Source organism: Ylistrum balloti, unplaced genomic scaffold (genome assembly GCF_031769215.1).
Source record: "Ylistrum balloti isolate Yb309-2 unplaced genomic scaffold, AGI_CSIRO_Ybal_v1 Utg370484, whole genome shotgun sequence".
Lineage (NCBI taxonomy): Eukaryota > Metazoa > Mollusca > Bivalvia > Pectinida > Pectinidae > Ylistrum > Ylistrum balloti.
In genome coordinates this window covers 356,258-500,436 of record NW_026782316.1, presented here as the reverse complement: position 1 = coordinate 500,436, position 144,179 = coordinate 356,258, and the positions used below count along the sequence as shown (strand labels likewise).

The 144,179-nt window shown below is 36.0% G+C and overlaps 7 protein-coding genes and 1 pseudogene across 8 annotated transcripts in view; 5 read left to right on the top strand and 3 right to left on the bottom strand.

The window, feature by feature from the left end:
* The window catches only part of LOC132555410 (WD repeat and SOCS box-containing protein 1-like), a 22,019-nt gene extending 10,997 nt beyond the window's left edge, over nt 1-11,022 (top strand). The window contains exons 5-9 of one of the 2 annotated variants that reach the window (XR_009554434.1): nt 541-713; nt 1,145-1,258; nt 2,859-2,969; nt 6,910-7,072; nt 7,610-7,684. Coding sequence is in view for 1 of the 2 variants with exons in the window: in XM_060219760.1 (XP_060075743.1) it covers nt 541-713; nt 1,145-1,258; nt 2,859-2,969; nt 7,610-7,772 (561 nt within the window). In the remaining variant the exon portion in view is untranslated. Of the gene's footprint in view, nt 1-540; nt 714-1,144; nt 1,259-2,858; nt 2,970-6,909; nt 7,073-7,609 lie in introns of both variants that reach the window. The other variant, XM_060219760.1, reaches the window with a different exon arrangement.
* Nucleotides 11,023-24,357: 13,335 nt separating this feature from the next.
* Nucleotides 24,358-53,269, top strand: LOC132555403 (dentin sialophosphoprotein-like). Its single transcript, XM_060219753.1, has 8 exons — nt 24,358-24,467; nt 41,731-41,839; nt 41,982-42,028; nt 43,360-43,517; nt 44,075-44,353; nt 46,814-47,003; nt 47,098-47,465; nt 52,486-53,269. Exons 1-8 carry the CDS (start codon nt 24,358-24,360, stop codon nt 53,265-53,267), a joined length of 2,043 nt encoding a protein of 680 aa, XP_060075736.1. The 3' UTR covers nt 53,268-53,269.
* Nucleotides 53,270-58,672: 5,403 nt separating this feature from the next.
* On the bottom strand, nt 58,673-62,489 carry LOC132555405 (vacuolar protein sorting-associated protein 29). The gene is made up of 4 exons (XM_060219755.1): nt 62,455-62,489; nt 61,264-61,455; nt 60,868-61,103; nt 58,673-60,326 (listed from the first exon to the last, which is right to left on the bottom strand). Exons 1-4 carry the CDS (start codon nt 62,455-62,457, stop codon nt 60,209-60,211), a joined length of 549 nt encoding a protein of 182 aa, XP_060075738.1. The 5' UTR covers nt 62,458-62,489; the 3' UTR covers nt 58,673-60,208.
* A 157-nt stretch (nt 62,490-62,646) lies between these two features.
* LOC132555407 (cell cycle checkpoint control protein RAD9A-like) lies at nt 62,647-80,422 on the top strand. The gene is made up of 13 exons (XM_060219757.1): nt 62,647-62,754; nt 63,798-63,868; nt 64,555-64,704; nt 64,898-65,012; nt 65,389-65,488; nt 67,037-67,143; nt 67,351-67,457; nt 69,956-70,020; nt 70,815-70,958; nt 71,821-71,937; nt 75,011-75,281; nt 78,386-78,484; nt 80,075-80,422. Exons 1-13 carry the CDS (start codon nt 62,721-62,723, stop codon nt 80,174-80,176), a joined length of 1,482 nt encoding a protein of 493 aa, XP_060075740.1. The 5' UTR covers nt 62,647-62,720; the 3' UTR covers nt 80,177-80,422.
* A 1,333-nt stretch (nt 80,423-81,755) lies between these two features.
* On the bottom strand, nt 81,756-99,775 carry LOC132555408 (protein phosphatase PTC7 homolog). The gene is made up of 6 exons (XM_060219758.1): nt 99,460-99,775; nt 96,525-96,704; nt 90,694-90,892; nt 88,184-88,307; nt 87,537-87,663; nt 81,756-87,231 (listed from the first exon to the last, which is right to left on the bottom strand). Exons 1-6 carry the CDS (start codon nt 99,677-99,679, stop codon nt 87,173-87,175), a joined length of 909 nt encoding a protein of 302 aa, XP_060075741.1. The 5' UTR covers nt 99,680-99,775; the 3' UTR covers nt 81,756-87,172.
* A 10,912-nt stretch (nt 99,776-110,687) lies between these two features.
* On the top strand, nt 110,688-119,493 carry LOC132555409 (nucleoredoxin-like; annotated as a pseudogene).
* Nucleotides 119,494-127,531: 8,038 nt separating this feature from the next.
* On the bottom strand, nt 127,532-136,276 carry LOC132555411 (ras-related protein Rab-34-like). Its single transcript, XM_060219761.1, has 9 exons — nt 136,203-136,276; nt 134,390-134,481; nt 133,694-133,759; nt 132,939-133,040; nt 132,235-132,299; nt 131,107-131,234; nt 130,569-130,659; nt 128,758-128,877; nt 127,532-128,157 (listed from the first exon to the last, which is right to left on the bottom strand). The coding sequence occupies exons 1-9, from the start codon at nt 136,269-136,271 to the stop codon at nt 128,090-128,092; spliced, it is 801 nt and encodes a 266-aa protein (XP_060075744.1). The 5' UTR covers nt 136,272-136,276; the 3' UTR covers nt 127,532-128,089.
* An 896-nt stretch (nt 136,277-137,172) lies between these two features.
* Nucleotides 137,173-140,771, top strand: LOC132555400 (large ribosomal subunit protein uL23-like). The gene is made up of 5 exons (XM_060219749.1): nt 137,173-137,226; nt 137,990-138,203; nt 138,903-139,079; nt 140,264-140,333; nt 140,695-140,771. Exons 1-5 carry the CDS (start codon nt 137,196-137,198, stop codon nt 140,707-140,709), a joined length of 507 nt encoding a protein of 168 aa, XP_060075732.1. The 5' UTR covers nt 137,173-137,195; the 3' UTR covers nt 140,710-140,771.
* The last annotated feature ends 3,408 nt before the right edge of the window (nt 140,772-144,179 follow it).

Genomic DNA, 144,179 nt, shown 5'->3' with positions numbered 1-144,179 from the left:
AGGGTGGTCGGGTGGCGCAATGGAAACGCACTCACTTTTCACCTAGCCATTCAGGGTTCGATTTCCGTAATAGATGTGAAAAGGTTTGGGTCACCTGCTCGACCACATGGGCTTTCTCCAGGTACTCCAGTTTCCTCCAACAATAAGACCCTTTGCACGGTTCTATCCGGGCCAACAAGAGTGATTAATATAAGTTGGAAAAACTTGTTTTTTGCCATTTTTGAAAAATACAAAAGTTCATTATTTATTATGAAATAGATTAAGAAATGCCTGAAACTTTGTACAAGCTAGCAATCACTTGGTGCCTTTGGAGAAGTTTTTGTTTGGATGTTTTTTTTAAACTTTGGAAAAAGGCAAAAATGAAATATATGAGGTTTCTAGAGGGAAATCTCAAAACTATTGAAATTAACAAGTTTGAATTTTTTTACCGGTATATACATTGAATGATTGTATGTCTTCCTGTTAAACAGCGAGTCATTGGGGATAATGTCACACTTTGTGTTTAAACAGCCATTCAAGCCTCACATTACATGATTTCAGGTGGCCTTGTTTGACATGACAGACAGAAATAGACACATTCAGCTACAGGGTCACTACCATGAAGTGTGTTCATGTGACTTCTCCCCTGATGGGGCCCTCTTAGCCACAGCTTCCTACGACACTCGTGTCATCATCTGGGACCCCTACACTGGGGATGCTATATCTGAACTGGGGTAAGTATTCTAACACAGTAGTCGCTGCACTTTTTAGTATGAAATCATTTATATTCCTGGCATATATTCCTACAGTACGTATATCATCACTTAATACTGTTTTCGTGGTGTAGACCTTTCAGTGATGAATTGAATGGTGAATTTGACTATAGATGATTACTAACAAGGAGTGCTTGTTTTTGTATTGATCTCATGTTTGTAGAGACTCTCTTCTGTTTGAAGGCAGCAGGGTGAATTGTGTCATTAATACAATAAGTTTAATATCAAGAAATTAATAGATAAAATCTTACGAAGTGTTCTTAACTTTTTTCATAAAAGTGCTGTTAAAAGTCTTTCTTGTGATTTATTCATTTCACTTACTATTGTTTTTTGATAACAAGTGTAATTCTACTGCTAAGTAACTGAACACAGTTTTTAAACAACTATTACAGACATATGTTCCCAGAACCCCGTCCAATATTTGCTGGTGGTGCTAATGAACACTATGTGAGGGACTTAAGTTTCTGTAAGAATGGCCTACAACTGGCTACCATCTGTGATGATGGGTAAGTTACTCCTGGCCTCTCACGGAGGTGATTAATACATCTGATCTTGTTACGATCTGTGATGATGGGTAAGTTACTCCTGGCCTCTCACGGAGGTGATTAGTACATCTGATCTTGTTACAATCTGTGATGATGGGTAAGTGACTACTGGCCTTGTTACAATCTGTGATGATGGGTAAGTTACTCCTGGCCTCTCACGGAGGTGATTAGTACATCTGATCTTGTTACAATCTGTGATGATGGGTAAGTTACTACTGGCCTCTCACGGAGGTGATTAGTACATCTGATCTTGTTACAATCTGTGATGATGGGTAAGTGACCTCTCACGGAGGTGTTAGTACATCTTGTTACAATCTGTGATGATGGGTAAGTTACTCCTGGCCTCTCACGGAGGTGATTAGTACATCTGATCTTGTTACAATCTGTGATGATGGGTAAGTTACTACTGGCCTCTCACGGAGGTGATTAGTACATCTGATCTTGTTACAATCTGTGATGATGGGTAAGTGACTACTGACCTCTCACGGAGGTGATTAGTACATCTGATCTTGTTACAATCTGTGATGATGGGTAAGTTACTACTGACCTCTCACGGAGGTGATTAGTACATCTGATCTTGTTACAGTCTGTGATGATGGGTAAGTTAACATCTGATCTTGTTACAATCTGTGATGATGGGTAAGTGACTACTGACCTCTCACGGAGGTGATTAGTACATCTGATCTTGTTACAATCTGTGATGATGGGTAAGTGACTACTGGCCTCTCACGGAGGTGATAAGTACATCTGATCTTGTTACAATCTGTGATGATGGGTAAGTGACTACTGACCTCTCACGGAGGTGATTAGTACATCTGATCTTGTTACAATCTGTGATGATGGGTAAGTGACTACTGACCTCTCACGGAGGTGATTAGTACATCTGATCTTGTTACAATCTGTGATGATGGGTAAGTGACTACTGACCTCTCACGGAGGTGATTAGTACATCTGATCTTGTTAAGTACATCTGATCTTGTTACAATCTGTGATGATGGGTAAGTGACTACTGACCTCTCACGGAGGTGATTAGTACATCTGATCTTGTTACAATCTGTGATGATGGGTAAGTTACTCCTGGCCTCTCACGGAGGTGATTAGTACATCTGATCTTGTTACAATCTGTAATGATGGGTAAGTGACTACTGACCTCTCACGGAGATGATTGATGAATTTGGATGCATGAGATTATAGAATAATCAGTAGATACAATAAACAGCTTCCTGAACAATGTAGTCAATCTAGACAGAAGCCTTGATTTGTTTGTACATGAATTTCTCTCTGATGACTATCTCTTACTCCCTGTACATTTATACAACCTAATCTTTTGGATCATTAATGCTATATTAAAGTATTTGTTCCACTGCCATCAACTGAACTAACAAGTGGTATACATGTTTAGAAACCAATTGTCAACAGAATTTGTTGATTGCCTTTTCTTAGTTTTGAGGAATCCTCTGTACCTAATAATTCTTATCTTGAAACATCTGCAAAAGTTTAAATTGACATCAGAAGGTTTTTATCCATACCAGTAGCTGAATAAAGGTTATTGTATCTCCAGGTACATGAGAGTGTGGGACCTACAAGATACTAGTAACCCTAAGGCCGTGGCTAACCATAGCAACACCCTGTGTTGTAGTTTTTCTCCAAATGGACACACCATCGCTGTAGGGTTGGTATCCCATTTCTTATCTGATTGATGTACTGGGGAATGTGGTGAGAGTAAGTGAGTGTTAATGGTGAGGTTTTTTGATCAAATGATTTCTGTCAAGTATGGTAATTATGTTTTACTGGTTCAAATACATAAATCAAATGTTTGTAAATATGAGTTATTTGTATGAGATATTTCTGTAGAGATTGAAGACAATGGTCAGCCTACTTTACTATCAATACTCCAGACTAGGACTCTGTCTCCACAGATTTGTTAATAGACTATGATATACTGATGTCTTCAATTGATATTGAAAACTCAAATTTGAAAGTGTCATCCAAGCATGGTGAAAGTTCAAAAAACCTTCATTAAGTGTGGTTTTCGAGCATGATCCAACTCCAAAACATCATTAATTTTGTGTTTCAAGCATGATAAGTTCAAAGCATTCATACGATTATGATGAATGTTGCAAGATATTAATGAAGGAGTCTTCCATAATGCAAACGTTCAAGTGACCAGTAAATTGATGACTAGATATTTGGCTGATATTTCTTTGTTGAAATTATTCACTTGAAGTCTCTTTTAAATCAGAATATCTATGATGAAGGAATCTTCAATCTAGATAATATGACATACATAGTATTACAAAATTCACCAATAATTTGGAAGACACTTTAATCCCATGTTTATGTCTTGGAAAAAGGATGGAGTCGCTAGATACGTAACAATCGTAAAGCATTTAAGAGATTTTGTTCCTGAAACAGAAGCAACCTCATGACTTACAGTATATTATGTGTCTAGCTACGCTCCTGCCTTTTATCATGGCAAGAATCTTTGTGTTTTCAATACTGTAAAATCCTTGCATACAGTACCAAACCTGTTATTGGTTATGAATATCTTAATCCATTTACCTCTCCCATCTTGTTTGTTAAAAAATAATGTTTCTTTTTAAAAATCATTAGAGCAATAATGGTAATGATATGAAGTAAGCCGAGATGGATAGTTATCAAATTTGTTTGAACGAATTTCCTTGACCTTCCTTTAAAACCACAGAGCTAAAGTATTCCTTAGGAAATCTTGGAATAAAATGTGGAGATAAATTTCCTGTAATTTAAAGTGCTATTTGATCTCTAGCAGATTTTGTTCTCCAGTCTGGTGCTATTGTATAATTTCTGTAGGTTAGGTATCAATGCGGACAAAATTGTCATTTTACACCGAGACGACCTCTTCCTGACTACGGTTGTTATATGTGTAGAAATAAATTGATAACTTTCATAAAATTTCTTGCTGCTCTCAAAGAATGAAGTTGCTTTCTTTTATTTGCAATTCTTATTTAAATATTAAGAGTTTGAAGCACTTTGATTAAATCACTCTTCGCTCTCTTTTCACACTTGAGTAACGCTATACTGCAGACTGATAAAGGTGTAAAATTACAGGTTTCTCAAAGTCTCAGTAGTTTTAACCAAGCTGATCTTCATTAAAAGACATACTACTATCAAAATTCAGTTCTTAATGAAAATGATTTCTTCTGTTTAATATTAGGAATATTTGTGTATATGTACTTGTAGGATAGGAACGAGACTATTTTGCCCTTTGCAAATTACAACTGATAAATCATTATTTGCCCTGCAACTTACACAAAAATAAACATATTTTTGAAAACTGTTAATGCTACCTAATGTATATATGGAACAGTAAAACCAAAGTGGAGACATTCTTTATCACTTAATAATTTACTGTATCTAAATGTTTAAGTATATCATAGGGTGGCGCAGTGGTAACGCACTCACCTTTCACCTAGCTGTCCGGGGTTTGACTCCTGGAACAGACCTGAAATGTAAGGGTCACTTGCCCAACCATGTGGGTTTTCCCTGGGTACTCCAGTTTCCTTCCACAATAAGACCCCTCGCACACTTATAGTCAGGCCAATAAGGGTGATTAGTATAAGATGAAATAACTTGTTTTGCATGGTTGTGAAATATATAAACTGTATAATTTTTTACGTATATTGTAAGGACCAGTGTAGAACACGTTTGATTCTATATTTGTCATCTCTGAAACATGTCACTGGTGTAAAAGTGGAGTGGGGGTGGAATTTGTTTGGTTTTTATAGCTTCTACTATATCTTCAACAGTATCTTCTTTTCAACCAAAACATAATTCACTAATTAAACTATTGGCTGAATAGAACAAACTCTAGAATGTATGAGTATTGTGAAGTGTTGTATATACTAAATAACAGATTCTTGTTCGTAGATAATGCCTTACTTCTACTGGTCTTGTATATACTAAATAACAGATTCTTGTTCGTAGATAATGCCTTACTTCTACTGGTCTTGTATATACTAAATAACAGATTCTTGTTCGTAGATAATGCCTTACTTCTACTGGTCTTGTATATACTAAATAACAGATTCTTGTTCGTAGATAATGCCTTACTTCTACTGGTCTTGTATATACTAAATAACAGATTCTTGTATAATGCCTTACTTCTACTGGTCTTGTATATACTAAATAACAGATTCTTGTTCGTAGATAATGCCTTACTTCTACTGGTCTTGGGTATAAAACATTGTTGTCTTACTTGGTTCAAATGGATTAAGTGAAGTATCGCTTACGTATCTACTGGGGTACTCTACAAGAAGGGAAACTTTTTATGAACTCTTGTCCTGACTTGGTCTCATGATTCTACACCAATTTACTTTGATTTTGGATGTTCCAAGTCACCCACGCTGATAAACGTAACTTCAGATATTGATTTGTAATTGATTACTGTGTGGAATTGTTTTATTATAAACATTGGATAACTTTAATTTAAAAAAATATATTTTAAAAGTACCTAAAGGATCTTACAGGAATTTTTATTCATACGAGACATTGAAATGAGTCTTAGAATTTACTTAACCTCTGGCATAGTAAAACAAAACATCTCTTAAGTTTCATAAATATTGTATAAAGTAGAACTGAAATTTGACAGAACAATCCAATTCCCTGAAGTTTAACCATGACATGAAATAGTGTTTTCCTGAATGGCATTTTTGATTCGAGAGTGTTTGATAAAGTTATTACCCTAGAGAGGGGATGTTTTTTGGGTTGGTGGGTTAGCATTGTTATAGCGTCAGAAGAGATATAATGATGAGAAAGTGTATTTTTTCAGTGGCATTTTGATGAAATAAAATCTACATATCATTTCTTTTCCATATTTGTATTCTCATGGAGATTCAATAACATAATGATTCTCATTTACATCAGCATGGGATGGGCATACGTTTTACACTCTGCAGTACCCCTGTTGCCTCTTTCTTTTAGTGTTGTCACAATACATTTGCCACCATAAATCTTCAACATATATTTTCCATGCTGTGATGAGGGAACCTTCAGCCAATCTCAGCGCCACTAGGTCATATTACACTTTTTAATAACAATAAATTATGTATAGGATGTTAAAACATGGATAACAGGATAGTTACCTAGAAATTTTTTTTTTGAAAAGATAGATTTTCAAAATCATATTATTCATGAAATTTATTAACATGGAAAACAGGATAGTTACATCATAAACTATTTTTGAAAAAGATGGGTTTTCAGACATATATAATTTATGAAATTTATATTCTATTTCATGGTTCCAGCTTTGACCAAAACTCGTTATTTGATGAAGATCTATGTAAAGGATTTGTATGCTGATCATGTCCATCTGTGATAAGATGATGACATTGCAACATTTTTTTTTTTTCTAAGTCAGATCATTCCTAATATTTTCATGTACTTTTATTTCTATGCAAACAGATCTGGAGGCCTTGAAATAATTTAATTAATGCTTGCAGTAATAATTTGGTTACAGCTTGTATGCAGCACCTGAAACATTTTGTCAGATATATTTGTTTTCCTCATTCACTTATATTACCAATGCTTGGCCTATAGGCCAAGCTTACTAGTTTGGTGCATATTTTGTTCTGCAGAAGTGATCTTAATGGAAAAGTCAAATAGACTGTACACGATGTACAGAGGACGTGTCTTTGCAGTTCACAATCGACTCTCAAGCTGCGCGGAAAGCCAAAACTTTCCAGCACAGCTTCATGAATATGCAAAGTGAACAGTCATGTGACTAGTTTATAGTGGGAGGTTTGTACCGTGGATATTTCATATATGTCAACATGTATCATATAAATTTGTTATAAATTAATGTTTCCGAGTGATTTATCATTGGTACATGTTATGTTGGAAGATTTATTGCTGTATATTTTTATAGGTAAAAGAAACATCTGTTGCCATGTTTAGTAATTCTTTGTAAATTACCATAGATATATCGCCATAGATAACTGTATAGATATAGATAGTTTGGCCATCAAGTAGAAATGTTGTAACATATGTAACTGCTTGTATATGTCCAAGAATTTTATTTGTTAAAATAAATTTTGTACAAGTATTGTATTGATATAGATAGTCCTTTGTTTCAGAAGTTTTACATTATATAACTCATAGGATTCATAGACTCGTGCAGTTTTCTTAATATTTTTTGTTTTATAAGCTTATTATACTACAGGAAGAATTTTACAACCTTAAATTTATTTAAGACTATAAAGATTCTGTAAACATAACTGTGTGTAACATGACATCTCCCTGAGGACAGGACTCTGTACCCTGTATTTTTTGTTACAGTGACAGGGACGGATGTGTAGGTTTCTACAGGACTCCTAACAAGGTAGCCAGTCTACAGCACCAGGCACGTCAGACCATTCGTAGAATCGTCCCGTCTAACATTGTCGACCACATCTTAATGCCTTTACGTCTCAAGGAGTATCTCAAATACCATACCATCTAGGATTCTGTGTACATATCTTACTCAGCTTTCAATTATTGTATCATTGAAACTGCACTGTCTTAATTAATTCCACCAATAACACACTTTAAGACCAGTTTTATTGCCATACATTTCCATCATGCCAGTGTGTTTTTCTACCCAGTTTTTTAAGCAGTCTGTACATAAATAGATTGAAAAAATGTAGTACTTCATAATATTTTTTTGGGGAAAATATTTCTGATTTTGCTTAATTTTGGAAAGTAACACTCATTTTTGGCCGAGAAGGAAACTATTGATAGCTGTAAAACAAGGCAGAAATATTGTGAGATACATTCATTATATTTATCAATGTCAAAAGAACTTGTTGTCCATTGTAAAAACTTTTTTCTAAGCATTTATCGCAAATCCTGTTTTTGCATAATTTAACTTAAAGGATCTGATACTTGTGTGCCTGTAACAATGTTGTGCATGTTTGAAAACTTAATAGCTTGATACAAAGTGCTACCTGTACAGACAAGCCGTTCAGTTACAACATTTTATAATTGTGTTTGCTTTTATAAGCTTTAACTTTCGATACAACATGTGTACCTCATGTATTTTGACATCAGAAAGAAAGGTGTGTGATAAACATTTGATGCTCCCCTTTTTAAATACAAAGTAAACTTGTGCTGTGGTGTAATAAATTATCAATCTTAATTCAAACAATTTATAAAAAATGGAAAATCTATTTAGGATCAAGTACCTTTTATCATCCAATTTATTTTAACTTTCCCAAGGTTGGAATTAGTTGTTTAGTATAGAAAAGTCCGTAGTAGACAATACATACTATACATCAGTTCCTCTAACCTTTATATCATAAACATCAGAAAACAGTATTCTTTCTATAAACTTTATATAAACTGCATTTTTAGGTAGAGGGTGAGCCTTGAAAAGTCTTTCTAATTTCATCAGATAACAGTATTCTCTCTAGTCTTTCTAATTTTTGATCAGATAATCTCTTGATTTACATTGTATTGACACAAGTCCATAACACCATTTCCAGAGTTCGAAATATGAAATCATTGTGATGACTTTAATTGGATCATATGTGTGACAAATTCTGTGGCTATGACATTTGACTTAATACTGTCACTTCTATATTATACAGAAACAATCAAACTTTAAAAACAGTATTCATAGGTGTACATTTTGCTCTGAAAGTCTGTTGCTTTTATGAACATTGTCTTGACTTTTTGGTCTGCATTTACCCTTTTCACTTTCATTGTTATTCATTTGTTTTCATTTTTGTTTGTTTGTTTTTTTTTTCTTTGTCATTTGTATGAGTTATTTTTTTAAATATTCTTATCTTACCTAGTTTCAATTCCAATATATTTATCCAAATTCTATAGAACTGACTTGCGCTACCAGTGTTTATGTCCATTTGCTATCACGACCTTCTTACCTATCAGTCAACTTCAGACCTTGTAACCCACAAGATACTGTGCAATGTTTGAGGAGCTCGCAGCCCTGGTGTGTAATTCCTTGGAAAGGTAACAATATAACAAAAACTAAACCCATACCTGGTAAAAAAAGTCCACTCTTTGAAATTGATTCTGATAATACTCGTGACTTCCTTGTTGTTAGTGATGTAACCAGATGTTTTAGGTTTGTGCTTTTGTTTTGAATCTTATTAAGTTGTACCTTATGTATATCTTGTAAATTACATTATGTTTTTTATGTTAATTGTATCTGGTCTCTATTTCTATCGAGTCAATTAAATTCCATGTAGCCGTAAATGTTGAGTAGCTATATACATTGGTATCAGATTGTTACACAAATATGTCATAAGCAATATTAATATTATTGTGATTCATCTTTATTATTATATCATACTTTCTTAGTGGTGAACCATAACTTTTCCATTAGTGCTTAACTCAATCTTAAACTATTGCTAAATACAATGAAATTTTTTCAGTTTTAATTTGTAACATCACTGAACATTATCTTTAAGATATTCCAAAATATAATGCCAAAAATTTCATTAGAAAGCAGGTGGTATACTAGCAAGGTTTTACCAATAGTAGTCGACACTAAAAACTACTTCCAGCATATACTAAACAGTTGATCACTGCAACTGGAAAGAAGGCAGAAGGTGATGGTAAAAAGAAATGATGGGTTATTTTTTAATGCATGACTTTCGCATTGAACCGATTCCATTGAACATATCAATTGCCAAACACCTTATTTACACTATGTTGTCGGTAACAGAATTATTTTACACCTTGCTTCGTTGTGATATTTCCGACATACCCATTCTTAGATCTTCTGTTGGTAACACTTTTTTTACACCTTGCTTCTGTGCGATATTTCTAAGGTACCCATCAGTAAATCTTGGTAGAGGGTCTGTACATTTTGGTTACCAGACAGAGTAATAAATAACCGTTATCTTGTACTTGTCAAACCTTCACTAAACCTCCATTGTGTTTCATTGATGACTGATGTACATAGTGTGTGATTACTCCAATCTTTCCCAGGTCGCATGTTGCCGTTCTATTTGTTATGAACCGTACTTCCAACAGAACACACCATTTCATTATAACACCAGTAGTGCTGTATCATGTCCCCCTTTTGATATTCAAAATTAAGCAACACTTGTTTTACAACCATGCTGTTGTGTTATCTATGTAAAAATGAATATTTGACTTCATTGAATAGTCCAGTGTGCTACCACATACATTTGGCTGGTGGTAAGTGTTATGTAAGGAAGTATGCAATGCTAAGGAAAATATTTTTTCAATGATTTCATTGATATTTTTGGTAAACAGAATTCAATTTCAAAAAACAAAAAAGTATTGTTGTCCAGTTGTCAAATTCTATGAAGATGTAAAAATTAATATATGCTTTTGGTTTTAAATTGTTGCACATTCTTGTAAATTTTATTTTCTGAATTACTTTGTCTCAATTTCTTTTGAAGACTACTTTCTTTTCCTTGGTATTCAGAACAGCAGTCAAATTATGATTCTGTTGATAATGATAATAACTGTTGTATTCAAGAAAAACAAAAGCTAAACATAACTGAAATTCTGATGTATGTAAGAAACACAAGGGACTCTTAATTCACTAGTTAAATCAATCAGGAAATGTTCTCCCAATAACACAATTAGCTTTTATCATCAGGTCCAGTTACACCCTGTATATATCCACTTTGTTATACAATGCTGGCATCACAATATACTGTATTATTATACACATGTACAACAGTTGTTTAAATAAAAGTTAAAACTGAATGAAAGTGGATCTATTTTGTATTTGATCCGCGATGAAGCTTGACACCTTAATTAGACAAGTCCAATATTTTACGGTCATCTGAGCCTTGTGTGTCATGCATCGTAAACTTAACATTTTCAAACTCCTGAACCGATTTCAATGAAATTTTACGAAAAATCTTCCATGGCTTAAGTGCACCAAAATTGTGCATAATATGGTCCCAACCCCCAGGGGCACGAGGGGTGGGGCCAAAAAGGGTCAAATGGAATGAAACTTCAAAAATCTTCTCAAGTCCTAGGTATGACGGTTTAATGAAATGGACCATGGTTGACCCCAAGGGCTGTTGGGCGACGGACAAAAATGGGTTGTCAAATTGACTGAAATTTCAAAAATATTCATAGATGGAAAGGTCTACAGATGCTGTACCAAACTTGTATTTCCACTTCGGAGGGGGTAAAATTTACAAGTTTATATAGGAAATTTCATCTTTGAACATTATTTATTTTCTGTTTGAAACAATTCAAACCTGGTTAGAATTATCAGTTTAAGATTTAATGAGATGCACATATTAACCTCTGCTGAACCCCAGGGGCTGATGGGGGGGGGGGGGGGGGGGGGGCAAAAAAATTTTTGTAATTTTTTTAATTTTCCAATACATTGTAGACAATTATACAGTTACAAGTAAATCATTACAGATATACAACACTGCTGCATTCATCATCCTCATCATCACAACAATCATCCAATCATCATCATCATCATACTTAATGATACAAGAACATCAGGACATCATACTTGATGGTCAGATCTTAGTACCCAGATGCACAGGCACTCGAGGCCAGGATATTATTTTTTAAACATTGATTTTTGTTTTAGCACTCATAACTGACGTTATTTAAACGAAATATCATCCGAGGTCCACGGTCATTAAAAATACACAAGGCAAGCAACTCAGATTTTAAAAAATCGACCCTCGCTTGGAAACTGGCTCAAAAAAAGTAGTTATGATAAGTTCCTTGTAAAACAATATGTATCCGTGTGTATATTTACCTTTTATTTGGTGCATAACATTAAAGGCAACGAGAAATTCACAATACACAAAACATCTCAATAACCGTTTTTATCGTCCATGTAATTATCTTTGACGGAAGTAACATGCCATTTCAAGGGCGGTCATTTTTGGGAAAGGAATAGCACTATACCAGTGAACAGGTAAGTAAACTTACAAATACATTTGCGGGGATGGAAAAATAATGGCAAAGAAAATCACTATGGAAAAAATCATTTAATTTCCAATTTCTAAGTTAATATATTCCCCCAAGATATTTTTCATAAATTGCGCCCTTTTTTCATTATCTGCATGATTTTTTTCTATTTTTTTTTGAAAAAAAAATTCTCATTACCGCCAGCTTGATTGAAAGTTGATGCATTCTGTATAATCACCATGATATTGTATCCGAGTAAATGTGGACTTTTCTGCCCAGCCATTATTTTTCCATCCCCGCAAATGTATTTGTAGAAATAAAAATATCTATTTTGAAGTTACGCGCGTAATGACATCGGAACCTTTCTTACCTGTTCACTGGTATAGTGCTATCCGGAACTCCTCTCCCAAAAAGTCGGAGTGACCGCCCTTGAAATGGCATGTTACTTCCGTCAAAGATAATTACATTGAGATGTTAATCTCATGTTTTATTTCTCATAACTACTTTTTTTGAGCCAGTTTCCAAGCGAGGGGTCGATTTTTTAAAATCTGGAGTTTCTTGCCTTGTGTATTTTTAATGTACATAAACTTGAATTCTGCTGATATTTCGTTTAAATAACGTCAGTCATGAGTGCTAAAACAAAAATCAATGTTTAAAAAATAATATCCTGGCCTCGAGTGCCTGTGCCCAGATGATGTAGAACCATATTTCACGGGTCAGTTATCACACCTGACACCGTTCCGTATGCATCGATATAAAAAGCAATCAGTTTGTAATTTCGAGAATCATAAATACGAAGCGGTAACTGCTATATAATCTTCGTCGTCATCTTACAAATGGCATGATATCACCATTTTCGATGACTGGGTGACATTACGGAGTTTTATTTCTCCCAGGACGGCAAGTTTAACCGTATGTAATGTACAGAACCGACTCGATATTTTCATATTCAGATTCCGGAAACAATTGTTACAGTTCTTGGTTTCTAGCAAAAGAACACAAGGACCACTGGGTGGGTTCTCACGGCAATTTTATTTCCAATGATGGATAATAAAAACAAAACCATGCAGTGCAAAACACAAAAAGACAATAAACTCTCTCCGACACATACTTGTGTATACTGCAGACCTGACCGTGTTTAAACCAGGGAAATAACTCTTATGACAGACTTACGTTAACTTACGAAATAGCGCAAATTACATAATTACAAATGTTGAATAACTGTTATAGTTACAGCTCTGAACTACTAAAAACTTTACCGGACCAGAACAATACGGACTAGTAGATTGTTTAATTAATAACAGGCTACATGGGCTACAGAACGTAACTGCATAGTGAAATATGTAATTAAACAGACCAAAAACAATAAATTGAAACTAATTACTAAATAACTAGAATTAGTTATATACAACAGACACTTACCCTACAACTGTGGTGCAGAGGTTTCCTATAAATTCCCTTTGTGACGTAGGTGTAGTATAAATGTAACATGAACCGCCGCTGCGTGTATCTCGGATGGAAGTGTATGGTTACAGGTAAAAAGCAAGTCTTGTCTAAGGTCACGACCTACACAAGTTATTGGTCAGTCCACAGTCAAGTGTCTAAACATGCATACTTAATTGGCATGTCGTAATACACAACGCTATGATACATCCATATATACGTACACTGTACATTGATGTAAAACCAACTACATTTAACCATGCCCCCTTATGTATATATATGTAATAAGCTATTAGTAAATAACAGCATATACATATCATACCCTGTAAAAAATACCGAAGAAGAAACCTTTGAAATCGTAAATAATGCATTTGTGCTCAAAAGTTGAAAGGGTCAGCAATGGGGTAACTAGGCTTATAACTTGCAGGAACAGTTTGACGAAAAAAATAGGTATTCTGCACCCGCTGTCACCGTTCAACCGTTTTTTTGTTCAAATAAAAATTATATTCCTACTGAAAAGTTATTAGAGGGGCTATCATAATGAGCGCTTGTAAAGTTATAGAGTCTAACGCAGTTCCAATGTAAATGTAACTGACAAATTCATTCTGAATACTACTGAACAAGAGCCATGTTGAACAAAAAGCGTAAATTTACATGCTCATCCATTAAACTGCTTAGACATTATTTTGCAAGCGAGCCAATTTCTCCACATGTGCTAGCCATATAACCAATATCATTTTTCATTCCTGTCAAAACGTATACCTGTCAGAAGGGTTCTGAATAATCAAAGACTATCAATTAATTCTATCGACCACAGTTGATAAAACATGAAATTCCGGACATAAATGTAGGCTGAATCTAGGATATTGTTTATTCATGAAGTGTATGCGACTGAAAAATTCTATTTTTAATCTGTCTTCTGACCCACAAATATGGCTAGTTTTGCTAACGTTATCCTATTGTCGACTGTATTTTACTTTCCTGAAAAAATCGTAGAGAAAGTATGTTAACATTACATTTCCGCGCCAGACTGCTTATCCTACAAGGCCAAGGTTTCGTGAAAGTCGGTCAGTCACTCTATTTGGCTTGTATACAAACCTTTTCTTGACTCTGATGTTGGACGGGCGGTTATAGTCCGTTTCAGTATATCACTCTGTCAACCAGTAAGACTCGGCTCCCTACAAATCGCGAAAATTCTTTTGAAGCTTACGCTGAGCCTTGGCTTCTATCAAAGTAGGTGCCGCTTGGCTGTTATATCCATGGACTATATGCGCTAAAGACGACTTGGAAATCTCTGCTCTTTCTTAAATACTGAAGTAAAATAGTATATTCGATAGAAACATTACATTATTGTTCCGTTGCCTAAATCTCATATGAAATGGATACTGTATTGATTCATGCAATCGGCCAGTATTCGGTTTAAGAGTGACAGTCATTCTCTCTAATAATAAATTTTCAGTAGGACAAAATTCATTAAATACGAATGCAAACGTCGGTTAATTTAGAGTTTTGAAGGGTAAAATACAATAAAACTGTCCACGATGATGTGGTATGGGATATTGAACACTTAACAGACAATTTTAGATTGATTGAACTTGTCAGCTCATACATGTAGATTACCAGCTCTGGAATTGTCATTAATCTCCACTGTGAAGGTGTACATGCATTCTGTAACCTAGGTCCACAAAGTATATCTGGTACTTATGCGAGTCACGTAGTCTTGTCAAATGTATGGCGTTGAAAATTACGTGTACTAGGTGTGTATGACAACCTAAATTGAATATAAATACACTTATCAAACAAGTGCACGCTCTAGGAAACCCTGTGTCATTAGAGAAGCACACCAGAGTTGTTTCATGCATCGATTTCAAAGGAAGCAAGTTATTTTGCGAAATTATTCTAATTCCTTTCAAACTAGAACCCCTTGATGTTTATTAACTTAAGTTCGACTTGAAGCCCCTCAGACACACAATGTTACTCCGTTAATACTCAGACATACAATGTTACTCCTTAAATACTCAGACACACAATGTTACTCCGTTAATACTCAGACATACAATGTTACTCCGTTAATACTCACACAATGTTACTCCGTTAATACTCAGACACACAATGTTACTCCGTTAATACTCAGACACACAATGTTACTCCGTTAATACTCAGACACACAATGTTACTCCGTTAATACTCAGACACTCAGACACACAATGTTACTCCGTTAATACTCAGACACACAATGTTACTCCGTTAATACTCAGACACACAATGTTACACACACCATGTTACTTCGTTAATATTCAGACATACAATGTTACTCCGTTAATACTCAGACACACCATGTTACTCCGTTAATACTCAAACATACAATATTACTCCGTTAATACTCAGACACACAATGTTACTCCGTTAATACTCAGACACACAATGTTACTTCGTTAATACTCAGACACACAACACACAATGTTACTCCGTTAATACTCAGACACACCATGTTACTTCGTTAATATTCAGACATACAATGTTACTCCGTTAATACTCAGACACACCATGTTACTCCGTTAATACTCAAACATACAATATTACTCCGTTAATACTCAGACACACAATGTTACTCCGTTAATACTCAGACATACAATGTTACTCCGTTAATACTCAGACACACAATGTTACTCCGTTAATACTCAGACACACAATGTTACTCCGTTAATACTCAGACACACAATGTTACTCCGTTAATACTCAGACACACAATGTTACTCCGTTAATACTCAGACACACCATGTTACTTCGTTAATATTCAGACATACAATGTTACTCCGTTAATACTCAGACACACAATGTTACTCATACAATATTACTCCGTCAATACTCAGACATACAATGATACTTCGTTAATACTCAGACACACAATGATACTTCGTTAATACTCAGACATACAGTGTTACTCCGTTAATACTCAGACACACCATGTTATTCCGTTAATACTCAGACACACAATGTTACTCCGTTAATACTCAGACACACAATGTTACTCCGTTAATACTCAGACACACCATGTTACTTCGTTAATATTCAGACATACAATGTTACTCCGTTAATACTCAGACACACCATGTTACTCCGTTAATACTCAGACACACAATGTTACTCCGTTAATACTCAGACACACAATGTTACTCCGTTAATACTCCACACCATGTTACTTCGTTAATATTCAGACATACAATGTTACAATACACACACCATGTTACTCCGTTAATACTCAAACATACAATATTACTCCGTTAATACACACACAATGTTACTCCGTTAATACTCAGACACACTCCGTTAATACTCAGACACACAATGTTACTCCGTTAATACTCAGACACACAATGTTACTCCGTTAATACTCAGACACACAATGTTACTCCGTTAATACTCAGACATACAATGTTACTCCGTTAATACTCAGACACACAATGTTACTCCGTTAATACTCAGACACACGATGTTACTTCGTTAATACTCAGACACACCATGTTACTTCGTTAATATTCAGACATACAATGTTACTCCGTTAATACTCAGACACACCATGTTACTCCGTTAATACTCAAACATACAATATTACTCCGTCAATACTCAGACATACAATGATACTTCGTTAATACTCAGACACACAATGTTTCTCCGTTAATACTCAGACATACAATGATACTTCGTTAATACTCAGACATACAGTGTTACTCCGTTAATACTCAGACACACCATGTTATTCCGTTAATACTCACACAATGTTACTCCGTTAATACTCAGACATACAACATTACTCCGTTAATACTCAGACATACAATGATACTCCGTTAATACTCAGACACACAGTGTTACTCCGTTAATACTCAGACATACAATGTTACTCCGTTAATACTCACACAATGTTACTCCGTTAATACTCACACAATGTTACTCCGTTAATACTCAGACATACAATGTTACTCCGTTAATACTCACACAATGTTACTCCGTTAATATTCAGACATACAATATTACTCCGTTAATACTCAGACATACAATGTTACTCCGTTAATACTCACACAATGTTACTCCGTTAATACTTAGACACACAATGTTACTCCGTTAATATTCAGACACACAGTGTTACTCTGTTAATATTCAGATATACAAAATATATAACGTTTGTTGATATAATACGTATTGCTGTCTATAATGAAATTGTTTCCCGTTGATACTGCACCAAGTCATTCATCAGAAATATCACTGTTATTAACCAAGTTAGAAATTATGTGGTTCAAAAGTTAAATATTTTGTCTAAAAAGTGACTAATGAATATAAACTGTACCCATACGCCATGTACCTGGATATGCTTGTGAAGTCTGTGATACTTGTGGAATTTGAAATGTAACCAAACTAGAAACTCTTCAGTATGAGGCAGTCTGTATAGTAACTTGACTGGCAATCTTTACTATAGAAGTATTATACATAACTAGACTGCCAACTCCTGGAACAAAGACGGAAGAACAGAGACCGTGTTTTACAATATCCAAACCGGAAATTTCCCGGAATACTTTGATCATTATCACCCACTATACTTTCAGATTCTTACAACTTACGACATTGAAATAATTTCTAAAATCATGTAGATAGACTACAATTTACATATTCCTCTTTGTTCCGAGTATATGTAATCAGTGGAAAAATTGACCTCGACTAACAAGCCAACAACAAATCTCTTTCTGTGAGTACAGTAGGTTGGAATTATCAAGGAGGAAGTCAGTGTAAAATAGATTGTACACGGGATAGATGTATTAGACTATGATAAGTAACCTAAATGGAATAAGGAAACAGATAAAGTGATGGACAACAATATTCAATACAACTTATCTTTGTTCTACATCTGGTCTTTTCCCTGTCTCTATCTCACCTCTCTATACCCAGCACACTTTTTCCTATTTTCGACTTTTACAATCTATATTTGTAATGTTCACTCCACATTCCTACTTAACATATTTTGTTGTTTGCACGTGATACCAGTGTAAAATATTCCTGTATGTATTTATTTAGGAGAGGATTAAATGAATCGATGTAACTCGTGTCCGATCCCTTTGTTTGTAAATAATAAAATATGTTTAAAACAAGTACGTATTGCTTGGTTGTATTATTATAATAAGAAAAGGCATTTACGTGTACAAAATAGTGCTTGTAAAATAGTCTTGAATCAAGGGACACAACTCTTAGTTAATACTTGGTACAAAACACAGGTACAACCTTAATAGTTTTATATGTAAATATATATAGGGTAATTCTAAGTCTGAAATGTTCCGATTTGCTATGTTAAGCGTTTTTGTTTGGTACCCAGTATAGATATTTATTATGTTTGTAAAGGCGATATTTACTGAAATCCATCAAACCTGGATCGATACGGCTGATTGTGTTGTGCGCGACAGCTAGGCCTAGTGTATTGATATTCGGGCCCATGTCAAGAAACATGGTTCGATAGGAGCAGTATTTAAAAGGTCCAAAAGTATTTTATCATTTACCCAGGGTACACAACTTACCTGTATTTATTGGAGCTATCTTCTGATACATTTGCTTATCTGCTACATAGAATTGCGGACTGTACAGGTAAAAACTACAGCTAAGTGTATGGTTTCACATTAAGGGATTTTAATTCGTAAAGGAAACTTTCCAAGTAGCGATTTATCTCAAGGAGATTCACACCGGTGAGTAACAGTATGATGGTGTCTTGATTGAAGATGTAATGGTCTGGAGGGGTTTTGTTTGTAGGTCAATAAGTTGACTTTAGTTGATAAATGCATGACTTAACTATTGTTAACATTGTAGGACATGTAACAAAACTATTGTAATATTTAACACATTTCGTTAATGTCAGATATTTTGTAGAATCATTGTCAGGTTTCTATAGAATTCTCTTTCCAGATGTGTATACGCATTTGGGCCTTCCTAGATGAAATAATTACCTTTGACCGTTATAACGGAGCCCAAATAGTCCGTGGTTCACCAATTACAAATATATATAAACTTAAATACAAACAATAGGTTCGATGTCAGTTTTATCAAACAACCGTATGATTCTATCATAATATATACTACAACGGAAATAACTGTATTTTTTTTTGTTGGGGGGATTTTACTACAGGAAAAAATATGTGTGGGGTAATCTGTTGTGGATTAGTGTGGGATAATAACCTTTGTAGACTTAAAGAATTGATTGGGTATGAGGGCGATCGATAACATTTTCAAAAGAGTTTTACCTTGACGTTAGCGGAATGTTTTAAAAGTCTTCATGGTAAGAATATAAGCGCATACTGTGCAATTGATTCAGTCATGCTTTCTATTGTCTGTGTTTGAACATGGAGCTATCTACGTGTATAATGTTTAAATGACAGACAAAAATAGTTATACAAGTTTAAATTGTCCCGGTTCGGTTTGTTCCGAGTGCGGTCTATTGTACGACTCGCAACCATGGAGAGTAGGGACGTTTGAAAATGGCGGCCCCCACTGTGGTGCCATATCAGAGGAACACTGATATATAATTCACACAATCCCAGGACTATCGAGGGAAAAGTTTGAGGTATGTTGTAACAACGCATTTTTATATGTAACATACATAAGGGTAGACTATAAACAACTAGGACGAACAGATTTGTTTTCTTGACTCCAGATTTATGATAGGTGTTCCTGTGATAGACTTCTATGGTCTGATGGATTCGGACGTCCTAAGTTAATTATAAACAAACCACACACTCACACGCTGATTCAGTGTCGACTCGTTAAATATGCATGAATTATGACACATATATGGACGATGTCCTTCCCGTGTTCAGGAAAAGTCAACGTTTATATAATCGATTATAGAAGTCGGATTAAACAGGCGCCGTGTAAAAACAGTGGAACACGTAGGGTGATATAGGTGTTTTATAGGATACACGTGAAAATTGTGTTTTGTGTAATATGATGTCAGGTGACACAGGTGTCTTGTGTGACCGGATGTCAGGTGATACAGGTGTTTTGTGTGACAGGATGTCAGGTGATACAGATGTTTTGTGTGACAGGAGGATGTCAGGTGATACAGGTGTTTTGTGTGACAGGATGTTGAGTGATACAGGTGTTTTGTGTGACACGATGTCAGGTGATACAAGTGTTTTGTGTGACAGGATGTAAAGTGATACAGGTGTTTTGTGTGACAGGATGTCAGGTGATACAGGTGTTTTGTGTGACAGGATGTAAAGTGATACAGGTGTTTTGTGTGACAGGATGTCAGGTGATACAGGTGTTTTGTGTGACAGGATGTAAAGTGATACAGGTGTTTTGTGTGACAGGATGTTAGGTGATACAGGTGTTTTGTGTGACAGGATGTAAAGTGTTTTTGTGTGACAGGATGTAAAGTGATACAGGTGTTTTGTGTGACAGGATGTCTGGTGATACAGGTGTTTTGTGTGAAAGGATGTTAGGTGATACTGGTGTTTTGTGTGACAGGATGTAAGGTGATACTGGTGTTTTGTGTGACAGGATGTAAGGTGATACAGGTGTTTTGTGTGACAGGATGTAAGGTGATACAGGTGTTTTGTGTGACAGGAGGATGTCAGGTGATACAGGTGTTTTGTGTGACAGGATGTTGAGTGATACAGGTGTTTTGTGTGACAGGATGTTGAGTGATACAGGTGTTTTGTGTGACACGATGTCAGGTGATACAAGTGTTTTGTGTGACAGGATGTAAAGTGATACAGGTGTTTTGTGTGACAGGATGTCAGGTGATACAGGTGTTTTGTGTGACAGGATGTAAAGTGATACAGGTGTTTTGTGTGACAGGATGTCAGGTGATACAGGTGTTTTGTGTGACAGGATGTAAAGTGATACAGGTGTTTTGTGTGACAGGATGTTAGGTGATACAGGTGTTTTGTGTGACAGGATGTAAAGTGTTTTTGTGTGACAGGATGTAAAGTGATACAGGTGTTTTGTGTGACAGGATGTCTGGTGATACAGGTGTTTTGTGTGAAAGGATGTTAGGTGATACTGGTGTTTTGTGTGACAGGATGTAAGGTGATACTGGTGTTTTGTGTGACAGGATGTAAGGTGATACAGGTGTTTTGTGTGACAGGATGTAAGGTGATACAGGTGTTTTGTGTGACAGGAGGATGTCAGGTGATACAGGTGTTTTGTGTGACAGGATGTTGAGTGATACAGGTGTTTTGTGTGACAGGATGTTGAGTGATACGATGTCAGGTGATACAAGTGTTTTGTGTGACAGGATGTAAAGTGATACAGGTGTTTTGTGTGACAGGATGTCAGGTGATACAGGTGTTTTGTGTGACAGGATGTAAAGTGATACAGGTGTTTTGTGTGACAGGATGTCAGGTGATACAGGTGTTTTGTGTGACAGGATGTAAAGTGATACAGGTGTTTTGTGTGACAGGATGTTAGGTGATACAGGTGTTTTGTGTGACAGGATGTTGAGTGATACAGGTGTTTTGTGTGACAGGATGTAAAGTGTTTTTGTGTGACAGGATGTAAAGTGATACAGGTGTTTTGTGTGACAGGATGTCTGGTGATACAGGTGTTTTGTGTGAAAGGATGTTAGGTGATACTGGTGTTTTGTGTGACAGGATGTAAGGTGATACTGGTGTTTTGTGTGACAGGATGTAAGGTGATACAGGTGTTTTGTGTGACAGGATGTTAGGTGATACAGGTGTTTTGTGTGACAGGATGTAAAGTGATACAGGTGTTTTGTGTGACAGGATGTCAGGTGATACAGGTGTTTTGTGTGACAGGATGTAAAGTGTTTTTGTGTGACAGGATGTAAAGTGATACAGGTGTTTTGTGTGACAGGATGTCTGGTGATACAGGTGTTTTGTGTGAAAGGATGTTAGGTGATACTGGTGTTTTGTGTGACAGGATGTAAGGTGATACTGGTGTTTTGTGTGACAGGATGTAAGGTGATACAGGTGTTTTGTGTGACAGGATGTAAGGTGATACTGGTGTTTTGTGTGACAGGGTGTCAGTTAGAACAGTTGAACAGACTAAATATAGGATGGTACCTATGTGTCTCATTGTTTGAAGTTAATGAAGATATTATGCTGTTGTGAACGGTTTTGTACCTATTCAGGCTATAGGTTCTGTAAATGTAAATAAATGACGGAATGTGTACACATATCACACTATTCTAATGACACCTTTCTAGCTCCTGTTCGTGTATTACTGTCTTAACACTAGATATATGGTAGGACAATGCTTCCTAGGTGACTTAAGTACTTGGGTTTTCTGGTACTGGTTGGTATTTTAATAATACCTTGCTGGTATCTATAGGCGACATTACTGAATCATACCTGTACTACCTAACAAATGATAAGTTTATATGAGATTTTTTTCAACACTTAAAACTAGGAGAGGTATAAATTATTATATCACTTTGTCATGTGAGGGAAATGTTTTTATTTTCTGGTTGTTATGAGGATGGAATAAGTGTTAGGTGTAGACTCCAAATCAATAAGATCAAGACATATACAGGTTTCATTTGATCACAGTAAACATAATCTTTTGTTTGGGTATACCGAAATGACGAGTGGAGACAGGTTTACTGTGATAGGGGTACATATCTATACCAGTACAGCTGTATGTGATGTTACAATGGACATCAACAATCATAGAACTACACCATTCCCCTTCCAATAAACTCCTTAATGACATCTATCTGTAGTTACTTACCAGGATAAAGTAAGTGTTGTTTCTTGTTTTGGAGGAGGATGGGGAGGGGAAGAACACAGGGACTTGACACAAATTCTACGGACCACTTATTTATAAAAGAGGAATATTCAACCTTATAATAAGATGAAAATCTATGTAGTATTTAACTGTTCCATTTGCAATACACCATTGTGAGATTTTCTCTTCATACAAAATTATACACAATTCATTACTTTCAGATTCTTGTATTAGATTTGTGTTTTGTTGGCTGTTCTGGAAACCATTTTTTACATAAACCATTAAGATGATGACTTTGTATTGATAAATTAGATCGTAATGATGAAGATAAATGTCCTGAGGGCACAAAAGGCAGATTAATTACACATCTGCACATGTCTGTTGATCAGTGTTATTGCTAATGTAAATCACATGTTTACTGAGCTGGATAAGATTGCTGTAGATCACAGAGACTCGAGAGACACAGTAGATGGTGACAACAGTTTATCTACTTCAGCAAAATCTCAGCATGTCCGCCAGAAGACCTCATCATGACCTCATCATGACCACATCATGACCTCACCATGACCTTGATGATCTTAACATTATAACGACCTCACTTTGAATCACTAGCCCCATCATGACCTCATCTGAATTCTAACATGACCTCAAGATCATTTCACCATGTCATTATCATATCAGTGGCAGCCTACAGACAATGTACTATTTCCACTATATGACCTTGTCATGACCTTCATATGACCTTCATATGACCACAGTGGCAGCCTACAGACAATGTACTATTTCCACTATATGACCTTGTCATGACCATCATATGACCTTCATATGACCACAGTGGCAGCCTACAGACAATGTACTAATTCCAGTTAACATGAACAAAAACTGTGTATGTGATGTCATCCTTCTGATTGTTTTGTATTGATGTTTGTGATCATGATGTGTACATTGTTTTCCATTTTAGGTGTCTTTGAGATCAAATCTCAACCATGACGTCCTTATACCCAGGTACGCTGTTTTATACCCCTGGCCTCAACCGTCGGTCGACACCCACCAAGGCTGGCACGACTTCCGAGGAACTGGCAAAGCGATACAAGAGGTAAAGTGCATGCAAATATTATGACCTTGACTAAATGACCTGTTATCATTCCTTCCTCCTCACATTAACCAGCATTAACCATCAGCTGTCAACAAATGACATGATTACTTATGTAAAAACAAATCCTTCCCAAATTTTGTTAAAATTTTGCAGGAATCTTTATAGCCAAAACTGTGTGAACTAAAGTTTTATATTATATTACATGGTCCTCACACAAGTAGGGACAGGGTCAGAAAGGGTTCATTTGACTGTAATTTCAACCTTCTATATCTTTATCATACTCGATCAGCTAGAATAAAATTAACTGCTTAGATGATGGGTGGGTGGGTGAATAGATTGATGGGTGAATATTATGACCTGACTAAATGACCTGTTATCATTTCCTGGACATTAACCAGATTAACCATGGAACAAATGACATGATTACTTATGTAAAAACAAATCCTTCCCAAATTTTGATTTTGGGTAGGCCAAAACTGTGTGTAAGTGGACACAAGTGGAGGGATGGGTAGATGGGTAGGTGGGTAAGTGGATGGAGGGATGGGTAGATGGGTAGATTGATGGGTGAATGGATGGGTAGGTGAATGGATGGGTAGATGGGTAGGTGGGTAAGTGGATGGAGGGATGGGTAGATGGGTAGGTGGGTAAGTGGATGGAGGGATGGGTAGATGGGTAGGTGGGTAAGTGGATGGAGGGATGGGTAGATGGGTAGGTGGGTAAGTGGATGGAGGGATGGGTAGATGGGTAGGTGGGTAAGTGGATGGAGGGATGGGTAGATGGGTAGGTGGGTAAGTGGATGGAGGGATGGGTAGATGGGTAGGTGGGTAAGTGGATGGAGGGATGGGTAGATGGGTAGGTGGGTAAGTGGATGGAGGGATGGGTAGATGGGTAGGTGGGTAAGTGGATGGAGGGATGGGTAGATGGGTAGGTGGGTAAGTGGATGGAGGGATGGGTAGATGGGTAGGTGGGTAAGTGGATGGAGGGATGGGTAGATGGGTAGGTGGGTAAGTGGATGGAGGGATGGGTAGATGGGTAGGTGGGTAAGTGGATGGAGGGATGGGTAGATGGGTAGGTGGGTAAGTGGATGGAGGGATGGGTAGATGGGTAGGTGGGTAAGTGGATGGAGGGATGGGTAGGTGGGTAAGTGGATGGAGGGATGGGTAGATGGGTAGGTGGGTAAGTGGATGGAGGGATGGGTAGATGGGTAGGTGGGTAAGTGGATGGAGGGATGGGTAGATGGGTAGGTGGGTAAGTGGATGGAGGGATGGGTAGATGGGTAGGTGGGTAAGTGGATGGAGGGATGGGTAGATGGGTAGGTGGGTATGTGGATGGAGGGATGGTTAGATGGGTAGGTGTGTAAGTGGATGGAGGGATGGGTAGATGGGTAGGTGGGTAAGTGGATGGAGGGATGGGTAGATGGGTAGGTGGGTAAGTGGATGGAGGTATGGGTAGATGGGTAAGTGGATGGAGGGATGCTTGTAAAGGGCCAGTTTCCAAAACAGCCCCTTCTCTGATTCAAATTTCCTGTTGGTGGTGCATTGCCCATGCCGTTGTGATCACAAATCTATAAAGTATAAAGATTTAGGTCACTTGGTTTGTTTTTTATGGCTCCTCAAAGTTGTACCTTTCAGAAGCTGTCTAAGTGTTGATAAAATGTGCATGTTATGTAAAATATTAATGAAAATCTAATCAAATGATAGTCACCGTAAAGAATACATTTATGGCATGATTGTGACAAAAAATCGTGTTTCCATCGCGCCATTTGGCTGTTTTATGGAAGAAACAATCTCAAAAATGCCATTTTCGATGATAACATTTTAGACACAAAAACTGTGTTTTTTGAGAGAATAAACCCTTTTATGGGCGTTGGATGCAAACCAATTTTATCCTATTAAATAGTAGGTAATATGCTATTGATAAGAGGAAAAAATCATCAAAATGTAAGTGGTGGAACATTTTCAAATGTTGGGTTGAATTTTTCGACTTTCTTTAGATAATTAACAAAAAAACGAGAGTATTTGCTTGGTATGTTGAGAATATGTACACAGATATGAAAAAAAGTGAAAGAAACACTTTGTCATAAAAAAATCCAAGATGGCTACTTCGCAAGTCCCTGTGGTTGAAGACATTGCCTGACAAATAGACAGAACAACAAACAAAACGGGTTCCTTATGATTTTGGTTGGTTTTCGCATTTACGGGATTGTTCATAGCTACCGGCGATTGTATAATACCTATATTTATAAGTTTGGTTAGTCACATGGTAACGGGGATCTTTCATATCGAGCCCCAAACATACTTTCGACATATGCACTCTGTTGCCACATGGAAAACTATTTCAAGTTTTATCGGAATTTCTTTACCTGTGGTTGTAATGGTCGAGGGTTTTCCAGCGTCCTGTAATACCCAAGGTAGTACAAGATACTGGAGATGTGCACACACATTCCCATCGTTCTCTCTCCAAATGGGCACTGGCAGTAGTAGTCCTTTATTGGGGCCTCAACATCGGGTGAAACGGTGAACCGTATCCAAACGTTATATTTTGTTTGGCTTTTGTGTCGAGAATGTATTTGACATCGGAGAAGGTCTGGGGAGTGCTGGTAAAGCCACACCTCATACTCGCCGTCATCACTTAAATGTTCGGCGATGTAACCAGGAGCCAGAGATATCTGATACGTTCCACACGTAATGGTACTCAAGTGATCAAGATCGAGACGGGGAAACAGTACTTTATTTTTTTTTTTTTTTACACATCATAAAACTGTCATGAAAATATCCGCTCTGATATTCAATATAAAAGTTTGTATATGATAAGCTATATAATAGGGTTTCAGACAAGGTTGTTACTAATTTCCCCTTTTCTTTCAATTTACAACCACATTCAGGCGGCGATATGAGAACGTTCCACCACATGGAATTAGCTGATTTTTGGTACACATATGAAACAAGTAAAGCTCTATCCGATTTACTGATGGAAATTTGCATCCAAAACTATATAACGTGAGAAAATTGCAAATTTATGGCATTTTTCTTCATAATTGTCTCTGCAAGTGCATTTTCATCCGAGAATATTTTTTTTTTATGTTTTATGAATAAACACGATGTTTTGGAAATATTTATCAAATGAAATTTATACTATGTTGCGAATTACAATTTCGAGATAACCTTCTTTTATTTACGAACTTATGTCTTTGATGCTGAAATTGACAACTTTATAAAAATACATTTTCACTGAAATTATGAAATCTGGGTGTCGGAAAGGTGTAAAATTATTTTTCGGAAAAGAAAAAACCAGTAGTTTAGCTAGATAAAAAATTATACGGGGGCAGGCTCCTATGGAGAATTAACATTACTGGAAACAGGCCCTTTGTAAATTCTTACACCCTTAGGGCTAGGATGTAATGTTCAGTATATAAACAATAAGTTTTGGACATGTACATAATCTGTTTATTTTAAGTAAGGAAAGCATGACATGTTAGTCTGACAGTGTGAATATTTTGATCTTGACTTACACATCTCAAGGACAAATTACACCCCAAAGGGACTATACAGTGTATATCATTGTTCATTGCCATGTTTACAGAATTATCAGTGTGTTTACTGGCGCTGTCTTCTTGCTGTAGTAGTACTGTTATAGTGTTTGTGTTGGTTAGACTTTGTGTTGTGTAACATTCAATGATAGGATGTTTGCTGATTGTTCATATAGATCTTCTTATTTATGTTGAATATTAATGTTATAAAGTATTAAAATCATTTCACTGCTGAAAATGTTTTAAAATTTGTGATACATTAACTTTTTATAGGTCAAAATTGACAGGCTGAAATTTTGGTTAGAACTGAGCAGTGTTTTAACCACATCTATCAATGATGGGAAATCTCAATGTATTTTAAAAACATTCCAAGGTTTGTTAAAAATTTTGGGTGACTGTGTTTCAGTTCGCTATTTTGTTTTCAATTTTTGTATTCATTTCTTGCATTGAAGATATATATACATATATATATATATAAACATTTATTGTATGTGTTAGAATTGACATAGACATAAAGAAATATATTGTAAGTACAATGTGTACACACAGATCTAAGTTTTAAAGGTGATAAGACAATGTGTAAAATACTATAACACCATTGTATGCTTCAGAAATCTTTGTCATTCAATATATCGCCCAATCAAGGGAGATGGTTTATCTGTATACAGGTTCTGTGTAGAAGTCATAGAGACTAGAGACACGTTTGTCAATGTGTCAGTCAGCTGATCAAGTCCTTTATATAGTGTTTAACACCCAATTTTCTCATACTTTGTTGTATAATGTTCTATCTATGTATGTTAGTGGTGAGTTAGGTTGGTGATCTCATCAATAACAACATGTGAAAGTTCATAGTCATTCCATGAGAACTTTGGAAGGCAAATAATTTACATATTCTTCACGTCTTTACATACAATACATAATTTTTTTGTAAAAAATACAAAATCTTTACACCTTTACATGTAAAAAATATTTTGCTTTTATCACTGGTGGCACTAATGTACAGGACTTTTTGTACCTTATGACACTAATGTACAGGACTTTTTGTACCTTGTGACACTAGTACTGGACTTTTTGTACCTTGTGGCACTAGTACTGGACTTTTTGTACCTTGTGGCACTAGTACTGGACTTTTTGTACCTTGTGGCACTAGTACTGGACTTTTTAGGCTAAACGACTCAGTACGCATAGCCTATTGCGACGGCCTTTCAGACAAAATTTACCGATCCTGGCCTTCTCATTGGCTGAAATATCGAAAAGAGTTAGAGCCCTCTAGCGGCTATTTTCTGCGTAAATAATGCCGCGATTTTTCAAATCGCTATTTTAAAACCATCCAAAATTAGTTTAATTTTTTAATAACAATACGATTACTATATATTTCAAAAAAGAAGCACAGTGTGGTTGAACTATTGATAAATTTTGAACAATATATTTTACGGAATTCTCGACATGACGTAAGCTTACAAAACACTGTACGTGCGAGTTGGCGCCATGTTAAGAAGCTAGTCTGGGGGCTTGGTTTGAATTATCAACTAACAGCACTTATAAACAAACAAAACTTACAAACAGAACATCAATTTTGCTTTATTCCTTGTCGTTGTGGCAAGATCGTCTTAATATATAACATCACATATTCTTCACGTCTTTACATACAATACATAATTTTTTTGTAAAAAATACAAAATCTTTACACCTTTACATGTAAAAACTATTTTGCTTTTATCGCTGGTGGCACTAATGTACAGGACTTTTTGTACCTTATGACACTAATGTACAGGACTTTTTGTACCTTGTGACACTAGTACTGGACTTTTTGTATCTTGTGGCACTTGTACTGGACTTTTTGTACCTTGTGACACTAGTACTGGACTTTTTGTACCTTGTGACGTTAGTGTATGTTTTTACCTGACCTTTTGTCTGACTTTTGGAAAGTGACGGTATCTAATGTAATACCCCAGTATGTTATGTATTAGGGTATAGGGATACTGGTTTACATGTATAATGCATGGAGCTGTCAAATGAATGACAATTTGATACAATAAATATGGACCATAAATTGTACACCGTGGCAACAGGGGATCAATAATGTGCCACCAGGATAGGTTTCTTTAAAATCATGTGAAAAAGGGTCTTATCTGACTGATTAACTAATGTTACCTTATTAGGTTACAGGTTTTAATTGTAATAAATCTTGAGAGTTTACAGTGCATGACCTACATGGAAAATGAGCATCAATTTGAACAGAGTTCCTGCTTTAGAATTCTGGTGACCTAGATAACAATGCTCTGGCAGCAGAACAGCCATTAAGAGTTAGGGTGATCCAGACATTCACCAAGAGTTAGGGTGATCAAGACATTCACCAAGAGTTAGGGTGATCCAGACATTCACCAAGAGTTAGGGTGATCCAGACATTCACCAAGAGTTAGGGTGATCCAGACATTCACCAAGAGTTAGGGTGATCCAGACATTCACCAAGAGTTAGGGTGATCCAGACATTCACCAAGAGTTAGGGTGATCCAGACATTCACCAAGAGTTAGGGTGATCCAGACATTCACCAAGAGTTAGGGTGATCCAGACATTCACCAAGAGTTAGGGTGATCAAGACATTCACCAAGAGTTAGGGTGATCCAGACATTCACCAAGAGTTAGGGTGATCCAGACATTCACCAAGAGTTAGGGTGATCCAGACATTCACCAAGAGTTAGGGTGATCAAGACATTCACCAAGAGTTAGGGTGATCCAGACATTCACCAAGAGTTAGGGTGATCCAGACATTCACCAAGAGTTAGGGTGATCCAGACATTCACCAAGAGTTAGGGTGATCCAGACATTCACCAAGAGTTAGGGTGATCCAGACATTCATCAAGAGTTAGGGTGATCCAGTCAGCAAAAAAAATTGGGGCAACCTGTACATTGATTTAGCCTTTTGATGAGTGGGATAGAACTATATAGATTATTATTCATTATGCACCTTATCTTTCCTACTTTTAGAGATTGTGATATGCATTGTTCCTGATTCTTTGTTTGATCAAGTGACCAAGCACTGAAGTGAAGCAGTGAAATATTTTAAGTAACTGTGGTTGGTGTGATTGAAAATTCCCTAACACCCTTAGTTGCAAAATATTTGTCATTGATTAAAAAAATATCGCATTAGCTAATTACATTTGACATACTTTCAGTGTCACATTTGAAATGTTAACTGTAGCCTAGATGTTACATGTCTTGTAAACCTTGAGCTGCGTACCTTGTTTTGTTACAGGTGTTTGTAAGTACAGCAATACATTATATCTAATTATATGTGATAATGTTTAGTCTGCACTGGAATTTACATGTAGTTTACAAAGCCACACTATCATTAGTTTTAAATTTTAAATTCCTAAAAATTGACTTAAAGGGATAATTAATCTTAACAAGAAATTCTGCAAGTTGATATTAAATCTCTTTGAAAGTGTGCACAAGACACATTTTAAGTTGGACAAACAGTTTTCGTGAATGGTGTTACCATAACACTTTTAAGTATACAGAAAACTATTGACTTACAGTACAGACAATTATCTTGTGTAGACTTATGCTCAGGTTCTCTTGTGAACAAGATGTAAAGGTCAGGTCTCCAGTTAGCATTTTCCGTCAAAATGGTTGAACAGGCAGGGCCATCTATCTGGATTATGTAGGGGTCTCCAGATGGAATCTTTACCCAACAAAATGGCTGAGCAGGGAGAGTTTTCTGTCTTGTGTATGGACGGTTCTTTAGTTGGAATCTTTTCCCAACAAAGCAGTTGATTAAGTCGAATCATGAATCATTTAATAGACTTGGGGATGTCGTGGATTTCTGTCACATATTGTAACAAATCTGAGTGTTGTAAAACAGTAGATGTGTCACAGTACAAGAAATACTCTGTTTGAAAAACAGCTTACCTGTGTATGGTGGACAGATTCTCATTTACAGGTGTTTATCAAAATTGAAAAACAGATGACCTTCTACATTGTTTCTCCTGTCACTTCTTTATTATAAAGAGATAATGATTATATCTGGTGGAAGATTTAGGATGGGTGTTTAGAATAGAGCCCCATGTTTATCACCTTTCTGACAGTCATAACATCTGTTACTTTATGTCAGACTGGCGTATATATTCATCACCTGTGATATTTTGTTTGATGGTATACCAAATACTGATGTGTAGATGTTCCTGTGTTGTGTAGGAGAACTGTAAACAGCCATTAAGTTTGTTATGTGTATAGTGTCTCAAATCCTAATCTTGATTTAAACATATCTCATACCTTTCTACTTTAAATGTCACTGCACTATTCCTCGGCAGAAATTCCCTGTCCTTTTGAAATTCTGTCCTTTAAATTCTCAAGTTTAATATCATAGGATGAAATCTTTCCTTCAATGTTAATTTTGAAATTTTTCCACAGATTATGGATTTAGAAAAGGAACTATGAATTCATACTTATTTACATATATATACATTTTTTTATAAGAGAATTATGACATGCTGATTTACTGATATCAAACAAACACATTTATATCAATAACATAGATATGATCAGTACAATAGTTAAGGGCAAACATTGAGAAGGTGAATTCTTTATAACATCATGACAGACAGAGCACAATGGTAGAGGTAGTGCCATAAGGGACAAAGTATCATACAAAATACTGTTACAGACACAGTAGCACGAAATCATATTGGGTTGCCATGACACGTAATGTAGTGCAGCGCCAATTGTGGTCATGATATGGAGGTCAGATAACAAAGGTTATCATATTATGGAGGTCAGATAACAAAGGTTATCATGTTATGGAGGTCAGATACGAAGGTTATCATGTTATGGAGGTCAGATAACAAAGGTTATCATGTTATGGAGGTCAGATAACAAAGGTTATCATGTTATGGAGGTCAGATAACAAAGGTTATCATGTAATGGAGGTCAGATAACAAAGGTTATCATGTTATGGAGGTCAGATAACAAAGGTTATCATGTTATGGAGGTCAGATAACAAAGGTTATCATGTAATGGAGGTTAGATACAAAGGTTATCATGTTATGGAGGTCAGATAACTAACGTTATCATGTAATGGAGGTCCGATAACAAAGGCTATCATGTTATGGAGGTCAGATACGAAGGTTATCATGTTATGGAGGTCAGATAACAAAGGTTATCATGTTATGGAGGTCAGATAACAAAGGTTATCATGTTATGGAGGTCAGATAACAAAGGTTATCATGTTATGGAGGTCAGATAACAAAGGCTATCATGTTATGGAGGTCAGATAACAAAGGTTATCATGTAATGGAGGTTAGATACAAAGGTTATCATGTTATGGAGGTCAGATAACTAACGTTATCATGTAATGGAGGTCAGATAACAAAGGTTATCATGTTATGGAGGTTAGATACAAAGGCTATCATGTTATGGAGGTCAGATAACAAAGGCTATCATGTTATGGAGGTCAGATAACAAAGGTTATCATGTAATGGAGGTTAGATACAAAGGTTATCATGTTATGGAGGTCAGATAACTAATGTTATCATGTAATGGAGGTCAGATAACAAAGGTTATCATGTTATGGAGGTCAGATAACTAACGTTATCATGTAATGGAGGTCAGATAACAAAGGTTATCATGTTATGGAGGTCAGATAACAAAGGTTATCATGTTATGGAGGTCAGATAACAAAAGTTATCATGTTATGGAGGTCAGATAACAAAGGCTATCATGTTATGGAGGTCAGATAACAAAGGTTATCATGTTATGGAGGTTAGATACAAAGGTTATCATGTTATTTAGGTCAGATAACAAAAGTTATCATGTTATGGAGGTCAGATAACAAAGGCTATCATGTTATGGAGGTCAGATAACAAAGGTTATCATGTTATGGAGGTTAGATACAAAGGTTATCATGTAATGGAGGTCAGATAACAAAGATTATCATGTTATGGAGGTCAGATAACTAACGTTATCATGTAATGGAGGTCAGATAACAAAGGTTATCATGTTATGGAGGTCAGATAACAAAGGTTATCATGTTATGGAGGTTAGATACAAAGGTTATCATGTAATGGAGGTCAGATAACAAAGATTATCATGTTATGGAGGTCAGATAACTAACGTTATCATGTAATGGAGGTCAGATAACAAAGGTTATCATGTTATGGAGGTCAGATAACAAAGGTTATCATGTTATGGAGGTCAGATAACAAAGGTTATCATGTTATGGAGGTCAGATAACAAAGGTTATCATGTAATGGAGGTCAGATAACAAAGGTTATCATGTTATGGAGGTCAGATAACAAAAGTTATCATGTTATGGAGGTCAGATAACAAAGGCTATCATGTTATGGAGGTCAGATAACAAAGGTTATCATGTTATGGAGGTTAGATACAAAGGTTATCATGTAATGGAGGTCAGATAACAAAGATTATCATGTAATAGAGGTCAGATAACAAATGTTATCATGTTATGGAGGTTAGTTGAAGGTCTGGTTAACCATGCTGTCAAGGTTTGTATTATTAGTTTCCTTGATGTTTCTAACTCGATATGTGATTAAACTTTATATATTTGTTTTGAGAGAATTATTTTCATGCAATATTTCATTACCACGGTAATTCAGAAGAAAATTAAATAATTACAGAAAACATTCATTAAGATAATTATTATCATTAATGACACGTCATTCATTTCCTATTACATGGCCTACAATACCGTGTTTTTCCAATCATTCAACAGACTCTCGTCATTACATATAATCAACGATAAATGTCTTTACTCTGTAATAGGTAATAAATCGATGTGCCAATAATGTCCCAAATCAACTGGACAAAGTAAATATTTGATTAATGATTTCCCACCAAAGATCATTGTATAGAATGATATTGATTTGATTTGGATATACTTTACATAAGACTATTGACACAGGGTTTAATTCCACAGGAGACTGAAACCTGAAAAGTTTGATGTTAACAACAATGTTGAATATTAACTGTATAATGGATCATTGTGTTTACTGATCCATGTGTAGCGTCATTAATCCTCTAAATCTTACTTCAGATTCCTTTTCTTTAAAAAAAAAGAAATTTCAGGGTCACCAGTAACTAAATGTATTAAAAGGTGGGTTGAAAACAGTTTTAGTCTGATACATGTGTTTTCAATACCACAATGTATTTATGCTGTTGTCATGACCATGCTAGACTGAACAAAAATCAAAATGTTGCACAGTTTCACCTGGAATAAAATTTATGATCATGTAGACCATGTTTACATTAGATTGTTATGTTTTTAGTTCAATGATTTCAATCAATGTTACAAAGGCAACTAGAAAAAAACTGTTTTAATCGTGACTCAGAAATTTTTATTTATTTAAAAGGCTTAATTTCTGCAGTTAGGCCTTCCAGCATACCTGTGACCCGTGAGATTGTTGTGGTAGACTTGGGTAGAAACAGGCTATTGATTGTGTGTGTACAGGTGGTCGATTGTTGTAGTAATTACCTTTATTTTATATGGAGTCGCATTAAACATAATTATCTGTTAGATTTAAACATTGATTCACATTAATTTCTGCATTTTTTTACATACTGTAAACACATTTGCTGATGTCAGGGAAGACATCACATGACAACAATGTCTTCTTTATACACTGAAGGAAACTTTAAAGTGAAATCATAAAATTTAAATCAATATGTGTTGTAAATTAGTACTGTATTATATTAAAATATTTCTGTATAAATTACTTCACCTACATATTCCTATACTTGTTACCATATTAAGTTATCTTTCATGCAGAGAAACATTGCATGTGGAAAAATCTTCAGTTAATAAAGTTTCTTGTCTATGATGTTATTGATTTCACATCAATCAATTCAGCCTTTGGCAAAATTTTTATTATAATAAATGTAAGTTTAACCAATTCAATATTACCTATATCCAGATATTGGATTTTGCTGATGTTTGGACTTTTGAAGCACATCAGGATAAGTCATTTTGTTATAAAGCTTTTTGTAGTGAGGTTGATGGAGGATACATTTTTCGTTATCCAGACAATGGCAGGAGGTCATGTAATAGTGATTTAAGTGATATTGTATGTGTGCGAAATGGAAATTATAGAATTATGACTGCCATGGTATTAGAATAAAAATAGTAATACAATCACAGGAACTTGATACAAATTTACACTCCCCATTCATCTTTCACTGACCCCACAATTTGTCACCAACCTTTCAATCTGTCACAATCTGTCACAATCTCACTAATATCACAAATTGCACAATCTGTCACAGGCCAACAGCCCCACAATCTGTCACCGACTCCACAATCTGTCACCAACCCAACAGCCCCACAATCTGTCACCAACCCCACAATCTTTCACCAGCCCAACAATCTCTCGCCAACCCCACAATCTGTCACCAACCCAACAGCCCCACAATCTCTCGCCAACCCCACAATCTGTCACCAACCCCATAATCTTTCACCAGCCCAACAATCTCTCGACAACCCCACAATCTGTCACCAACCCAACAGCCCCACAATCTGTCACCAACCACACAATCTGTCACCAACCCCACAATCTTTCACCAGCCCAACAATCTCTCGCCAACCCCACAATCTGTCACCAACCCCACAATCTTTCACCAGCCCAACAATCTCTCGCCAACCCCACAATCTGTCACCAACCCCACAATCTGTCACCAACCCAACAGCCCCACAATCTGTCACCAACCCCACAATCTGTCACCAACCCAACAGCCCCACAATCTGTCACCAACCACACAATCTGTCACCAACCCCACAATCTTTCACCAGCCCAACAATCTCTCGCCAACCCCACAATCTGTCACCAACCCAACAGCCCCACAATCTGTCACCAGCCCCACAATCTGTCACCAACCCCACAATCTGTCACCAGCCCCACAATCTGTCACCAACCCCACAATCTGTCACCAACCCAACAGCCCCACAATCTGTCACCAACCCCACAATCTTTCACCAGCCCAACAATCTCTCGCCAACCCCACATTCTCTATATTTTTTTGGTGGTACTACTTCCAGTGCTTACCACTGTAATGCTGAGTGTTATGAATTATGATGATTTACAATAGTGGGGACTGTGATAGCTTAGTCAATTGAGCTTAATCAATCGAGCACTGGGTGACATAACCAGAGGTTAAGAATTCAGATGAGGTTTGACACTCCATACCCGCAGTGTTTTTTGTTTGTACCATCAGTGCTTACATGGTTGTGTTATGAGGTTTGACACTCCATACCCGCAGTGTTTTTTGTTTGTACCATCAGTGCTTACATGGTTGTGTTATGAGGTTTGACACTCCATACCCCAGTGTATTTTGTTTGTACCATCAGTGCTTACATGGTTGTGTAATGAGGTTTGACACACCATACCCGCAGTGTATTTTGTTTGTACCATCAGTGCTTACATGGTTGTGTAATGAGGTTTGACACACCATACCCGCAGTGTATTTTGTTTGTACTATCGGTGCTTACGTGGTTGTGTAATGAGGTTTGACACACCATACCCGCAGTGTTTTTTGTTTCACTGTACCATCAGTGCTTACATGGTTGTGTAATGAGGTTTGACACTCCATACCCCAGTGTTTTTTGTTTCACTGTACCATCAGTGCTTACATGGTTGTGTAATGAGGTCTGACACTCCATACCCGCAGTGTTTTGTTTGTACCATCAGCGCTTACATGGTTGTGTAATGAGGTTTGACACACCATACCCGCAGTGTTTTTTGTTTCACTGTACAATCAGTGCTTACATGGTTGTGTAATGAGGTTTGACACACCATACCCACAGTGTTTTTTGTTTCACTGTACCATCAGTGCTTACATGGTTGTGTAATGAGGTTTGACACACCATACCCACAGTGTTTTGTTTGTACCATCAGTGCTTACATGGTTGTGTAATGAGGTCTGACACTCCATACCCGCAGTGTTTTGTTTGTACCATCAGTGCTTACATGGTTGTGTAATGAGGTCTGACACTCCATACCCGCAGTGTTTTGTTTGTACCATCAGTGCTTACATGGTTGTGTAATGAGGTCTGACACTCCATACCCGCTGTGTTTTTTGTTTGTACCATCGGTGCTTACATGGTTGTGTAATGAGGTTTGACACACCATACCCCAGTGTTTTGTTTGTACCATCAGTGCTTACATGGTTGTGTAATGAGGTTTGACACTCCATACCCCAGTGTTTTGTTTGTACCATCAGTGCTTACATGGTTGTGTAATGAGGTTTGACACTCCATACCCCAGTGTTTTGTTTGTACCATCAGTGCTTACATGGTTGTGTAATGAGGTCTGACACTCCATACCCGCTGTGTTTTTTGTTTGTACCATCGGTGCTTACATGGTTGTGTAATGAGGTTTGACACTCCATACCCGCAGTGTTTTGTTTGTACCATCGGTGCTTACATGGTTGTGTAATGAGGTTTGACACTCCATACCTGCAGTGTTTTTTGTTTGTACCATCGGTGCTTACATGGTTGTGTAATGAGGTTTGACACACTATGCCCGCAGTGTTTTTTGTTTGTACCATCGGTGCTTACATGGTTGTGTAATGAGGTTTGACACACCATACCCACAGTGTTTTGTTTGTACCATCGGTGCTTACATGGTTGTGTAATGAGGTTTGACACTCCATACCTGCAGTGTTTTTTGTTTGTACCATCGGTGCTTACATGGTTGTGTAATGAGGTTTGACACACTATGCCCGCAGTGTTTTTTGTTTGTACCATCGGTGCTTACATGGTTGTGTAATGAGGTTTGACACACCATACCCGCAGTGTTTTTTGTTTCACTGTACCATCAGTGCTTACATGGTTGTGTAATGAGGTCTGACACTCCATACCCGCAGTGTTTTGTTTGTACCATCAGTGCTTACATGGTTGTGTAATGAGGTTTGACACACCATACCCGCAGTGTTTTGTTTGTACCATCAGTGCTTACATGGTTGTGTAATGAGGTTTGACACACCATACCCGCAGTGTTTTTTGTTTCACTGTACCATCAGTGCTTACATGGTTGTGTAATGAGGTTTGACACACCATACCCACAGTGTTTTGTTTGTACCATCAGTGCTTACATGGTTGTGTAATGAGGTTTGACACACCATACCCGCAGTGTTTTGTTTGTACCATCAGTGCTTACATGGTTGTGTTATGAGGTTTGACACACCATACCCGCAGTGTTTTTTGTTTGTACCATCAGTGCTTACATGGTTGTGTTATGAGGTTTGACACACCATACCCGCAGTGTTTTTTGTTTGTACCATCAGCACTTACATGGTTGTGTCACAGGTGTGTGATGGGCCTCCTGTATGTTGTTCACTGAGTCAGCCACCAGTTACAAGGAAACCACTATTCAAAATAAGCCTGGTTCTTCATGGGATGATAATATAAACCCGGCAAACAAAAAAACAGCTTATGAATGTGAAAAATAAGGATCAGGATTAAAATTCTTAAGTTTGAAATACATGTATCTTTTGTTAGTGTGTAATGAACTTTCCTCAGAAGCAGAAAAAATTAACAAATCTAAACATGATACTTCAATCAAATAAAGGACCGCACCAGTAAGTTGTGAAATAATAAGTGTTAACATAGAAGCTGTCGCTGTCATCGTGATTAGAAAATATCTGAATATTTTGGACATTACTGCAATTTTCAAAACACGTCTGTGTATTGCTCTAATTGACAAACCATGTGATATTACACAAGAGCATCCTGGGCAGAACAATAAACTTATCATTATTGCATTGAAATGCACAACTATGGAAATGTAATGACAGCTGTCCAATCAAAATACCCATCAGTAATAAGAGAGGGCAATTTCTCTTCCAGGAATTGGTACATAACTCTTAGTTAGTTGAAAGCTGGAAGGGAAGAACTGCAATCAAGCTTGAAATATGAGGAAACAAAGGGCATTAACTTCGCTAAACACTGTTACATGTAAACTCTATTCTGGAAAAACAACTTCACATCATGATCATCACAAATCCCACCAGATTTACTAAAAAAGAAAAAAGAATAAAGATAGCTCTTCTGAAAATTGTTAAATCAAAATTCAAATTTGCAAAATACAAATAAATATAAAGCAAACCTTTTCTTCCAAGTTTCAAAGAAGTCCTCTGAGAAATGAGATATGAATAATGAAAGAAATCTTTATTTGATGTATATATATGGTTGGCAAAATTTGAAAAAATGAAGGAAAACAAATCTCCATGAAAATACACATCACTTAACTCCGTATTTGATCCGGTTTTTATTTGGTGGTTGTATAGGTCATTGTGTCATCAAGTTTGTAATTGAAAGTAACCAGAATGCTGAACATGTGTGAGTGGTTCCAGGTTAGTTCCTGTCTTCCAAGCCCATACATTATTTCTGTTTAACTATTTTATCATCTGGACTACATTTTACACTAACTTCATGCTTCATTTATTTTCCTGGTTAATCTGCTGATTTCATGTAGCAATTCAGCTTTTAGCCAAGCAATAAAAAAAATCAATCCAATTTCCTTGTGATATTGTGTTTGTTTTATTTGCTACACATATAAGCTGAAATTGTGCTTTGTCGGTAAAATGACTCAATCAATCCCATTTGGGATGTGGTTCTCTGGGCCTATCAATCAATAGACACAGGAGGAAACGGTGATAACACCATATCTAGTACAGGGTTTTGTTACCTTGAATGAAAACATCAATGTACAGTTAATCATACATTCCTTAGTATACAACACTTAATGTTCTAATGTTGGTGGATTGGTGGATGGGTGGGAGGAAGGGTGACGTGAGATGTGTTGGCAAGGGTTGAGGGAGGATAAGGGAAATGGTTAGCTGGAATGGGATGTCAGATGTGTTGGTAAGTTTTAAGGACAGGATACGGGTCAGATGTGTTGGTAAGGGTTGAGGGGAAATAAGGGCAGCAGTTGGCTAGTATGGGATGTAAGGTATTGGCTAAAATTGGAGGGAGGTGTTGTCTGGCATGCATTGTCAGATGCTTGTTAGGAGATGGAAAGGGGATTGGTTAGGGAGTTGGTTGGTAGGTTTGTCATATGTTGACTTTGAGAGGAGAGAGGAGTCGGGGAGGGAGTTATCAGATGTTTGTTAAAAGGGGAAAGGGGAAAGAGTTGGCTTATTGTCAGATATGTACTGTACCAGACGCTGATGTCTTCTGGTCATATAATGGCAATGCTCTCACCTTTCTTCTAACCGTCTGTGATTCATGTCTCCAACGGAAAGTGAAAAGTTATGGGGCACCTGCCAACAGTGTTGGTTACCCCTTCTATTCCAACTAGATTCTTCCCACAGTAACATCCCTAGATTTTTTACATGTGGGTCAACAAGAGTGATTTATAAAAGTAGAAAGAACAATTGTTGTAAAATAGATGAAATTTATATCATCATAGTCTGACTACATTTTCCTGAAAAACTGTTTTTGGCATCTCAGTGCCACCAAATTGTTTTACAATATCAATTCTGAAACAAAATAGAAATTTCCTTAATCCTTAATTAATTAACAGTAAATATTATACAGAAGCAATTACTGGTGTTCAAAATCTGGATTCAACACAGACTAGAGCTGCCTTTAAACAAGGTCAAACACTGCCTCCATGCTTGTGTCTATCTCCAACACATTGTCACATGCAAGACCTTTAACACAGATTGAATTAATTGATTGTGAAATATAAACATTAAAGATTTGAATATTTTGTATATTACAGATTACCATATAATGGACGACCTTGGCCAGCACCAAGTCCTGTGGCAGGAGTGTATGACATTAGTAACAGCAGCACACAGCTCATCATAATGAACAACAAAGTTCGCAAGGTAACTAATATATAAATTAATAATTTTATAGGCTTTTTTCAGCAATTTTGAATAATCTATCTAATCTTAGGAATGAGTTTCACTTCAATGAAAATACTTGTATGTTTTATTTGGTTGAAACATTTCCATGTATATTTTACAGAAAAGTAAGTTGCGAGGCCACAATGACCCTGACCAGGAATCTGACAGGTAAGTCCATACACCGAAGTCTGGGGTGTTAGATCACATCTTAGTTCTAGAATTCAGTTTTATTTTTTTTCAAGGGCTATGATTGTTGAACAATTCTTCATATCATTTAAATTGCTTTATACATTACATATATATATATATGTGTAGGTTGGCATTGGATGTCAGATGTGTTGGTAAGGGTTGAGGAGGGGATAGGAAGGGGGGACTGGTGTGGGATGTCAGATGTGTTGGTAAGGGTTGAGGAGGGATAGGAATGTGGGACTGGTGAGGGATGTCAGATATGTTGGTAAGGGTTGAGGAGGGGATAGGAAGGGGGGACTGGTGCTGGATGTCAGATGTGTTGGTAAGGGTTGAGGAGGGGATAGGAAGGGGGGACTGGTGTGGGATGTCAGATATGTTGGTAAGGGTTGAGGAAGGGGATAGGAAGGTGGGACTAGTGTGTGGGATGTCAGATATGTTGGTAAGGGTTGAGGAGGGGATAGGAAGGGGGGACTGGTGTGGTATGTCAGATGTGTTGGTAAGGGTTGAGGAAGGGGATAGGAAGGGGGGACTGGTGTGGGATGTCAGATATGTTGGTAAGGGTTGAGGAAGGGGATAGGAAGGTGGGACTAGTGTGGGATGTCAGATATATTGGTAAGGGTTGAGGAGGGGATAGGAATGTGGGACTGGTGAGGGATGTCAGATATGTTGGTAAGGGTTGAGGAAGGGGATAGGAATGTGGGACTGGTGTGGGATGTCAGATATGTTGGTAAGGGTTGAGGAAGGGGATAGGAAGGGGGGACTGGTGTGGGATGTCAGATGTGTTGGTAAGGGTTGAGGAAGGGGATAGGAAGGGGGGACTGGTGTGGGATGTCAGATGTGTTGGTAAGGGTTGAGGAAGGGGATAGGAAGGGGGGACTGGTGTGGGATGTCAGATATGTTGGTAAGGGTTGAGGAAGGGGATAGGAAGGGGGGACTGGTGTGGGATGTCAGATGTGTTGGTAAGGGTTGAGGAAGGGGATAGGAAGGGGGGACTGGTGTGGGATGTCAGATATGTTGGTAAGGGTTGAGGAAGGGGATAGGAAGGTGGGACTGGTGTGGGATGTCAGATATGTTGGTAAGGGTTGAGGAAGGGGATAGGGGAGGGGGAAACTGGTTTTGGATGTCAGATGTGTTGGTAAGGGTTGAGGAGGTGAGGGGGGTGGGGGGTGACTGGTGTGGTATATCAGATGTGTTGATAAGTTTTAAGGACGGGATAAACATTTTCATATTTTCATTTCTATGTACATTACATGTATATATGTATATATATATATATATATATATATATATATATGTTTATTTTTACTCAGACTTCCAAACCCTGAACGCCATTCCCGGAATCCAACTCCAGTCAACAAGGAATTCCACACAAAATGCCTTAATTCGCAGTCCCCTCGCTACACACCCTCTGTCTGCAGTGAACTAGAGTGGAACAACAATTCTCAGAGATCCCCTGCTAAGTTCTTTGGTGAGGACATAATTGCGGGTCAAAGTTGAAGGTCACCAGAAATTTTTGTTTTGATGTTCCAAATGTAAAACTAGATGTAATGGAGAAAATCTCTTGGCCAGTAACCAAGGAGAAGTTTGAAACTTTCTGTTTTGATAGCTTTGCTTTGATAACAGGTGTATTCATGAAAAAAATATTGGTCTGCAGAATGAGTGGCATTGAATCTGAAATAAAACCTCTTGTAATTTTGTTTTGTCTTTTTCCAATGGAGTTAGGCAAGGCTCTCAAATATTAATTTTGCCATCTTTCATTTTTTTTATTTAAATTGAAATTTTATCAGTTTAACTCTGAAAATACAGCTTCGTACATTGTACTATCCTTTAAAGTGTAGATGAGTGGAAACAGAATTGAAAGAATGACAGACAAGGGTAACATTGCAGGCCCTGAATATGACAAAGCAGCCAAGGGGCATCAAAAGGAAAATGTCTTAATTCATTTTTGAAAAAGGGTTATGGTAATTATTGATGAAGTTTCTTTTATTTGACTCTATAAAATCAGAAATTAACTTTTGCCCATAGATGGCTCCCCTGTCAATCCCAAGAGGCACACAGCATGTCGAGTACCCAGCGACCCAAAAGCATTCCAGATTGGCATGTTAACAGACTCTCCTCGACGTTCCTCAAGTCGTCTTTCCTTACCAGCACGGTTTCAGTCCAGTCCTCTGTTGACCCACCCAGAGCTAAAGCCTGGGGAACGAGCATACCTAACTCACATAGCACGTATTTACAGCGCCGGGCAGATGATGAAGCTGAAACAGGCACAATACAACCAACTGCTCTTCAAGGAAATGGAAAAAGGTGTGTTTACTGTGTCAAGATAAGTCATATTTCACAATTTGGTTGTAGATCTACAACTAATATTTGTACAGCTGATTTTGTAAAGACAACTATATACATAAAATTACATAAAGTTTATCTACACTTGGTCAAGATCCAGTGCAGTAATCATGAGACCCTACTACTGATGAGTACAATATTCCACCCTACCCTGAGACCCCTCTACTGACAAGTGTAATGTTCCATCCTACCCTGAGAACCCTCTACCGACAAGTACAATATTCCATCCTACCCTGAAACCCCTCTACTGACAAGTGTAATGTTCCATCCTACCCTGAGACCCCTCTACCGACAAGTACAATATTCCATACTACCTTGAGACCCCTCTACTGACAAGTACAATATTCCACCCTACCCTGAGACCCCTCTACCGACAAGTACAATATTCCACCTTACCCTGAGACCCCTCTACTGACAAGTACAATATTCCATCCTACCCTGAGGCCCCTTGACTGATGAGTATGATGTTCCATCCTACCCTGAGATCCCTGTACTGACAAGTACAATATTCCACCCTACCCTGAGACCTCTCTACTGATGAGTATGATGTTCCATTCTACCCTGAGACCCCTCTACCGACAAGTACAATATTCCATCCTACCCTGAAACCCCTCTACAGACAAGTGTAATGTTCCACCCTACCCTGAGACCCCTCTACTGACACGTACAATATTCCGGCCTACCCTGAGACTCCTCTACCGACAAGTACAATGTTCCACACTACCCTGAGACCCCTCTACTGACAAGTGTAATGCTCCACCCTACCCTGAGACCCCTGTACTGACAAGTACAATATTCCACCCTACCCTGAGACTCCTCTACCGACAAGTGTAATGTTCCATCCTACCCTGAGACCCCTCTACCGACAAGTACAATATTCCACCCTACCCTGAGATCCCTCTACTGACAAGTACAATATTCCATCCTACCCTGAGACCCCTCTACTGACAAGTGTAATGCTCCACCCTACCCTGAGACCCCTCTACTGATAAGTACAATGTTCAATCCTACCCTGAGACCCTTCTACTGACAAGTGTAATGTTCCACCCTACCCTGAGATCCCTCTACCGACAAGTGTAATGTTCCATCCTACACTCAGACCCCTCTACCGACAAGTACAATATTCCACCCTACCCTGAGACCCCTCTACTGACAAGTGTAATGTTCCACCCTACCCTGAGATCCCTCTACTGACAAGTACAATATTCCATCCTACCCTGAGACCCCTCTACTGACAAGTGTAATGTTCCACCCTACCCTGAGACCCCTCTACTGACCCCTGAGATCCCTCTACTGACAAGTACAATATTCCATCCTACCCTGAGACCCCTCTACTGACAAGTGTAATGTTCCACCCTACCCTGAGATCCCTCTACTGACAAGTGTAATGTTCCACCCTACCCTGAGATCCCTCTACTGACAAGTACAATATTCCACCTTACCCTGAGACCCCTCTACTGACAAGTGTAATGTTCCACCCTACCCTGAGATCCCTCTACCGACAAGTACAATATTCCATCCTACCCTGAGACCCCTCTACTGACAAGTGTAATGTTCCACCCTACCCTGAGATCCCTCTACTGACAAGTACAATATTCCACCTTACCCTGAGACCCCTCTACTGACAAGTGTTATGTTCCACACTACCCTGAGATCCCTCTACCGACAAGTACAATGTTCCATCCTACCCTCAGACCCCTCTACCGACAAGTACAATGTTCCACCCTACCCTGAGACCCCTCTACTGACAAGTGTAATGTTCCACCCTACCCTGAGATCCCTCTACCGACAAGTACAATGTTCCATCCTACCCTCAGACCCCTCTACCGACAAGTACAATGTTCCACCCTACCCTGAGACCCCTCTACTGACAAGTGTAATGTTCCACCCTACCCTAAGATCCCTCTACTGACAAGTACAATATTCCATCCTACCCTCAGACCCCTCTACCGACAAGTACAATGTTCCACCCTACCCTGAGACCCCTCTACTGACAAGTACAATGTTCCACCCTACCCTGAGACCCCTCTACCGACAAGTATAATGTTCCACCCTACCCTGAGACCCCTCTACTGACAAGTGTAATGTTCCATCCTACCCTGAGATCCCTCTACTGACAAGTACAATATTCCATCCTACCCTGAGACCCCTCTACTGACAAGTGTAATGTTCCACCCTACCCTGAGACCCCTCTACTGACAAGTGTAATGCTCAATCCTACCCTGAGACCCTTCTACTGACAAGTGTAATGCCCCATCATACACCGAGACCCCTGTACTGACAAGTGTAATGTCCCATCATACACTGAGACCCCTGTACTGACAAGTGTAATGTCCCATCATACACCGAGACCCCTGTACTGACAAGTGTAATGTCCCATCATACACCGAGAACCCTCTACTGATTTACTTATGTCGACAGGTCTGTATGGTAGGGACGAGGTAGAAAGATATGGCCGTTTTATCAACATGGGGAAGGATCGTCAGTATCAGATGCTGCGACCTGCAACTGGCTTCCGACGTGTCATGTCTGCTCCTCCTGAGAAATACCATGTGTATGATAGCACCACCACATACTCAAACAACGATGACTCCTTCTCAACAGAAAAATCGTGAGTAAAATCAAGCTTACATTACAGAATAATGAATTATACAAACTATTACTGATAAATTCTCTGATGTATTGTATTATTGTTTTTTTAGCAGCTCTGATCTCAAGAACAATTCCAGTGATGAAAAGGAAGGGAAGCGACCTAAAACAGTTCGTCCCAAGTCGACCAGGGAACGACAATTGTCACCAAGGTCAAAAACACAGCAAGCCTACAAAACAGCTCCCGAGATTCCACCGACTCGGACAAGCAAAGGATCAGCTAGTAAACCTAATGTTAAAGTGAATCGCAACCAAAACAGTAGTAAGGTTGGAAAAGAGGAGGAAAAGAAACAAGTGTCACCAGCCACTACGTCCAGTGATAGTTCTTCTGATAACAACAGGCTCGAGGAAGGCAGCAGCTCGCACAGGGAGGGAGTGGATAGGCCAAAGTCTCGCCTAGGTCATGCCAGTGCCAAGACAGCAGGTTAGTAACTGCAATGTCCAAAGTATGTATACTAAATGATAAAATGATGCACGAATAATCAGCATTTATATGTTGAGCATCCAACTTTACTCATATCAAGTGGAGCTCTGGACCATTTGGTCAGATAGCCTTCTGGTTATTGTGTTGTGTCAGATAATGGCAGTCTGGAAGTATCTTTAACTGTCCTGAGGTGTCTTACATGGTGTGTTGTGTTGTGTTGTGTCAGATAATGACAGTCTGGAAGTATCTTTAACTGTGCTGAGGTGTCTTACATGGTGTGTTGTGTCAGATAATGACAGTCTGGAAGTATCTTTAACTGTGCTGAGGTGGCTTACATGGTGTGTTGTGGTGTGTCAGATAATGACAGTCTTAAACTGTCCTGAGGTGTCTTACATGGTGTGTTGTGTCAGATAATGGCAGTCTGGAAGTATCTTTAACTGTGCTGAGGTGTCTTACATGGTGTGTTGTGTCAGATAATGGCAGTCTGGAAGTATCTTTAACTGTGCTGAGGTGTCTTACATGGTGTGTTGTGTCAGATAATGGCAGTCTGGAAGTATCTTTAACTGTGCTGAGGTGTCTTACATGGTGTGTTGTGTACTGTTGTGTCAGAAAATGACAGTCTGGAAGTATCTTTAACTGTCCTGAGGTGTCTTACATGGTGTGTTGTGTTGTGTCAGATAATGACAGTCTGGAAGTATCTTTAACTGTGCTGAGGTGTCTTACATGGTGTGTTGTGTTGTGTCAGATAATGGTGTGTTGTGTCACAGTCTGTATCTTTAACTCTGTCCTGAGGTGTCTTACATGGTGTGTTGTGTCAGATAATGACAGTCTGGAAGTATCTTTAACTGTCCTGAGGTGTCTTACATGGTGTGTTGTGTTGTGTCAGATAATGACAGTCTGGAAGTATCTTTAACTGTGCTGAGGTGTCTTACATGGTGTGTTGTGTCAGATAATGGCAGTCTGGAAGTATCTTTAACTGTGCTGAGGTGTCTTACATGGTGTGTTGTGTCAGATAATGACAGTCTGGAAGTATCTTTAACTGTGCTGAGGTGTCTTACATGGTGTGTTGTGTCAGATAATGTCAGTCTGGAAGTATCTTTAACTGTGCTGAGGTGTCTTACATGGTGTGTTGTGTCAGATAATGACAGTCTGGAAGTATCTTTAACTGTGCTGAGGTGTCTTACATGGTGTGTTGTGTCAGATAATGGCAGTCTGGAAGTATCTTTAACTGTGCTGAGGTGTCTTACATGGTGTGTTGTGTCAGATAATGGCAGTCTGGAAGTATCTTTAACTGTGTGTGTTGTGTCTGAGGTGTCTTACATGAGGTGTCTGTGTGTGTGTTGTGTCAGATCATGGTGTGTTGTGTTGTGTCAGATAATGCCAGTCTGGAAGTATCTTTAACTGTGCTGAGGTGTCTTACATGGTGTGTTGTGTTGTGTCAGATAATGACAGTCTGGAAGTATCTTTAACTGTGCTGAGGTGTCTTACATGGTGTGTTGTGTCAGATAATGACAGTCTGGAAGTATCTTTAACTGTGCTGAGGTGTCTTACATGGTGTGTTGTGTTGTGTCAGATAATGACAGTCTGGAAGTATCTTTAACTGTGCTGAGGTGTCTTACATGGTGTGTTGTGTTGTGTCAGATAATGACAGTCTGGAAGTATCTTTAACTGTGCTGAGGTGTCTTACATGGTGTGTTGTGTCAGATAATGGCATTCTGGACGTATCTTTAACTGTCCTGAGTTGTCTAACATGTTGTGTTGTGTTGTGTTGTGTCAGATAATGACAGTCTGGAAGTATCTTTAACTGTGCTGAGGTGTCTTACATGGTGTGTTGTGTGTCAGATAATGACAGTCTGGAAGTATCTTTAACTGTGCTGAGGTGTCTTACATGGTGTGTTGTGTCAGATAATGACAGTCTGGAAGTATCATTAACTGTGCTGAGGTGTCTTACATGGTGTGTTGTGTCAGATAATGACAGTGTATCTTTAACTGTGCTGAGGTGTCTTACATGGTGTGTTGTGTTGTTGTGAGTCAGAGAATGACAGTCTGGAATAATCTTTAACTGTCAAGAGGTGTCTTACATGGTGTGTTGTGTCAGATAATGACAGTCTGGAAGTATCTTTAACTGTGCTGAGGTGTCTTACATGGTGTGTTGTGTCAGATAATGGCAGTCTGGTGTGTGAGGTGTCTTACATGGTGTGTTGTGTCAGATAATGGCAGTCTGGAAGTATCTTTAACTGTGCTGAGGTGTCTTACATGGTGTGTTGTGTTGTGTCAGATAATGACAGTCTGGAAGTATCTTTAACTGTCCTGAGGTGTCTTACATGGTGTGTTGTGTCAGATAATGACAGTCTGGAAGTATATTTAACTGTGCTGAGTTGTGTCTTACATGGTGTGTTGTGTGTCAGATAATGACAGTCTGGAAGTATCTTTAACTGTGCTGAGGTGTCTTACATGGTGTGTTGTGTCAGATAATGACAGTCTGGAAGTATCTTTAACTGTGCTGAGGTGTCTTACATGGTGTGTTGTGTCAGATAATGGCAGTCTGGAAGTATCTTTAACTGTGCTGAGGTGTCTTACATGGTGTGTTGTGTCAGATAATGGCAGTCTGGAAGTATCTTTAACTGTCCTGAGGTGTCTTACATGGTGTGTTGTGTCAGATAATGGCAGTCTGGAAGTATCTTTAACTGTGCTGAGGTGTCTTACATGGTGTGTTGTGTCAGATAATGGCAGTCTGGAAGTATCTTTAACTGTGCTGAGGTGTCTTACATGGTGTGTTGTGTCAGATAATGGCAGTCTGGAAGTATCTTTAACTGTGCTGAGGTGTCTTACATGGTGTGTTGTGTTGTGTTGTGTCAGATAATGACAGTCTGGAAGTATCTTTAACTGTGCTGAGGTGTCTTACATGGTGTGTTGTGTTGTGTCAGATAATGACAGTCTGGAAGTATCTTTAACTGTCCTGAGGTGTCTTACATGGTGTGTTGTGTCAGATAATGACAGTCTGGAAGTATCTTTAACTGTGCTGAGGTGTCTTACATGGTGTGTTGTGTGTGCTGAGGTGTCTTACATGGTGTGTTGTGTTGTGTCAGATAATGACAGTCTGGAAGTATCTTTAACTGTGCTGAGGTGTCTTACATGGTGTGTTGTGTCAGATAATGACAGTCTGGAAGTATCTTTAACTGTGCTGAGGTGTCTTACATGGTGTGTTGTGTTGTGTCAGATAATGACAGTCTGGAAGTATCTTTAACTGTGCTGAGGTGTCTTACATGGTGTGTTGTGTCAGATAATGACAGTCTGGAAGTATCTTTAACTGTCCTGAGGTGTCTTACATGGTGTGTTGTGTCAGATAATGACAGTCTGGAAGTATCTTTAACTGTGCTGAGGTGTCTTACATGGTGTGTTGTGTTGTGTCAGATAATGACAGTCTGGAAGTATCTTTAACTGTGCTGAGGTGTCTTACATGGTGTGTTGTGTCAGATAATGACAGTCTGGAAGTATCTTTAACTGTGCTGAGGTGTCTTACATGGTGTGTTGTGTTGTGTCAGATAATGACAGTCTGGAAGTATCTTTAACTGTGCTGAGGTGTCTTACATGTTGTGTTGTGTCAGATAATGGCAGTCTGGAAGTATCTTTAACTGTCCTGAGGTGTCTTACATGGTGTGTTGTGTCAGATAATGACAGTCTGGAAGTATCTTTAACTGTGCTGAGGTGTCTTACATGGTGTGTTGTGTCAGATAATGGCAGTCTGGAAGTATCTTTAACTGTGCTGAGGTGTCTTACATGGTGTGTTGTGTGTTGTCTGGATCTTTAACTGTCAGATAATGTAATGGCAGTCTGGAAGTATCTTTAACTGTGCTGAGGTGTCAGTGGTGTGTTGTGTCAGATAATGACAGTCTGGAAGTATCTTTTTCTGTCATGAGGTGTCTTACATGGTGTGTTGTGTCAGATAATGACAGTCTGGAAGTATCTTTAACTGTGCTGAGGTGTCTTACATGGTGTGTTGTGTCAGATAATGACAGTCTGGAAGTATCTTTAACTGTGCTGAGGTGTCTTACATGGTGTGTTGTGTTGTGTTGTGTCAGATAATGGCAGTCTGGAAGTATCTTTAACTGTGCTGAGGTGTCTTACATGGTGTGTTGTGTCAGATAATGTCAGTCTGGAAGTATCTTTAACTGTGCTGAGGTGTCTTACATGGTGTGTTGTGTTGTGTCAGATAATGACAGTCTGGAAGTATCTTTAACTGTGCTGAGGTGTCTTACATGGTGTGTTGTGTCAGATAATGGCAGTCTGGAAGTATCTTTAACTGTGCTGAGGTGTCTTACATGGTGTGTTGTGTAATGACAGTGTGGAAGATAATGTGCTGAGGTGTCAGTGTGTGTGTTGTGTCTGGAAGTATCTTTAACTGTGCTGAGGTGTCTTACATGGTGTGTTGTGTCAGATAATGACAGTCTGGAAGTATCTTTAACTGTGCTGAGGTGTCTTACATGGTGTGTTGTGTCAGATAATGGCAGTCTGGAAGTATCTTTAACTGTCCTGAGGTGTCTTACATGGTGTGTTGTGTTGTGTCAGATAATGACAGTCTGGAAGTATCTTTAACTGTGCTGAGGTGTCTTACATGGTGTGTTGTGTCAGATAATGGCAGTCTGGAAGTATCTTTAACTGTGCTGAGGTGTCTTACATGGTGTGTTGTGTTGTGTTGTGTCATATAATGACAGTCTGGAAGTATCTTTAACTGTGCTGAGGTGTCTTACATGGTGTGTTGTGTCAGATAATGGCAGTCTGGAAGTATCTTTAACTGTGCTGAGGTGTCTTACATGGTGTGTTGTGTCAGATAATGACAGTCTGGAAGTATCTTTAACTGTGCTGAGGTGTCTTACATGGTGTGTTGTGTCAGATAATGACAGTCTGGAAGTATCTTTAACTGTGCTGAGGTGTCTTACATGGTGTGTTGTGTCAGATAATGACAGTCTGGAAGTATCTTTAACTGTGCTGAGGTGTCTTACATGGTGTGTTGTGTCAGATAATGAGTCTGGAAGTTCTTTAACTATGAAAGATGACGGTAATACATCCTCTGATGAAAGTCAAGGTCAGCAAAAGTTATCAATGGAAGAAAGCAAAGGTCAGCAAAGGTCATCAGACGACAGTGACAGCCAAAAGAGGTCAAGTCAGGAGGAAAATCAGCAGAGGTCATCAGACAATAGTGAAGGTCAACAGAGGTCATCAGACAATAGTGAAGGTCAACAGAGGTCATCAGACAATAGTGAAGGTCAACAGAGGTCATCAGACAATAGTGAAGGTCAACAGAGGTCATCATCAGATGAAGAAAAAGGTCAGTTTAAGCCCTCAGTAGAGGAGAGTACTGGGCAGGAGACATCGGTCACTGAAGAGTATAGCCAAGATGATGACCACAACACAAAGTCTGACTACACGACTTCTGAAGAAACACAACCAACGAAATCCACAACAGAAAACACCTACACTTCTCAAAGAACCCAGGAGAAATCTGAGGTTTACTCAAGTTCTGCTACTCAAGACATCACACCTCAGGACAATACAGAGAGCTCTAATGAAGATACATATACCATGACATATGAAAGTTCTGCCACCAACCAGCCTACTGATAATACAATGTCTGATCCCCGAAATCTTAGCACAGAAAAGTCTAGCTCTGCTGAGGACAAAACCACGACAAATTATACTGATGATAGTAAGGCGCAGCAATCGCGACGTGATTCCTTGGAAACTGATGACCTAGACGACCCACGACGTGTCAACAAGGACGTTGATAAAATAGAATACTGAGAATAGACACAGATAAGAACTTAATGAAAATTAATCTTTTGACACAAATGTGTAATTTAGACGTAATTGAAATCATTGGTGATTACTAGAGTTCAGAGTTCAATGTATTTTATACCAGTGGAATTATATTATGATTCATGAGACTGGCAGATTTATTAGATGTCAGGTTTTATTGTGTATTATAATCAGGTGTATCATGAGGTTAGGGGACACATTTAAAAATATCAAAGATTCATTATTCATCAAACATATATATCTGATATATTGTAGTTGGTATAAGAATTTCTTTTCGTAATGACAAGCTTCTTTGTATTTCTTTGAAGCTCAACTATAATTCTGTTTGTTTATATCCTCTTGGGATTTCACTCATATCCTGAGTATGCATGCACGAAGGAGTGTAAAGTAATTATTTGAAAATCATTAAAGGGACCGTATGGAGGGACAAGAATGCATTGTACAGATCAATGATAATTTATACAAGTCATGACAATTATTCCTGACTTGAGTTCGGCTTGTATACCACCTCATTAAGTGTCCCATATCGTTCTACTTAAAACCCATTTGTATTAGTAATTAGCATGCTGCAGTTTAGGGCAGTGATTGATTCAGAAGATGTTGACCAGTATAAACACCAATTTTCAGTTTTATATAGTATTCAAACTGGACCAGCTTCTCTGATAGTTTACCATTAGTCAGACAAAGTAAGGATTGGTTTTGATGTTCACCCTATTGTTGTTTTGTTGCTGTCAAGCAGGTGTTTGTTTAGCTAGATAGAACGTAGACAGAAGGGAGACAACTCTTGTTTAGAAATATGGTGATTATGTTGCCCTTATTCTGTTTTGATAACCTACCATTTGTTTATGATGAATGTGCATGAAGAAGCTTTTGTGAACTGAACAGTATTAAAGACCTGTGATTTACTTATTTTTCTAGAGTTTAGAAATATTAACTTTAATTATAATCATATACATGACCAGCATTTTTTCACATTGCAAGTCAAATAGTTTTAGTATTAAAAACATAGAAATTCAGTTTTATTAAGGATATATTTTTTCTACCACATTATTGTAAATCTGAAGTATATAAGCTTTATACAATAGGCTGTATGGTTAAAGTTTGATTAAAGATCCACATGACTAAGTCGGGTTAAATACCAGTAATTTATAGAATTATGTGTAAATAATAACATACAGAATTACTGGAAACTTGACTGTGTAATTTTTCCTGTGATTGTTAAGCTTTCTGATGAGTTTCATTAAATGCATTACAGACATATATCAATGTGTTGTGTCTTATATGAATGTATGTTTCTCTATAATGAACAGAGAAAACATATCTTCATGTACAAAGATTTCAGACTGACTACAGCGCCTGTCATAACGAAGAGGAAATTTTTTGTCAAACAGAAACCAATTGATATATAGACTGATCAACATAACAATCAATACTTTACCAAGATGTCATCATTAACCTCCACCTCCTCTGATGTAGTCGGAACAACGCATTTTAGAAATGAATCCGTTTAAACTTTCATATTCATTCAAAAATCTAAATAAGAAAGTGTGCCAGAAAGTAATTGTGTTGTTTTAGGGTTTTGATTCTAGTTCTAGAAAATTGAAAACCTGTTTGGTACAACTTACTGCAAGTTAGTTTCCAGATCATATCTTCAAAATCCTTGCAGGTTCATTTGCCAGCTTAATAGCAGGAGGTCAAGTCAGTGGGTTTGTAACACCCACTTGGATATTAAACAAACTTGTCAAAATAATTATTTTATAATCCATTTTCACAAGTGCTAAATTTTACCAGTTTCTTAAATAATTTAAATATATTTTACTCATGTGACCTTGAAAAGGCCATTTAAAAATTAAAGGTTTATAGCACTTTATCACAGGTACTTCCTGACCAGATATTAGCAACCTGGGTCTTCTTCAACTTTGGAAGATTATGACATGCTCAAAACATATTTGTAACTTGTGACCTGGAAACTAGGTCAAGGTCGTTTATATGCAGAAACTTTAAAGTGCTCTATCCCAGATACTTTCAGGTATATCTGGACTCTGGGTCTTATGAAACTTGAGAGGAAGACTCTGAAGTATTTTGAACATATTTGACCTCTGTGATCTTCTAAATAGGTTCAGATAATGTTTAAGTGGTAACTCTGTAGAACTGAATTCCAGGTACTCAATTGATAATTGTTTTCTGGAACTTAAGAAGAATATTTTCATTCTTTTTTACTCATGACTATGAAAATAGGTCAAGGTCCTATATACCAGAAAACTTTATACATTTGTGCATGTAGCGCTCTGGTCCAGGTACTTGCTGGCATAATATCTGAACTCTGAGTGTTATGAAACTTAAGTAGATAATTCTTTTTTTAACAGGGAATTTTGTAGCACTCAGTCCCATGTACCTGTACTGAACAAATGTCAGTACCTTGGGTCTCCGGAAACTTGAGATGTTGATTATCAGAGTTTGATCCCCTTGGTGTTGAACAAAGGCCAAGGTCATTTATATGAGCAAACTTTAAAGCACCCCACCCCAAGTACATACTGGCCTTATATCGGTACTGTGGGTCTTCTGAAATTTGAAAAACACATATTAAACTTCTTCTAAATTTCTCATGGTGCCATGGAGCTGAAGATCAGTGGGATTTTAGGGAAAGGAAACACCCATTTTAAACTCCTTCTCATGTTCCACCTATAGGATTCAGGTGAATATTATGCATAATTCAGATCCTGAGATGATCCTGACCTAGTGGTTTTACTTTTTGGGCTAGTCCAAAATCCAATGTGGCCAATATCTCAAAAAACACATTTTTGCCACAGTACTGAAGTAGAGTGGGGATTTGGAGAAAGTAGATTGAATAGTGTTACTATAACTGCTGTAATATCATTATGTTTTACTCAGTTAACAATTGTTTGCCCTACTACTACTCAGATAATTGTTAAGGCCCATGGGCCTCGGTTGACATTTGCATTCTGAAGCATACATAAACAAGAGGCCCATGGGCCTTAACGGTCATCTGACAAAAAGCAAGCCAAACTCTAACAACAGTGAGTCTGCCGTTAAAACAGTGGGCTTCAGTCATTTGAATAAACTTGGTAGCCCTTCCTCCCAGCATCCTACAGGCCCAATATCAGCACTCCGAGCCTTTTGGTTACTAAGAAGAAGTCGTTTACAGATTTTAACATATTTGAACCCTGTGATCTTGAAAGTGGCTCAAGGTCATTCACTTGAACACATTTGGTAACACTTTCTCAAAGCATCCTACAGGCCCAATATCAGCACTCTAATCATTTTGGTTATTGAGAAGTCATTTGCATATTTTAACATATTTAACCCCTGTGACCTTGAAAGTAGGTCATGGTCATTCATTTGAACAATTTGGTAGCATGTCATCCCAGCATCCTACAGGTCCATTATCAGCACTCTTGGACTTTTGCTTATTGAAAAGAAGTTGTTTGTATATTTTGATATATTTGACTCCTGTGACCTTGAAAGTGGATCAAGGTCATTCATTTGAACAAACTTGGTAGCTCTTCATCCCAGCATCCTACAGACCCTATATCAGCATTCTGAGCCTTTTGGTTGTTGAGAAGAAGTTGTTTAAAAATCTTAACATATTTGACCCCTATGACCTAGAAAGTGGGTTGAGGTCATTCATTTGAACAAACTTGGTAGCCTTTCCTCCAAGCATCCTACACACCCAATATCAGCACTCATAGACTTTTGCTTATTGAGAAGTTGTTTGTATATTTTAACATATTTGATCCCTGTGACCTTGAAAGTGGGTCAAGGTCATTCATTTGAACAAACTTTGTAGGGCTCCGTGCCAGCATGCTATGGGCCAAGTATTAGCCCCCTGGGCCTTCTAGTATTTGAGAAGAAGTTTTTTGAATGAAAAGTTTACGGACGACGCACGGCGCACGGCACACGACGACGGACGAAGCACGATGGCTATAGGTCATCTCGACCCTTCGGGTCAGATGACCTAAAATGGGGAAAATTTATTCTTTTCAATTCTGTATTACACATATGCCTTTTTGTGATGCATAGGTTTGGCTTACATTTACAAGTTTGAAGATCTAATTATCCCTGGTAAATACTAGCCGCAATATACCACTGGGCAAAAGAGAACTTCTCTTTAGCTTGATTGCTTGAGCATCAGACTAGTAAGCCAGGGGTCCCAGGTTCAATTCCTAGCAGAGGCATTAAAATAAATAATGACCTCTGTTACACTAACAGAAAATCTAATCAGTTTTTGTGGTAGATTCTGAAGTGTGATGGACTCCTCTCTGAATTGTGAACAACAAATTTCTGCTGTTGATGAAGTCCGTGTATATTCTCGCCAACTTCAATGAGCAGGGAATTTTAAGGACATCAAGTACCAAGGAATGTCATACTGACAGATTTTACTGAAGTCTTTCAGTGTAGTCAGATGCTCCAAATGATAATTTCATAAAGACATCATTTAACTTTTATTAAGGTGATGCAACAGTAATCTGACAATTTCAAAAACAGAAACAGCTTTAGAAATTCCGTGACAGATAAGACACCACCAGCTGTAGAAATACTGTGACAGATAAGACAACACCAGCTTTAGAAATTTTGTGACATATAAGACAACACCAGCTGTAGAAATACTGTGACAGATAAGACAACACCAGCTGTAGAAATACTGTGACATATAAGACAACACCAGCTGTAGAAATACTGTGACAGATAAGACAACACAAGCTTTAGAAATTCCGTGACAGATAAGACACCACCAGCTGTAGAAATACTGTGACAGATAAGACAACACCAGCTTTAGAAATTTTGTGACATATAAAACAACACCAGCTGTAGAAATAATGTGACAGATAAGACAACACCAGCTGTAGAAATTCTGTGACAGATAAGACAACACCAGCTGTAGAAATACTGTGACAGATAAGACAACACCAGCTGTAGAAATACTGTGACAGATAAGACAACACAAGCTTTAGAAATTCTGTGACAGATAAGACAACACCAGCTGTAGAAATTCGGTGACAGATAAGACAACACCAGCTGTAGATATACTGTGACAGATAAGACAACACCAGCTGTAGAAATATTGTGACAGATAAGACAACACCAACTGTAGAAATTCGGTGACATATAAGACAACACCAGCTGTAGATATACTGTGACAGATAAGACAACACCAGCTGTAGATATACTGTGACAGATAAGACAACACCAGCTGTAGAAATTCGGTGACAGATAAGACAACACCAGCTGTAGAAATATTGTGACAGATAAGACAACACCAGCTGTAGATATACTGTGACAGATAAGACAACACCAGCTGTAGAAATACTGTGACAGATAAGACAACACCAGCTGTAGAAATACTGTGACAGATAAGACAACACCATTGGTTCTATCAGGTTGTGTATTTTCTAATACATATTTGTTTTTCTAATTTATATATAAATAAATTCACAGACAAACACTGAACATAAAAAGTCCATAAATGAAGGAATTTTAACAAAACCTAAACAGTGATGATAACAGATTACAGCAACACAACAGTGGTTATGTATATTATCCTTAAGAAATGTACATTTTCCATCGTTAACGATGCTCACATTCTTTCCAATTTAACAAGAAGAGTGTATTTAGATTCAATTTTCGTTAAGACAATATTATTTCTTTTATTTTCATGCCTTGAATTAAGACCAGTATGTAATCAGTACTCACATTACATACCTGTGAACTTGTATTGAAAGTCAAACATGTTTATCCGTGCAGTATTCTACAGCTGAATGAAAAGTTTGCAAATGTTTTACTTAAGGATGTATTCTTGAATACAACAAAGCATTCCATGTACAGCACCTCTTAATGTGTTTATGTTTCATAAATCTCACATGAAATGTTTGAAAGATTCTGTATCACAGATACTTTTGCAAGCATTTGTGAAAATATTTTTCTTTTTATTAAACTGCATTCAGTTTGGTGATATTTTCTCTCGTTATCTTTCTTTACTGATGTAACAATGCAAGCAATTTCATGAAGTTATGACATCACAGTGGACCTTCAGCCAACCACAGCTCTGCTTGCATGTGTGTATTTTTTTAAAATGGGTGTTATTACACTGATACGTAGGTAGTTATGTATTGCATATTATTACACTGATAACAGGACAGAATGAGATAAATTCTGTTGATATTCTGACTAATTTACTTATGGAAACCTTGCATTGATGATCTGGTAATGAAAGTGTTCTGGAAAGAAACCCAGCTTTTCAAATCGTGAAGTACTGACATAAAGATGAAATAATCATTTTATGAAATATTTTAGACCAGCATTCAAACTGTCAGAAACAATTCTGTAATTTCAAACCAAACACTTCTGAAATATATACTAAAATCCTGATTATATTAATTTCAAACAGTTTCCCTTTCTGAACACAACCTAGAACCTGTTTACACTTGTGGCTCCATTTCAACCATTGTATTTGTAGTTGAACAAATGTATTTTTATGTACATATAATTATCTACAATATACAATGAATCTCGAGGATTAGTCATAAGTAATTTACCCAAAAACCTTATGGTTACCATGTGGTACATCTGTCAGTGTTGAATCACTAATTTATCTAATGTACAACATTTGATTAACAACAAATAGAAATTAGTGGTTACAGCTGAGAGTTGAGATACACTGTGCTTTAATCAAAAAAGAGATTTGTCTCTTCCAAAGACTGTGTTGCCTTAAGGGAGATAACAAGATACATTGGTTAATGTCTCACTACACCAGAATTGTAACAATGAGATAACAAAAATGAAAACAAAGTTAAATCTTCATCCAATGAAATATTGTGTAGCACAAATGTATCCAGAGCACAGTCACAGAGACAAAAAAGATGTTGAAATGTTGATCAGTTGCAGTGAAATGTCCTCACTGAATCCTTTCAGTTTTTGCGATATTCAATTCTCTCAACTTTGACATCATTGTTTATATATTTGTATACATAGGCTACCACTGTTGACTGTTGTATATCCAAAATCACAAACGATGGAACAGTATTGCTGGAAAACAAAAACTTTCTTATTACTGTTGAATTATGGCATCATTCAGCAACAAAATAAACAATTTGTTACATACTTCGTTGTTTTCTTACAATTCAATTTCAGGTTAGTTGTGTATAACAGACCAATGACAAAATTGAAGAATATTAGCATGGCAAGTTTGAATAATATTAACACGACTAGTTAGAAGAATATTAACACGACTAGTTTGATGAATATTTTCAAGACTAGTTTGAAGAATATTAACATGACAAGTTTGAAGAATATTAACATGACAAGTTTGAAGAATATTAACATGACAAGTTTGAAGAATATTAACACTTGGTATACAGTGTACAAGATAGTAATAAAACCACTAGCTGTATTATATAATTACCATCTTGCACAATGTATTTATGCTTCACAAAGATCATTTATCTGAGGAAAGTGACATTGTAGCCAAGGAAACATCAAACATAAATTTCTAAGTAGTTCTGATATAAGAACATCTATTTAAGAATCAAGTTTACATGAGGAAACACTATTGAGTTTCAATAAGTACCTGTCTAAAGCATTGTATGCTCCTGTAGCTGAACCAGGGTTGATGTAGAATTTATTTTCATGCTCAAATGCTTCAAACTTGTGTGTGTGACCAGAGATGAGGATATCAACATCTAACTGACGCTGGACCATCGACAGACTTTCTGTGTCACCCCAGGGCACCACCTGATGGCCATGACATAAACCAATACGGAATTGTCCTACTGTAACAACCTTCTGCTCTGGATAATTAAGGTTCTGAAACAAAATCAATCAACAAACTTTTAGGAAACATCCATAGGAGTTTGTAATGTAAAAGAAAAACTGTTTCAAACTTGTCAAAAAGTACATCATGACTAAAATCCTTGATTCATGTAAAAGTGAAAATTTCATGACTCAGTCAATAAATATTACTTACATCATCAAAATCACCCCTCACCACATGAACATCACTGGCTAGTGTTTTAAGATAGTCAAATGACTCCTTTGTACAAAGGTTTCCAGTACATAAGATGTGTTGTATCTTTCCAGGGACAAGTAATTTTTTAAACCTTGAGGGCAAAGTATGACACCGGTGAGGTAGGTGAAGATCTCCAAGTACGAGTACCAACTGAAATTCAGAATAATTTGTGTTATGCATCCTAAACAACATGAGATACGTTATTGCAGTGTTCTATCTTCCCAAACCATATTTTACTAAAAGTGCTGTTTACTTTGCCCATATCATTTCATTGACCAGCTGCTGTGCATCTATAAGTTAAACAGCCATATTTATCTATGTCTGGGAATTTATCTTACTTTACCCAAATCCTGGTCCAATCAATGATCGTATATTGTTCTTGTGAGTGGGATAAATAAGCATCTAGATGATTACTGTGTTAAGATATCTACATCTTGGTTGTAACCAGCTGTCATACCAGGCCAATGGCATGATCATAGCAAAAAGTGAAATCCTCATCATTCAAAAAAAAACTCATAATAAACCATTGCATTATAAGCTTATGGCTGTATTGCTGAGCTGGTCATTAGGTCGTAGCTATTTGATTACATTGAAAATTGAAACTTAATTTACTCTTGCTAGGAATGTTTTTCACGATTTCCAAATTATCTCCTCTACAGATTTGACATTCACAGTTTTTACAGTGACTTGGGCAAAAAAGCTTTCTCTTCCAAGAAACTTAAGTGATTTGAGTGTCTTTCATTGATAAACTAAGGTGGTCTTTGACTGGAGTACTTCAACGGAATTTGAAGGAATATCACCACCAATGGGCATCGATCATACATGAAAATTATCAAAATTCATGGAGGTGATTGATCGATCAAGTACTAACTGTTTGGCAGGATAGTATAAAGGAATGGCTTTTCAAAACGAGGGGGAATTAAAAGAGCAAAACACATAAAAGCGGCTTAATACATGCAAATCTTATTACAGTATCTAGAGATATGACACACCCCCAGGAGGAACATAATTATTTCATGATTGGAATGAAAATTGTAAATCTATGAATATTTTAACTGAACTCTCTAAATGTAAAATTATCGCTGCTGTTTAACAATGAAACGATTTGCAGAGTTCAGAAATAGGAATATACATAAACAGCAACTTTACCATCTTGTAAAAATCAGTAGTTCATGTGATCAATTTCCGGAAATAACACAGAGAACTACTTCCGTTGGTAATCCTGAAACACGTATTATTATTGGTTAGAATGGTATTCCTCGTCCAATGAAACTTTCCGTTTCGTACGACTTTAGGTTAATAGATGGCTATGGCGGTCTGCTTGAAAGAAGTTGATCTGGTCTTTTACATTATTTCTTCTCGGTGATAATATTCATGGCAACTACCTCCAGTATGTGCATGGTTATGAGTCCAATATGAAGTGTATCATCCCAGGCATTCACATCAAAGGTGCAGAAACATATATGAGTAGCAAACTTACTTACTAATACTCGTGTTTACTTGTGTTGTACTTGCCTGCAGAGTTTTTGGTCCTCTATGGGCAGTTCAGAAAAAATCTTATGCAGCTAGTTTTTTTTGTGTTTTTATTTCGGTGACTGGTCCATACTTTGAATTACAATAATATTTCATGGAATGATTCTCCCTTTGTAATGTCTGTTTTCCAACAGATGGTCGTTTGTAGCTGTTACTTTGTAAACTGGTAGACTGTTTCATACATCAATTTATTTGTAGTAAGCCAATTGTTACCGTGTTGTCATACTTCTGACTTGTGTCCCCTCTTTGAACACCTCAATCATATCCCCTCTTATGCGTTTGAACTTCAAAAATGGTACATTCAACATTTGTAGTCGTTCTTTATAGTCAATGTTTTTCATGTGTTGAAACATTCTGGTTGCACGCCTTTGTACATTTGCAATTGGTTCAGTGTCTTTCTTCGCCTGAGGTGACCATACTGAGCTGGTGTACTCCAAACTGAATCCTCCAATGAAGTTGAACCAGAGCCTCGAATAGTAAACTAAATATTTTGTTATTCATATATGTTTTTGGACGGTTAAGTTTTTGTCTTTTGTTACTCCAATGTCTTACTTGCTTTCAACATTTTCCAGTGCTGTAACCCCTCCATCATATATGAACATTTTTAGGTTCAAATATTTTTCCTTTCCCATGTATGTACTTGCAGAACCTTATACTTTTCTGGATAAAATGCAAGTAGTCATTTTATGCTCCATTGGATTAAGGAATTTTATTTATAGTTGTATTAAAAAAAGCTATCTTTTGTACAATTTCATAAATTGTAAACATAATTAACCCAGTTTATTTCAGCCCTAGATCATGTAGATGGACATTGTTCTTGTTAACCTATGAGAACTTTTGATATTCAGCAGTTTCTTATGTAAGATATGAGACATCTCCGTAGAAAATATGCATGCAATCTTTATTTCGGAAATGCTATGATTAACTTATTAATATAATCTTTGAATTATTTCTTTCAGTCTTTGGAAGAGCAATCCATTCCTTGTCAAGAATTGGAGATGAACTATATTTTGAACCTTTAGAACATGGGGTCAGTATTTAATAAGTTCAACCAATTAAGAAATTAAACTGTTCCAATAGCCCTACATTATACAGGTCAGGGAAAGCCACAAATTTGCATATAATATGTAAGCTAGCCTATAATACCCAAATTGGGAAATGGATTTTTAACTAAACAGTTAAAATCACTTTAATCTCAGATGTATCAAAATTTTTTCCCAAAGTTGCATTTATGTTATGAAAAAAATTTTTTATTTGCATATGGCCAAGCACCAAAAATAGATGCTGTACTTCCAGCTTATATTGTTTATGTTATGATATAGTACAGTTACTATGCCGGCCATTGTTATATCAAGCTTCTAAGTAGCCAGCACTTTTAGTAAGGATCATTTAGTAAAAAATTATTTACCTCATCGTAGATTAATGCGACTTTTATGAGATGTAGCTTTTGTTGCTGTTTAAAAATTTTAGCTTTTTTTAGGGATAAATTCATACTCCAACAGGAATATAATAGGTCAGGTTGCCTGTTATACACAAATTTGTCATTTTCCCCAACCTGCCATGTACCATATTTTGTCAGTACTATTGAAAATGTTCAATATTTTTATGGAATTACAACTTGGATCGTTAAATCCTTGGAAATTACCTCTTATTGCTTCAGTTGTACTTGATTTGTAAAAAGTGTTTAACTTTCAGGTTGTTTTCTTTGATTGACAGCTGGCTTTGCGGACAGTAAATTCTTCCAGATCAGCCTATGCATGCTTCCTGTTTTCTCCCTCATTTTTCCAAGATTATGATGATGGTGTTTCTGATATTTCATCTCAAAACAGTGAGGAGGATGCTCTTCGGTGTAAAATTGGAATGAAGGTGAGAAATTATCATGTCGTAATTGGTAATGTAAAGTATTTTCACCAATCTGATGAATTCATTTAATTTAAATTCGAATGTTTATACTTTCTTTTATTTTATATATAAGATTTAGATATTAGATGAAACAATTCTGTTTTAAGGTTATGTTTTTGATCTCTTTTTAAATTTGATATCTGACTTTTTTCAATAGTCCTGTCTAACCGTATTCAAATCGATGGCAAATATTGAGAAGACGGTTGAGAGATGTAAGATCAAAATGAATATCCAAGAAGCACGACTAGTGTTCCAACTTCATTGTAAACATGGTATGTTTATAGATTTTATAATCAAAGTGAATCTAAAAGAAATCTTGGGCCTGTATTCTAATCTGCCTTAGTTGCAGTCACATTATGATAAGAATGTTAAATGTGTAGCTATAGACCATGACATAATCCAGGGAAGTAAATCATCATAAACAGGCGTAGTTAGATATATCATTGTATACATAACAAGTCTTATTGTATCATGCCATAATTTACAAGGTTGCTGATCGATGAAATTCTTGTAAAATGTGAAATTGAGTCTCATCTCTTGTAATTTTTGGCAGTTTCTATATGTTTGCTGCATTTTATAACAGAAGGATATTGTTGTTTTCATATCATAAAAAGTATTTTGTTTTAATTTGTATTCTTACAATTGTAGGTATACTTAAGACCCACAACCTGGCCTTTATAGAATGTGAGACCCTCCAGGCAATCTTCTCCAAAGACATGTGTATCAACAAGCTCACAGCCCATCCTAAGTATATCAGACAATATTACAAACCTCACAGCCCATCCTTAGTATATCAGATTATACTATCAACCTCACAGCCCATCCTAAGTGTATCAGACAATACTACCAAGCTCACAGTCCATCCTAAGTATATCAGACAATACTACCAACCTCACAGCCCATCCTAAGTATATCAGACAATACTACCAACCTCACAGCCCATCCTAAGTATATCAGACAATACTACCAACCTCACAGCCCATCCTAAGTATATCAGACAATACTCAAAGGCTCACAGCCCATCCTAAGTATATCAGACAATACTACCAACCTCACAGCCCATCCTAAGTATATCAGACAATACTACCAACCTCACAGCCCATCCTAAGTATATCAGACAATACTACCAACCTCCTAAGTATATCAGACAATACTACCAACCTCACAGCCCATCCTAAGTATATCAGACAATACTACCAACCTCACAGCCCATCCTAAGTATATCAGACAATACTACTCACAGCCTCACTGTCCAACCTCACAGCCCATCCTAAGTATATCAGACAATACTACCAACCTCACTGTCCATCCGAAGTATATCAGACAATACTACAAACCTCACAGCCCATCCTAAGTATATCAGACAATACTACCAACCTCACAGTCCATCCTAAGTATATCAGACAATACTACCAACCTCACAGCCCATCCTAAGTATATCAAACAATATTACCAACCTCACAGTCCATCCTAAGTATATCAGACAATACTACAAACCTCACAGCCCATCCTTAGTATATCAGATTATACTATCAACCTCACAGCCCATCATAAGTGTATCAGACAATACTACCAAGCTCACAGTCCATCCTAAGTATATCAGACAATACTACCAACCTCACAGCCCATCCTAAGTATATCAGACAATACTACAAACCTCACAGCCCATCCTAAGTATATCAGACAATACTACCAACCTCACAGCCCATCCTAAGTATATCAGACAATACTACCAACCTCACAGTCCATCCTAAGTATATCAGACAATACTACCAACCTCACAGCCCATCCTAAGTATATCAGACAATACTACCAACCTCACAGTCCATCCTAAGTATATCAGACAATACTACCAACCTCACAGCCCATCCTAAGTATATCAAACAATATTACCAACCTCACAGCCCATCCTAAGTATATCAGACAATACTCAAAGGCTCACAGCCCATCCTAAGTATATCAGACAATACTACCAACCTCACAGCCCATCCTAAGTATATCAGACAATACTACCAACCTCACAGTCCATCCTTAGTATATCAGATTATACTCAAAGGCTCACAGCCCATCCTAAGTATATCAGACAATACTCCCAACCTCACAGTACATCCTTAGTATATCAGATTATACTCAAAGGCTCACAGCCCATCCCATAAATAAGTGAGAACTATGTTGCCTGTCGTATGATCAAAGGTTATCAAGATTTGTATTCAGTGTTTGGTTGATAATATATTGATGTTTTTGAGATTAATATCTTAATTGATTTTATATTGAATAAATGAAATTTTTGTTGTAGATTGTTGTCAGATGCTGTTCTGAATTTTCAAAATAATCAAGAGGAGATAACTCTGATTGCATCTCCTGAAAGAATAAGCTTAAAGAATTATGTAGAAGAAGAACCAGGTAAATTTTGAATGGAATGTTAAATTAAGGTATTCTCCTTTCCCTAGGTCTTTTAAATTTATCAGAACTGAATGTAAAAAACCAAAGTAATACATACCAATATGCAGAGGTATAAATTATGATCTACTCTCTTATTATTTTCTAGTGTAGTCATATCATAAGCAAGTTTTTTGATTAAGTTCATGTATGATGCATATTTCTTTTTAGATCCAAACAAAGTTATGCACACAATGTTGAACCTTGACCCTAGTGAGTTTGATAGCTGTCAGGTGGGCGTTGACACAGAAATCACCTTCTGTCTGAAGGAGTTACGGGTGAGTGTGTTTACGGTAGAGTTGTATACCCTTGTTTGATAGTTGATAGGCCAGCACAGGCAAATATCTTCAGTTTAAAGGATTTTGTCAGTGTGTGGATCAGTAGAGTTGTGTGCCCTTGTTTGACAGTTGACAGGTCAGTGTGCCCACAGATATCACCATTTGTGTTCTTATTAAGAAATGGGGTTGTGGGTATTTTTTTCATTTATTTTCACGAATAGCGAGTGTTATATGATAATTTGCTCCTTTTTATGCTCCCCAAAGGGAGAGCATACAGTCGTCTCATTTTCTGTTCGTCCTTCATAATTTTGTCCAGAGTATAACACAAAAACTATAAGAAGTATCAATATAAAACTTCATACATAGGGGTAGATAGATCTCAACAAGGAGAAGTGCAGTGCACCAGAACCATCACTCTCTTTGCACAATGCACAAGAGAATCATTGCTCTTTTTCATATCGTTTAGGAGTTTGCCCTTTGTTATTTTTCTGACTTAAATTTTGTCAGGAGAATTACACTAAAACATAAGGGGTATCAACATGAAACTTCCTAGGTAAATAGATCTCAACAAGTAGGAGAGCAGTGTACAAAATCATAACTCTCTTATTGCCCTTCCTTATTTTATACGCCGCAGGAGGCGGTTGTATATTGGCATCATCTTCACCATCTGTCTGTCCGTTCGTCCATTTCTTGTGAACGCAACTCCTCCTAAACTAATCATCAGATTTTCATGATACTACTCAATGTCACTACTACAATTGGTAGATGTGCATGAAGGGGTGATTTTTTGGTTCGTTGATTTTTGTAAGATTTATGCCATTTTCAACTTTGTATCTGTAGCTTGCTCATAGTGGAGCCTTGTGAACGCAACTCCTCCTAAACTAAAGATCAGATTTTCACGAAACTTGCTCAATGTCACTACTACAATGGATGGATGTGCTGGAAGTGGCGATTTTTATGGTTTTTCTTGATCGTTATATTTTGTGGCGGCATATATTGTGTCCACGGCACTCTTTTGGGGAGCATAACCCGTCTTTGACAGCCTTTGTTATATTGTGGACATATTAAACAAAAGAAGTAGGAAATACTCAGGAATCACTTGATGACTATTGAATATATTTATTCATTTTGTTGAGCTATTTTTATGTCTTTGGTAAGAACTTGTCTTCATAATCTGATTTATTTCACAAATAAGCTGTTAATAGTGTTATAACTTTATAAATCCAGGACAAAAATTACAAATCACCTTGCATTTTCATTAAGAAGAGAAAACTGCATGAACATGTACAGGAATCCATCTTAATCCTGTATGTTTCTGCTTTCCTATACACAAGAGAGTACACTAAACTTGTCACAGTAAATCCTGTCCACACAGTTTACATACATCTCACTACTGCTGTAGTAAATACCGTCCACACAGTTTACATACATCTCTCTACTGCTGTAGTAAATACCGTCCACACAGTTTACATACATCTCGCTACTGCTGCAGTAAATACCGTCCACACAGTTTACATACATCTCTCTACTGCTTTAGTAAATACCGTCCACACAGTTTACATACATCTCACTACTGCTGTAGTAAATACCGTCCACACAGTTTACATACATCTCACTACTGCTGTAGTAAATACCGTCCACACAGTTTACATACATCTCACTACTGCTGTAGTAAATACCGTCCACACAGTTTACATACATCATACATCTCTCTACTGCTGTAGTAAATACCGTCCACACAGTTTACATACATCTCACTACTGCTGTAGTAAATACCGTCCACACAGTTTACATACATCTCTCTACTGCTGTAGTAAATACCGTCCACACAGTTTACATACATCTCTCTACTGCTGTAGTAAATACCGTCCACACAGTTTACATACATCTCTCTACTGCTGTAGTAAATACCGTCCACACAGTTTACATACATCTCTCTACTGCTGTATTATTACTGTCTGCACAGTTTACATACATCTCTCTACTGCTGTATTATTTCTGTCCACACAGTTTACATACATCTCACTACTGCTGTATTATTTCTGTCCACACAGTTTACTTACATCTCTCTACTGCTGTATTATTTCTGTCCACACAGTTTACATACATCTCACTACTGCTGTAGTAAATACCGTCCACACAGTTTACATACATCTCTCTACTGCTGTAGTAAATACCGTCCACACAGTTTACATACATCTCACTACTGCTGTAGTAAATACCTTCCACACAGTTTACATACATCTCACTACTGCTGTAGTAAATACCGTCCACACAGTTTACTTACATCTCACTACTGCTGTAGTAAATACCTTCCACACAGTTTACATACATCTCACTACTGCTGTAGTAAATACCTTCCACACAGTTTACATACATCTCACTACTGCTGTAGTAAATACCTTCCACACAGTTTACATACATCTCACTACTGCTGTAGTAAATACCTTCCACACAGTTTACATACATCTCATTACTGCTGTATACTTACTTTGTAGGCCATTCTATCTTTTGGAGAAGCCACTGGAATGCCCATCTCTATACAGTTTGAGACTTCTGGAAGGTAAGTGTTTCCTTACATATGATGAAAATATGGTGGTCTCAGGGGACATCTCAGCAGCATTACGGTTACTTAATTCTAGATATTCTTATTTTGAAGTCTTTTAACTTATGGTGATGGATTTAAATAGTTTGATATGGACCCACTTTGAATGTCAATGAGATATGATGTTTATGTGTTTGTGAAAAGCATTTAACTAGGTGAGTGATACATGCCCATAGGGCCTTTTGTTGGATTATACTTTGAGTTGTCTAGTTTGTGTGTGTGTTTTCCCACTGTGTTTCTAAAATGTATTCTATAGTGTATCTCTAGTTAGCTTCCCTGACCAGATGACAGTTGCAGCATCTGTCATTGATCTGTCAGCATTTTCCTACAAATTGTTATTAGTTATATTAAAAGAAGGAATGAATTCTTACCAGATTTAGTCTAGCATTATTTGAGAAAGGGAAACCAGTTTTGTGTAAAGAATATCTTTTTGAATAGAGGTGAAATGATTTTGATCAGTTATGGTCTCAAGTATCATTGAATGGAGGGGATTCAATTGCTTATAAACAATGGATTTGACTTAGCTAAAGATCGGGAATGTAGACACATTGAGGAAATACATTTAAAATCATTCTCCAACAGTTTGGGTTAAGTAATTTTGGTCAAACCGAATTAGCTTTTAAAATCTTTCTCCTACAGTTTGGATAAAGCAATTTTGGCTAAACCAAAGCAGGTTAGCTACAGGTCCTGTATGCCTTTTGTTTATGCTTGTATTGTTTCTCTGTACTTGTAATGTTCTATTGTACTTGCAGGCCTGTAGTTCTTTGTATAGACAGTGACAGTGCATTTGAAGCCAATTTTGTCCTGGCAACTCTAGCTGACCAACAACCATCTCAGTCTGGAGCTGCATCACAGCAAGCTTCATCTTCAAGGAATGTTCCTCAGAAACAGAATAGGTACCACTTACAAAAGACAAATTCTGTCTTATAGGATTTTGTTGATCTTTTTATTGAAAATATTTTCAAAGCAGGATCCTTCTAAACTATATAAATATGATTTTGAACTATTATACAAAAAGCTTTGATATATCATGTTGTAAACTTACTTAATACTAATAACTTTTAATACATTTTTGTTATAATAGCACAATAGGGATTTCCTGCATCAGTGATTATTGCTATGTATAAACAGTACACAAGCAACAGTTTGTGCTGTTATATTTAATGCAATATTTCAATGCCAAAATGTGCTGAAATTATATAGCTGCTGAAATATGTATGTTTATACTGCAGTATAACAACATTAACTGTTTATAGTGTGTGTCATTATATATAATAACTGGACTATTTACAAGATTTATGTAACAAATGTAGGAATGTTTTCTTGAGGAAGGGTGGTGATATGTAAACCAATAAGTAAATGAAATGAAAAATACCATAAATATTGTAAAAATAAAAATGGTCTCGAGTGTCTGATATCACATTTTCTAGAGAATGTTAATATTAAAGTATTTTTAGGCTGATGAATTTATTATTAAAAGTGATGTATTCACCTCGTTTTCTGGTGATATTATATCTATATGACACTGGGGTGTATGTATTGTGGCGCCACAAATCTATCAGATTATGTTGTTCATAAACTGTTCACTCTAATACTTCAGTTTAGGTATTATATAAAACCAATGATATGAATGACTTCTATGTTTAACAATATAATTTTTGGCAAAATTTATTTCTTTTACCTAAAGCGAGTTAAATGTGACTACTGAAAAGTAAACAATTATTAAGTTGTTTAATTAAGAATTCATCAACTTCACAGAAAAGCAAAACCCAGTGGTCACACAACCTCCTGCAATCAGCAAGGACCATCTAACGGTGGGGATGGAGACCGCAACACAAAAGAGGATACCAGCAACCACCGCAGACAAAAACAGGGGTAAGGAAATCTAGTGTATACCATAAAAATCTGTGTAACTTGGACACTTTTGTATTTTGCACAGTTCTTTATGTTGTTGAAATTGATGAAAAAACCTGTTTCTATTCATACATTTTACACATAAAAACATTGTGTGACAAACAATGTTAAAGAGGTCCAAAAAATTGATCACGAAATACCATATGACAAATTGAAATGAGATATCTGTAGGTAATGAGTTATCTGTCCCTAGATATCTGAAGAAAATGACTTATCTGCTCTTAAATATATGTAGGTGATGACTTATCTGTCCCTAGATATCTGTAGGTAATGAGTTATCTGCCCCTAGATATATGTAGGTAATGACTTATCTGTCCCTAGATATCTGAAGGAAATGACTTATCTGCCCTTAGATATATGTAGGTGATGAATTATCTGTCCCTAGATATCTGTAGGTAATGACTTATCTGCCCCTAGATATCTGTAGGTAATGAGTTATCTGCCCCTAGATATCTGTAGGTAATGACTTACTTGCCCCTAGATATCTGTAGGTTATGACTTATTTGTCCCTAGATATCTGTAGGTAATGGCTTATCTGCCCTTAGATATATGTAGGTGAAGACTTATCTGTCCCTAGATATCTGTAGGTAATGACTTATCTGCCCCTAGATATCTATAGGTTATGACTTATCTGCCCCTAGATATCTGTAGGTAATGATTTATCTGCCCCTAGATATCTGTAGGTTATGACTTATCTGCCCCTAGATATCTGTAGGTAATGATTTATCTGCCCCTAGATATCTGTAGGTAATGACTTATCTGCCCCTAGATATCTGTAGGTTATGACTTATCAGTCCCTAGATATCTGTAGGTAATGGCTTATCTGCCCTTAGATATCTGTAGGTGATGACTTATCTGTCCCTAGATATCTGTAGGTAATGACTTATCTGCCCTTAGATATCTGTAGGTAATGGCTTATCTGCCCTTAGATATCTGTAGGTAATGACTTATCTGCCCCTAGATATCTGTAGGTAATGATTTATCTGCCCCTAGATATCTGTAGGTAATGACTTATCTGCCCCTAGATATCTGTAGGTAATGGCTTATCTGCCCTTAGATATATGTAGGTGATGACTTATCTGTCCCTAGATATCTGTAGGTAATGACTTATCTGCCCCTAGATATCTATAGGTTATGACTTATCTGCCCCTAGATATCTGTAGGTAATGATTTATCTGCCCCTAGATATCTGTAGGTAATGACTTATCTGCCCCTAGATATTTGTAGGTTATGACTTATCTGTCCCTAGATATCTGTAGGTAATGGCTTATCTGCCCTTAGATATATGTAGGTGATGACTTATCTGTCCCTAGATATCTGTAGGTGATGACTTATCTGCCCCTAGATATCTGTAGGTAATGATTTATCTGCCCCTAGATATCTGTAGGTAATGACTTATCTGCCCTTAGATATATGTAGGTGATGACTTATCTGTCCCTAGATATCTGTAGGTAATGACATATCTGCCCTTAAATATATGTAGGTGATGACTTATCTGTCCCTAGTTATCTGTAGGTAATGAGTTATCTGTCCCTAGATATCTGAAGGAAATGACTTATCTGCCCTTAAATATATGTAGGTGATGACTTATCTGTCCCTAGATATCTGTAGGTAGTGGCTTATCTGCCCCTAGATATCTGTAGGTTATGACTTATCTGCCCCTAGATATCTGTAGGTAATGATTTATCTGCCCCTAGATATCTGTAGGTAATGACTTATCTGCCCCTAGATATCTGTAGGTTATGACTTATCTGTCCCTAGATATCTGTAGGTAATGGCTTATCTGCCCTTAGATATCTGTAGGTGATGACTTATCTGTCCCTAGATATCTGTAGGTAATGACTTATCTGCCCTTAGATATCTGTAGGTAATGGCTTATCTGCCCTTAGATATCTGTAGGTAATGACTTATCTGCCCCTAGATATCTGTAGGTAATGATTTATCTGCCCCTAGATATCTGTAGGTAATGACTTATCTGCCCCTAGATATCTGTAGGTTATGACTTATCTGTCCCTAGATATCTGTAGGTAATGGCTTATCTGCCCTTAGATATATGTAGGTGATGACTTATCTGTCCCTAGATATCTGTAGGTGATGACTTATCTGCCCCTAGATATCTGTAGGTAATGATTTATCTGCCCCTAGATATCTGTAGGTAATGACTTATCTGCCCCTAGATATCTGTAGGTTATGACTTATCTGTCCCTGGATATCTGTAGGTAATGGCTTATCTGCCCTTAGATATATGTAGGTGATGACTTATCTGTCCCTAGATATCTGTAGTTAATGAGTTATCTGCCCCTAGATATATGTAGGTAATGACTTATCTGCCCCTAGATATATGTAGGTAATGGCTTATCTGCCCCTAGATATCTGTAGGTAATAGCTTATCTGTCCCTAGATATATGTAAGTAATGAATTATCTGCCCCTGGCATTTATTTACATTTACTTCTTATCTGTGATGTCATCATTTGTGTAGGCTACTTGTAGATCTGGGGTGACATTGTCCTACTGACTTGATTTTAGTTGAATTTATAGTCTCTCAATTGTTTCCCATCACACTCGGGTAAGAACACAAATTTATTATGTAATTATTATTAATGCTTATTAAGATTAGAATAGTGAATGTATATCACTTTAACTTACAGATCTAGGGATTAAAATGTTTGCCAAGAGCCACATGTCAGACATAACATATCAATGATGTTTTATCCTTGTATAAGTTATATCCTAAACTTCACTCTTTGTTTCAGTTCCCATAAACTATACAAATTACTCAAGTCTTTTTTCCTGTACTCTGTAATCTGAAATATATAGCAATCAATACTTCTTACAACACACTCTTTACTTAACAAAAATGATGATTATTGAAAAAAATTATAGTCAACAGTGTTTAATCAGAGTGTGATTCAAAATAAACTCACAATCTAAGTACTTGTTGTATTAGTATTTATCACCAGTGATTTTGTTTTGTCATTGAGATTAAAACTTGTAAAAGTGCTGTAGGAATAAATGATGTGATTGTTTCTACAGAACAGAAAAACAAAATAGGAGTGAACGTTTAGAGATGGCTTATGTTGAACTGATGGAAGGGGATTTTGATGATGAAATGATAAATGATGAAACTGATATGACTTTAGTAACCTATAACCAAAGACCTGAAGAATCAGCTGTAAAACATCCACGAGGAAACACCCCTAGAACAGAAAGTCCAGTACCACATTCATCTCGGATCGAGGTTCCCATAGCTACAACGACAGCTTCTCAGGACAGCCCAGTAATACCCAATCAGTCTGTAACAAAGGTTCGTTACGAAGGAATAATAGATAAATTGTCAGTAACTAAAGTATGATAATCAGTCTGTAACTAAGGTATGATAATCAGTCTGTAACTAAGGTAGGATAATTAGTCTGTAACTAAGGTATGATAATCAGTCTGTAACTAAGGTATGATAATCAGTCTGTAACTAAGGTATGATAATCAGTCTGTAACTAAGGTAGGATAATCAGTCTGTAACTAAGGTATGATAATCAGTCTGTAACTAAGGTAGGATAATCTGTAACTAAGGTATGATAATCAGTCTGTAACTAAGGTGTGATAATCAGTCTGTAACTAAGGTATGATAATTAGTCTGTAACTAAGGTATGATAATACATCTGTAACTAAGGTAGGATAATCAGTCTGTATAATCTAAGGTATGATAATCTCTGTAACTAAGGTATGATAATCAGTCTGTAACTAGAGTATGATTATAAGTCTGTAACTAAGGTGTGATAATCAGTCTGTAACTAAGGTATGATAATCAGTCTGTAACTAAGGTAGTAATCAGTCTGTAACTAAGGTATGATAATTAACTAAGGTATGATAATCAGTCTGTAACTAAGGTATGATAATACATCTGTAACTAAGGTAGGATAATCAGTCTGTAACTAAGGTAGGATAATTAGTCTGTAACTAAGGTGTGATAATCAGTCTGTAACTAAGGTAGGATAATCAGTCTGTAACTAAGGTAGGATAATCAGTCTGTAACTAAGGTATGATAATCAGTCTGTAACTAAGGTATGATAATCAGTCTGTAACTAAGGTAGGATAATCAGTCTGTAACTAAGGTAGGATAATCAGTCTGTAACTAAGGTATGATAATCAGTCTGTAACTAAGGTATGATAATTAGTCTGTAACTAAGGTATGATAATCTGTAACTAAGGTCAGTCTGTAACTAAGGTATGATAACTAACTAAGGTATGATAATCAGTATGATAATAATCTGTCTGTAACTAAGGTATGATAATCAGTCTGTAACTAAGGTGTGATAATCAGTCTGTAACTAAGGTATGATAATCAGTCTGTATAATCAGTCTGTAACTAAGGTAGGATAATCAGTCTGTAACTAAGGTAGGATAATCAGTCTGTAACTAAGGTAGGATAATCAGTCTGTAACTAAGGTATGATAATCAGTCTGTAACTAAGGTAGGATAATCAGTCTGTAACTAAGGTATGATAATCAGTCTGTAACTAAGGTATGATAATCAGTCTGTAACTAAGGTATGATAATCAGTCTGTAACTAAGGTATGATAATCAGTCTGTAACTAAGGTGTGATAATCAGTCTGTAACTAAGGTGTGATAATCAGTCTGTAACTAAGGTAGGATAATCAGTCTGTAACTAAGGTGTGATAATCAGTCTGTAACTAAGGTATGATAATAAGGTAACTAAGGTAGATAATCAGTCTGTAACTAAATCAGTCTGTAACTAAGGTATGATAATCAGTCTGTAACTAAGGTATGATAATCAGTCTGTAACTAGTCTCTGTAACTAAGGTATGATAATCAGTCTGTAACTAAGGTATGATAATCAGTCTGTAACTAAGGTGTGATAATCAGTCTGTAACTAAGGTATGATAATTAGTCTGTAACTAAGGTATGATAATACATCTGTAACTAAGGTATGATAATCAGTCTGTAACTAAGGTAGGATAATCAGTCTGTAACTAAGGTGTGATAATCAGTCTGTAACTAAGGTATGATAATCAGTCTGTAACTAAGGTAGGATAATCAGTCTGTAACTAAGGTGTGATAATCAGTCTGTAACTAAGGTATGATAATCAGTCTGTAACTAAGGTATGATAATCAGTCTGTAACTAAGGTATGATAATAAGTCTGTAACTAAGGTATGATAATAAGTCTGTAACTAAGGTATGATAATCAGTCTGTAACTAAGGTGTGATAATCAGTCTGTAACTAAGGTATGATAATACATCTGTAACTAAGGTGTGATAATCAGTCTGTAACTAAGGTATAATAATTAGTCTGAACTAAGGTATGATAATCAGTCTGTAACTAAGGTAGGATAATCAGTCTGTAACTAAGGTGTGATAATCAGTCTGTAACTAAGGTATGATAATCAGTCTGTAACTAAGGTATGATAATCAGTCTGTAACTAAGGTGTGATAATCAGTCTGTAACTAAGGTATAATAATTAGTCTGAACTAAGGTATGATAATCAGTCTGTAACTAAGGTGTGATAATCAGTCTGTAACTAAGGTGTGATAATCAGTCTGTAACTAAGGTATGATAATCAGTCTGTAACTAAGGTGTGATAATCAGTCTGTAACTAAGGTATGATAATTAGTCTGTAACTAAGGTATGATAATCAGTCTGTAACTAAGGTGTGATAATCTCTGTAACTAAGGTATGATAATTAGTCTGTAACTAAGGTATGATAATCAGTCTGTAACTAAGGTAGGATAATCAGTCTGTAACTAAGGTATGATAATCAGTCTGTAACTAGAGTATGATTATAAGTCTGAACTAAGGTATGATAATCAGTCTGTAACTAAGGTAGGATAATCAGTCTGTAACTAAGGTGTGATAATCAGTCTGTAACTAAGGTATGATAATTAGTCTGTAACTAAGGTATGATAATACATCTGTAACTAAGGTAGGATAATAAGTCTGTAACTAAGGTGTGATAATCAGTCTGTAAGTAAGGTATAATAATTAGTCTGAACTAAGGTGTGATAATCAGTCTGTAACTAAGGTATGATAATTAGTCTGTAACTGAGGTATGATAATTAGTCTGTAACTAAGGTATGATAATAATCTGTACATCTGTAACTAAGGTGTGATAATCAGTCTGTAACTAAGGTATAATAATTAGTCTGAACTAAGGTGTGATAATCAGTCTGTAACTAAGGTAGGATAATCAGTCTGTAACTAAGGTGTGATAATCAGTCTGTAACTAAGGTATGATAATTAGTCTGAACTAAGGTATGATAATTAGTCAGTAACTATGTTATGATAATACGTCTGTAACTAAGGTATAATCAATCGGTAGCTGATGTTTGATTATCAGTCCATATCTTGTGATTTTGAATATATTCATTAATAGACTATCTTTTCCATTTTCAGTTTTTTGATACAAGTGTCTCAAATTTATCTTTCAATGAAAATGATGATTATGAGGAGGAGGAAGATGATGTTGTTCCAGGCACACCACCCAGGAAAAAGGTACAATATCCAGTTATAGGTAGGCTGGTACATTTTCTGATTTACATGTATAATTGTGTATCCAGCCTATTCTCACTATTTTTGTGTCTTTGGTAAGGTCAAAATACACATGTATTTGTGCACATGGAATTTTGTCATAAAACTTTCTGGACAAAATTGGCAAGTTATGTGCAAAACAGTAAGCATTTCTCAAAGCATTGAGGAGTAAAACTTGACCAGTAGTCGTGTACAGCATCCAATTTGTAAATACGGTGTAATGTCCAAAAATCACCACATGCACATTGTGTAAAATCTATCTCTATATACATGGTATATATATACTGACAGACCCTTGATATTGTGGATAAATATAATGGAACACAGAGATAGCAGTGATCACAAATACAAGTTATTCAAAAACCTACATACGAAACTATCAAAATAATTAGGGCCCCACATCGGAGATGTGGATGCCCTATAGTAATCAGGTTGTCCGTCCATCTGTCCGTCCGTCTGTCTGTCCATTTTTTTGCTTCTGGCATTTCTCGGAGACAACTTCACGTATCTTTATGAAACTACATATACATACATATCTTCACATTACGGAGTGGCACATACTCATTTCGAGTTTCTACAGCGAAAATTTCCAGAGTTATGGCCCTTTGTCACCAAAACTTGTCCGGCCTGTAACTTCCATGTTGTTTGAACGACATTCACCAAACTTGCTAAATTTATATATCTTGGAAATCAAAGTGTCACAAACCAATTTCAAGTTTCAACGACAAATATTTGCAGAGTTATTGCCCTTTGTCACCAAAACTTGTCTGCCCTTAACTTCCATGTCGTTCGAACGATATTCACCAAACTTGATGTATTTATATATCTTGGGAATGCAGAGTGTCACAAACCAACTTCAAGTTTCAAAGACAAATATTGTCACCAAACCGTCTGTCCACCTTCATTTCTCGTTTCTTCTAAGTTCTTTGCACAACATCGCAAGGTTGTCGAGGGTAATGTAAAAATGCTTCCCACTTGACTCTGACAGCTTACAAGGATTGTAACACTCAACTGAAGCTGACTATTTGGGTCAAACACATAGCGGGCCCTTTCTGACTTGTCAGTGTTCTAGTTCCTGTTTATACTGAATCATAATTGGATGTATTCCTGACATATCACACTGGTTCTGACCAGATGATATTGATTCAATCAGCTTAGATTTAGAGTACATGTAGATCATCTGCGGTCTGATCTAGAACTGCTGTAGTGATAACAAAGAATGTGTTTTTAAACTGACCACTTAAATGTGATTGGTTGTAAATTTCCATGAATGAAATTGTAAACTATCTTTTCAAATTATGCACACATCAGTAATGTTTCCTAACTAGTAAAAGATAACAGAAATAAAAGGTTAACATAATTTACTTTATTGTCATGTAACACAGACAATATCAGATATCAAGGGGATAATGTGTTTGTTTTCTTACTGGATATTAATTCACAAATAAAGGTGTCAACATGAGATGATATTAAGCCTCATGTTTCATTGGTATTTGCCTACAGCGTCTATTTTTATATAGCTTCCCTCAAAACCTTTTATCTGTTTATTTACAGTTTCGATCGCTGTTTTTTGGTAGCTCTCAGACGAGCACACAATCTCAATCTGTCCTCCAGACCAGTGTGGTATTGGCAGAGGACACTGACGAAGATGACTGACATTTTGGTGGATATTTCTCATAGTAGAAATGAAAGATGCAGATGTTTATATACAAGACACAAAGATATGAATACTTGGTGAAGCCATATCTGGAATGTGTCAAATGTATTTTATTTAAAGTGCCTAGAATGTAAAAAATGGTATTCAAGGACAACAATGGCAATTTGGATTAAAACCAATATGAAGATGTATATTGTTGCAATATAAAAAAATATATTGTTACAATATAAAAAAATATATTGTTACAATATAAAAAAGTGTATCGTTACAATATGAAGATGTATATTGTTACAATATAAAATATATTGTTTCAATAACAAGATGTATATTGTTACAACATAAAAAAAGTATATTGTTACAATATAAAGATGTATATTGTTACATTGTATGACTTTGTTCTGTTATTCCCACTGACATGTACTTGGCTGATGAATCCACTCTGATGTGTGGGTACTACGCAGAATAATCACACATATTTTACGAAAGAAAACTAGATAAAAGGGTATTTCTTCATTTCAAGGAAAGTGATGAATTTATCGAAGTGCTATTTATGCAACAGAGAAATCATGTTTGTGTAATGTTTTTATTGAGGTTTCAATGTTAATAGGTATTTATTATCGTACTCAGAGGCCATTTTCTTTTAATGATAATGAATAGTTGTGTAGTTAAGATTATTTATTGAAAGAAATAAATATATTTTGTCATAGCTTGAATTTATTTTGTTGATCAAAGGAAATTTTTGACCTGTTATGTGCAACACTTGAGTTTTTGGACTACAGACTGTAGAAATTTTTGCAACAAATGATAAATGTTATACCAACTTCAATATGTTCACCCTTGACAATCTGGTTGGAAGCACGTGATGGATCTTTTTGCCACTGTTTGGTGAAGGTCCAATGTATTAAACTACACCATTAGTTTGCCGTTAAGTCCAGTCCAGTGTATGTATATAGACCTCATGCTTCAATACTAAATCCTTTCTTTGGTAGACTAACATTTCTCAAAACCTGAACATCATATTCCTCTTCTTTCCTGTATTTTTGCTCTTTGTTAAATGAAATTTTAAAAATTTTATGAAATCACATTAATAATCTATTAATTGCCAAATCAACAATTTTTCTTTTTCTATTAGATCCAAAAGCAAAAAGGGCACTAGGAACCATGATAAATTTACACATGAAAATTAAGGAAGACTAAAGACTAAGATAAATTTAGAGAAAATTGAGGAAAACTAGAGACCAAGATGTTAGAGAAAATTGAGGAAGACTAGGGACCAAGATAAATTTAGAGAAAATTTAGGAAGACTAGCGACCTCCCCACCCACCCACCGAATATCTGAGCTCCCCTAGTGGTTAAAGAATTGAATAGTGGGTGACGAGAACTCTGCTGGCATGAGGAACGACCCTGTGACTGAGGAGTGGAATTCGTCGAAGGGTTCAAAATACTTGATGCATTGATTGGTCAGGTATCAATGAGAGAAATAAATCCATTCTAGGTCCATTGTAATCATATAGCTCAAAATTTCTTCATTGCTAAAAGTTGTCATAATACTCAAACAGCAAAACATCAACAACTCAGTTTAATGTTGTTACAATTTTTATTTTTATCAAACATTCCACATATATGTGATTTCAGAAAACAATGATACATCCATTCTGCACATGTATTCTCCAGTTTAACTTCTGTCTCTACACAATTCCTTTTTACCCTTTTTAGATCAATTTACAGTAACAGGATATAGGCTATTGAGATAGAGTTGAACTTCTACAGAAAGATTTAATGATGCATGATATAACTGGTGGAGTTTTTCTTTGATTTTGTCTGGTTAAAAGTTTTATAAAATGTGTAAATGAACATGTTTTATCATTAGAACAGTAAACAGTACCTGATCAACACACCAGAGAGGTAAAACATAAACTCCTGTCATGACCTCCATCCTGATTTGTTACCAGGACAAGACACGTTTTGAGACCAATGTTTAATGTTTACAAATTAAATGAGTCATTTATGAACGTGGTGCAATTTCTGTTACTGGAAATTTCAGGAAGATTCCACCAGTGTTATGTCACAGACGCTGACAATACAGTAGTCATTGTTCTAACACCGCTGACACAAATCATTTAACACCACTAAAATTAAATTTAGTATCTGAAATAAATGTTTGGGGAATGTTAAAGTATGAACACAATTACAGCACTTAATATGAGTCAAGATTACAATATGGTGACATATCTTCAGGTTAGTATGTCTCAATTTGACAAGAAAGTAGGGACATAGTTATAGTATAATCTTCAATACACATTAAGAAGAAATTGATTTTGTTTGAATTTTAAACAAATTTAACAAATGGTAGACAGAGATACAATTTTTTGACTAGAAGAAACACTTCGAAATCAAAACATTCAATTGATGGTGGGCCAACTCTGACATGTACATACATGTATTTTCTAAAGTCTGATAAAATTTGGATGAATTCCTCGTACAAGTAACACATCAAGAGTTGATAAAGACCGCATGCAGAATTACAGGTAAAATTAACATCTAATATCTATGTTTTGTTCCACAAACTTTTAACAAATTCATGTTAAAATAAATGTATTATCAAAACAATTATTTCATACAGGTGTCACTTCAACATCAATGGAACAGAAGTACATTAACCTTGACCTCTGACCTGAGATGCCATCTCAAGCACTTCAGATAAGGAAGCACTGTATGATGTTTTAATGGGCCTGCAGGAACTTAGAAATCTTAGTGTGGACAATATAACCAACACCAAAAATACATTAAAATGTAGCCTTCCCAAATGCCACCAAAAGAAAAACAATACAGACATGAGATAACATACATTATCTTTGCAAATAAAAGAAGACATTTTTTAAACAAGTCACATTGAATAGTAAATTGTTTCAACATAACTGACTCTTAAAAGTCATTTACCAACAAGTTTATAATTTATTCTTAACTGAAGACTACAAAAATTAATAAAAGTCTGCTCGACTTTTCAAGATTATTTTGGGCCAATGTGCCCTATCCAAACATCACTTACATAATTATGAAATGTTTTCCACATATATCTCCTCCCAATCACTGAACATTCAAACAAAACATGTTGTACTTTCTTTATATCATCAAACATTCCTTAATTTTCTAGTTATTTCTGTGAAATATACAAGTTACTAAATCACACCACAGCTTCATTCAATCAAAAAATGACAAAATGTTACAAGGTACATCTTAAATACCCTTAATACTGTACCAGAGAATGTTTCGTTAAGATCTAATATTTTCTTAAATGTTTGTTTTACAATGCTTATAGTTAATTCTAGGTAGCTTTGATAGGAGATGTCTTTTTAATATTCTAAATACATGCTGTTCTAGAATTTGTCCTAGTAGTTTTGAGAGTGTAACATGATGTATCTGATTGAATGAGCTATATTTACCTACATACCTAACACTAAACTAAATGACAACATCATTACATTCCAATATTTTAAGTATTGTTTCTTTTCAAATCATCAATGAGATCATACACTTATGAAAATATTCAAATTCTTATCTTTACAACAAAATCTACAAGAATACATGTAATCAGTGCAACTACCTTTGAATTTGCATATTTCATGATTACAAGATAAAGCAGATAAAAACGGTAAATATTACAAACCACACGTAAATGCAACAAAAGTAATAAAAGGGAACGTGACAATATAGTAAAGATTTGTATTAATCAAATCAAATACACAGCTCTTTGTAGTGTTCTCATCAAAAATCAGGGGCTTGTAAAAATACTCCATCAATTATCATCATCAACCCTGTATAAACAGTATATAGGTCCCCTCCTCACCTTATCTCCCAGTATTAGGGCATTTTACCCACAATCAATAATAAATAAACACAAGTTCTTCTTCCACTTCGGAAATATCAAATTACAAAGCAACAGTTGTGTTTGTGTTTAAATTTTGTATAAAACAGACTTATATAGGTCAATAATATTAAAATAATGAATTATTTTGAAACTTTGTGAGAAGACAATTTTGTACTTGTATCTTACAATTTTTACACTTTACCACTTACTTTCACTACTACAGATAATACTTTACAGACTGTTCCGTGCTCCTTAGGAGGTTATGTTGGAGCAGTGATACAAGTCCTTTACAGATTAAACTCTTGTAGAGCATTTTAGGGCAGAACAACACAACTACTCAAATGTTATTGTACAGTTTAAAAAGACATGCTTTAATAATAAGATACTAACATGTCCACAGGTGCAGTTCAAGTTAAACCATATGGACAGAGTATTGTACGGGTTGTATTTGGTAATTGAAACAACCAACATGGTATCTTTGACTGCTTTTGGTTTTCTAAAGCTGAGGATAGTGGGCAAATTGACAGCAAGAGTAAAAATAAATTAGCTTGTCTACATTTGTTTTACCAAGCTGCATATACATGTAATTAACATTCCAAATGCTGTGTTTGTAGACATTATAACCATTCCTGATCTGTACAAAATGTATCTGCAGGGTTTATTTAGTTGATTTCTTCTACATGAAATTATTTAAAAATTAAAAACAAAAGGCTACATCCATAGTAAATGATCAGTTTCATTAATATTGATAAATTGTACAAACACAGAAACCCAGCAAGTACAGGTCTTTCACATTATCTTGTACAATTCTTTATATTACATAATACAGCAAAACAAAACACAAAATAATAAAATTAATTGAACTTAATTACAAAATAATTAAAAGATTTTCTCATTTTACAGAATATGTAAAGTCTAAGTATCAATACAATTTAATGTGAAAAACCACTAACAATTACCATCACAAGTTTTCTTGACATTCAGAGTGAAGACAATATTTCATTTTGATATCTTAAGTGTCATAATTAATACTAGTGAGTTTTCAATTAACCCAACATCGGACACAAGCGTGTTTCAAAGCATTTTATTAATTCTTGTGTCTTGCCATCCACAAGTGTAATATGAGTCCGTATTGAAATGCAAGTCAGATTTACAGTTTTAAATGGCACATGATTTGGTCCAAAGAATCTTTGTAAATCATTCATGGATAAAACATGTTACTTGGGTTGGCATTTTTATGATTACAAAATGTAATTGATCTGTTCTAATTACAACAATAACAATTAGCATTATCTCCTGATAACAAAATAATTTCAGGATGGTGTAAGAGTGTATACTACAAAACAACGATGAGTAAGATTTCATCAGTAGAGACACATAAACTAATGGATACTGTTCAGTTGACAACAGTTTTATCATTTCTACTTACAACATTGAAGGTATGTACAGGATATCCAACAAAAGTAATACCAGATGACAACTAACCAACACATCAATGTTAAACCCCTCTCACAGGATCTGAAAAGCTGTTTTTATTCAGTAGTTAAAACAATTCTTAGACACCAAACAGTTCAGTTTTCTAGACAGATGGTAAAACGTCCCCAGAAAAGTGTTCCTAGATTCCATTTGCATACTAAGAATTTGACAACAATTACAGAAGTTGTTTTATTTGTAAACCTGTAGTGATAGCGACGGAATGGATCTGAATCCAAGATCATTTTTAAAAAACTGATGATGTTCTAAAACTGTTGAACTGTATAACAATATCAATATCAATATCAATTCTACTGTTACCAGGGAAATGAATTTTTATAAAATCTATTTATCATTATTGTAGAAGTGATGATAAAGATACCACAATTTCTTGTATCTCCAATCATCTTAACTTCTATTGAGTACCAGATTATCAAGGTGCAATTTTTGCTGATATGAAATCTGCAGGTTTTTCGTTCATAGAAACTACTTCTCACAATAAGCTTCACCATCTTGGTTTTTCTCCAATGTGTGAATCTCTTTTCCTATGATGTACAGCATTGATTGGACAAAATCACAAACCACCAGGAGCATTTTTCCCTAAACCCTGTCTTTCCTCTCTTTATGCCCTGCCATTTCATGGTTTTGGGCATATAGTGTTACTCTCAGTGTTCTTCCTTGTATTTTGAAGTGAGGGGGTGTGGGGGGCAGTTTACCCCCCTTTGCAATGTATATAAAAGAGTGTTTGAAAACCCAGGGGTACAGGTTTAAAATTTCACCAATCTGAGGAGTTTTCTACCCCCATTCAGGGATAATGGGGAACACAGTACTCTTGGTCGTACTAGGGTACAAGAAAAAAAATCAATTAAAAGATTTCTATAAGTTATAATCTTACCATAGTCCTTGATAAATCAATTATAAATGTAACCCAAGTATTTAGCCAATATATGTGTAAACATAAACAGGCAGCAAGACTCTTACATTTGATACAGAATGAGTAATTATATCATATTTCTTAAGGCTGATGGTTTTTGTTACACCTCACCAGGTATAAACATCAGAGTCTGTCCCATCAACAACTTTGGTCCAACTGTTGGTTACATGATAATGAAAGCAGCTTAGTAAAGGTATTTCCAAGTCGTGACTTCCACAAATTGTAAATGTCTAATATAAAACAGTTCCAGGGAATCCTTACACACCAACAACAGTTTTAGACACATAAAACACATTTACATTCAATATCACATGGCTGTTTCTAGTACATGATAACATTGATACATCTGTTATATTACTATTGTAGACAAGCTTCAGAGGAATTTTAATTGCAACATGTTTGTAGTATATGCTGATGTAAAACACCTGCCAAGTTTCAATAAGAATTTAATAATAAAAAAAAATGCTTCTGTAATGTAGTTAGCTTCTAGAGATCTTTGTTATTGGTAATCCAAGATCATTATCACTGACAAAACATCACTTTTCATTATGTAAACACAAAACTGTTGACAGGAAAATATTCCTCAGTCCTAACATGTTGCAATAAAAAGTCTTCCTCAACACCTTGGAGAATACCTGTAGCTTAAGAGTAGGTATAGAAATGTTGCTACCTCAGCGATTTAGAGATTACAGATTGTTGTGTCTATGTTAACACTAGATGTTACGTATCTAGCACGGCCACTCTGGCTAGTATCACTGTTATATCGTCTGGTTTTCCCCCTGTACAACACAAAGTATCTGATATTAGTGAAATAAGATATACATAAACACTCTTAAAGCAGCATCAATACAACAGAAAGACAACAGGATATTAGCTAAAGATGAATATATTCTCTGATCAGGAATTCATCAGATGTTGGCCACACACATACCCTGATACATAAATATGTACCAACAAATTACAAAAAAACTAAATAAAAGTGGATTAATAGAGATAATCAGATGTTATTTTACTTTAATTATTACAATGAATACAGATGTATGTGGCCTTGACACTTGTTAGACTTAGAGGAACAAAATCTCACCTTTGAGGTTAATTCCCGCGTCAATGGAGGACAGGGCAAAGGGAGACAAGTAGTCTTGGTCTAAGGATAGGGAGAGGGCATCCTCAACCATGTTGTTTGCTGTTTTCTGTATATCTGTCCGATGGTCCTAGCAATCCAAAAATATTTTCATTTACAATGTAATGAAGAACTTACAAATATTTTACAATATGTCTCTTGGTATGGCCAGTAATAATCAGACTTCTATTGTTTTGGCAAGTAATATTAAGACTTAAGGTCAGATTTAAATTGTTGTGACCTGTAAAGTAAGATTTATATTGTTGTGACCTGTAAGGTCAGATTTATATTGTTGTGACCTGTAAGGTCAGATTTATATTGTTGTGACCTGTAAGGTCAGATTTAAATTGTTGTGACCTGTAAAGTAAGATTTATATTGTTGTGACCTGTAAGGTCAGATTTATATTGTTGTGACCTGTAAGGTCAGATTTATATTGTTGTGGCCTGTAAGGTCAGATTTATATTGTTGTGGCCTGTAAGGTCAGATTTATATTGTTGTGACCTGTAAGGTCAGATTTATATTGTTGTGACCTGTAAGGTCAGATTTATACTGTTGTGACCTGTAAAGTAAGATTTATATTGTTGTAGCCTGTTAGGCTCTAGAATTCTACCTTCAGTTTGGAGATGTGATCCACTATCATATCCTCACACATGTTGTCAAATAGACCATCTGTGCCGAGTAAAAGAATGTCCCCTTCCTCTACCTTGAATGATGTGCTATCCGCCATGGTAGGGCTATCAAAATAATAAAACATCGATAATTCTTCACAAAACAATAATTCTTCACAAAACAATAATTCTTCATAAAACAATAATTCTTCATAAAACAATAATTCTTCACAAAACAATAATTCTTCACAAAACAATAATTCTTCATAAAAAAATAATTCTTCATAAAACAATAATTCTTCATAAGAAAGGCCAAGTATACAGACCTTTTATATAACTGACATTGATACAGAGACCAATGGTTTACAATGAAAACAAAGTGTCTGTAGATTGATAATAAGTTAAAAAGCCTTTATATACTGACCAATTAGGGAGTGTCAAACTTCTTTTTATCAGTCTCTAGCTAAATTACATAAATCCTGATAATGGATTTTATCATTTAAAGGTAAAGTTACAGTTGTAACCCCACAAAAATCATTTTTATGTCATTCTTCATGATTTGGAATCTACAATATCATGTAAACAACAATACCTAGCTCTCCAGACTGCAGGGCTATAAACCGCACCTAAGTATAAACTACACCTAAGTATAAACCGCACCTAAGTATAAACTACACCGGAGTATAAACTGCAGAACTGGTTTTTAGTGATTTTTTCTATTTTATCCACATATAAGATGCACCAAAATTTAAGCGGCACCCTTTCTCACAATGTTATGTTGACCAAAGTTTGTTGATATAACTGACCATGGAAGGCAAGTTACTTTGATCGTCAGTGAAACATTTAATATAAGTTTGCAAATGAATTATACACAGATAGTTCTTTATTTTTTTGTTTTGCTTGGGAGCCTTCAGATATTGTCTACACAGATATAGAGCCTGACGTTATGTAGGGTTAACTTAACAATATCTCCATCAGTGTCTGTTCAATATTAGTGAAGGACCTTACATGCTGACAAAATTCTTATAGTCCCATATTATTTCTTGGAAGTTACACAAAGCATGGCTGTCGTTTCTAGAATTTGACCTGATGACGATCCCAGGATAAAACATGCTATTGTAAACCTTCTGTTATGGCTTCTGAAGCAATCATGAAAGTTCAGGAGATATTATTGTGATTCATATTAAAAGGTATGATTAATTAAATCCACAAGAATGCTATTTCTATTTCAATCTTAATATCATCCAGTTGCAAATGAAAGTTCTAATTGATATGTTGCAGTCACAAACACACGATGGACAGGTACTTGTAAAATACCTTGGAACTGACGTGTCATACTGGTATCCTTGGTTTAAATCACTATTTTTAATTCTTTCTGGAAGTGTAATATGTTACAGCAACCAAATTATCAGAGTGAAATGTCACATAGGTCAATAGTGCCTTGACAAAATGGCCATTACGAAATACATAATGGTCTGTAACCTATGTCCAGACAATACTCTTCATTTCTTTTTTCACTGTGCCGATTTTCCACTCGGCCACATATAAAATGCATCAGTATATATGCCACATGTCCGACTGCCAAGGAAAAAAGCTGCGGTTTATAACCCAGAAAATACCGTACCTAGCTCTTTAGACTTTGAGGGAACCACCAACACACACCTGTCACTGAGTGTCTGGCACTAAAGACTTTGGGTAACCACACACACACACCTGTCACTGAGTGCTTGGCTCTCAAGACTTTGGGGAACCACACACACATACCTGTTACTGAGTTCCTTGCTCTCAAGACTTTGGGAAACCACTCACCTGTCACTGAGTGCCTGGTTCTCAAGACTTTGAGAAACCACACACACATACCTGTCACTGAGTGTCTGGCTCTCAAGACTTTTGGGAACCACTCACACATACCTGTCACTGAGTGCCTGGCTCTCAGACTTTGGGGAACAACAAACATACACCTGTCACCGAGTACTTGGCCTTCCTGACTTGGTGGAACCACTCACACATACCTGTCACTGAGTAACTGGCTCTCAAGACTTTGGGGAACCACATACATACCTGTCACTGAGTGCCTGGTTCTCAAGACTTTGAGAAACCACACACACATACCTGTCACTGAGTGTCTGGCTCTCAAGACTTTTGGGAACCACTCACACATACCTGTCACTGAGTGCCTGGCTCTCAGACTTTGGGGAACAACATACATACACCTGTCACCGAGTACTTGGCCTTCCTGACTTGGTGGAACCACTCACACATACCTGTCACTGAGTAACTGGCTCTCAAGACTTTGGGGAACCACACACATACCTGTAACTGAGTGCCTGGCTCTCAGACTTTGGGGAACCACTCACACATACCTGTCACTGAGTGCCTGGCTCTCAGACTTTGGGGAACCACACACATACCTGTCACTGAGTACCTGACTCTCAAGACTTTCAGGAACCACACACACATACCTGTCACTGAGTGCCTGGCTCTCAGACTTTGGGGAACCAGTCACACATACCTGTCACTGAGTACTTGGCCTTCCTGACTTGGTGGAACCACTGCTAGTTGGAATGGAGTGTTGAAGTAGTGCTGTTGCTCCACTGATCGATGAATCACCTCACTATCACGGATGACGAGAAAGCCACTGTCACCCAAATTGGCTGTGTAAATGGTATGTTCTTCTCTGTGTAGTGACACCACACAAGCTGTACTGCTACCTGTCCACAAAAATACATTTCCTCATTAACCTTATTGCCAGAGGCAAGTTTGATTTAACTTTTCTGTTATGTTTTGAGTTACACTATCGACAATAAAGGGTAACAATTTTGTATTGAATACATTGAGCATCAGTGTTTGTGTTATCCCTGACAGTTGATAGACTTTAGCTTACCTGGGTGTTGTAATCTTCTTTAATCAGGTGAAATTTTTGCGTGATGACATTATATACATGCTAAGATTATTGATGAATTCCTTTCCTGGGTTTATATATTTCATTTAAGATTTAATATTTCAAACTACCTTGATGATTCTGTGTAATAAACTGCAGAGTTTACATTGAAGCTGTCCCTCTAACCCTTTGCAGAAAAGTGATCGACCAGCCCCATACCTCAGAAAGTCAATTCAAATTACACAGGATTCCTATTTATAAACAAGAAATCTCACAGGAACCTTGATGCTCGCCATTGTTTGATCTTTATTTGTTCTTTAAAAGTTGAATCATTTCCCTTTTTCTTGTCTTTCCACAGTTTTTGCTTTAACATCATGAAATTTGAAAGTGCTTCTGAAGAGTCTGTGATAATAATCTTTAACTGTTACATCAAGATTCTATTGGCCATTGTTTGATTTTCTGATCAGTCCAAAATCAAAAGCACACAACTAGGGATCAAGAGGAATGTACACATGATATCTGTACACAACTAGGGATCAAGGGGAATGTACACATGATATCTGTACACAACTAGGGATCAAGGGGAATGTACACATGATATCTGTACACAACTAGGGATCAAGGGAAACCTACATATGACATCTGTACACAACAAGGGATCAAGGGGAACCTACACATGAAATCTGTACACAACTAGGGATCAAGGGAAACCTACATATGACATCTGTACACAACTAGGGATCAAGGGGAACCTACACATGAAATCTGTACACAACTAGGGATCAAGGGGAATGTACACATGACATCTGTACACAACTAGGGATCAAGGGAAACCTACACATGACATCTGTACACAACTAGGGATCAAGGGGAACCTACACATGACATCTGTACACAACTAGGGATCAAGGGGAATGTACACATGAAATCTGTACACAACTAGGGATCAAGGGAAACCTACACATGAAATCTGTACACAACTAGGGATCAAGGGGAACCTACACATGACATCTGTACACAACAAGGGATCAAGGGGAACCTACACATGAAATCTGTACACAACTAGGGATCAAGGGGAACCTACACATGAAATCTGTACACAACTAGGGATCAAGGGGAACCTACACATGACATCTGAGAAAGAACTAACCAGCAGTTCTTGACATACAGTGATAAAAATCTTTCATAGTAAAAATCCAAGAGAGCCATTTTTTTCTAGATCAGTCCCAAAGTCAAAAGAGCAAAACTAGTGACAAAGAGTCACCTTTATAACTCTAGAAATAGTGATAATAAACCTTCATTGTCAAAATCCAACATGGCCATCTGTCTGTCATTCTGTTTTTCCAGTCAGTCCCCAAATCAAAACAACATAACAAGGTACAAATATGAACCTAGGTATAATGTTTGAGAATGGTCCATCCCATACTTCTCCAAACATAGAAAATTTAAGAATGATTCATCAATTAATTTACCAGTAACAACCACAACAAACTACGACTGTCAAAACACCACATAAGCTATTCATTTTTCCGACAAGTCTCAAAATGAACTTTCACAACTAATTAGGAACCAAGGCGAACCTACATATCAACTTTGAGGAAAATGGATCACAAGAATTGTTTATAGACGGTTGGAAGGATGGTGTATCACAAAAATTGTTTATAGACGGTTGGAAGAATGGTGGATCACAAGAATTGTTTATAGACAGTTGGAAGGATGGTGTATCACAAGAATTGTTTATAGACGGTTGGAAGGATGGTGTATCACAAGAATTTTTTATAGACGGTTGGAAGGATGGTGTATCACAAGAATTGTTTATAGACGGTTGGAAGAATGGTGGATCACAAGAATTGTTTATAGACAGTTGGAAGGATGGTGTATCACAAGAATTGTTTATAGACGGTTGGAAGGATGGTGTATCACAAGAATTTTTTATAGACGGTTGGAAGGATGGTGTATCACAAGAATTGTTTATAGACGGTTGGAAGGATGGTGGATCACAAGAATTGTTTATAGACGGTTGGAAGGATGGTGTATCACAAGAATTGTTTATAGACGGTTGGAAGGATGGTGGATCACAAGAATTGTTTATAGACGGTTGGAAGGATGGTGTATCACAAGAATTATTTATAGACGGTTGGAAGGATGGTGTATTACAAGAATTGTTTATAGACGGTTGGAAGGATGGTGTATCACAAGAATTATTTATAGACGGTTGGAAGGATGGTGGATCACAAGAATTATTTATAGACGGTTGGAAGGATGGTGGATCACAAGAATTATTTATAGACGGTTGGAAGGATGGTGTATTACAAGAATTGTTTATAGACGGTTGGAAGGATGGTGGATGAAGAGTGACTTGTATAGCCGACTGGCTGATGATGGTGGGCTGAAGATTCAGTGATATGGTGGGGTGAAGATTCAGTGATGCTCTGCACCAATGATTCATTTTTATTATGTAAAACAATACCAGGCAAAAAGTATAAAAATAAACAAAGATACATGGTGTATCTAATACAGATCTACTAGGACAAAGTATATATAAAGTTATAAGTGAAAACAGTACTCTGTAGACACTATACAGTAGTGTCCATCACAGTATTAACATACTTGATACAGATCTACTAGGACTAAACAGTACTCTGTAGACACTATACAGTAGTGTCCATCACAGTATTAACATACTTGATACAGATCTACTAGGACTAAACAGTACTCTGTAGACACTATACAGTAGTGTCCATCACAGTATTAACATACTTGATACAGATCTACTAGGACTAAACAGTACTCTGTAGACACTATACAGTAGTGTCCATCACAGTATTAACATACTTGATACAGATCTACTAGGACTAAACAGTACTCTGTAGACACTATACAGTAGTGTCCATCACAGTATTAACATACTTGATACAGATCTACTAGGACTAAACAGTACTCTGTAGACACTATACAGTAGTGTCCATCACAGTATTAACATACTTGATACAGATCTACTAGGACTAAACAGTACTCTGTAGACACTATACAGTAGTGTCCATCACAGTATTAACATACTTGATACAGATCTACTAGGACTAAACAGTACTCTGTAGACACTATACAGTAGTGTCCATCATAGTATTAACATATCTGATATAGGTCTACTAGGACTAAACAGTACTCTGTAGACACTATACAGTGGTGTCTATCACAGTCTTAACATATCTGATTTTATGTCGTGGAGTTAAATTACCAGGTATTCAAGTGATTTATTTTTCATGGTTGTTCTAGACTTTTGTCTGTATTCCTGAGACATAACTCACTGGCTATCATAAGGAAACAGTATAATAATTACACACACAAATCATACCATGTAATGACTTATTTCCTTGTTAGATCATTTAAACTCCAGCAGATCCGTAACCAACAATCCATGTATTTTAACAACAGCTGTGGGTTGTAATCTCTCACTGTGAAGTCTGTGCAACCTCAGTATGGTTTTCATATTGAACCTCTGTAATACATTGTTGACACAGCATGGGCCCGACAACATCTTACACTAAGAATCACACAGAACACTACAACTCAAATTGTCATGGAAATCATCTTAGACCAATTAACCTCTTATGAACTTTCCAAATAATGGCTAAACTATTAAGTCTGAAAAGACATAATGTGCTATCAAAAAGGTAGGTGTGTCTTGAAGACATCAATAGAACTGTCAGCAGGACGGCTGACGGATAATTTATCTCCCAACTTCCCCATCAACTCCTTATTTTGTCTCTTCCAATGTTAAAGTTGTTTATAATGTGTTGGAGTACAGGGTACAGAGAAAACTAACAAAATCTAATGAGTGTATTCTATTGTATATAAAATTCTCAAGGCAAAGTGTAAAATCAAACATTGGTCATTCATGTTTTTGTAGTTTAATCATGAAAAGTTCAGTGGATTAGGAGTTGTCCAGGTAAGATTCCTCCAATCAGGCGCCCAAAATTTCCCAATTTGGTACTGTTGTATTTGTCATCTATCTAAATCTATCAACAGATTGTCAGCTTAATCAAACAATTTCATGTTGACCAATCAGTGCTCTTTACTGTTTCCATGGTAGTTTTGGAAACATGTACCGGGTAATATAACAAATCATAGGTTATGATTAGTTATATAACATTTGACAAAGTTTAAATAAAACAATGAGAGGGCTAAAGAGTTATATCATGATCTGGAACCTTTATATGAAAAGCTGTGGCTAGTGACCATGTGTGTACAGATTTCAGTATAACCCCCATCCCACCACAATCAAGGGGATAGGGCTTATAAATGTAGAAAGTCCCTTGCCAGATTGAAGGAGTCCTGGTGGATGTAGTCTTGATGTTTACATTGTAGTTTAAAATTTCAATCAAATTTAAGTGAAACCAGTAATACACTATGTAACCCTGGTAAAATACTAGCCACAATAAACCACTGGGCAAGAGAGAACTTCTCTTTAGCTCTGTAACCCTGGTAAAATACTAGCCACAATATACCACTGGGCAAGAGAGAACTTCTCTTTAGCTCTGTAACCCTGGTAAAATACTAGCCACAATAAACCACTGGGCAAGAGAGAACTTCTCTTTAGCTTGATTGGTTGAGCTTCAGACTAGCAAGCCAGGGGTCCCGAAATCGATTCTTAGCAGAGGCATTGAAATAAATAATGACCTTTGTTACATTGGCGCCCATGTAGGGACCCGGGAATAGTACTTAGCCATGCCCCACCAGTGTTGCTGTAACCCCTGGAAACTCGAGGACGAGTTATTCCCTGGAGGGGGAGTATGTAACCCTGGTAAAACACTAGCCGAAATAAACCACTCCGCTAGAGAGAACTTCTCTATAGCTTGACTGGTTGAGCATCAGATTAGCAAGCAAGGGGTCCTGGGTTCGATTCCTAGCTGAGGCATTGAAATAAATGACCTCTGTTCCAACTACACTATTGCTTCATCACTAATCAATCCAACACAATGCAGTAGCAACATTTACCAGTTATCACATACTACCGCTACTAATGTCTACTCTGGCCATGTCGTCACTCATCAATAGCTTCACTATCAAATGTTAGCTTTCTAATCTTTGACCAAATTCTTTGTCCCCTGAATTTAAGACAACTGATAATAATGTACAAATTAAAATATCACACTTTAATCTGGCTAACCCTATTATACATTATTATATATTTATATCAACATACAAAAGAAATTATCTGTACTGTAGGTCAGTCCTTCCTCAGTATATATTAATGATTATTCTGAACATATAGAAGCTTTAACAAAAAGACAAATTTTACGATAAAGTCTAAAACAATTTAGTGTGTATTTAAAGTCGGTACAGTTGAAGAATCAATTGAACTGAAATGATTGTCAGAAGGAGATTATAAAGATGAGGTCAGAATCAACATATTTTTGCTAAAGATATTCAATAATGTTAATATTTCATGTTAAACATACCAACTAAGGGTATTTTTTGATGCTGCATTTCTTCATAGCTGGCCTGTATTATTTTAACTGGTGTCCGTGGATTAAATCTTCCTTCCTTCACCATGCGCTCACACGTAGTCATCAAGGTTTTAGGAAAAGCTGATGGGTCCACGCCATAGTTCCTCCATCCTCCTACCCCGTCAGCCACACCTAAACGTTAAAATCAAGTAATGTAACCAAAAAGGATCTTTGTCAAGGCATTACATCTATTTATGTGAATTACCACATCAGTCCACGTGAAATGCTGCCGGTCCGTCGGACATGTCTGGTAAAATTTGCGTTGGTCCGGTAAAGATTTGCACAAGTCCGGACCGAATGTCTGGTACAGATTTTCTAATTAATCGCCTCCCGACCTTTATCAAACAAGCGTTTGATTCGGTTAATTTCTAGAAAAGTGTTTAAGCGTGCTTGTGATCGTGACTTGGTATCCAAAAATGTTGCAATTTATTGAAGGCGTGGTGCCTGGTAGGCAATTAAGCCTCAAATAACGGAGACAGAATGAGCCATAAAGAAGATTGAAGCTAGCAGGAAGTATAAGCACAAACGAGCTTCTCACAAAATAAGTAAAAAATTGAAAGAAAATCGACAGTGGTTAGAGTATGATATGGAGCGGAACACTAAAATATAGAGATGTATCTGTTTTTATTGTAATTGATATTGCATGTCTTAATCAATGATTAAAATTACAAGGAATTTAATCTACATGTCTTTTCTCATCTTTTAATAATAAATATAATAATTTGCACCGAGACGCTTTTGATCTGGTAAAATTTATACCTTTACCAGACCAGAATGTCTGGTGAAAGTGAGTCTGGTCCGGTAAACTTTTACCCTTTACCAGACTGAATGACCTGTAAAAAATATCACATTTTGCATGGACTGCACATGTCTTGCGTAAGTGCAAGGGGCCAACAAATTATTTCTTGTATACTCAATGTCAGTGGGTTTGGTTACATCATTTCTGGACAAGGGAATAGCATGATCACTACAGGTGGACTGATCTTAAACAGCATTAAATATGGATACCAAGCATTCAGCTATGATGTCTTTAGAAGTGCCTATATACCTAGTTAGTAATCCTTAAAGTACAGGTGCTCTATTGCCCTATTGCTTAATTGTAATATTTGTAGGATTTCTTTCAGGTTAGTCTAGAAAACCAATTCCAAAATTTGAGTGAGTCCCACAGGAAAAGTGTGAAACTTGGACTCTAATAACCAAGTTTCTACAATCACTAGTAAAACCAATTCCAAAATTTGAGTGAGTCCCACAGGAAAAGCGTGAAACTTGGACTCGAACAACCAAGTTTCTACAATCACTAGTAGTGGAAACACACCATTTGGTATCCACTGCACGATGACTAGGATTTAGGTTTCCTTATTTACTGCGCTTGCTTTGTGACCCATTTCATATGGTGTTAAACAAAAGTTCCTGTCTTGATATTATTTCTGCTCAGGAAAGTACTGGTAGAGATAAGAATTTTGTTAAAGACGGAAACCATGACAGCAGTGACCTTGACAGCAGTGACCTTGAGTATAATACCAATACAACTATGCAATCTAGAAAAGTTGCCTCAAGTAGCAATAACATGGTTGCTGTGATAGCTATGTTGAATTCTACATGGATATTGATTTTATAAAAAGCTGTCTGTTTTTATTTTTAACTCATTAGCAAAAGTCCTGCCTTAGACTTTCCATTCACATTGAGCAGCAATAAGATTTGCAAGATGGGTCATGACAGCCATCTTGAATACTCATAATTATCCTACTATATAGCTAAGCCTTTAAAGAAATTACTTTCTATTTTAAAATGGCAATTAAAAGACATATCAATTATATGATTAAGATATGGCTGTTATCTAGATTGTCACATGGTTTACAGACTCAATTTACATTGGACCAATCAAGGACTGTGCCCTTGTTGTGAAGGTTTTGTCATTGTGTATCTTTCATTTGGAAGGATTACATATATTTATTATTATTATTATTATTACTAATATATAAAGCCATATTTTTTTTTAAGGGTGGGTGGGGGAGGTATTGGTGTAAGGACAACACAATATTACAAATCATCAAAATACCATTGTTCCTATCTGATTTCAAAGCATTAATTTTTTTTATTTATTTTTTTTTTTCAATTCTGACTCATTAACCTAAATACAATTGAATTTCAAGTCTTACATCATTTATATATAAATGTATGTACTAATGCTGGCTACTGTTGTCATTTGTTCCACACCAATCACTTGACATGTCCCTAGCTTGGCACATGGCCACAGAGCTAGGCTGAACTAATTAAGATAAATATAAACTACACTAAACTGTGAATCTATTCTAAATGTGGAAGACAACATACTCATGAAAACTATTTTGTCTTTGAAGTTATCACTCAGCACTGATTTATTCAAAATAAAAAAGAACTGTCATTGATGGAATCTCAGTCAAAGCATTGCAATAAGACTTCTTTAATTTTTGATAATTAAGTAAAGTGAAGATTGAAAATGTTGATTTTTCATTGAAAAATTCTAAGTTTTTAATGTCCAAGACACTAGATCGGTGATATATCAAGCTTCTTCTTCTAAACAGCAAGTAATCATTACTTTATATTTTTGGTAGTAAATTTTCATATTCGAATTGAAAAAAAGAAGATTACAAATTGCATGTGGCTTACAAATTTGACCCGTGACTGCCTTCCACCTACAATTGGAAAAAGTGACATACGATCTGCTGGTTTCATGTACACAGATCACATTTAGTTATTAAAAAATACACACTGGATGTGTATTCCCCAAAACGTGACCTCTACGGAGGGCGCTCCATTCGGTCACAAGTGATGGAACAACAATAACAAACACTATCACGTGTATTTTGGCAGTCTCGTGCGAGAACTCGGTACATCCTTTTCTTACCTATGACATCTGCTAGCTTATTTCTGGTAATGAAATAAGCATCGTCCCCATAAGTCCACTGTTTTGGACCTTGTGTCTTCCTTAGAGACTTGGAAAATCCTGCAGACCCTGTCACAAGGTGAAAATCCTTCCTCGCCTTTATCTGACGTTCTGGGTTTAGTCCAAGACTTGATACAAAAGCTCGGGAGAAAAAACGTCCATAAAGAGCTAACGATTGCATGACAAAAATCTTTGATTGACACCAAGAGAAACTATCGATCACAGTATACTCTTCACTCTAAATCTACGTTGTTTTCTATCCCCCTCGTGTGTCCCCCGTTTGATAAACCTCCATCTTGTTGTTCGTAGGACATTGGCTCAGCTTTGACGTCATCGCGAGCCTCGCTTCCATATTTACATGACCTTGTCCAACAGCGGGAAATCCTTTGCGTACGGAAACAGCGAAACACGTATTTGTTTTCAAAAATCTTATGTGTTAATGAAAAACTATATCAAGGTGTGGTACATATATTTCATCCATTTATGTCTATATGTTTGAACCGTGATACTACCAATGTATCTGTTTGTAAATATTTATAAACATGTTAAATATTCACACAACAGTGGGAAATTACTGGGCGAACACAGGGACGTAGATAAGTTATATACGTCCCTGGCGAACAGAAAGCGCGATACAACGCAGGCGTATTTGTAGACAGATTGCACCGAAAATGGACCCAAATTTTTAAAGTAATGTTATGCAATCATTGCTTTTTGGATTCTAGGCCAAGTACAATGATAAAGAAGACTGAACTAGATTATATCGCCACAATAGCCCTGGTTCAGTGTGCCTTGATTGTGGTCAGACCATCGGTGCTTTGGAAACTCCACATCAACTGGGAAAAAAAATCACACCGGCAGGATGTTAGGGCAATTTTCCGCGACCAAGACAAAGTAAAAATATTGGATCGGTAGCCAAAATATCTTCACTAACTGTAGTCCGAAATGAAAACCTTGAAGCCTGGCTTAAATGTATAATGAGCTTGTCGCATTTACCTCTCGATGACGTGACGTGATTGTTTCTCACACGGAGCTTTGTATAATCTGTTAAAAAAGTAATCACAACTAACGTACTGTCCAGTTCGAATAAAATCCTGCTCATATAGACTCTTAAAATGCAATGTAATTTGAGACTTAAAATTAGTTTTTTTTGTTAAAGCAGGGACGTATAATACAGTATTATACGTCCCTGGTTAAAGAAATATGACTTAAATTGAATCTTTCATTCATGTCCGCGTGCATGTAACCAGGATGGTATATAATACATACTAGTAATTGAATTGATATCAATAAAAAAAGGCCGATACTTTATCAAATTTGTAGATGAATAGTATAACAGCACACTGGTGGGACGCCGTTTTAGTTTTTATCTTCAAAATGCGATATCAGTAATTTATTAAATAGCATGTCGCAGTCGAATTGCTGATGTCACTAAATCGAATTGTTGAGATCATTAAATCAATTTGTTGATGTTACTAAATCGAATTGTTGAGATCATTAAATCAATTTGTTGATGTTACTAAATCGAATTGTTGAGATCATTAAATCAATTTGTTGATGTTACTAAATCGAATTGTTGAGATCATTAAATCAATTTGTTGATGTTACTAAATCGAATTGTTGAGATCATTAAATCAATTTGTTGATGTTACTAAATCGAATTGTTGAGATCATTAAATCAATTTGTTGATGTTACTAAATCGAATTGTTGAGATCATTAAATCAATTTGTTGATGTTACTAAATCGAATTGTTGAGATCATTAAATCAATTTGTTCATGTCACTAAATCGAATTGTTGAGATCATTAAATCAATTTGTTGATGTTACTAAATCGAATTGTTGAGATCATTAAATCAATTTGTTCATGTCACTAAATCGAATTGTTGAGATCATTAAATCAATTTGTTGATGTCACTAAATCGAATTGTTGAGATCATTAAATCAATTTGTTCTGATCATTAAATCAATTTGTTGAGATCACTAAATCGATTTGTTGATGCCATTTAATCGATTTGTAAAGATCACTAAATCGAATTGTTGAGATCACTAAATCGAATTGTTGAGATCACGAAATCGATTTGTTGATATCACGAAATCGAATTGTTGAGATCACTAAATCGATTTGTTGATGTCACTAAATCGATTTGTAAAGATCACTAAATCGAATTGTTGAGATCACTAAATCGAATTGTTGAGATCACGAAATCGATTTGTTGATATCACTAAATCGAATTGTTGAGATCGATTTGTAAAGATCACTAAATCGAATTGTTGAGATCACTAAATCGAATTGTTGAGATCACGAAATCGATTTGTTGATATCACTAAATCGAATTGTTGAGATCACGAAATCGATTTGTTGATATCACTAAATCGATTTGTTGATATCACTAAATCGAATTGTTGAGATCACTAAATCGAATTGTTGAGATCACGAAATCGATGTGTAAAGATCACTAAATCGAATTGTTGAGATCACGAAATCGATTTGTTGATATCACTAAATCGAATTGTTGAGATCACGAAATCGATTTGTTGAGATCACTAATCGATTTGTTGATGTCACTAAATCGATTTGTAAAGATCACTAAATCGAATTGTTGAGATCACGAAATCGATTTGTTGAGATCACTAATCGATTTGTTGATGTCATGAAATCGATTTGTTGAGATCACTAATCGATTTGTTGATGTCATGAAATCGATTTGTTGAGATCACTAAATCGATTTGTTGAGATCACTAAATCGAATTGTTGATTTCACTAAATCGATTTGTTGAGATCACTAAATCAAATTGTTGAGATCACTAAATCGAATTGTTGATTTCACTAAATCGATTTGTTGATACCACTAAATCGATTTGTTGAGATCACTAAATCAAATTGTTGAGATCACTAAATCGATTTGTTGATATCACTAAATCGAATTGTTGAGATCACTAAATCGAATTGTTGAGATCACGAAATCGATTTGTTGATATCACTAAATCGAATTGTTGAGATCACGAAATCGATTTGTTGATATCACTAAATCGAATTGTTGAGATCACGAAATCGATTTGTTGAGATCACTAATCGATTTGTTGATGTCACTAAATCGATTTGTAAAGATCACTAAATCGAATTGTTGAGATCACGAAATCGATTTGTTGATATCACTAAATCGAATTGTTGAGATCACGAAATCGATTTGTTGAGATCACTAATCGATTTGTTGATGTCACTAAATCGATTTGTAAAGATCACTAAATCGAATTGTTGAGATCACGAAATCGATTTGTTGAGATCACTAAATCAAATTGTTGAGATCACTAAATCGAATTGTTGATTTCACTAAATCGATTTGTTGATATTGTAACCCTGGTAAAATACTAGCCGCAATATGCCACTCGGCTAGAGGGAACTTCTCTTTAAGCTCGATTGGTTGAGCGTCAGTCTAGTAAGCCAGGGGTCCCGGGTTCGATTCCTAGCGGAGGCATTGAGATGAAAAATGACCTCTGTTACATTGGCGCCCATGTAGGGACTCGGGAATAGTACTTGGCCATGCCCCACCAGCATCGCTGTTACCCCTGGAAACTCGAGGACGAGTTATTTCCTGGAGGGGGAGTATGTAACCCTGGTAAAATACTAGCCGCAATATGCCACTCGGCTAGAGGGAACTTCTCTTTAGCTCGATTGGTTGAGCGTCAGTCTAGTAAGCCAGGGGTCCCGGGTTCGATTCCTAGCGGAGGCATTGAGATGAAAAATGACCTCTGTTACAATATCACTAAATCGAATTGTTGATACCACTAAATCGATTTGTTGAGATCACTAAATCGAATTGTTGATTTCACTAAATCGATTTGTTGATACCACTAAATTGAATTGTTGAGATCACTAAATCGAATTGTTGATTTCACTAAATCGATTTGTTGATACCACTAAATCGATTTGTTGAGATCACTAAATCAAATTGTTGAGATCACTAAATCGAATTGTTGATACCACTAAATCGAATTGTTGATTTCACTAAATTGATTTGTTGAGATCACTAAATCGAATTGTTGAGATCACTAAATCTGTTACGATGGTTAGGTCAAAACCTACAACAATGGTTAGGTCAAAACTTGTTACGATGGTTAGGTTAAAACCTGTTACGATGGTTGGGTCAAAACCTGTTACGATAGTTAGGTTAAAACCTGTTCGATGGCTAGGTTAAAACCTGTTACGATAGTTAGGTTAAAACCTGTTACGATGGTTAGGTCAAAACCTGCTGCGATAGATTATTTATCAGGACCGAACCAAAGCCATTATGGTTATCTACAGGAATGTTGTTTATGAATTCCAGATGTTTACCAAGGTTGCTGTTGTACCCTGAGAGGTCAGCTATGTTGACCTTAAAATACAGCCGCGGATCACATACGCTTACAACGGTCGACTTTCGTATTGTTAGTGAGAGCAGTAAAATACTATTCTTTCTATCAGATGATCGTTTTAATCATCCTTGTTTACACATGTACTTCCATTAGAGCCGCCAAGAATCATTAATAGGGTTTTTAAACCAGTTACAGGACAGTTGAGCACATCATCCTACAAGGCGGACGTGGTACCGTAAGTAGTTCCGTATGCGAGACAGTTTTTATGCTAAGAGCATTTTCAATGCTCTTCAGCATGTTGCTGTCGCCCCCGGCCCTGAGTATCAGTACTTCGTTTTCATTGGTTCATAAATCGAAAGTTTACTCCTACTCCATCTGCCGGACATTACCGTAGTCATTGGATTATCGCCCCTACAAGTTGCTGATCCTGGTCATTAAATGAAACAACCTTATCGACATTTTCTTCGTTACTTGTACATCAAGAAAACGTTTTGTGTTGTGTATTAATGATAATCAGACATCGAAATTTGTAAATACAGTGACGAAGACTCACGTTTTATGGTGGTAAATTTTGCGAGGCGATGCCAATATGGCGGCTTAACTTTCTTTTCCGCGCGATGCATTGTGGGTGTCATATATCTTTCTTTTTTTTTCTTTTTTGAAAATTTTCATCCCGTTTAATACTGTTGAAAACTTTTGAAAATACTGAAATATGTAGTCGAAAATAACAATGAAACTAAAATAAGAATGATTTAGAGTAGCATAAAATTTTGACGGAAACAGCCGGGGTGCTCTTTGCTGCTGGACCCTGAAATAAGACGGCGGCAGAAAGAAGATGGTGGGTATTTGATGTAAGTTAGTATCACTATATATATATATATAAGCTGAATTTAAAGTCAATACTTATACTGAACTAGCAATTGCATTTTTTGCAAAATACTCATTTGAAATGAGCTATCGCATGTATTGGATTTAGGCTCGACGGCGACGCGCAAGCTGGGCACTGCCGCCATGGCACTTTTTTCAAAATATTTTCAAGACTTTTCCTTTGAAGCAGTATGCATTTGAAAAATGTTATGTAAGCATCTAGCACATTTTTGTTGCTTCCGTAAAGTATTTCAGTGTTTTGAAATAAATTTATTTTTGAATGATCGTGAGTGGCCCAACAGACCGGAAATTAAACAGAAAAAAACTTATCCGTAATATTGTACTGTACTACTTACGTTACTGTGAATAGATCTAGGAATCTATCTGTGTAATCACGGACTTATATACAAGTCCGTGGTGTAATATATCGATTTTACTTTAAAATATCGGTCACTGTCCGTGCTATTGTAGATCTAGCTCTTTCAAATTTCTGATCGGAGATAATTTATAAGCACCCCAAGTCGAGGGTATGAAATCGTACGGGAACTCTACAGCTATGCCAATTGAAGTTTATATATATAGTTTTAGCTTAAATTTAGTTTTTGTCTTTCTGACATGATGTCTCGTTGATTCTGTTGAAGAGTGATGCATGTGAACGATTACAATATGAAGATTGGGAATAATGAAGATATCAATTAACATCTGAATCCCGGAAAGTGTTTTAATGAAGATTAAGATAAACCTAGCAAAGTGTTAGGTCCCATTGGTACAATTCTTATTATGCCTGAACTTTTAATATATGTACTGTATTTGTTCATCTCAGAAGTTTCGTTATTATGTCAACTGCGTCAACTTTCAGTTCAACACTTGATTCATCAAATTTACACAGCCCTGGGCTCAATATTTGTCATTAATTGTCGACTGTTTATAAGCATTTTGAGTTTTGTTTCCATGGTGAATGGAATGAAATGGGATAAATAGTCTAACCAATACCCCTCGAGAGCTTATTAAGACATTGCCGTATTATCACATTGGGCCTTATTAAAAGTCAAATTGAAACTTTAAGAAACTCAAGTGACCGGAAGTACAACAATAAGATGCTTTGTAGTGGTTTGTTCAGAACTGTAGTTCTGGTTAAGTAACCATTAATTATATCCTTTCAGCTACAATGACATACATTTTTGAAATACCTCTACTGAAGCTAAATGTGGCATTTGTGATAGACATAGCCAAAGTTAATTTTGTGATAGATGTAGCCAAAGTTAATTTTAAGATCAGTTAGGACAGCTACTGTTTGTAACAGGCATTGGTTCAATTACATGATGATGTAATTAATTAAATTACAATTACATTATGAAAATGGCATTGTCATTACAGGTATTTTCAAAATAATTAAATAACCATTACATGACGGTCCAATGTAATTAATTAAATTACACATTACTTTTCAAGTCAAAATGATTTTTTTTGAAATACAAACGTCAAAATAAATTATCATACTGCACAGATTTATCACACAAATTTAATTTTATGATTCAATCTCTGTATGACCATGGTCAAGATATTATCATTTTGCCAGCTGTCCATCGCTTAATAATTTTACAGTCCTGAACGTCAAAGTAATTAATTACAGTATATTTAATATAGGCTCCTAATGGGAAGACTATAAGCTTATACAGAAGTGTATATTTCTTGCACATAATCATAGCAATAATGAAATATAGTTATTTATTTCCCTTACTCTCTTTCAGCAAGTGGATATCCCTGAAGAAATGAAATCTGGAATGGTAGAAGGTATCTCTATTGATTCTTCTAAGTTGGAATTGGCCATGGTGACCAACAATGGATGTGAGGACCTTATGGTGGAGAAAAACGTCCTTCTTTTCGGACTCCAATTAGACGTTGAATATGATTAATCACTTGAGGAGATGCTAACAACCATGTTGCCTTTTAAGGTCACAGTACTCTCTAAAGGCAGCAATATATTTACCATCAGAAAAGAAGAATCAACAAATCGCAGAAACTAAAATAATGTGGAAAAGATCTTTGTATACTGCATTTGTATTAAATTTGTATACAATCTTCAATTTACTTGTGTAGAAAGATTCACTAGTTATACCAAGTTTGTGTAGAAAGGATCATTGTATACTGAGTCTGTAGTGTACAGAGAAAGGTTTACTTATTTTTTTTTCCTGAGTTTAGTGTATATAATATATCAAAAAAAACTTTTTGTAGAAAAGATCACTGCATACCTGAGTTTGTTGTTTACAAATGTGTAGAAAAGATCGCTGTATACCGAGTTTATAGTTTACAATTGTCTAGAAAAATCACTGTATACTGAACATAATACGACTTCTGTTTAAAACCTTCATTTAAACTTAGGCATGTATTTTTTTATGTATCTTAAAAGTCTACCTACAACAATTTTGTGTATGCAATCTTGTACTAGGATATTGACATGACAAGATTACATTGCTGATCAAAGCATGGAAAGAATACTGTATCTAAAAACTGAATAAAACAAGATATAAGCATCTGTATCATGTTTTTATTATTATTATTATTTTTCCATAATGTCTGTCCACATGGAATTTGTAAGCACTCTTGTGCATTCTTATACCACCAAAAGGGTGGGTAAACTGGAATCAGGTTGTCTATCAGTCCATCCATCTGTTTGTCTGTCTGTAGACACATCTTGTCTGGACAATTCCAATGAAACTTTTCAGTAATATTCAGGACAATGTGTAGATGTGCATGCACCATTTTCCCTCAAAATATTGATTGCCATGGCAACTGGTCAATATAGACGGGTTTTGCTCGTCGGTCAACTTCTAAACCTGTGGACCAATTTCAACAAAACTTTGCAGGAATGTTGAGGAACGTGCACATGCCGCTGTGTTTCAGAGGATGTTTCTGTGCAAAAGGTCACCATGGAGAGATAACTAAGGCTGTGGGTGTTGGGGGTATTAGTTATCATTTGGATTAGTTTCAGTTATCCCTGGGCAATGTGGAGAGGATATAGTAATGATTTTGAGGATTGAATGTAGAGGTCACAGTACTTGCATAAGTACTATATGATTACCTTGTAAACGCATTGAGACTAAGACAGTATACCTTAATCAAATTTGGAACATGTATCCCTTATGAGAAGTCGGTTTCTTTAGAAATTCAGGGTCAGATGTCAAAGATCAAGGTCACAGTCAAAAAACGGATAGATGCATGGGGGTGTTCTTTGCATTACCCTCATTTTTCTATCAAATTTCACAACCTAAAAGATATTCACATCTTGCAAATTTCAAGGTTCAAGGTTACTGTTAGGATGTTAAAAAATGATAATACAAGAGGAATAAAATATCTTGCGACAAGTTTTAGAGAACAAAGAATATATATACATGTCAACAGAATTGTAGAACCAGCAAAACAAGTGTAAAATTGAAACAAAGACAATATCTACTCGAAGATTCCCTGAAAAAGTACAAGGAGAATAAGACCAGGTGTTCCGAAAGAATAGGCATCTTTTATTTTAAGTTATGGTGACATCATGTTTGTTTTAGAAAATTGGCACTCTTATGCAGTCATTTACAGACAATCTGGAAAATGAAGCTGCCCAATATTTGTATGTAGCATGTTATTTGCATGATGGTCTAACTAATGGTCTTAAACCAATGAGATACGCAGTCTTTAAAGTGATAATATGGTGTCCAAGATCAACATTTCCTATAATGTATCCAAAGAAATGGACAACTTCCCTATCATTGCATCTTGGATCCTACTTGGGACATGTATTACATAAGTAATACTACTATGCTTGTTATTTCTGATATCTGCTGGTCATTTTTTATGGGCTGCAATGATTTACTGCTTGCATATAGTTGGTTTCAGTATATAGCAAGCTAATAACTAAGAATTTATTTTTTTAATGGTCTTAGCATACCAGTACTTTCAGTACTTTGATAATAACTTCAAACTTCCGGGATCGATATATTAACCACGTATACAGTAAATAAATAATAACATGTTAACAAGCAATAGAAAATGATATGTTAATAAAACCTATAGATCTGTTGACCTTGTAGTTATAAGGATTTAGCATAATACTGGGGATAACTCATAGTTTAAAGGACTAGCGATGTACAGTACTCATAGATTTAAGGACTAGCGATGTACTGGTCTCATAGATTTAAGGAATAGCGATGTGCAGGACTCATAGATTTAAAGCCCCAATATACGTAAAAATCACTATAAAAACAAACTTTATCTTATTTTCCCCGTAATATATGTAACAAAACAAACACTTTCCTATAATTAAAGAAAATAAAACCGACTGTTTTCAATTTAAATAAAAAATGAAAAAATAGGAAATAAACAATGTGGGACCCACAATAATTCATACATTACCGCTCGTAGAGATGACATGGCGCATGCGCATATTCCACGTGTGTAAACATGGCAGACACAGTACAGATGTTCACCAGTCGCTTCCTTTTTTTCCAATCATACATCAGGCCAGTTCTGAATTCTTACGTTATAATTGTGCGTCGTATCGTTTCTAAACTAATCATTCCTTCTAATAATTTCCCAAAAACTGAATGTTTATCACAGGAATACCTCAAGTCTACGACAAGACTTCGCAAACAATGTTTGTAAACAAAACCTTACCGTAGACATATCTCTAAAGTAGAAACCTCAACTCGCGCGAGATCAGGTCATGAACTTTCCGACGTGGTTCGGCAACAATCGTAATTTCGATGGCGGCGTGTTTAAAATGGAGGTGTGTTTACAAATAGCGAGTGTCAACTGCTCATATATCAATACTTTATGCACAAAGTCATGGTAACTATTGTTTGAATAACTTAATTTTAACTACATCTTAGAGAATATCTCAATAATTATGTATGATTTTACACTAAATTTTTGGTGAATGTTACGTATATTGGGGCTTTAAGGTTAAGCGATGTACAGGACTCATAGATTTAAGGCCTAACTGTGTACAGGACTCCTAGATTTAAGGACTAGCGATGTACAGGACTCATAGATTTAAGGTCAAGCGATGTACAGGACTCATAGATTTAAGGACTAGCGATGTACAGGACTCATAGATTTAAGGACTAGCGATGTACAGGACTCATAGATTTAAGGTCAAGCGATGTACAGGACTTAAAGATTTAAGGACCAGCGATCTACAGTACTCATAGATTTAAGGACTATCTAGAAATATCTATATGGATAGTTCGATCAGACACTCCCATTAAACACAGTTATACATGATAACACGAACAATAATGAAATCCCGATATGGTAACTTTAGATCTTACAACAAAATGTTTCTTCATAATGAGGACACTTTTCCATAGTCCTCATCAACCTGCATCTTTCAAGACCAATTAGAACCGTCATCTACCGAAATATTGCACAGAAATCAGTGATATTATGTTGCTCAAAAAAATACCTGCGGTAGATTCGCGATTAAAGTTACACATATCTTCGCTGGATATTTCCCCGGAGTTGCCGTCTGTGTTCCCGATGACGACGTTTCCGTTGTGATCTCGATGACGAAGAAAAAAAACCTGCTTAGACAGGATTCGTAATGTGTATGTGTTTATTAGTATTACCAGGGACGTATAATACATTGTGGTATGGCACACACGAAGCTATGTACATATACACAATAGATTCTGGCTCATCCATGTGTAACGATAAGTACATACATATATATTTTAGTGTTTGATTCGATACGACCATGCCACCAGTGAATAAGATATAAGACATAGATAAGACATTATGTACAGTCTTGTTCTTATTGTAACTCGTGAATTTAAAATCGTGAAGGTGACCTGAATCAATTATCGCAATGAACCAGTCACGTCTATAAATACACCACAAGTCATCGATAATTTAAGAACATAGTGTGCGTATATAGTTGGTCCGACCAGAATTCTGCCCACACATTTCTCTTGCTCCGACCGGAATTCTGCTCACACATTTCTCTGTGTTTCAGACATGGCGGGAACAGGCGAATTTTTAGAACTTTTAGGCAAAAGTCTTCAGAGGAAACGTGGGGATGATTTCATCGAGGTGGAAACTGATAAATCAGAGGGACTTGGTGAAAAGAAGTTTGTAGGATTGTATTTCTCTGCGTCATGGTGTCCACCTTGTAATGCATTTACACCGCAACTTGTGGGGTTCTACAACAAAATGAAAGAAGCTGGCGCCGACAAATTCGAAGTTGTCTTGGTCAGTTCGGACAGAGACGAAGAATCTTTCAAAAGTTATGTCAAAAGTTATAAAATGCCATGGCTGTTACTGCCGTTCAGCGACCGCAACAAAAAGGTGAGTTCACAGTAGTCATTAAAGGCCACGATTTTCAGTGATATTCATCAAATACTGTGACATCATAATCTATATAGCACTACCGCCGATAGAGCTCTGCTCAAGTATGTCCCGATACCTATCAAAGGTACTCGTTACGCGTGAGTGAGAAAATACTGGCCGGTCACGTGGTATCTTCAGTGTAGAATACAAAGCAGACTCATCTCAAATGTCCCCTTTTCGCGATACCCAGTGACGAAGCGATAATGTATGTTAACGATTATTGTTAACCTTGGACCTTCTCTTGAAAGCATACACTCCTAATAAACATTTGCTACGCTACTGGTGTCAATGATTGAAAATCAAATGTTCCATGTTAAACACTGTACACACACACACACACACACATATATACATGTGATCATTTTTCTCTTCTGATTTCGGCTCCTCAGTTTCGGAGGTATAAAATCGTTTTTTAACACAGCTATTTACCCACGTCCACTCGACATGTGTACACAGTTCTATACAAATATCAACAATGGTAATAAAAACGAGAATTATCCATAAAAATATATATTCAAACGACAATTGAGGAGTATTAATCTATAGCAAGCCATGGGTTCGGCTTGTGATCCCCATTAAAGCACTGTAAAATAGAATAAATACCTAGTATGTGTTTGTTTGATTGTTTGTAAATATTCTTTTCTCTTATTATGTCATAAGATGTATTGATTTGTATATCTAAATATTTACTGCAGAAAAAATCCATATGAGGAGCAAGTAATGATTCCTTCATTCGTGTAAATTTTGATTAGGATGCACGAACATACTTGGCTGTACAATTCAGATACATTTACGTGTCTAGTATGAAATCTACTCTAAAAGCAGTTCAGATAATTTCCGAAGGCATTTAACGGCAAACCCCTACATTCAGTTTACACATTGTAGTATCAAAATTTGGCCATAGTTTCGTCCTTGTGACCATACACAAGTTGGAGTAATGCTGATTACCTTACGAGATTTTTTTCCACAGAATAAACTTTCCAAAACATTCAAAGTCGCTGGAATACCGACATTGGTTATACTGGACGGTCAAACTGGAAAGGAAATAACAAACCAGGGCCGCGAGAATGTTCATGGATGATCCTGAAGGAGGATTGTTTCCATGGTTTCAAAAGGACATCAAGCAGATTTTTGAAGGCGAGGCCGTTTCTTCTCAAGACCGTGAGAAATTTAAGCAAGGCGACTTTCCTGGAAACTTGAAAGGACAAGTTGTTGGAATGTATTTCTCGGCTTATCGGGTGAGACATTTTGGCCTAGCACTGCTCCATTTAAGTAAAAGTTATTCTGACATTTTATCGTTTTTTTATCAGTCAGAACCTAGTTACTCGAAGTTCGACTTTGTCAGTAGTTTGTGAAAAAATCAAATTGTACCAACGAGACAAAATGAAGCACTGAAGACCTACCTGTATGACCTGTCTCAACAAATCTACAGCTATGAAATTATAAAGAATGGTCTTCATTTTTATTCGTGTTTGAAAACTTCAGTAACCACACGTTACCTCTGGAACAAACGGTATCAGAGTGTCTGGATTCCAGGCCGATATAAAAAGAAGAAAAAAATGTCAGAATAATTCGGAGTGGCAACATGTCGACATGTTGTCAATCCAAAATTTTAACTTTTTGAATTTTGTCCAAAACAAGACATCATGGTACAGGACACATCCAGACGAACAAGTGGACATACACACCTAAACACTTACAATTATACGATATCAGACAGAAGGTAGACTACACGAGATAGCTGTATTACCAATACAAAATTATATACCAGACAGAAGAAAGACTATACGAGATAGCTGTATTACCAATACAAAATTATATACCAGACAGAAGGTAGACTACACGAGATAGCTGTATTACCAATACAAAATTATATACCAGACAGAAGGTAGACTACACGAGATAGCTGAATTACAAATACAAAATTATATACCAGACAGAAGGTAGACTACACGAGATAGCTGTATTACAAATACAAAATTATATACCAGACAGAAGGTAGACTACACGAGATAGCTGTATTACCAATACAAAATTATATACCAGACAGAAGGTAGACTACACGAGATAGCTGTATTACCAATACAAAATTATATACCAGACAGAAGAAAGACTACACGAGATAGCTGTATTACAAATACAAAATTATACACCAGACAGAAGGTAGACTACACGAGATAGCTGTATTACCAATACAAAATTATACACCAGACAGAAGGTAGACTACACGAGATAGCTGTATTACCAATACGAAATCATATACCAGACGGAAGGTAGACTACACGAGATAGCTGTATTACCAATACAAAATTATATACCAGACAGAAGGTAGACTACACGAGATAGCTGTATTACCAATACAAAATTATATACCAGACAGAAGAAAGACTACACGAGATAGCTGAATTATACTAAATTGTGAACGACACAAGACTGTAAAATCAGTATCATATATAGCAAATGTTGTTCAACGTTCAATGTTGAACGGTATTGGGTTTCCATTAGAGATATGTATCATCGAAAATGTAGTGAATAATACTTCTGTAATAAAACCACAAAAATGGAAACAAAACCAAAATACTAAAATAGCAACGATACTCAACACTACAATGTAAACAAAACTCGTTAACGATACTCAGATTAGCGATACTCAGATTTGAACAACACTACAATGTAAACAAAACTCGTTAACGATACTCAGATTTGAACAACACTACAATGTAAACAAAACTCGTTAACGATACTAAGTTTTGAACAACACTGCAATGTAAACAAAACTCGTTAACGATACTAAGTTTTGAACAACACTGCAATGTAAACAAAACTCGTTAGAGATACTAAGTTTTGAACAACACTGCAATGTAAACAAAACTCGTTAGAGATACTAAGATTTGAACAACACTACAATGTAAACAAAACTCGTTAACGATACTAAGATTTGAACGATACTTAAATGTAAACAAACCTCGCTACTTAACGATAACTCGTTAACGATACTCAGATTTGAACAACACTACAATGTAAACAAAACTCGTTACTTAACGATAACTCGTTAACGATACTCAGATTTGAACGATACTTAAATGTCAACAAAACTCGATACTTAACGATAACTCGTTAGGATACTCAGATTTGAACGATACTTAAATGTAAACAAAACTCGTTACTTAACGATAACGTGTTAACGATACTCAGATTTGAACGATACTTAAATGTAAACAAAACTCGTTACTTAACGATAACTCGTTAACGATACTCAGATTTGAACGATATTTAAATGTAAACAAAACTCGTTACTTAACGATAACGTGTTAACGATACTCAGATTGGAACGATACTTAAATGTAAACAAAACTCGTTACTTAACGATAACGTGTTAACGATACTCAGATTGGAACGATACTTAAATGTAAACTATACTAAAATATTAACAACACTTAAGAGTTAAACAGCGTCAGATTACACTTGAAATATCAGTATGTAAACAATGATAAAATCTGAGATGTAGCCTGCTAAAAAGGTTTATTATACCAAATATCACTTATACAACACCCACATGGTCACCACAGGTGAGATTCAAACTCATTTTATACCTAATAGATATTACACTGTATTACAGTGCCCTACGTCTCAGACCTTCACTCCCCAGCTGGCCAAAAAGTACAAGGAGCTGAGGGACGCAGGCAAGCCATTCCAGATCGTTTTTGCGTCACTGGACAGTAAAGAGGAGGAATATAATGATTACTTTAAAACAATGCCTTGGCTCGCCTTACCTTTTAAGGATTCACGCATTAACAGCTTACATGATTTGTTTGGTATCAAAGGTATGTCTAGTGATTGTGAAAATCCCAGTGATTGTGATAAGCCTTGTGATTGTGATAATCCTTGTAATTGTGATAATCCTTGTTATTGTGATAATCCTAGTGATTGTGAAAATCCCAGTGATTGTGATAAGCCTTGTGATTGTGATAATCCTTGTTATTGCGATAATCCTAGTGGCTGTGATAATCCTAGTGATTGTGATAATCTCAGTGATTGTGATACTCCTTGTTATTGTGATAATCCTTGTGATTGTGATAATCCTTGTGATTGTGATAATCCCAGTGATTGTGATAATCTTAGTGATTGTGATTATCCCAGTGAGTGTGATAATCCCAGTGATTGTGATAATCTTAGTGATTGTGATAATCCTAGTGACTGTGATAATCTCAGTGATTGTGATAATCCTAGTGATTGTGATAATCTCAGTGATTGTGATAATCCTTGTGATTGTGGTAATCTTAGTGGCTGTGATAATCCTTGTTATTGTGATAATCCTTGTTATTGTGATAATCCCAGTGTCCCAGTGATTGTGATAATCCTTGTGATTGTGAAAATCCTTGTTATTGTGATAATCCTAGTGGCTGTGATAATCCTAGTGATTGTGATAATCTCAGTGATTGTGATAATCCTTGTTATTGTGATAATCCTTGTGATTGTGATAATCCCAGTGATTGTGATAATCTTAGTGATTGTGATAATCCTAGTGATTGTGATAATCCTAGTGATTGTGATAATCTCAGTGATTGTGATAATCCTGGTGATTGTGATAATCTCAGTGATTGTGATAATCCTTGTTATTGTGATAATCCTTGTTATTGTGATAATCCCAGTGATTATGATAATCCTTGTTATTGTGATAATCAGTGATTGTGATAATCTTAGTGATTGTGATAAGTAATTGTGATAATCCCAGTGATTGTGATAATCCCAGTGATTGTGATAATCCCAGTGATTGTGATAATCCGTTATTGTGATAATCCCAGTCATTGTGATAATCTTAGTGATTGTGATAAATAATTGTGATAATCCCAGTGATTGTGATAATCCCAGTGATTGTGATAATCCTAGTGATTGTGATAATCCCAGTGATTGTGATAATCCCAGTGATTGTGGTAATCCCAGTGATTGTGATAATCCCAGTGATTGTGATAATCCTTGTTATTGTGATAATCCTAGTGATTGTGATAATGATTTACTGATGACATTATTGTGCATGTGATATTCCCTATTATAGGAATTCCTGCTCTAGTTATCCTAAATGAGGATTTAGAGGTCATAACGACAGAAGGTCAATCAGCAATCATGGACTCTCCTATGGACGTAAGTGTATACAAATGATTTGCCTTATTCAATGCTGGTTGAAATAATTTCTGTTGAGTTGTGTATTATACTAGGAAGCAAATTATAAATAATGATCGTGGCCAAAGTCAAATGTAAAAGAACATAACACCTGTAAAGTTACTGTTTCACACTCTTATTCACTAAACAAGCATCAGGTAGAAAGTTCCACCCTTACTGGATTAGGCATCCATAAACGTAGTCCTATAATGGCTTAGTTGGATTTTCAATGTCAATTGAAAACCGCATTGTATGTCCTCTCCTAGTGGTTATAAAAATGTTTGTTTTAAACCAGTGCTTTTGTTATAATGTTAATAAATGTGTTGTAATAGAAGTGATTGTTACAATGTTAATAAACATGTGTTATATTACTACAGGATTTCCCGTACAAGATTCAGATGGTAAACAAGATATCTAACAGGTTTATTAATACCTTAGAGAATTCTAAGTGTCTCATATACTTCACAGGTATGTATAATAACAACAAACATCCAAGTCTTTGTTAAGCCTTTTATACAATACCAAATAATTAGTATAAAAATACACTATAGTTTAAACCACAGGGATTTGTCTCAAATTCCAGACCCTCGGTCCACATAAATATGTCCTACAGACAGGGATTTGTCTCAAATTCCAGACCCTCGGTCCACATAAATATGTTCTACAGACAGGGATTTGTCTCAAATTCCAGACCCTCGGTCCATATAAATATGTTCTACAGACAGGGATTTGGCTCAAATTCCCTGACATATACATGACCTTGATTAGAAATGTTTTATCTGTCCAATTAGTGTTTAATGAACGAGATTGACCAAATACAAAATAAGTTATGTCCTGATGAATTGGGAAATATAGGTAGCAATGGCTAGGTAGAATTTCCCTGTCCGGTTGAAACAAGTTTATCTCTTATGAGTACCTCAATAACTATCACAATATACATGTTCCCTTCGAGTTTTTTAATGTAAGTGTTGTTTATAAAGTACAACAATGTCACTCCTGTTTTAGAGTTTCATTCTAATGACTTGGTCAAGAGTAAAATGAAAACTTCTTCTCTTCTTTTTGTTTTGTTTGTTTTATTTTTTTTTTGCTTTTTTTTCTTCTGTAAACACAAAAAATACCAACCTTATGGTCCAATAGGTCGATACTGTTTTGGAAGATTCAGCTTTTGAGATAAAGACTTTCAGTATCTTGGTTAAGGATTAGACTGGTTGTGACTTTGTTCAAGAACATAACGTAAGATATGTTAAAAAGATAAATATTTTCACACTTTTACAACTCTTACTGTCAAAACTGCATATCAATTAGAAATGGAATTATTTATGAAATCTATAGGTTTGATTTTCTGAATGTTTAAACCATTGTAGTCCTGAAACTTTGTTTTAATTCTTGACAGATTCAGAAGAAGATGAAAAGAGGAGCAAAGAAGTAATGATGGGCCCATCCAAAGAGTATTACAATGATGGCAAGGACCAGGAATTTTACTTCTTTGAAGGAAATACTTCTGTAAGTAACCATTACACAACAGAGAGCTTGTATTACCATAGCCTACATTATCTATATACAGTTGTATTTAAAGTATTTGATATTATCAGACATGAAAAATTAAACAAGTTAATTGGTGCATTATGAAATCTGTAAAACTTTCACTGTTCAGATGTTTGTTTCTAAAGCAGCATCTACACATAATAACAGATCCCAGTCATGATAACCATATTGATAAAGACATACACTGCAAAATATCTCAGCTTGAACTTGGACATTTAAATACCAAATCTAAAACATCAAAAAATGTGTTGAAGGCTTGTTAAGTGAGAGGTTAATTGATACCACATAAACAGTAAGGGATTGATTTCATTTGATAACTGTAATCTATATAAAAACAACACAGACATATAAACATAATTCTGTATTGTTGAAATCAAAAATAAAAATAGATGTACAAGTAAATAACCTCATTTTATAAACAAATATGTCATGTTTCAGGATAAATTATGTGGAAGTCTCTACAACTATCTGATGAAAGCTGAGAAACGACGATGTCTAGTGATCTCTGACCTTGTGAACCGCACTAAATATGAGTACAAGGCTGCAGACAACTGGACAGTGTCTGAGGACAGTATCCGCGAGTTTATTTCACAATTTAAGGACAACAAGATTGAGGCTACATATCTTTAAAACTGAGCTGACAATGTCTTCAAAGTAGATTTGTGAGACTAAATAACACAAATATTTGATATTTGTTTGGATGGATTTGGTATAATCTGAAATACATGTTGTTCACCTAAGTATCCATGACAATGACATATAACTACATGTTTCTACATCATATCATTGTCACCCTTTCATATTCCTACATTTATGTTACCTATTTCAATTCTTATATTATTTTGTGATAATTAACACTTTATAAAACTAACAACTTAAGAGTGAGCTTTCTGTTAGAGGAGGTAAGCTTTCTGCTAGAGGAGGTAAGCTTTCTGTTAGAGTTGGTAAGCTTTCTGTTAGAGTTGGTAAGGTTTTTTTAAGAGGAGGTAAGCTTTCTGTTAGAGGAGGTAAGCTTTCTGTTAGAGGAGGTAAGCTTTCTGTTAGAGGTGGTAAGCTTTCTGTTAGAGGAGGTAAGCTTTCTGTTAGAGGTGGTAAGCTTCTGTTAGAGTTGGTAAGCTTCTGTTAGAGTTGGTAAGCTTTCTGTTAGAAGAGGTAAGCTTTCTGTTAGAGGTGGTAAGCTTCTGTTAGAGTTGGTAAACTTTCTGTTAGAGGAGGTAGGCTTTCTGTTAAAGGTGGTAAGCTTTCTGTTAGAGTTGGTAAGCTTCTGTTAGAGGAGGTAAGCTTTCTGTTAGAGGAGGTAAGCTTTCTGTTAGAGGTGGTAAGCTTTCTGTCAGAGTTGGTAAGCTTTCTCTCCGAGGAGGTAAGCTTTCTGTTAAGAGTTGGTAAGCTTTCTATTAGAGGAGGTAAGCTTCCTGTTAGAGGAGGTAAGCTTTCTGTTAGAGGTGGTAAGCTTTCTGCAGAGTAAAGATAAGAGAAATGAAACTTTTCATCTGAACCCATGATAATTGAATTTCATTTGTGTATGTTCCTGTTTTATATCTACATCTAGTTATATATATATATTGCACAAGTTGATATAAAGTAGTTGTGTCAATGTTAACACAGTAATATGTACATATGATACTGTATTTCTAGGCATGATATAAATAGTGTAATTATGTGTTATAACAATGATATTAAAAACTTGAATTCTATAAGATGAGATTGAGATGTGTATTCATATTGATTCCTCTAGCAATTTGATTGGTTGAGAACTATGCTATATACCAATATATCCTTAGGTATCAGAAAACAGATCTTTCCTTTCTTACTACATGTACTACATGGTCTGTTATGTCCCCCTTCACACTTCCTCAATTTTGGTCTTTAGAGTTTGCCACTGTGAGGAAGGTTTCGGTTCTGTCCCCAGCTGAGAGTTATAACTCCAGCTTTGTGGTTATATAATGACTGGGTGTAGTGTTGTGCTGGTAGACGTCAGCAGAACACTTCAGTGTAGTAGCACCATGCAGTTTGCATCAATATGGAACCATACAGAAATTTCATAATAGATTTGTATACAATATATAGTAAAGGATACCAGTTCTGATGGCACAATTCTGCGGTAGATAGCCCACTCGCTACAGAAGACAAAAACTGCCATTACAAAGGACACAACTCTACATTGAACAAATATTGGTGTTTATAAAAGTCCTGCCATTACAGGGGACACAACTCTACATTGAACAAATACTGGTGTTTATAAAAGTCCTGCTATTACAGGGGACACAACTCTACATTGAACAAATGGACTAAGACCACAATTAATTTCACTATATGTTTCATTGTAACATTAAAATTCATAACTAAGTCCCAAAGTTTCATCTGCAAATTTCCATTTCACCTGGCCAAGATCAACATCTGAGAAGCAAAATGTAAAAGTTTAACCCATCATGTTGGGCATTTAATCTGGGATATACCTCCATATGTGTCACCAACGTCAATTATATACATCCGGGTCAGGGGTAAAGGTGAAAACAGGACTTTTTACACCGGATCCTGCAGCACAAAATACATGTTCAATATGAATGATTTACACACTATATAGCTAGGATTATCATCTCTATAACACATCTACAGCAAATTTATAGGCAAACATCCAATTCAAAGAGGCATATTATTTTTTTCCCAAATATACAACATTTTTTAGGACACAACTCTACATTGTATTTAATTGTGGTCTTAGTCCTATTATACTGGTGTTTATAAAAGACCTGCCATTACAGGGGACACAACTCTACATTGAACAAATACTGGTGTTTATAAAAGACCTGCCATTACAGGGGACACAACTCTACATTGAACAAATACTGGTGTTTATAAAAGACCTGCTATTACAGGGGACATAACTCTACATTGAACAAATACTGGTGTTTACAAAATTAAGGTACATAGAATGTTACACAGGCTAATGATAAACAACATTCACCTTTGTCTTCCACAAACAAGCAAACAAAGTTGACAATTAAAAAAAAATTTACTGATGAAGACATTTATAAGAATGTTTGTGTTTAATTTTGGATAATAACACAACACAAAATTTTAAAAAGCAATATGAAATTTAATGCGTATATTCACTCTATAAACATCACACCATCTGATTCTTTTCGTTTTATAAGCCAATTTTATATTTTCCACATTTCAAATACTTTTTACAAAATGTCGGCTTAGAATATAGAATATTCAGTCTTATTATAATTATGTACATATACATTTTGTATCACATAATATATAAGCCAAGTATTAAAAGACGATGAGGTTCAAAGCCAAAAAAATTTTTTAAAATAAAGCGCTCATCTTTTCTGAAAACATTTTTTGTGGACGGAGAACAACAAAACCTTCAGTCACAACCAACTTCATACTTTATAAACATCATATTTCAGATCAGGCAATTTTCAAGTCAAATTTGATTCAAGTTTGTGCAACAGACATAAAAGAATATAAGGACAAAATGTTATATGATGATGACAGCTTATATTTCTCCCAATTTCATTAGGCTTTAGTTATTATAGATGTAATACATATTTCTTCAACAAAAATAATCCGATTGGTACACATGGAGTACACCGACAATAGGACGAACTTTAATTCAAACTTAATTTCATAAAGACACTTTAAAGGCACCACAACAGATTCTGTATATTTCTATCAGGTCATTTCAAATGGATTATTTTGTTTTACATCAGTTGTCATTAGTAAAATGACAAACTTTATTCATGTTTAAAAACATAATCTACATTTGATAACCATACTATAGACTTAATATCTGAACAATGTCAAATAATTTCATATCTCATCTGTCAAAGTACCAATATTATGAATTCTTTAGCAAACAAATTGTAATTTCCTTGGACGGATTTGGTAAGTATTACAGAAAAACAAAAATAGACAAATTCTCTAATTTCATCTAAAGTTTACGTCTAAAATAACAAAATGGAAACAAAAATATCTGCAGACATCAAAACAGGTCACCGTCCCTCATCCGTGACGTATACACAGACAAGTAGCCATAGTAACACAGATAAAACATACAAATATAAGATATGAATATCAATCTTCTGAAAGCACTTTTATACAGGACTTTTATTATGTCATTAATTAATGATACTTACTAACCCCCACCTCCTCCCCCCAACCCCTCCACCATCCCTACTCCCGGTATATTAACTGATCATTAATGATTATGTACTAACTACCTCCCCGCCCTGCTCCTGCCCCCTGCCCCCCCACCCCTCCACTGTCCCAACCCCCTGTATATAAACTTATCATTAATGGTTATGTACTAACTACCCCCCCCCCCTGCTCCTGCCCAATGCCCCCCACCCCTCCACCGTCCCAACCCCCTGTATATAAACTTATCATTAATGATTATGTACTAACTACCTCCCCCGCCTGCTCCTGCCCCCCCACCCCTCCACCGTCCCAACCCCCTGTATATAAACTTATCATTAATGATTATGTACTAACTACCCCCCCCCTGCTCCTGCCCAATGCCCCCCCACCCCTCCACTGTCCCAACCCCCTGTATATAAACTTATCATTAATGATTATGTACTAACTACCCCCCCCCCCCCCCTGCTCCTGCCCCCTGCCCCCCACCCCTCCACCGTCCCAACCCCCTGTATATAAACTTATCATCAATGATTATGTACTAACTACCTCCCCCCTGCTCTTGCCACCTGCTCTTGCCCCCTGCCCCCTGCCCCCCACCCCTCCACCGTCCCAACCCCCTGTATATAAACTTATCATTAATGATTATGTACTAACCATATGGACTTTGCCACTGATTTTTATATTGCTAATTATTTTAAAACTTCGGCAAGGACGGCCACTTTTAATTTCTACCTACGAAGTACCACCACCAACTGATTCTACTGAACTAGAAATGAACAATATCTTTGGTAGTACAGCTAGAAATACAATATTTTACGTTGAACACATTAACACATTTACTTTAACAATCTCTATATTATAGAAGTATATAAGTCTTACATCAGGATAGGAAATTCTTTTATGTGAAAATATTTTGTCTGGCAGCCTCCACTTAATCACCTGGTAGCTGCCACTTAATCACCTGGTAGCTGCCACTTAATCACCTGGTAGCTGCCACTTAATTATTCGGCCGCTGCCACTAAATGCCTGGTGTTTGCCACATAATCATCCTGCGATATTCTAATATCTCTGGCTTTGATAGTCCCAGCTTATGGAATAAAGACATTGCTTCATCCATTGTTTCTTCATGTGGTGGTGCAATCAGCAGAATACTGTAGTAGATAAAACAGTTTAAGATAATAAAGTTGTGGCATCTGGTGGCTACCAGATATTTAAAAGTGTAGCCACCAGGTATGGCAACCACTAGATATTCATGTAGCAGCCATCATATTTTCACGTTACTTGGTGGCCAGGTCATTACGTGGCAACCACTAGATAAAATATTTTCAAATTTAAGATAGCATATGTCTATGTGAGCCTTATACACTTACATAATATATTGAATATTCATTTGATAACTGGTATATATTAAGACATCCACTACAGGTATTAACATAAAGAGTTCATAAATTTCAATATGTGATCATTACACATAAACCATAATGTCCACAACTTCAAATGATTTTATCAAACATAAAGTGTACCCAGTTACTGTTACTATCTAGGAGACACTAGAATTTGAAAGAAAAACATGAGATCCCAGAGGGATCTTGGTGCCCACCATTGTTTGATCTTTTATAAACTCTTTGAAAGTTGGATCTTTTCCCTCCTTTTCTCTCCTCTTCTCTGTTTTTGCTCTTAATGATAAGACATTTGAACATTCCTATGCAGAAATAAAGATGATAATCTTTACCTGCCAAATCCAAACTGGCAGCCTGGAAGCCATTTTATTTTTTCTGATCAGTCCCAAAATCAAACCAGCACAATGAGAGACCAAAGGGAACATACATATGAAATTTGAAAGATATCCATCCAGTACTTTTAGGTAAAAGCAATAACAATCTTTACTAACCTAAATCCAAGATGGCTGCATGCTAGCCATTTTGTTTCTCTGATCAGTCCCAAAATTACATGGGCACAACTAGAGACCAAGGGGAACCTACATAAACCTACCTAAATTTGAGAGAGATCCATACAGTACTTCTCAAGAAATAGCGAAAACGAAAAATTGCTTATAGGCAGACGGAAAGAGGACCTTGGACGCAGAGCAATTTGAATTGACCACCATCTGATGATGGTGTGCCAATAAAAGAGAACATTTTATGAGCACTTAAAAATCAATCATTTATATACATGTTCACTTGCATGACTCTTGATCATTTCTGGAAATTGTGTAAACATACAAGATTTACAGGAAAACATGTAAGCAGCACCACAACAACACCGATACAATACTGTTTCACATTATTTGCGTAACTATAAATGATATTGATAATATACTCAACATAGAAAGATGTGTCGCCTTTCATTTCCGAAAATGAGATTATTTAACGAAATATGAAATAACATTTTCTTGAGTAATACCCCTACACGAGCAAGCTCAAACCAGTTCTATAATGGCGTATTTATAATTTATCAAAAAGAGATTGTAACAAGAAATCCACTGACATCTACATATATACGGACAGCACACATCTGGATTTATAGGCTGGAAATGGACTTGTCACAAATTCCAAAGAACAATGTTGAAGCTGAAATAGCAAACTAGTTTAAAAGTCTACTCACAACAACATCATCAACTCCTCACCAAATTGCTTCTTGTCATGTGAGTAGAGAGCCCAAATACTTATATAAACAAGATCTAAGCAGGAGATACTAAGTACATCAGAATTATAGCAGACTGATATCACATGAAACATGTTGATAGTCAATAAATATATTACCTAGAGAGCAGCAAACACAAATAATTATCAGGATGGAATGTGATTTTATAATTATACCCTTTCAGATGATATTAGATATGGTAGCAATATAAATGTAAAAAAACTCCACACAAAGTTTTTATGGACATGTGACAAAACAAAAACATATTAAAAAATGTATCAAACACAGCCATCTTTATATCATTGTTATTAGCCTTAAAATATATAGAGTGCTGGAGCCTGTTAGTGAAAGGAAACAGGCTGTAAAAGGCTGAAAAATGTATTAAACAGCCATTCTTATATTGTTATAAGTCTTAGATAATATATATTGCTGGAGTTTGTTAGTGAAAGGAAACAGGCTGTAAAAGGCTGAAATTTAATTTTAATTAAAGAAACCTTTATATTATACTTCATAAGGGCTAGATTTTATACTCTTTCAACTTTCTTGAGAAGCTAAATACCTAAAGCCTTTGATAGCCACTATCCATCTCGGCCACTCTTGTGGTTGGCATGAGGATCCACCACAGCAGCTTAATAATATTACACCTGTTGTTAAAATTTCCTTGACTTTGTATTATAAACTTTGAATGAGATATAACAACAGAACATATTACACATAAGTTGTGTAAACATTGTATTACTGCAACTTCACAATTTGATAATTAATATTTACATTAAATACTTGACCAATTTCTTCAATAAAAGACAGGTAAAAAAAAAGTTATATTTGAACCCCCTGATTATTGGACACTATCGGTACGTCAACTATACATGTAGGTGGGGTATGTATGGATGATCCACACACATGTAGAGTTTGGGTCAGAACCAAGGTTTGGCTTTTAAGTCTTGTATTTTATTTTTTTCATTGAAGAAATGATTCACAAAATAAAGTGAAAAAATCACAACTCAATCAACATCTTGAAGAAATATTTACATAAATGAAACAGTAGCATTCATTTTGATAAAAATTACAGATAAACATTTTTTATAACAACAAGAGGCCCATGGGCCTTAACGGTCATCTGACAAAAAGCAAGCCAAACCTAGAAAGTGGGTTGAGGTCATTCATTTGAACAAACTTGGTAGCCTCTCCTCCAAGCATCTTAAAGGCCCAATATCAGCACTCATGGACTTTTGCTTGTTGAGAAGAAGTTATTTAAAGATTTTGACATATTTGACCCCTGCGACCTTGAAAGTTGTTCAAGGTCATTCATTTAAATAAACTTGGTAGCCTTTCCTCCCAGCATGCTACAGACCCAATATCGGCACTCATAGACTTTTGCTTATTGAGATGAAGTCCTTTGTATATTTTAACATATTTGACCCCTGTGACCTTGAAAGTGGGCCAAGGTCATTCATTTGAACAAACTTTGTAGGGCTCCATGCCAGCATGCTATGGGCCAAGTATTAGCCCCCTAGGCCTTCTAGTATTTGAGAAGAAGTTATTTAAAGATTTTGACATATTTGACCCCTGTGACCTTGAAAGTTGTTCAAGGTCATTCATTTAAACAAACTTGATAGCCCTTCATCCCAGCATGCCACAGGCACAATATCAGCAATCTGAGCCTTTTGGTTATTGAGAAGAAGTTGTTTAAAGATTTTAACATATTTGACCCCTGTGACCTTTAAAGTGGGTCAAGGTCATTCATTTGAACAAACTTGGTAGTCCTTCATCCCAGCATGCTACAGGCCTTATTTTAGTTGCCTGGGCCTTTTGATTACTGAGAAGAAGTCCTTTGAAGATTTAAAGACATTTGACCCCTGTGACCTTGAATGAAGGTCAAGATCATTCATTTGAACAAACTTGGTCGGGTTTCATCAAAGCAAGCTACAGGCTAAATATTAGTTGCCTGGGCCCTCCAGTTATTGAGAAGAAGTCGTTTGAAGATTTTAAGACATTTGACCCCTGTGACCTTGAATGAAGGTCAAGGTCATTCTTTTTAACAAACTTGGTAGAGCTTCATCAAAGCAAGCTACAGGCCAAATAATAGTTGCCTGGGCCTTCCAATTATTGAGAAGAAGTCGTTTGAATGAAAAGTTTACGGACGGCGCACGGCGGACGGCGCACGGCACACGACGACGGACGAAGCATGATGACTATAGGTCATCGGACCCTTCGGGTCAGATGACCTAAAAACTGAAACGAGAGTAAAATCTTCTGTACTTTTACATAAAATAATAATCACCTAATGGCCATATACACCTCCTTATTATATCTTACTTTACTCTGAAATTGTGATGGACGGGTAGATGCAGTGTTCATAATTAAGATCTTTTTCTCCCAATATATATCCCCCCTCCTAGAGTACCAGAAAAAATATTACAATATCAAGATATTAACCTTAAACAAAATACAGTTTCTTCTAATATACTTTCTTAATGATATGTTGTTAGATAAAAAAACAGATTACTGAATGTATATACAGGTACTTAAACAGGATATAGGTGTAATTTGGTATGCAGGCCTGTTATTCTTAACATACTCAGATAACATATCATTAAATTGTCAAGTTTGGATACTAAAAATATACATAAATGTTATATTGTAACATACAGGAGTTATTCTGTTGTAAGATAACATATAACAATAGATTAATGTTACAGAATTACTGTAATCTGGAATTTCAAAACTAACTATTGTTTCCATAAAAGTTTTGTATCACTATTATGCAAATGATCCATGACTGAAATTGACCAAAATTATCAAGACATTCTTCTGAAATTAAGCAACATTTTCAGAAAAGTTTCCTTGACAACATTTTGCCATTCTTCTGTGTTGTTTTGTGATACACACAAGGTGTGCCACAACACCACCAATAAACCTACTTGATAACAGTAAGTCAACTAGTTGTTTGTGAAACCACAACAGACTAGAACAAAGAGTGCCACAATGATAGCACACTCAGGTGTCTGGAGCTTGATTCCCAGGTTGGATGTAAAAAAATATGGGTCATCTACCCAACCATGTGGGTTTTCCCCAGGTACTCTGGATTCCACCCAAAGTTAAACCCCTCAAGCCCTTCTTTAAAGAGTGGTTGACATCTTGTTCAGTACTGATGTAAAATAATATAAGTCTATGATTCTGTAGATTAATGATTAAACATGTTGTTGAAACAATACTTAACTGCAGTATTTAGACTCAACATGCTCAACTATACAGCAAACATTCATCACATTGTTACTGAAACATCTCAGCTGTAAGACTATAATTCAACATGATGTTGAAATGTTACCAGGCTTGACTGCAGAGTGACAAATAAAACAGGTTGTTTTTGAAACATTCTAAGCTTTAGGACTATTTTGTTGGAGAAATGTTACTTGACGATTGATTGATGAATCAACAGCACCATGATCCAGCTAACATCAACAGGAATGTATTGTGACGACTAAAGGCACATCATCATTATGCTTCACAACACTTGTTTATTCCTTTCTTTTTCTTCCTTTCATACAAATTGTCTCTCTCCACTCCTACAATCAAACATAAAATGATGAAGTTTACAGAAATGTTCACACTCCAATCTAAGGCTTTGGTATGATATTACCCTGGTTTTGTTGAAAGTTTTTTTTTTATCTAGTGATTACTGATATTTCTAATATTTCAAAATTATGCGATTATCAGTTTTAAGTATAGATGTAAAACTGAGCTATTAAACTGAACATTTTACTTCATCTTGATATGATAGGAACATTCCACAGATATTTACTTTACATGATAGATGTCAGATTAAGATATACATTAAATGTATTTCAGGTAATAAAAACAACAATTTAAAGATATATACATAATTAAAGTGAAATTTGATTTTTAAAATCTTAAAGTGTGCCATTCGGAGCAAAATATGATCTTTTTATGGGGATAATTCAAATCAGAAGACAAAAAAAGGATATCCCAAAAAGTCAAAACAATTCCATAAAAACTACACTGTTTTCTGTTAGGATGAGAAGTTCATGAACTGACCGTCTCCTGACCTCAGAGAATATTTAATAGACAGATAATTTTTATAGCCAGATTTGTTATCAACAGTTAAGCTTGTTCCTAAATGACACCAATTATCATCATACACTTACTGATAAAGTCATTGCCAATCTGTTTGGCTGGCTGGGAATGGTCTGTGTCCACTTCTCGCAAGACAGCAGCTTCAAATGTCAGAGATACTGCTCGGAAGAAGAAATCCTTCACATTCTCACCTTCAAAGGTTTACAGAAAAGATGACTAATAGTATCTGGAATAACTGCTGTTTAGGAATGTTTATTATAAACACATTGAAGTTCTCATTTAGATTCACCTTGTTTATTTCTTGTTTATAACAAAACAAATGAAGGGAAATTTGCCAGTTAAGCACTCATCTTCGATACTTAAAAGAACTCGTGATCTTAATCCAGTCTTAAACATATTTTTAAGTATCTAGATTGCATTTCCTGTTTGGTGATAATGTATAAAATTTGTAATGGTATTTACACCTGTTTAGACAACACTGCCCAATACTCTGTCCTGATACTGTTACTAGCTGTCATGGTATATCTACCTGTTTTAGACGACACTGCCCAATACTCTGTCCTGATACTGTTACTAACTGTCATGGTATATCTACCTGTTTTAGACGACACTGCCCAATACTCTGTCCTGATACTGTTACTAACTGTCATGGTATATCTACCTGTTTTAGACGACACTGCCCAATACTCTGTCCTGATACTGTTACTAACTGTCATGGTATATCTACCTGTTTTAGACGACACTGCCCAATACTCTGTCCTGATACTGTTACTAACTGTCATGGTATATCTACCTGTTTTAGACGACACTGCCCAATACTCTGTCCTGATACTGTTACTAACTGTCATGGTATATCTACCTGTTTTAGACGACACTGCCCAATACTCTGTCCTGATACTGTTACTAACTGTCATGGTATATCTACCTGTTTTAGACGACACTGCCCAATACTCTGTCCTGATACTGTTACTAACTGTCATGGTATATCTACCTGTTTTAGACGACACTGCCCAATACTCTGTCCTGATACTGTTACTAACTGTCATGGTATATCTACCTGTTTTAGACGACACTGCCCAATACTCTGTCCTGATACTGTTACTAACTGTCATGGTATATCTACCTGTTTTATACTGTTACTAACTGTCATGGTATATCTACCTGTTTTACACTGCCCAATACTCTGTCCTGATACTGTTACTAACTGTCATGGTATATCTACCTGTTTTAGACGACACTGCCCAATACTCTGTCCTGATACTGTTACTAACTGTCATGGTATATCTACCTGTTTTAGACGACACTGCCCAATACTCTGTCCTGATACTGTTACTAACTGTCATGGTATATCTACCTGTTTTAGACGACACTGCCCAATACTCTGTCCTGATACTGTTACTAACTGTCATGGTATATCTACCTGTTTTAGACGACACTGCCCAATACTCTGTCCTGATACTGTTACTAACTGTCATGGTATATCTACCTGTTTTAGACGACACTGCCCAATACTCTGTCCTGATACTGTTACTAACTGTCATGGTATATCTACCTGTTTTAGACGACACTGCCCAATACTCTGTCCTGATACTGTTACTAACTGTCATGGTATATCTACCTGTTTTAGACGACACTGCCCAATACTCTGTCCTGATACTGTTACTAACTGTCATGGTATATCTACCTGTTTTAGACGACACTGCCCAATACTCTGTCCTGATACTGTTACTAACTGTCATGGTATATCTACCTGTTTTAGACGACACTGCCCAATACTCTGTCCTGATACTGTTACTAACTGTCATGGTATATCTACCTGTTTTAGACGACACTGCCCAATACTCTGTCCTGATACTGTTACTAATTGTCATGGTATATCTACCTGTTTTAGACGACACTGCCCAATACTCGGCCCCGATACTGTTAGCAATGTCTGATGCTCTTCTCTCCACAGCTTCATATCCAGCATCAGACTATTGTACAAATTACATTGTAATGTTTTGTAAAACATATAAATGGGAATACATTGTTATACCAATACTGTAATAGAATGTTACAGAAATAACATTATACATTGTTATTAAATTACCCTGATACAATGTTAACTGTTTATTGTCAACGTAATATATTCTATACCAAGTTAAAAATTAAAAAAAAAAACATGAGAAAACAAATACTATTTAAAACTTTTCTGTTGTAAGCACCAGACGTTGTAATATAATTTTATACAGTGTACATGAATGACTTTTTACAAACCAATTTCAATGTACATTACTTTAACAACAATACAACATACATTTCCACACCTGTTAGTCTTATCAATTGATTTTAATCCATCACATTGTATTCTGGAGATTTGTACATTTTACTCCAGTATAACACAAAAGATAATCGTCACATCAATCTGATAGAAAACCTACCATGCTATCTTTCTTGCTGCCCACCAGAAGTTTGATGGGATCACTAGCACTTTCTGAAGCATCACGCATCCACTTAGCAGCATTGGACAGTGACATTTCATCTGTCAGGTCAAACACTACCACCACCACTGTAACACAGGTAATCATCAAAATTTCTGTTTGTGAACAGGTGATCAAAATGTTCTCAGTCTACAAACAGGTGATCAAAATGTTCTCAGTCTACAAACAGGTGATCAAAATGTTCTCAGTCTACAAACAGGTGATCAAAATGTTTTCAGTCTACAAACAGGTGATCAAAATGTTCTCAGTCTACAAACAGGTGATCAAAATGTTTTCAGTCTACAAACAGGTGATCAAAATGTTCTCAGTCTACAAACAGGTGATTAAAATGTTTTCAGTCTACAAACAGGTGATCAAAATGTTCTCAGTCTACAAACAGGTGATCAAAATGTTTTCAGTCTACAAACAGGTGATCAAAATGTTCTCAGTCTACAAACAGGTGATCAAAATGTTTTCACAAACAGGTGATCAAAATGTTTTCAGTCTACAAACAGGTGATCAAAATGTTTTCAGTCTACAAACAGGTGATCAAAATGTTTTCAGTCTACAAACAGGTGATCAAAATGTTTTCAGTCTACAAACAGGTGATCAAAATGTTTTCAGTCTACAAACAGGTGATCAAAATGTTTTCAGTCTACAAACAGGTGATCAAAATGTTTTCAGTCTACAAACAGGTGATCAAAATGTTTTCAGTCTATAAACTAGTGATCATTCAGTTAAAATTCCATAGTGTTGGGCATGTGTGTCAGATGTGTTTTACATGTATCTATAAACCTGTTGTAGCTGTGAAACTTTATCAACTATATGTTGACGTAGTGCTGGGTAGAGTTGTATGTACTTTGGTAAACAGTGGCTGGTCATGATTAACAGGAAATATACAGAAAATGGTGAGGAAAAATAAGTACAGTATATACACATGTACACAGACTGTCACAGAGAGAGTCTAGGGGTTACTGAGACATCAGAGATTCTGTGGTGTAGTCGGTGTGAAAGTGGATCATTGACACAGAAGGTATGTTTTTCTTGTAATGATAACAGATATTTTAGATAGAATACATATATATGTACCATTAGCCCCTCTGTAGTAGGAGGCTGCTATACACTTGAATCTTTCCTGGCCAGCTGTGTCCCATCTGTAACAAAAGACAAGTAGTTAATGTATAACTGAGCACCAGTGTAAGGAAATAACACTTTATAAACAACAGATTCTGTGGTATTTATTATTTCATATTATTACTCATATTTTTAATGGATTAATCTAAGAGACAGAATCCCTGAAATCTCTTCATTTCTCCCATATTTTTATATCTGGGAACAGAACTAAATTTCACACCAAAATCGTTCTTAAAATGTTCTGCTATTTCAAAATTTGAGAAGGTAAAAAACTGAGAAACAGCTTTAGCTCAATCATAAAAACAACCTGATGTAGAAAAAAAATAAATGGTTCACATCATAAAATTAGCTTGTTAGAAGAAAACTGCTTAACATAATAAAAATAACCTAACATCATTTAAAAAAAAGATTGATAATAAAAAAGGCATAACATAATTAAAATAGCCTGACATCGTAAGAATGATAATGAATGCAAGTGAGGTCACATATTAATCTGATATGTAATGTATCTTGTCCAATCAAAATGAAAGTTAACAATCCTTAAGGACTACTGAATACTTCTGTCATCTCTAAGTCTGATCACAAGTTGCATACTCTTTATAACAGTTTCAGAAAATAAATATCCAGGACATGAATTTCATTGTGATCCTTTAACTTACATCTGTAGTGTGAAGGGTATGGAGAGGATACTAAACTTCTCCACTTCAAAATCCACTCCTATGGTAGCCTTGTAGTCTCTGTCAAACACATCATGACAGAACCTGAAACAATCAAAATACTTTTACCAATACATAAACATCACAGAGAGATCTTCATCACTTCTTAATAAGCTGAATCCTTTATATCTCAGAAATATGTTATATTGACAGGTGAATTAATCATATAACATTGAATAAGAAATCTTCCTACAGATGAGCACAAGAACCAAGGGGATCATACAAATGATTTTTTAATAACAATCCATTTAGTACCTCTCAAGTTATACCAACAACAAGCTATTTAATTTCTGTTAGGAGTATTTTATAAGCTATTTATTTGTTAAATTACAAGATGGCATATTGTCAGTTATTTTGTATATTCTTTCTTATCTGACTGGAAACTAAATGGGCACCACTCAATACAAAGGGAAAGCTACATTTGAAATTTGAGAATGATCCATCCATTACCTTTCAAAATATATTGATAACAAACATTTACTGTCAAAATCCAAGATGGACGCATTTTGGCCATTTTCATTTTTTTTATCAGTCTAGAAAATTAAATGGCACCCCGAACAACCCAGGGGAAGGGTCACCACTAAGGACCAAGGGGAAGTATCTGATGAAACTGGAAGAAGATCCATCCTGTATTTTTTTATGTTGTCTTAAGATACTTAACACTAATGGTTTGTGTAGTCAAGAGTTTCCATACAAACCTATTGACCAGACTTGTCTTTCCCACAGACACATCACCAACAAGAACAGCTTTACAAATCTTCAATCTGAAAATAAAATCTTTATACACAACAAAACAGTAACTTAATCATGTCACTAACAAGGAAATCTGTCAGTAGTTAATAGAAAACCTGTCACATATTCCCTTAAAAATCCCTAAGAAGATACCACAGAACAAGAATTCCATGGAGCTTGATGTGTTGCCTGCCCAGCAAGATTTCTGGAGATGAGTTTTAAGGAACAATAGCCATGGATTTTCATTGTATTTAATCAGTTTCTGTGACATACAGTTAAGACTTTAGAAATAGCATAAATTCTATTTAAAATGGATAAAATTGATATTCCCTAAGACACCTCCAAATATTGACCACAGGCTTTGATTTTTATTTCCTCAAGGAGGCATTTATGAAAACAAAATTCTAATCCAGTGAAGTTTTATCAATCACAAAGTGACATACTCCCAGTTTGATAGGAAAGAGAACTTTACATTCTAAAATTAACACATGACCAGAATGACATGAATCTAAGTTATGAAACAAGATAAAGAAAATATAAAATGGTTTGACTAATGTTTTGGTAATTACAGGTTTCACACAATTTCAGACAAATGACCCATTATCTTTGTTTGATCTCTGGTTTGTCTTGAACACAATCAACACTAGTTCATACAAGCATACCCGACTCTTCCTGTTCTATTTTCTGCACAAGCATTCTTCACTTTTGGATGAAAGTTCATCTTTTGGTATGGAGTGGCATCAGGATGGAAAGCCTGTTATGAGAAAACGTAATTCTTGAATGAGGAATACATATTTTGTTTGTGTCATAGAACAATACCAACAAGTAACATTTTATTTCTCTGTCAAATGATATTTGATATGATACCAGGATAAAAAGGAAGGTTTACACATGCATATATCAGTTTTTTCCTCGCTTGAAACCAATGACTGCTTTCCTAGCTTAAATTACATTATCAAAATTGGGGTGAAAATGTGACGCTTGGTAAATATTTACAGATGAAACAATCTTTACTAAACCATGTAACAGGTGACTTACTATTTCTGGTTTATATTATACATTAGATATGTTACTTATTTAGATATAATCCTATTGGTAGCCATGGTTTTTGCTATTCTCTCGGAGGAGATTAGAGATTACCTTATGTTTGCTGACCGTGTTTGATACATTTCATGGGGTAGATTTGTGATGACCCAATCATTGGCCACTGTGTTTGATACATTACCTGAGACAGATTTGTGATGATACAACTCTTGACCACTGTCTTGGATTGTTACTTGAAAGAACTTTGCGGAGACCCAATCTCTAATTTTTGAGGAGATCTGATCTATGGCCATTGTGTTTGAGATATTACCCGAGGGAATTTTAAGATTACCCAATCTTTGGCTACTGTGTCTGAGGTATCCACAGTTTTTTTTTTTAATTTTTGAGGAGATCTGATCTATGGCCATTGTGTTTGAGATATTACCCGAGGGAATTTTAAGATTACCCATCCTTTGGCTACTGTGTCTGAGGTATCCACAGTTTATTTTTATTTTTGAGGAGATCTGATCTATGGCCATTGTGTTTGAGATATTACCTGAGGGAATTTTAAGATTACCCAATCTTTGGCTACTGTGTCTGAGGTATCCACAGTTTTTTTTTTAATTTTTGAGGAGATCTGATCTATGGCCATTATGTTTGAGATATTACCTGAGGGAATTTTAAGATTACCCAATCTTTGGCTACTGTGTCTGAGGTATCCACAGGTTTTTTTGTATTTTTGAGGAGATCTGATCTATGGCCATTGTGTTTGAGATATTACCTGAGGGAATTTTAAGATTACCCAATCTTTGGCTACTGTGTCTGAGGTATCCACAGTTTTTTTTTTAATTTTTGAGGAGATCTGATCTATGGCCATTATGTTTGAGATATTACCTGAGGGAATTTTAAGATTACCCATCCTTTGGCTACTGTGTCTGAGGTATCCACAGTTTTTTTTTTTAATTTTTGAGGAGATCTGATCTATGGCCATTATGTTTGAGATATTACCTGAGGGAATTTTAAGATTACCCAATCTTTGGCTACTGTGTCTGAGGTATCCACATTTTATTTTAATTTTTGAGGAGATCTGATCTATGGCCATTATGTTTGAGATATTACCTGAGGGAATTTTAAGATTACCCAATCTTTGGCTACTGTGTCTGAGGTATCCACAGTTTTTTTTTTTAATTTTTGAGGAGATCTGATCTATGGCCATTATGTTTGAGATATTACCTGAGGGAATTTTAAGATTACCCATCCTTTGGCTACTGTGTCTGAGGTATCCACAGTTTTTTTTTTAATTTTTGAGGAGATCTGATCTATGGCCATTGTGTTTGAGATATTACCTGAGGGAATTTTAAGATTACCCATCCTTTGGCTACTGTGTCTGAGGTATCCACAGTTTTATTTTTGAGGAGATCTGATCTATGGCCATTGTGTTTGAGATATTACCTGAGGGAATTTGGAGATGACCCGATCTTTGGCTACTGTGTTTGAGATGATAGTTCTTCCAGCAGACATGATGACAGGAGTTGATCACAACTTGATGGCTAATTTAAAAGTCAACAGGTAGAGTGTAAACTCTTCAGATATTACATCAATCTACAATTAAAAATAAAACAAAGTTCAGCTGTTATCTGCATTATATTGATAATAAGTATCAGACATATCAAATTGTAAAAAAAAAATGAAAAAATTACCAAAAAATAATCTAAAAAACTAATATATCTACCAAGTAATCGATTGTTTATTTGGATAAAGCAATTTTGTTGATTTATTACAATTGTGAACTATATGTATCAGAAACGAACGTTTCAATGGCCTAAATTATCTTTTGTTTAATGATAGCTCAAGTTTCAGTACATCCTCTCGAATCCAAAGATGTTCCGGAACCGTTTACGTTTTAAAACCCCTACTCGTACTTCACCTTTTCTAAATTTTTCGTTTCGTAATAACGATCGATTTGGATGGTTACGGAATTATCAAAATAGAAAGCTGGTGGTTTTTTCATATCAATGGAATTTCATCTATAACTCTGCTTTCTTTTACTTTTAGTTCTATTTGATTTCGGCTCATATTATGATTTGGAATTTAACGACCTGGTGAACTACTTACGTCGTGGATAAAAATAACTGGTGATTCTGTAGATAAGAGTATCTATTTCATTTCTTTCATCCCGGTCCTTAATTCTAAAACGTAACTCAAAACTGTCAATATCAAGGGTGTTGATTCCCACATTGGTGAGATTTACAACGGAAGTGAAACTATGCACGCATCATCTGCGTCAGTTGACGCTTACTGCGTCTTTCCCTCGCCTGTTTCTGTAAAGCGTCTATTGGAATCAATGAAAATTACGGAAGCGGAAACCAATTTCATGCACAGGCGTACAGGGCAAATTAGAACTTTGCAAACCACGTGGAAACCCCAAATCCGTCCTTTTTCAACATGGCTCCCAAAAAGAAGGCAACAGTAGAAAGTATGCGTCTTATACGACATCAAAAAACGGCATTGGCTGTAATAAAACATCTTTTTTATGATCTTTGTGTTGATGGCATACGAAGGCGAATTGTTAAATGTATTTATATACTGTATATATTATGAAATTATAGATAAATTTATATTTTGAGACGGAATGTGTTGTTTATATGACATCAGTTAATCCAATGACGAGTTTCTGATTATTTTATCTGTGTTCATGTGAACCCACTAACGATAGATTTCTCTCTTGAAACTCTGAAGCACTCCGACAGGTTAAGTTATTTTGTTGCCAATTTATTTTAACAACAGGGATCCGACAAGATTATTCCTGTTAAAATAGTATTAGTAATAGTATTTGAGCAGTGTATATTGCTAGATTCAACGTGTAATTCTGTGGGTTGAGCTCTTCGATCATTAAAAAACCCAATAAACTTGAGGACAATACTCGTGTTAGAAATGTCCTCTCTTGAATGTAATTATATCAGTATTCAGGTTTACAAAGTTTCAAAACTACATTATTGAGCAGTTTTCCAAATGTTCAGTATGCACTGTAGATGGTTTGCCAAATGCAAGAAAGACCAGAATTTTTTTGGCTTCCAAATGTTGTTCAAAAGTAACCAACATATCTTCAATCAATCAATGATGATATTCCATTTTTATATTACTCTGTGAATTTGTATTGTATAAAAATGTAATCAAAATGTTGATGTGCATTCTATCATTTTTACCTTAATTTTTTTTCTCTCTGTCTTTTTTATCAGAGGGTGGCAAGAAAGATGCTGCCAAAGTGAAGGAGTCCACAGCTCCAGCCAAGGCCAAGCAAAAGGCTCAGAAGGCAAAGAAGTCCCAGCTTAGAGGTGTGCATGACAAGCGCAATCGCAAGGTCCGCACGTCGGTACACTTCAGGAGACCAAAGACCCTCAAGCTGCCTAGGGAGCCTAAATACCCCAGGAAAAGTGTGCCGAAGACTGCAACGTAAGCAATCACCATTTTAAAACAATTTTGAAATGATGGAATTTACTAGAAGAAATATTCAAATGTACAGGTTTCCGTAATGGGGATTATTGTCAATTTTACAAGGTTAAATGTGTGTGATGCAGAAAAAAAGAACATTGGTTGAGTGGTTTGCTGTACATTTGCAATGTAGGAGTAAATTTATTCCACATGTTCACATGCTTATACTAAAACAAAGACCTTCCATCACATAAAGATGGGGATCCTCCTTCCAACCTAATCCATGAATATGTTTCGGTGAACCCTTAGAGGATTCCTAAGAAAATGCATTATTATCTAAATGCAGAGGCAGTAGAAATGTGATCATATTGGCTGATTACTATTGATGCTTTATTTTTCATAATGCACTTGAAAATTTTTTAGAGAAAGATCCTAAAGTGAAAAATATTATTTACTTCATAATGCAATGGAACAAATTGTGTCCCAATGCAATCTACCATTTTAAATTTCGGATGTCACCCAGTCAATCTCCAGCCAACTAATGTCTACTGATGCATTTTTCATGAGTTTAATCAGTTTTAAAGTCACTGTGGTGAGAAATCTAACTAACCTTAATACTGTTTAAAGTGTAAGTCTTCAGTAACTTGAAATGGGCAGTGTAGGTTACATTGATATTTTTTCTAAATATAAAATCGGTACTTTTTTTTTTTTTTTTTTCAGGTTAGACAAATACAGAATTGTCAAGTACCCATTGACAACTGAGTCTGCAATGAAGAAGATTGAGGATAACAACACCTTAGTCTTTGTTGTGGACAAAAGGGCCAACAAACCCCAGGTCAAACTGGCTGTGAAGAAACTTTATGATATTGATGTTGCAAAAGTCAACACTTTGATCAGGTAAAATCAGTTAACATGTTTTATGATCTATGCTGAAAATCCACATTTTTTGTACAAATTTCTGTGGGTTTTTTTTTAATTTATTGTGTTTTCTGTAAACTAGAGATCTCCCTCATGTAAGTAAGTAAATTCATGACAGCAATAAACAGTGTTTGCTTTTGAAGTGATGCAGGCAGACAACCACCTGAGACATTAGGAGGTAGTGAGATAATTACACCCCCTTTTGTACATAATAAAGTCAGTACCAAGGTGTTTGGATGGATGGTGTTGACATGCCCAGGACTGACAACTTTTAAAAATGTTGGCATCAGAGAACACCCCAGCAATTTTGGGACTGTGAAATATCAGTTTATTTTGATGATTTCGCAAATGCAATTTTTAAATCACCATTGATGACTGTTAGTGCAAACCCTGTTTTGAGCATATGAAAATAGGTATGAAGTGTGTAGATTAGCCTTATTAGGTAAACAGAAGCTCACTATCACCAAATAACACTCTGGCACGACACATCATGTGACCTTATTCCACATCTAAATATGCATTTTTCACCTGACTAGAGAAAAGTGAAACAAGCTCCTGAGGTTGTTTGCCAAGAGACACAAATCTGTTGTAAGAGTAGTGCATTATCTTTTATCAAATCAACACACATTGACTGGAGAAGAAGAAAACTTCTGTTAGTGGTGGAGATCTGTAAAATGTAAAGAGCTGTTGACAGCATTGATAATCAAAAGATCAGTTATTGGCTATGGTTAATCATTGCCTTTCAATTATAGATATCATTATAGTATATTTACCTGTAAGTAGCCCACAGAAAGTGTGAAACACGCATTCTAAAGCCATATATTTAAATCTCGGTGATCAATGAGAATGAGATTAATAGAATCTTCCTGTACCTTGAGGGTGTGGATGATTATTTTTCTATCATACTTTTTCTCAGAGAGCCTTAGCTTCGGTGATAATCAGCTTTTAAACAAACAGGTAAAAACACTGTGTCTATGTAGAAGACGACGTGTGTAGAAGTAGTTCTGGTTCACTTAGGTGCACGCGCTGTCATACCCTAGGGGTTGACAGAGAAATCTTGAACAAGTAAAACAGGTGACAAGCCTGTGAATGATGGGAGAAAAATTGTTTCTTTGAGATATTTTGTGGTTTTGTGTTGATGTATATAAATGATTATTTTGTAGGCCTGATGGTGAGAAGAAGGCATATGTACGACTAGCTCCCGACTATGATGCTTTGGATGTTGCCAACAAAGTAAGTGGTATAGTATACTTCAGTATCTATTTCTACCTGTATTAATAGACATTAAGGCCTTAATGTTTATTGATACAGGTACATATAGTCACTTTGTAAACAGAGGTTTTAACCACCCATTCTATCCCTAGTAGCCTGAAACCATGACAACAAATTTCAAATTAATTTTTTCTTTCACCAAAAAGACTTGGACTCTTTACTGTGGTAATACATTATGTTTGTAGTAATGTCAGTAGTGCTCACAGATGTGGATTGATCTGTTATCTCTGTACAGAAGGGTCGCTTTAGACTTCACTGTGCAGTGCTTTCATTCTGGTGGCTATCTACTTTGATTTTAATTGATTTGTTTTCTCCTTTTCAGATCGGAATCATCTAAACTGGGAGACTGTATACATTTGTTATTTTATTGTAAGATAAATAAACTCACCAAGACAGTAAGAGTGTTTTGTATGTGTTATTGGATCTTGAAATGAAACATTTTGTTAAACAAATGCTTTCATTATTGAATTTTAGTTCGGGCAAAATTTTAACTAGAATTCATATTATTGGAGATTTTTAGGCCTGTTTCAAACGTTTGGCAGTAGCTGTTTTCAATAATTAAATGTTTCTCTCATGGGGTATGATTTAAACATTGCTGGTAATATTTAGTCCACCAGCATTATAGTGGACAATATAAATAACTTTTTATCAGAGGTAAGTCTATTTAAACAAATTTTTTTCACTATTAGGCATCAGAGGGATCATCTGAAATGTCGTCTGTAGGTTTCCCCTTGTCCAGAGTTGTGTATTATTCATTAAGAAGACAATATGTCCAACAGATGGTCATTTTAATATTGACTGTGAAAGTTGATTACAATATTTTGAGAATCTCTGACTGTATAATTCTTCAATTCCATGTTTGTTGCCTTTGGTCCCTAGTTGCGAGTTGGGCTTGATAAGAGATGTTGCTATGTAATAAATTTCCAGTAATTAGGAGAAAACAAAGCTATACAAATTATACATATCCTGTCATGGTTGCACTTTATGCAATAAAAGAAGTGTGTGATGTTTAGTTGAAATCACCATGAGTGAAACGACTAGGGCATTAACAAGGATCTAAGAAAAAGATATGGGCAATAACCATGACCCAACATATGCAAGTGGATGATGAAAATCCTTCCAGGAATGGAGCCATCAGAGAGCTGACGAGAAATTTTCATAAATGGTAAACTTGACCTCTGTTGAAAATGGACTGAGGCAAATAATGGACAAAGTCATGCCATGCTATGTCAGGTTAAATTTTTTTTTGACAAAAATTGTATCAATTGGGACAATTCCCAAAGAAGTGGACAGAAATTTTAAATGGCAACAACTGATCATTTCCACCTAAAGCATGTGAAATGTGGAAAATCACAACTCCAACATCACTCATTTCATTTACACTATTTTCAATGTAATGTATGCAGGATTATAGTAAAACTGTTCAGTGGAAAAGCCTAGCTCATTTATTTCCATCTCATACATAATTACATTGCTGCTAATACATTTCACACTTGTCATTTTTGTGATGGCGTCATTATTGTAAAAAAAATATACTAATTTCTTGCTGATTGTGATACAAGAACTTCTTTCCTATAATTATCTACTTTCCGACATGAAGAAAATATTGAACAATCATCCAGATGAGGTGAAGTGAAAATGACCTGGAGGAAAATCCTGTTTATGTTTTGAGGATAGATCAAACATAGAATGGTAGTTTTAAAGAAGGTTGATTGAAAACAGAATAAATCTAAGAACAAAATTAAAATGCTGGGGGAAAAAACCCAGAAAACAGAACCTTTAATTGTTGAATAAGAATGCTTTTGAAGAAACTGTTATTTTGAGAGAACTAGGGAAAGAAACTTTCAAAAACAATCAAAATTCTACTCAAGAGAGCACAAGCTGTGGTGATTAATCTACAGTGTTGGAAAGAGATTACTTGAAGCCTCTGAGGAAAATACAGGTGGAGGAACAATTTGTCATATACTTACAAAGTAAGTATACTTAAAATTTTTAGGTTTTGGCAGGCAAAGAAGTAGTTAATTGATCCATATTTCAAGTAAATGATACACTTGATCAGGGATCTTCAACCTAATTTAGCCAAAGGTTAATCTCCCTAAGGGTCTGAAGTGAATAATTTTATGCCCGTCGAAAGACGGACGTATTACGGTATGGCACTGTCCGTCCGTCCGGCGTCCGTCGTAAACTTTTATTTGTCCAGAGATCTCCTACATTTTTCAGTCGATCTTTATGAAAATTGGTAGGCTTAATCAACATGATATGAAATTGTGTTTTCCTGAATGGGGTTTTGATTAGACGATTTGAATAAGAGTTATTCCCCTTTGTTTATTTCACTAAAGAAATCTTGTCCGGAGATCTCCACCATTTTTCAGCCGTTCTTTATGAAACTTGGTAGGCTTTATCACCATGATATGACATTGTGTTTTCCTGAACCGAGTTTTGATTAGACGATTTGAATAAGAGTTATGCCCCTTTGTTTATTTCACTATAGAAATCTTGTCCGGAGATCTACATTTTTCAGTCGATCTTTATGAAAGTTTGGATGCTTAATCACCATGATATGAAATATAAAAATCTTGTCTGAATATTTCCTCTAACCGATGTATATGAACTTTTGTAGGTTTAATCTCTATAACATGATTTTATTCTTTGACCTTAGACTGTCATCAAAGTACACCAGGTGGAGGACTGTAATTCTTGAATTATCTTTGTTTTGGACATTCACGGGCGTATTTTGTTCCACTTTGCGTACTCTTGTTTTGATATGTCATAGGGCTCTAGGATTTTTTACCTTATCAATGTACTAGTATGTTCAATTTATTTCCGCACAATTACTCTGAATAGTTATCAGCTTTACACAAGCTCTGGTAGGAAGGTGTAACACTATGAAGTAAGAAAATGGAAGGTTGGAATATAATTTTCCAAACTTGCTTGTCTTAGATTGAAGAATCATTACACAAAATATTGTTAACTTCCAGTTGGAATTGAGTGGCAGCTGAAGGACAAATGATGGCGAGGTTTCCTAACCTTGGAACAGAGGTTGAGTATGACAACTGAGGGATAATGTTGTCCTGGTTTCATAACCTTTGGAACAGAGGTTGAGTATGACGTTGGACAAATGTTGGCAAGGTTTCGTATTCATAGTCACTACCATGACCCTTGACCCAAGATCATATTAAAACAATCACATTTTCTCATTCTTAATCTTTATTAACAAAATATTTTACAGTATAAATACCTTTCTGATAAATCCAACTGATACTTTCCACAGAACGATCATCACAAATAATCACATTGGCGTCAACTCTGTAATATCTACACATTAAAAAAAGCATATCATTGCTTATTTGAGTCATAAATTACTGTTCCCTACATAAAAAGGAGACAACATGGTGACAATCCCTCTAACACATCCAACTTATTAATTTGGCAGCAAGCTGATACTTGACCAACAGTCAATCTGCACATTTCACACATCAAGTCCTTAAGAGCCTTCTTTGTGTGAATATTTCTGTATCTCTATGGTTTTGTATACCGTCAGTCTTTCTTGTACTGCAAGAGATCAAACAAATCAAAATATGATTATAGACAAAATAGATTTTCTAATCAAGAATTTTATCAACATATGGTGTATGATAGAGATACTTCATACACCTCATACACATGATCACAACCACAGTTGCTCCTAAACCAGCAAATTATGTACCATTATAATTGTCACCATCTGGACATCACTTACAACAATCAGATATTAACTCCACTTACAGAACTGGTATTTCATATATAATTATCATTCTATCACGTGGT

Coding starts and splice junctions, on each gene's coding strand:
- LOC132555403 (XM_060219753.1), top strand. CDS start 24,358: ATGACGTCCTTATACCCAGGTACGCTGTTTTATACCCCTGGCCTCAAC. Junction 47,004..47,097: donor TCCTTCTCAACAGAAAAATC/GTGAGTAAAATC, acceptor TTTTTTTAGCAG/CTCTGATCTCAAGAACAATT. Junction 47,466..52,485: donor TGCCAGTGCCAAGACAGCAG/GTTAGTAACTGC, acceptor GTGTTGTGTCAG/ATAATGAGTCTGGAAGTTCT.
- LOC132555405 (XM_060219755.1), bottom strand. Junction 61,104..61,263: donor TGAGGGGTGATTTTGATGAT/GTAAGTAATATT, acceptor ATTTTGTTTCAG/AACCTTAATTATCCAGAGCA. Junction 60,327..60,867: donor GCATACAATGCTTTAGACAG/GTACTTATTGAA, acceptor TTTGTTTTCCAG/CAATACTGTTCCATCGTTTG.
- LOC132555407 (XM_060219757.1), top strand. CDS start 62,721: ATGAAGTGTATCATCCCAGGCATTCACATCAAAG. Junction 65,489..67,036: donor AAGCTCACAGCCCATCCTAA/GTATATCAGACA, acceptor TTTTTGTTGTAG/ATTGTTGTCAGATGCTGTTC. Junction 67,144..67,350: donor TTATGTAGAAGAAGAACCAG/GTAAATTTTGAA, acceptor ATTTCTTTTTAG/ATCCAAACAAAGTTATGCAC.
- LOC132555408 (XM_060219758.1), bottom strand. CDS start 99,679: ATGCAATCGTTAGCTCTTTATGGACGTTTTTTCTCCCGAGCTTTTGTA. Junction 90,893..96,524: donor TCAAAAAATACCCTTAGTTG/GTATGTTTAACA, acceptor TTTTGTGGACAG/GTAGCAGTACAGCTTGTGTG. Junction 87,664..88,183: donor ATCACATCTCCAAACTGAAG/GTAGAATTCTAG, acceptor TTGGATTGCTAG/GACCATCGGACAGATATACA.
- LOC132555411 (XM_060219761.1), bottom strand. CDS start 136,271: ATGTCTGCTGGAAGAACTATCATCTCAAACACAGTAGCCAAAGATCGG. Junction 134,482..136,202: donor TCATCTCCAAATTCCCTCAG/GTAATATCTCAA, acceptor TTCTCATAACAG/GCTTTCCATCCTGATGCCAC. Junction 128,878..130,568: donor GGCAGTGTCGTCTAAAACAG/GTAGATATACCA, acceptor AAACCTTTGAAG/GTGAGAATGTGAAGGATTTC.
- LOC132555400 (XM_060219749.1), top strand. CDS start 137,196: ATGGCTCCCAAAAAGAAGGCAACAGTAGAAA. Junction 137,227..137,989: donor AAAGAAGGCAACAGTAGAAA/GTATGCGTCTTA, acceptor CTTTTTTATCAG/AGGGTGGCAAGAAAGATGCT. Junction 138,204..138,902: donor AGTGTGCCGAAGACTGCAAC/GTAAGCAATCAC, acceptor TTTTTTTTTCAG/GTTAGACAAATACAGAATTG.